Source organism: Typopeltis vanoorti, chromosome 21, assembly GCF_054136105.1.
Source record: "Typopeltis vanoorti isolate ZY-2024b chromosome 21, IOZ_Tvanoo_1.0, whole genome shotgun sequence".
Classification (NCBI taxonomy): domain Eukaryota; kingdom Metazoa; phylum Arthropoda; class Arachnida; order Uropygi; family Thelyphonidae; genus Typopeltis; species Typopeltis vanoorti.
Window position 1 is genome coordinate 89006801 of NC_143569.1, and position 121896 is coordinate 89128696.

General features: G+C 35.2%; 1 protein-coding gene and 1 pseudogene across 1 annotated transcript; both read left to right on the forward strand.

Moving 5' to 3' along the window:
• Window positions 1-12187: 12187 nt before the first annotated feature.
• On the forward strand, window positions 12188-12307 carry LOC150095092 (5S ribosomal RNA; annotated as a pseudogene).
• Window positions 12308-50048: 37741 nt separating this feature from the next.
• LOC150095093 (homeobox protein unc-42-like) lies at window positions 50049-119494 on the forward strand. The gene is made up of 3 exons (XM_090411193.1): window positions 50049-50187; window positions 67880-68208; window positions 119099-119494. Exons 1-3 carry the CDS (start codon window positions 50049-50051, stop codon window positions 119492-119494), a joined length of 864 nt encoding a protein of 287 aa, XP_090267319.1.
• The last annotated feature ends 2402 nt before the right edge of the window (window positions 119495-121896 follow it).

Consider the following 121896-nt stretch of genomic DNA (forward strand, 5'->3'; position numbering starts at 1 on the left):
GAAGAATCTCTAGCAATACCAGTTCATTTAACACAAACTGATGGCATAATAATTTTGCATAGCAGGTAATGGTATAATATTTTTCACACCAGGTTTTATATTTTTGACTACACTGCGTAATTTGAAATAGCATGAAATAAATAATTATAAAATACGAATAATATATAAAGACCAGACTTTTTCGAATTTTAACCATAAACGTTAATGGAATTGCTTACTGTTATATGGACACGCTACAATATTTATCAATAACAAAAAAAAAAAAAAACGCATCATACTCACAAAATTATCAATACTAATGTTGACATGAAATAGTATCGAACAAGCCAAAATATAAACCAGTGGAAAACAATCGTCTGGCTAGCAGTGCTCAGTCAGAACACTAAAACTGCATAATCATATTCCCATATGATTACTGAAAACTATTATGTTTTAAGGAATCAGTTTAAGTGTGTAGTATTCACAATAGTGAACATCAGTTTAATTTTGTCCAGTATACGAAATTCGTTTTCCCACTCAACTAAGGTGAATTTTCACAAAAAGTTTGGTAACGTTTTGAAAAAAATTCAAATTTTAATAAATTTCCTCCAGCAAGAGTGGAGTTTTTATATACATACTGTATGGATGGATAGACAAATAAAAAATCGAATAGGTACTTAACGCATTTTTTTTTTTTTGTGAAAAGCATCTCAAATTGACTTCGGCCTACGATTCTTCGCAATACAACTGACCTACTGAATCATTAAAGGTATCATTTCGTTACTTGGGAGGCAAAAAATCTCAAGGAATATCTTCGGTACTAGAGATGAAGACTGTAACAGACAAACTCCCTTCTCGGTTAGTATAAACAAATAACCGTAAAAGCTTAAAGCTGTTCTCGACATCTCTCCAGTAGACCTATTTGTTTCCATTTCTTATTAATTTGAAATCTTTTCTAAACACGGAATAAATGGCTATTGCATTGTAAAATAGATACTCAAACATCCTTCATGGAATACAAAGTCTATTTTGTAACAATTAGGACTGCGTAAACTTTTTTTATTGGTTCATAACGAAACTCCTCCGACAATTTTCACAAGGCCACAGGCGATAGAGAGAACTGTTGCAGACGGCAACGCACACTATAATCTCGTTAATGGAAGTTGCATCTTGTAAGAAATAACCAATGAGGAAACAGGAAAAGGACTGTAGTTCGCACCTTCTACAGAACCGGATTACATCGGCAGCTGATGCAGATTTTACTTCCCTCTTTCTGTTGCACATTGTCGGTTTTCATTGATCAGTCCTTATAGGAAGTGGGCCTCGATTAAAAGGATTACTTGCATACTGCAGCTACGAGTTCCTCTGCGTAGGACCATCGCCTGGAAACAACCAACAGAACGTAGTAATCTTCATATCTGTAGCTGAAGAATGCGATCCATATACATGGTTAAACTGCTGTGCGCGAGGAGAGAAAGAGAGAGAGATCGACTGATTTCTCTCTCGTGTTTTCGACTGTACAAAGTATACAGTACACAATAACTCATTATTTCATCCAGGTCGGTTGCAGTGTGGTCCTCGAATAAAGTTTGCGCCTGTTTCCTCATTATTTGATTTTGGTTAATATAATCATCTACTTCGAAGTGCATTCCAAAGAAAGTATAAAAATTCCAAGAAAATAAATTCATTTCCTATTCTCTAATAGAGGTTATTTTTTTTATTTCATTTCTATTTATTTATTTATTGGCCATGTGTCTCCACTGAGACCAAACCTGGAAGCATCCATTCACACATCCATTCCAATCACTGGAAGCATTCATTAATGAAACGATACTAGAAACAGAAGCCAGAATATATTTATTTTAAAATAAGTAAATATAATCTTTAAGGATTTCGAATATAAAATCTGAGTAAAAATCCGTACAGCGAGAGTCCATTTTGGACAACGCAAACGTTGATGAATTTCATCACCCGATGTGATACCACGCGTTTTGTCTCATTTTGTCATTAAACCACGTTTCGTCCGACGGTCCTTTTGCAAGTTATTCTGAAACTGAACACATGTAAACTTTTCTTGAGCTATTTCCAATTTTTATTACAATCGGACCATTCTGCAAGGAACACAAAGAAGCGAAACGTGTCGAAATGATATATTGAATAAACTCACTCTCGCAGGATAGAATTCAATGAAGTTTAAGATTTAGAATGTATACAAGAATAAATCCATATGGATGGGTTTTTCTGTTTTAATCTCACCGTATTTTATTGGCAAAATTTGGCAAAAACTGTTTTGTCAAAATGATATTAATAACTCCACACTCGCTGGATGGAAGTTAATGAAATTTGGTATTTAGGACCTCTATTAAGATTTGTCGAATTCTTTCATTTCAATCTTGGTTTTTCACTGCATCTACTAAACACGTCCTTATGCTCTATTGTTGTTAAATTAATAGGACAGTGAGAATACAAAAATACCATTACAAAAAAGCCCCATTGTATGACTGTCTACATCCATTTTCTTCTTCCCCACGCCAGTCATATTCTATTAACAAATTAAAGCAAGACAAGTGAACGAAAGATGACATGATTTAGACGGTAGAAAAAAGCTTGTGCACTGTATTGGTTTATGAGCGATTATGAGCTCTTTTTTATTTTATTTTATTATAATTATTTACCCTGTTTGCAACCTCTGGTACTCGCCGTGAGCATGGATGTTTGTAAATAATTTTAGCGTGAAACCATCCTCCTGCTTTTTGGAAACCTGAAGTAGGGTTTCTGTTGTAACTCATAGTCCAGCCACAGTACTAAAACCAGTGTATAAGCTAAGAGCTTTTCGTGAGCGGGATTTAGAAGAGAATAACAATAAAAAGTTCTGCGGTATAAAGAAACTCTTCACCATATTACTACACTGTCGATCAAATTCCGAACTCTAATATAATATATGTTCATAAGTTGAATAACATTTACAAATAATTGCTAAACAATACCTTATGCCCAAGACACCTGTTGCCATAGCAACAGCATATAATACTTCTTCTTCAACCTTCTGGTTCTGTCCACTGCTGGACGAAGGTCTCCCCATGATTTTCCAGATTACTCGGTTTTCTGCTTCTCCCATCCATCTCACTCCTGCAATTTGTTCCAGTTCATCCCACCACCTTCTTCTTGGTCTTCCTCTTTGTCTTGCTCCATCCATTGGTCTCCTCTCTGTTGTTTTTCTAGTCCATCTCCCGTCACTGCATCTGGCAATATGGCCAGCCCATCTCCACTTAGCCTGTTTAATGTATTTTACAATCTCCATGACATCTGTTTGAGATCTTATCCAGATATTTGTCTTCCTACCTCTTAACGTTATTTTTAGCATACTTCTTTCCATGCGATGTTGTGTTGTTCTCAGCTTTTTGTTTAGGGCTTCTGTTAAAGTCCATGTTTCTCCTCCGTATGATAGGACAGGAAGTATGCACTGGTCGAAAGCTTTCCTTTTTAGACTCATAGGGATGTCACTTCTGAATGTCTCTCATTTTCCCAAAGCCATCCATCCAAGGTGAATTCTTCGTTCAATCTCTTTTCTTCGGCACTCCTCAAAGGATAACAATTGGCCCAAATATACGTATGAAGTAACTTGTTCTATTTCATGGTTTTCAACTTTGATAGTTCTATGGTTTATGTATTTATTCATCATTATTTTTGTTTTTTCTCTATTTATTTTTAATCCAATTTCTCTGGAGGCTTCGTTTAGCTAATTTAGCCTTTCTTCCAGATCTTCAAGATTATCTGCTATCAGGACAATATCATCTGCAAATTTCAGATGATGCAGCCTTTCTCCATTTATGTTTATTTCTTTTGTTTCCCAATCAAGGCTTCTAAAGCCTTCCTCTAGTGCAGCTGTTAATAATTTGGGAGATATGGTATCGTCTTGCCAGATGCCTTTTTGTATTGGGAACTTTTCACTGTTTTTATATAATTTAATTACAGAAGTTGCATTATTGTAAATATGTTTTAGTGTTTCAATATATGGTTTCTCAGTTCCCTGGGTTTCAAGTGCTTTTCGTGTTGCAGATGTTTTAACTGAATCAAATGCTTTTTCATAGTCTATATAGGCTAGGCATAAGGGTTTATTGAATTCAATTGATTTTTCAACGAGCTGTCTTAATGTGTGAATATGGTCCAAAGTATTGCAATTCTTCCTATATCCAGCTTGTTCACAGGATTGCATTCCCTCTAGTTTAGATTTTATTCTATTATTTATAATTTTTGTGAAAACTTTATATATGGTGGGTAGTAGGCTTATAGGTCTGTAGTTTTTAATTTCTTCCTTATTGCCCTTTTTAAAAATTAATATTAGAAGTGAATTGTTCCAATTTTTCGGAATTTTTCTCTGTTTTAGGCATTTATTGAAGAGTTTACTCAACTGTTTGATGACAGAGCTTCCTCCCAGTTTTAAGAAGTCTACCATAATTCCATCTTCTCCTGTGGCCCTTCATTTCCCGCAGTGCCATTTCTACTTCACCTTGTAAGATCTCAGGGGCATCATGCTCTTCCTCACTTAATATAATATAACTCATATAATACTACTAACTAACAATAGAGAATGGCTTTCAAATGGATTCAGAGATCGATGTAAAGTGACAACACAAAATATCCGATATGAATCAAAACTTCGCCGGATTACATTTAGGAATGATTCTTTTTGTCAAATTACATTAATTCCATGAAGAGATTTAAGAGATGGAAGGAACTATTCAACTGAAAGACATGACACAGCTTTACCTTTTTTTATGACAAATCCATACACGAAAGAGGAACTGAATTATAGAATTTCAGTAGATAATGGCTTGTGGGTTTTAAAGAATTTAAGGAACTTGTATTAAGATTTGACTTGGAATATCTAAAATGCAAATGACAAAATGTTTGGTTTCAAAGAATAGAAACAGAAAGAACGAAGAAAGAAAAAGACCAGTTAGTTCGGTAAGTTTGATCAAATATCAGAACATATCAAATATATTGCGATATTATGTGATGTCACCTGAGTGAATATGTATCATTTTTGATACACACATTTTTACTTGTACATTTTTAAAATACTTTTAAAATATTTTTAATTTAAAAAGATCAAGAAAAAAAATACTGAACTGTTTAAGCGCAGAAAATATATGAACAGAAATATTTAATTGTGCATCGCTGAAAACCACCTGCCCTTAAAATATGAAGAATTTTTCAGACTTGCCTTGCTTATCGGATGCTTAGATCAGCTAGAAAAAGATCACGTGTAGTCTCCAGACCAGTGTTTGTGGATTATCTAATCATCACGAGGTACTAATATGGCACAGGTTTCCATGGAAATGATTTATTAATAAATTGTAATTATAATTTATGTTTAAAAATAATTATCTGATTACGTATAGAAATTCGATAGGATGTCCTTCCCGTCTGTGCAATGGTTTGTTTTATTTTGTTTGTTGTTTCTTGTCTGTATTCATCTGCTACCTCTAAATCTTCTTTCTATTAAGAAAACGTTTTAATCCATTACTTGAATTTGACCAAAATGGAGATTTATCAATTTTTGAGTATCAACCTTTTATTTACTTTTACATTAATCGGCAGCAAACGTGGTTCATGTGCTTTGCTGAATCTTATACAAAGAATCATCGTTGCTGAATTTAAACCTTGGATGAATATTTGAAATCTCTTAAACAACTGAGTTCCAGTCAAAGGCCAGCATTTCCTTTAATTAAAGAACTATTTAAAATTATTTTAAATACTGATACACTCATTTAGAGTAAATCAAGGACTGCTTTCTTTTTTACTTATCTAGAATTCTTTTCCTAGATTTGGCGAGGGCGTAATGATATTTTCTTCCATCGTATTTTAAATTAATACAGATATTCGCTTAATAAAAGAGAAAATCTTTTATACGTTAGGCCGCAATGTTACTACAACATTTGAGATTGGTTCCATGAAAACATCCAACTTGACCTATACGGTCTGATGAATTCTGAATTATTTGAAGGCTTAACAACAAAAATATCCTCATTTTTACAAATAGATTAAGCTGAAAGAGATAGAATTACATAGCATTAATATCTTAATATTAATTCCATATCCAACTGAGCGAGCAAGAGAGAAAGAGAATTTTTATTTTAAAAAAATTTTTTACTGCACTTATTTTGACGGATCAAAATAAGTGCAAAACGAGATTCACATACAAGTCAGACACGATTGTTTACAATGGTGTCTGACTTGTATGTGAATGTTTATGTCAGACTTTTATATTTACGACTTTTATAGCAATCAACTCGAACCAGAAAGAGAAAACCAGAAAGAGACAGAGAAAGGTGGGAAAAATTTGTATCTTATCTAGAAAATGACATATATAAAATAAGACCCAGTGCGTACAAAATACTAAAACATATGAATGCAGATATAAAAGACTGCAAATATAAATTGTGAAATAGATGTAAAAGATTTCTTGGATTATTTTACAGATCTTTGGATGGATAATATTGGCATCAAAAATAATTACACCAGAAACTTACAAAATATCTTAAATGATATGATAACAATAAAATAATTAAAGGGCAACCTAAATAAAATAAAAAATGGCAAATTAGCAGGAGAAGATAGGATAAACTCCGAACTGTATAAATTTGCTGGAAAAAAATTTCATCAAAGATTACTAAATTTTTTTAAATAAAATATATACAAATAGACAAATACCAATAGAATGGAATACAAGCATAGTAATACCTATATTTAAAAAAAGGGGGATAAAACAAAACCTGCTAACTACAGAGGTATTAGTTTATTGAATACATGCTACAAAATATATAGCAGAATACTTAATGAAAAACTAAAACTATACAGTGAAAAAATATTATTAGAATATCAAAATGGATTTAAAAAAGGACGCTCTACAATGGATGCAGTTTTCTATTTAAAACTACTTATAGAAAAAAGAAGAGAATAAAATTTCGAAACTCATATTTTATTTATAGATTACGAAAAAGCATTTGACAAAGTAAAAAGATATATATACTGTTTGATATATTACAAAGAATAAATATACCTAATATTTTACTACATGAAATATTAATTTCATTAATATTTCATTAATGTGGAACACCTTAAACAATCAAGGTATAGAAATTTCCCGGAATAAAAATAAATACGCTATTATTTGCAGATGATCAGGTAATAATATCAGATAAGGAAGACAATTTACAAAGAGCAATATATAATTTAAACATTACAGTAGAACAGTTTGGAATGAAAATTTCCATATAGATAAAACTAAAACAATGGCATTTTGTGGACAAACTAAAACAATGGCATTTTGTGGTCAGAAGCAAAATAGTTATTAATAATAAAATAATAGAAACAGATAAATACTTTCAGTTATCTTGGATGTGAAATATCATATGAAGGAAAAAAAGACATAAAATTAAAAATTTCCAAAATTTTTACAGATTATAGGCCTGATAAATAGAACACTCAATCCAAATATAGTACAAAAAGAAACACGCTTGAAAATATACAATTCTTTAGCAGTGCCCACATTATTATATGGCAGTGAAATTTGGGCAATAAACAAACAAGATAAACAAAGAATAAAAACAAGTGAAATGAGATTTATGAGAAGAACTGTAAAATACACATTATTAGATCAAAAAAGGAACGAAGACATTTTAAAAGAACTAAAAACAAAATCAATAGAAGAAAAACGAAACAATTATAAACAAAAATGGATTGAACATGTAAACCGAATGGCCAACACCCGACATCCTAAACAAATACTAAAATATAAGCCAATTGGAGAGAGAAGGCAGAATAGACCTCAAAACAGGATATTGGATGGATAATGAGACCGGAACAGACCAATATGGTCTATACCCATAATTAGTGTTATGATGATGATGAACTCGAACCAATGGTTATGGAGATCTGTCACTATCTGATCATCTACTTAACTCAGAACTTTATAATGAGAAATATCAGGCATGCTGACATTTAGTTCTACAGAAGTAACTAGTGTTGAACAACTGTAGGAAATGTTGTTGAATCTGTGCCCAGTACTACCCCAGTTCTAACGTACTTTATATGCCTCAGCCAGGCATCTAATCCGTAAAACATGTTCTTGACCTGGCTATGGCAAATCCTGTAAACCACACCCTGCGGAAACCGTCTGGGAGACGAAGGTAGCCAATCATCCTTCACATCTCTTATCGATCTCGTCTGCAGGGTAGGCTACTGACTGAGCTGTGTGAGTGGGATGTGCGTTGGTTGTCGAAGACGAAACATAACAGCTAACCCAGTGGTGATGTTCACGGAGCTACAGTACAACAGGCCATCGTAATAAGATCGAAGCCCGCATTTCATCAGCCATTATTTACATGATTCGCAGAATCCACATTTCTCAGAAGCTGAAAAACCTTGTATAATTCATATTTCAAAACAGTTATGAAACGATACACATTTTATTGTTTTGAAATTAATACTGAAACGATGGATAACATTCTAGTACGACAACGAAGAAATAAATAAACATTTTCTTTCAAAACAGTTTTAGAGAATTTCGAAAATATTTATCAGTTTATATAATTCAGAACTTCTTTTTCACTCGGGCTTTTCTTTTGTTTCGAAGAATTTCTTTTGTCCATACTAGAAAGGTATCCAACATAATATCAAAGTATTCCTCTACTGTAAATTTATTAGGGAAAACAAAATGTCGCACATTACTTCCATATGTATACACTGAATGATTTGGAAAAACCCATGAATGGTATCATATTTGCTATTTAGTAAATGGAACCGAACAAATTAAAGAGCGATAAATCTACATTTTAGCCACATATCTCGCTAATACATTTAACCACACATATAGTTATTACATTTTCCTTTCTTATTTCATTTTATTTATTTAGGAACTAAAAAAACTTTCATGCCATTTCCAATTATTTTTAGGATTTTTCTTATTATTCATAGGTGAAGTTAAAGCAAAATATCGCCTATTTTCCAAAGTTGGTGTGCGATCAGATGTTACTTTAAGAGCAACTTTTTTCCAAGTCGCTCTTAAAGAAGAAAATTTCCAGACCACGCAGTGTGATATATTAAGCATTTCTTAAAATGCATTAAGCAAGTGCTATTTCAATCAAGATTCATGCACTGGTTAATTATTTAAGAATACGACTAAATAATTAAAAGCAATGCGGAGGTTATATTATGTCTGTTAATTGCGTGTGTTTTCTGGCTGGTTTATATTCAGCGGGAGGGAAAATCCGAGTTACTTGAAAAAAAAAAAGAAGAAAAACATGCCACATCCATATGAGACCGACTAATTCAAGTTCAGCTAAAAAAAGCTTTACAAAGGTTTCTTCTCGCATTCTAGATGGAATTCGAATGTAGGTCTTTCTAAACCAAAGAGTGTAGTTATTCTTCTGAATGTAAGGAGACGGCTCGCATTTGCGATATATAGAAAAGATACCGATAGTTACTTTTTTTTCTTTAGTAAACCATGCTCTACTCACGTTCTGCAAAAGTTACTTGTCCAAAACGTCAAGTTATTCTACAATTTTATTTTTATGCGATCACGTCTCATAGTTTGTCGAAGTCGTTCGTGGCCAGCATTGAAAGTTAATGCAGTGCAGCAGGAAAACATACCGTCGCCCCTTGCTTGTAAATGTGTTATCATCTATTAACCAAGGTTTGATCCCCAATCTTTAAATTTCAGAAATGCGCTTTTCAACCTACAGTCTATGGGTTCGAATCTTATTGTAGTACGGATATGAATATCATTCCGGTATGATATATATATATATATATATATATATATATATATATATATATTTCTTGGTATTTAGGGTCTAGCTACTGACTGAGGAGACCTCAAAAAAGGTTGAAACCGGTCTGGGTAGTGACCCCACCCATAATGTATTGCAGTATACATCTTTTAGTGAGATGTGCTTTACATTATGAGAAATACTAAGAACAGTAATCAGAGCTTTATCCACCTTTACAATGAGTTGCCCCCGTGTTGTATCATCTTTAGACTTGAACTATGTTTCAGGCGCAAACTTAACTGTTTGCTTACTTGGGATTAGGAGTTAAATAACTAAGCTTATAAAATTACTTGGTAACCCTAATATATATATTGAAGTGGACGCTAACATGTATCAGCTGTCTTGAAATATTTAATTTCCATTTAATTGGTGAATTATTTAAGATTTATTTAAATATTCAGTATTATTTTATTCCAAAATATTTTTAACAAAATGCTTATTTAAAATCAATATAGATTGGAAATATGATTTTGATTCAATTTTAATACATGTAAAAAGGAAGTAAATAAAACAAAAATCCCCGCCCATACAGAAAATCTGAATCTGAATGTTCTGAAGCAGAAATTAATGCATTTTGATCAACTTCAGTGATTAATACAGAAGAAATTATTCATTGAAAACACCTCTTACATGATCTTGGTGTGAACAGATGGCATCAACTGCAGACTCATATGAGAATAAAGATACTAGGAAGAAACTAGACATTGTTAGCATTCGAGAATGTAAGGCAGAACTTATCTAAAGTGGTATGATCACTTAACAGACTAGAAGAGGAAAGGTTAGTAAAGCATGTATATGATGCCAAGGAGGCACGAAAAGACCCGGAAGAAAATCAAGATATAGTTTGATTGATGCAGACAGAAATATAATATTTCACAATATTGGACACCTGAAAAATAAGAGACTAATTTGAAAGAAAATTATCAATAGGAAGTTAGTAATAATTCAATCTGAATAATGTGGTACTATCATAGTATCCGGCATACTTTGAGAATACATAACAGGAATTTTAAGGAGGAAGGATGATATAATTTTGAATTACTCTTAATAATATAATGTTTAGCTAAATAGCGTATCTCACTGGTACACGGATATGCTCAACATGACCTTTTCTTTTTACTCAGATTTAATTTGAATTAAACAAAAAACTTCAATGAAATAATAATAATTGTTGACATAGGTAAAAAGTGAGACAGAAAACTGCATTTGAACAAATGTGTACCTGGTACGTGTGTGTGTGTGTGTGTGTGTGTGTGTGTGTGTGTGTGTGTGTGTGTGTGTGTGTGTGTGTGTGTGTGTGTGTGTGTGTGTGTGTGTGTGTGTGTGTGTGTGTGTGTGTGTGTGTGCGTGTGTGTGTGTGTGCGCTAAGTGAGTACTACGCTGAAGCTCTCTGAGAGCGCTCTTGAAAAGGATTAACCACCAATTTCTGTAAATTCAACAGTTTGACTTCTATGTAGTCAAATATTTTCTATATTTTCTGATCCGACTTCGTATAATTATAATACATAAGAATCACTGGTGCTCCATTTTTCATATTCATCTGTGTTTAAAATTCGTAATTCGTTGTTTCGTAAACGGAAAATAAAATGTCAATGAAAATATCGCAAATTGTATTGCTTTTTTCATGAGCATTTCTCATCGTAAATGCAGACATACTAGAGTAGAAAAGTGCTGAGTACTCTGTATTTCATTTCACAAAGTCGAACTTGATTAACATTAAATAAGAATTTTTAAACGGTATCAGAAAAAAGTATCTTCAGACAAATCAGATAAATTAATACAATATCAGATTTTACAAAAATTATCGACGCAATAATAATAATAATAATAATAATAATAATAATAATAATAATATTCAACGATAATTTTATATTATAATTGGAGTTATCTTTTACTGCATAGGTAACTAGTTAAAAGTAATAACTACCCAACTCGACTATTTACGATTTAATTTCATTCAACATAGTTTGAAGTTTGAATTTGCATTCGAATATTCTATTTCCGTTTTAGTAGCAAGGTGTCATCCATGCTTTGTGCAGATCACTGAATTATAAGACGAGTAAGAAAATTTTATATAAAGTTTTCTAACGAATACTTCTATGGTTAGACTTAACCATAAGTGTGATGTCAAATAACAGAAAATAAAGAAGAAATTCAAATTCACATTACAAAACATCTTCTGTTAAATAAGCAACAAGCGCCTTACCTGAAATCCCCCCTACTGCCCAGTAATATACTTTGGTTCAATAAAAATTTCGTTAGTCGAAATTTTTAAATAGATGATTTAAATTAAATATTCAATTATTATTTTATTTCAGATTAAATTTTATTAATCATAATATTTTAAAATTAAAAGAGTATTATTAATACTCGTCAGCGGCCACATCGGTTTGATAGCACCAGTTCTCGTTTGATCACTGAAGTTAAGCAAAACCTGAGCCCAGTAAGTACTTGGTAGGGTGCCGACCTTGGAAAACTGGGTGCTGTTGGCTTTATTTTAAGAGCCTGTGTAGCTCAGTGGATGTGGCGTTTGCCAACCACGGCGTTAGCCGCACGAAGGAAGACTTGGTTTCGAGTCTAGTCGGCGACTAGAGGAAATTTTTCTAAGCCTTTTTTCGACCGGTTCCCGAGTTAGTCGATCTCTGGCACGGGCAAGCAGGTTTTTCCTCCCGGAAACTCGGGTTTTTCGTCCTGTAAACTCAAGAAAATCGACCGTAGAACCCACATTATTTCAGACATTAAATATATTGTGTTAGCGTTAGGGACCACGAGATGGCGGCACATTTGAGCCGTCTCTCTTCACTGAGTACAGCTTAATTAGTGATAGCCTTGGGCCATCTATCTCTGATTGGTACCAGTGGAGATTGAACTGCCCACTCAGTCTCCAAAAGTTAGATAGGGCTAAATGGCCTCGCCTACTCCCTGTATACGGGAATAAAAAAGGCGTTAGCTGATTTTTTTTTTTGATTATTAATACTCTTTTAATGGGGTGGAAGCTCTACTACTCTGGTGTGAGTCCCACAATGTCTGCTCAGGTGGGTGTGGGGATACTCACAAGCCCCCACCTGTCAGACTGTGTTGCTGAGTGGATCCCATTGGGGGGACGGGTATGTGCGTTAAGGCTTCAGATGAAAAACCATGATTTGGCTGGAGTGCAAGCCTATACACCTAATCTGAAGTCAGAATACTCTGCCTTCCTAGAGGAAGTGGATGCTGCTTTTGACAGGGTGGTTAGACATGGAATCAGTCCTGCTAATGGGTGACTTCAATGCATATGTTGGAACAGATGACCAGACATGGAGGGGTGTGATTGGGAGGAACGGCGCCCCTGACCTTAACGCGAATGGGTTGAAATTATTGGACTTCTGCTGTACTAACAGCTTGTCCATAATGAATACCTTCTTCCGGCACCGAGACGTCCATAAGTATACCTGGTACAGGGATACACTAGAACAAAGGCCTCGGTGCTGGAAGAAGGTATTCACTGGGACACCTTGGTGCCATCAAGGTGTCCATAAAGGATTTTGTGGATATGTGTCCACAAAATCCATAAGGATTTTGTGGACAACATAAGGACAACATAGATATATGGACATTTATGGAGAAAAGGACACCTTGATGGCACCAAGAAGTCCAGAAAACTTTCCGGGCAAAAAAGGAGTCCTACCTTACATGGCTTAGGGTCAGGTCACCTGAGATGCGTTTGCGGTATGCTGAGGAACAAAAAGCTGCTGCTGAGGCAGTAAAGACAGCAAAGCAGAAGGCTTGGGAATCCTTTGGAGAAAGATTAGACTCATCCTATGTAAATGCAAACAAAGTATTCTGGCAGACCATCCGGCGCCTTCGAGGGAGGAAATCGTGCACAGCAAGAGCAATTAAGGCCTCTGATGGTGCACTTTTAACAACCGAGAAGGATATCCTCCACAGATGGAGGGAATACTTTGAGAGCCTTCTTAACCCCGGTGGCCCAGCAGTTGTGGACATCCAAGAGGCGCAGATCGGGACAATGACTAGTCTCAAAGCAGAAGAGGTCCATTTAGCAATAAAATCGCTAAAATCTGGCAAGGCTGCTGGCGATGATGAAATTCGGCCCGAAATGCTAAAAGTCTTAAATCGAGACGGTGTTCTCTGGCTTACTCGAGTGTGTTAGGCTGCTTGGATATCTGGGCAAGCACCAAAGCAATGGCAGACAGGCAATATAATACCAGTCTTTAAGAAGGGAGACCAGAAGGATTGCAGTAACTATCGTGGCATCTCTCTGCTCAGCCTGCCAGGGAAAGTGTATGCTAAGTGCTTGAAAAGACAGTGCAAGAGCATAGTTGAGTCAAAGTTCCAGGAAGAACAATGTGGCTTTCGTCCTGGTAGAAGCACAACTGACCAAATCTTCACTTTAAGGCAAGTCTTTGAGAAATCTTGGGAATATGCCAAGAATGTCTACACATGTTTTGTGGACTTGGAGAAGGCATATGACCGGGTTCCTCGGGATAAGCTTCGGCAGGTAGTACAGGAGTATGGAGTGGATAGCCAACTATTAGCTGCCATCAAGTCCCTGTATTTTTGTGTCAGGGTAAACAGCACAAAGTCTGAACCTTTCACAGTCTCCGTTGGCCTCCGCCTGGATAGGTTTGTAGCTGTTTGTGCAGACGCCAGAATGAAGATCAGTGTGGCCAAAACTGAAACATTTGTGGTCTCAAGACAACCATCCCAGTGCACTCTACATGTAAGTGGAATCCCAATGAGGCAGGTGGAGAAGTTTAAATACCTTGGATCCATATTTACGAATGATGTAAAATGGGACGTAGAGCTAGATACTCGAATTGGCTTAGCAAGCTCAATACTGCCGGAGCTTGGCCGTTCGATAGTATTGAAGTGGGTGTTAAGCCAGAAGGCAAAGCTGGCTGTCTTCAATACAGTCTATGTCCCCATCCTCACATATGGTCATGAGAGTTGGGTAATGACCGAAAGAATGCGGACATGATTCCAGGCAGATGAAATGAGCTTCCTTCGAGGGGTTGCGGGGCTTACAAGACTCAACAGAGTCAGAAGCTCTGCAATTCGGGAAACTCTCAATACTCAACCGCTGCTTCTCCGTGTTGAGAGATCACAGTTACGTTGGTATGGGCACCTGGTCAGAATGCCAAAAGAGAGGCTCCCTCAGCAGGCCCTCTTTGCTAAGCCAATGGGTGGAAGGCCAAGGACTCGCCGGATAGATTATATCCAAAACTTTGGGTGGACACGTTTGGGAATCCCACCAGAACACATGAGCTTGGTGGCAAAGGATCGTGACCATTGGAAGTTCCTCTTGCAGCTGTTGCCCCCACAACCCAATTAAGAAAGGTGGGCCTTGAAGATGTATGTATGTATGTATACTATAAATAAACAGAATATATAAAAATATTTTTATGCATTTCTATCAACAGAGTAATCAAATGAATGAACAGACGATATCTGAAAACATGAGTGCGCAGGAGCAGAATCATCAAAGACGGCATTATCTCTCATTACTTAAAACTGCATGTACGAAATGAAATAAAGAAATTATGACGTTATTAATTGAGCTCTATAAGTGGTTAATTTGTCTATTACCTAATAAATAACACATATATTTATAAGAAGTTTCTATGCAAGTGTCTAAAATTTATTTCTGCATAGTTTCTAAAAATAATTATAGTATACGAAGCAGAAGTAAAAATCTGAATCGTGACAAATAAACTGTTACAGAACGAATGCAAACAGAAATGCGATAAAAGTAACATTGAAAATATACATGACATTCATCACATAAGACTAACACACGAAATCGAATAAATTAAAATAAAAATGAATATGTATATATATATGTATATATGTATATATGTATATATATATATGTATATATATATATATATATATATATATATATATATATATATATATATATTATACGTTTAAAAACTAAAGTATGTTTATTGAAATGATATCCGTATTTTGGAAGTCAAGTGAACAAGGCAGTGTCATGTCTCTATGCTCGATAATCACATACGACACTTTGTCATATGCGATCATGACAACAGCATGTCATTTAAAAAATTCGCGCTAATAGTGGGGAGAAGGATGTGCAAGTCCACCTCAGAACTTAAATATAGACAAATTCAAAATTAAATTCATAATTCTTACTTATGTATAAAAATTATTTTTAAAAGCAATTCATTATATGATTATTATATTTATATAAAATGAAATTTTAACAACACAATCACAGTCAGATTTTTATAATAACAGATTGAGAAGAGGTATTCACTTGATTAAAGATATTGCAGACAAAGCTTATAGGATCTAATTGATTTAATTACCTTTAAAATAAACTTATGTGTTATGTAGCAAATGTTTGCACGTATTCTCCATAATGAATGAAAAATATACTTTGACATAATTTTCTCGATAATTTCGCATTTCTTCAGTTATTTATTAAAAGTTTATTAGAACTGAATACTTCAGTCCTAATATATTTCGTTTCATGTACTGTCAGTTATTTATGCTAAAATTTCAGATAAAGATAATTACGTTTTTATATAATTAGAAAATAATAATTTTCTTAATTAACCAAAAACAATAACCGAGCCCTTTTTTAAAAGTAATGTCTAAATATAAATATAGATCCAATTTATTTCTTATTATGAAGCTTATAATTTAAATGTCTTTTGCAACCCAGCCTAATTGACACCATATTTTATTATCTGATGAAATTCTATATTTAGGAGTGCAGGCATTTATTTATTTATGTGCTCAAAATGCAATCATATTTTTTTCTTAAATATACTGATATTTCATTTTAATGGTGAAACTACACTTATTGATTTTTTTTTCGAATCTTAAGTTGTAATTTTGGAGTAAGACGAAATACTGATGCTGTTGAACATTCTGATTAGTGCTAGAACTGAATTATTTAGGTCTAATAAATTTCTAATAAATAACTGAAGAAATGCGAAATTATCGAGAAAATTATGTCAAAATATATTTTTCATTCATTATGGAGAATACGTGCAAACATACGATCAAAGTACTGCTGTTTTTTGGAGTATAGGTGTATTAAGTGTGTTTTTAATTGCATTATTTTCATTAGATAAAAAAAATAGCTGTTTACAAGAGGTGAGTAACTGAAAAATTTAGGGAAAAAATAGATGCTTCATATAACCGATACTTGTAACTCCTTGATCTGATTAAAATCACTGCATTTAAACATTAAAATCCATCCTAAAAACTTTTCTATTTACACTAATTTTATAAACATTAAGCGTTCATTTTGTAAGTGAATTAACAAGAAAATATCCAAGAGGGTTATTTTTTCCTCATATCCACTTCCCGACCGTTCGCTTTTGATACTCAAAGGCAACCTTTTTTTTTTTTTTGAGATTTGTCCTAACTTCATTTGTGTTTCGCTTTCACGTTCTCTTCTTTATTTTATTTTTAAAAATTTTATCACAGAATTTTGCGTTTACCTCTCTAAATTAAAAATGCATGTGAAGCTTTTCAAATAAACATTCCTCACATTGATTCTCGCTAATTCAATTTTCACTAAGACTTAATTACTAACAATAATTATGTTCATAGATGAAGAACTGGAAGCTTTAAGAGAAAAGCAGAGCGCTTTGCTATTTCATACTGCCTGGGAAAGGAACAGATGATGACAGCAAGTTAAAATTCAATTTGCGCTGGGCGTCTAGCATGCGTGTGTATGTGTGTAGATGACTTTGGAAATTTACTAAGGATTTATTAATTAATGGGGTATTTCAACCTAAAGATACACATGTAAGTTGGTCGGTGCTTCAGGTGTTTCTTATGCTATTCAAGAAATACTACAGGAATAATATAAATAGCATGGATCAGTCGAATATGATTAATCTTCGAAGGCTTCAAAAAAGTCTTAGTTCAATCTGACATCATTGTATCTTGGGAGACGGGGGGGAGTTGTCATTTATTGAAAATTCCTAGGGGAAATTCTGAAATTTCTCAACTTATATGTTCATGATTGATTGGAATACTTAAGAATCTATTAGATTCGTTTTTGTTGGTCCATAAGCAAGCTATTTCGGAACTGAAGGCCTGATGGAATTTATAAAAATATTGGTATTTGGAATAAGTACAAAAATTATCGAGATAGACCAATTTTTTATTTTAATTTGATGATTTGCAAGAACACAGACAGCTAGCACGTGTCGAAATTATAGATTGCAATAACCATCTAGCGCGATAGAATCTAATCAAGTTTAGGATTTAGAATGTACACAAGGATATGCCCATGTGATTCAGTTTGGGTTTTAATCAGATCATTCTGGGAAAATAACACACACACACTGATATTCATAACTGTTCACTTACTGGGTTTGATTAAATGACATATCCAAGATCTCTATTAATATTACTTGAGTCGTCTCAATTCTGGATTCGATCGGACCATTTTCACAATTAGACAAAACAAAATTATGCCGGAATAAGAGTACATAAGGACATTTCAAGTCACAGAAAAACCTCAACTCAAGAGTACATATGCCAAAATCTTTAGGGTTCGATTGTTGTAATAATGAATGTTTAATTTATAAGAATTCTATTGATAAACACAATTTTTCTGCTTATTTGTATTTTCGTTTTATTTTCGTTTTTGTTCAAGAAAATTAATTTTGATAATATCATGACCATTATTTCTGTTTTTTTCTCCTCGACGAAAAACAAAATCATGTGGTTAGACGCATTGGTTGTGTCACAACTGCATCTAGTTCTTTTGGAAATAAGTTGTAGGCGTTTTTTAAGTCTACTGTTAAAAATCGGGGCTACTTTTATTCTTTCTTGTTACGATTTCTGTTCGTTTTTAGGGATGTGCGAACGTGATTTCTTTCTTTGCTATTAAATAAGCTTCAAAGGTACATTTTAAAATATAAACTGAGAAACATATAAGGACTTTTTCCAAATGTTTATGTGCTATTTTAGTGCCGGGCACTATAATGACCTGCACATTATATCAATCAATATTTACAAACCAATTAAGATTTTCGTTTTCTTTCTTAGCATTATTAAATTTGGCAGAAACACAATTTGGGCTCACTTAAAAGGTCGGTCCGTTTATTTTCTAGACAGTAAAAGGAAGAGTTTATACTGTTTCCGTTAGTATATAACATGTAAAGTTCTGTCCATCAACAGTTGTCCATTGGGTGAGACGTGTCTGCGATGTTCAATCCTTTTCCACACATGCGCTTGACAAAACTGGAGATTGTTGACAACGCAAATGGTATTTTAAATGATCTTTAAAAGATCGGTATACCCTACAGATAACACTTAACGAAATTAGGATCCAAATTTATGAAGAAAAAACGAAAGGCAGCACTTCAGTGTACGTGAAACCATCCGTAATGATGAAGCAACTTACTGCATATTGAGAAGGCTGAATGACAGATAAAAATTGATCGCGAGCTACGCGTCTGAACATCTCTAGAGTGCATTTTATGCAATCCTGCATCAGCTTACTTTTTATCATAGATAATTTTAAAGCATAATTATAATTTATTGCCTACCAACAATTTCAGCCACTAAAGCAAAAATTTTACAAAAGATTACGTGATACCAATCACTTCGTAGATGGTTTTGTAATGAGAATGAAAACCATACAGGAAACTCCATGCGATTATATAAAGAGAATATTGAAGCTGTAATCAAAATTCTTACCCATCATTAGCATTCCGCATTTGTATTCTTTAACGGATATGCCAACTTGTTCATTATGCAAATTCGATTGTTCTACTTGGCAAGAATTCTAATCTTTATTTTCCCAAGAAGTACATTAATAAATTTTCTAATTAATTAATAAACTAATAAATGCTTTAATAAATACATTATTTATATATATAGTTGTGTCGTATAGAATAAAACTTATAAAATATAATAATTTATAATTTTCCAAATTATAACTTTAAAATTTGGAAGAAAAATTAAAAAGTATTTTATTGTTTTTACATCACAATTTTCGTTTACTTAAGATGTCTAGATTTAATTTTAATTGACTTAGTTTTCAAGTTAACGTCTGAAACGCAAAAACACTTTTTAGCGATATGCTAAAAGGCGATTGAAATTTCAAGTAAAGACAACTTCTTGAGTGCTGCAGTCATAACCAAGGTAGTGTACTGTTTTTCAGTTTGCAAGTTGCTTGCAAATGGGCGCAACTTACCTGCTGCATTTTTAATGAACTTCTATCACAAATAAATTTTAATTCAGTGTGGATCTACTGTTTTTATCAGAATGAAATGGCTTTAATAGTAATTAAATTTATGACTAAGGACCATTTATATTACATTTACGGTAAATATGGGTAAATATTTCTATCCAAGATTTTCACAAAATAAGTAAAATGAAGTAAGTTTAAGTGAAGTGGCAGTAGGGTTAACGATGTTTTCATGTGACTCAAACCTATAGTTGTTAACCAATAGTAAGTATTAGTATGTGCATGGGCTAAGGACGTTTTCTATTGTTATTAATTTTATATATTTTTGGTATATAATGATATTTATTTTTATTTTACATAATCAGGAACCCTGCTCTAGAGACCAAACATGGAACTTTTTCAAGTCAATTTGTCACTAATAAGCGATGGTGGTCTCACACCTGGCAATTAAATTCACCTCCCATCTAATGATATCCAATCAGTATTTTTCCCACATGAAATCATGTGGAAAAATACCGGCAAAACATTTCTAATAAAAGTTCTACAGATTAAGTTTCTAATCTCTCATGAGCGGAATTGATATTAAAATGTTAGGCGGCTCCTATATATTTTGAAATGGATTTCTGGTCGAAATCGTCAGTTTTGAGCAAAACGCCTTTAAAGTACTTTATCATAATGATTACATTGTTTACAAAAAAGAACGATAAATATCTATTCCTCAAAATTAGGCAAAAGTATTTGCCTAATTTATGAAGGTATTTATGATAAAAAATGTGAAAGTGATCACTGAAATAGAATACAAAACTTGTCCACCTTTCTCACAAGTACACTATTGAAGACATCATCCTTAAAGATGGTATTTTTATTGGTTCCTGTTTAATTGTTGAATTAAAAAAATAATCACGGAGTTTAAAACTGAAAAATATTGAATAGAAGACAATTGCTGGACTTTTCAAGTAGATACTTATACTGAATGAAGACATAATATTTTATTTATTCGTATGGGTATCCACCGTTCCTCAGGGAGCCCTCCTAGTGAGAGATTAAGGATGCATTTTATGACTGTAGATCCACTATGTGTTCACAAGTCGGTTTGCCTGTTCTGAGAGACGAAAAACCCAAGTTTCCGGGTGAAAAAAACCCTACCTCCGTATGAGATCCTAACTCACCTTTAGTCGAAACAGACCAGATAAAGGTTCTTCACATCATGGACGGGAATCGAACCCAAGTCTTTCCGATCAAAGGGCTTTATCTATATCGACTGAGTTACAGAGGCTCTACTTATAATATACAACATATATATGCAACATAACATATCTTAGGGATGCCAGTACTGCACATCTTTATTAAATATTTCAACACTTTTTTTTTTAATTTCATCATTTCGTGTTCTGAACTAAAGTTAACAGAACAGTTTTGTGTCTCGATTTAAATAGTTTTATCAATATTTTGAAGGTTGTAATTCTTCACCACTCAGATCACAGGCAAATTTAAGTAACCAATTTAAATATTCCTATAAACTACTGTGAGAACCATTCGAAAATAGTAAACATGTAGAAATGATTCTTGCACAACTTTCACAAACAGGGTTATCCGAAATGAAATAGGAGTCTGTTTTATATCCGAATTCCAGATTTAAAAAAAGATTAGATAAATATGAGATTTTTTGTATTGGCACACAAGTCGGAAAAGATTATAGATTATTTCTGTGGCTTAAGGCACATTAACTAGAGGACAAATACAAATGCGTGCGTCTGTAGAAAGTGATCAAAATTTGCTATTGGTATCATATTATGAAACAATAAAGTAAGCAAATAGTACTCCCATTTGTGAAATAGAATATTTAACATATTAAAACTGTGTGTTCACCTAATACGAAATGCTATGTATAATAACAACACCCTTCCCCCAACATATACCATACTATGATCGCACAAAGCTCTTCAGAAAATCTCAAGTAATTATTTAGACAGCGAAAGAAGGATCCATACTAGTATTTTCTTCGATAAATCTAAATTAATTTTCCAACACCTTTCTCGTCGCTAGTAAGGGATCACCAGTTGATTGCAGTGTATTTCTATTGGCCATAGTTATGGATCTCCAATTTAGTTTCTCGAGGTTTAATGTTGTTTTCCACCAATATTTCCTAGGAGATCCAATAATGATAGATACTGACACTCTGAAGCATTATTTAATTTAATAGAAAGGCAAAAAGACTTGAAATTCTGTAGAGTACAGATTTTTTGGTGGAAGTCTGTAGAAGAATTATTACCGATAGATATTAATACTCCACCTCCGAAAAACGGCGTCGTAATTTAGATGGATTTCACTAGACTGTCAACGAAGTTTTTGGATCATTTGAAAATATCAGCTTTATATGGGATTCAAATTATCACATAATTAAAAGCTTAGCAATTAAATTTCGTATATCGCAAACAATCCATTCGAAAGTTCTAAAGGGAAATCAGAAGAGAAAATTACGAGGAAATAAAGACAATATAAAATAAGAAAAGTAAAGAGAGAGAGTCTTAGAAAGAGAGATAAGATAAGTGAAAAGGCATTGGAAAATAAGAAGTTGAGCACTGTAGATAGGGTGCCAAGAATCTCTTTCAAGGTGTTTGTTATTAGTCTGTGCCTTATGCAGGGTAATGGCTTTATTTCCGGCGCAAGATGTTTCTCGGGAGTTGTTACATCATCTTGCACAGGAAGCTAGGAGCCGATGAAGATCCGCGATGACTTTTCTATCCCTTAACCCATGTATAACACTCCCTTATACAAAGAACAGTTCCCCGACAGCAAAGCCCAAACTATATAAGAAGCTTATTAACGTGTCAGGTAAGTAGAGAATGTTATTTGTAGCAGTGGAAGCTTCTGAGACGTGCAGTACCGGAGGTAGGGTTAAGAAAGCGTTTGATAGAAATAAGGAAATCCGGAAACGAGATTGATGAGAGAAATGATGAAGAAACAAAAAGCGTGTCTTCCAATGATGTTTGTTTTTTAAATAGTAAGGGGTGATATAAAAGGGGAGCCAGAGTAATCTACAAATGATATTTGTATTAATGTCAGGTAAAAAAATGATGATAAAAATCTGATAACAAAAATTCCTAAAAAACCAAATATGGAAATAATCCAATTCTGTTTGGTGCTTCAATTCTACTTTAAAACTGTCCAGTTAAAACCATAATTGAAATTTATTGTTACTTTTTTTTAAATATATTTCAAATGCCAAGTTTCATCAAAACCCGCTCAATTAGACCGTTCAAAAACCGCTCAATTATATAAACTACGGATAGACAAAGCGACTCATTTTATTAAACATCCATAGCAATCGTTTTCTCCATGGTATTCAAGTCAGCTTCATACACACACTCGAACTAGTTCCAGTAATGTTTAGAAGTAAACATATTCCACAGATTTAATAAATAACACTTAGCCTGCAATAACATCATTTGTAAACGTTCGAAATAGTTCCTGTATTTTTTTTTATCTACTAGAATAATAACAATGTATTTTTTGAGAATAAAATGCCTAAGATCCCTGCTGAATCTCGCCATAAATTTCATCCTGGATGTATGTAACAGTAATATATACAACTGCAATAAACATCTATATGTTATTTATTTTATACACTGAATATACAAATAACTCCACTGATTTTAAAATTTTAAAATATCAGTTAACCAGAAACAACTGATATTTGCATTTATTTGCATTAATACAAAAATAATAAGTAATTTAATTTTAAAGTAAATCCAAAATTTAAGTCAAAGGAAATACAATTTGAGGAGTCTAGTTTGAGAAAAGATCAGGTAGAATAGGAGTGGCCGACTTGTGGACCATTATCAAGGCTTTAAAACCTTTTAATTAGACAAGTTCAAATATTGGGACGAGCATTCTCTCGTACCCTCTATTTTTGCACCATTTCTCCCCATTTTTCCTATTCTTCACCAACTACCCCCCCCCCCCAAGTTGCAATATTATAAATTGTAAGCAGGACTTTTTCGTATGTTTCATGAGCTTATAAAATACTATAAATGATCCACTATATCTACATATTCTAGTTTAATTTTTTGTAGAAAAATATTTGTCTCAAAGTATAAATAAAGCATTAAGGCAGACAAAAGACTAGATAAAAAGAGAAATGAAGATATACCAAGAACTAAACCAAACACTACTAATGGAAACAATAGAAAAATACAGAACCAAATGAAAGAGCACTAGAACGAATGACATGACAAACTATCCAGGAAGATGACGAACTACAAACCAAAGGGTCGAAGAAACAGAGGCAAATGGATGAAACGTGGGTCTGAGACCAAAACAGGCCACTTCGCCTAGATTCGTGAAAGGAGGAAGTAGAAGAAGAAGAAAACAGTTCTGAACATGAAAACTAAGTACAATACACTGCATTTGTTAAGGAAAGGATACGCTTATTAGAACAAACACTGCATCCCATAAGGGATTTTGAGTAAAAAAAAAAAAGAAAGGAATTTATTTTCAGTGGCATTTCTGTTTACCAGCATGTGCAGAACTCCATCCATTTGCATTTCCCAATAATTCCAATAATAGAAAGATATCATTGAGCACAATTTCGATCGCTATAATTCGACTTAAGTTGGAAGTCGATGAACCACGCTAGTCAAAGGCAGCGCGGCTAGAAAATTCACTATTTAAAATGTTTCGCGTCTTCTAGCAATCCTCTTTCTACTTTCTGTCTTTGTCTGAATTTATATAAAAATGGGCATCCTTCAGCGGGTGTGAATGCAAAACATTTCTTTAAACGAGTTAACAGCAGAGTCGGTTAGAACTGTTTTGTTTTACGACTTCACAACGAAGCTTTTGTGTGTCTGAATTCCTTAATGTCTTCCTTTTTTTGATTAACAAAGATGTGTCTCAAGATGGATATCAGCCATCCTGTCTTATTACACTCTCTCAGGTACAATGGCGGCATTATTTACGCCAACAGCGACCGGAGAAGAAAGGGAGAAGGGGATATAAGGGTGGCGCTAAAGCTGACAGTGACGGTCGGAGAGCCGAGAGGTGAAGGGTCTTTGATGCGTAAGGGGCGGGATCTAGTGCTCTTACAGTCCGCCCATGAAGGCTGAGCTTCTCCATAGATGGTCACGGAATTGATGCTACATACTGATGACCTTTGACTTACATCCTTCCCCAGTGTTGTTTGTTGAGATAAACGAGGGTTTCGGAGTAATTGAAATAAAAATTTCATTTTCATAGTTAGGTTCGTGGAAGCGTAACAGATGGGGTTAATTACGAATTACCTCGTGCTTCGAAATGTTCAACAAATCCCTTCGCTGTGAAGAAATGAAAATGTGGAAAAATCCCTGAATTCTCGTTCGTCGATTCCGCATTCCCACAAACCAAGATCGATAATAACGATTTTAGCGTAGCCGGTTCACCAAGTCCAACGACAAGGAAAGTCACTGAATGCCTCGAAACATGCATTACACACAAATATACTGGTCAGTGGAAAACGGCTTTATGTATATGAAAATGTATGCTTTCTCCGAGGTCTACTGGGAATTTGAAAACGTATATTTTGAGAACTGCTAGAATTTGATTACTGTAGAAATCTTAGAATATGACCTTTGTCTTTGAGATCAAATTCTGACAGTTCTGAAATAACAAAAAAAAAAAGAGCTGCGTAGAAGTGCTAAAAAACGACAGAAAGTTGTGCTCCAAGACCGGATGGCCAAAGGGATTATACTTCATTTGATAACAGTATCGTAGCTGGGTAGCAGCAAACGATCTTAGTGGATGGCAGAGGACACATACATACACACACACACAAAAAAAAAAAAGTGACAACGATTATTGATCGAGAGACGAACAGTGAAACGAATGTGGTACTTAACGGATGTTTTTGTAGACAGACATCTCAGCTGTTCCACAGTGGATAAATACGTAATTTGTGAAAACAATTCTGAATATGTAGAATTGGTTGCTACGTCAACAAGTTTGTATAAATCTGTCAGCAGTTTTCATTATTCTATTTCAAGGTCTCTTTTCAAAATTATGCTATGTTAACAAAATTCAAATTATGTTATTATTAGAAAGGATGGAGAAACTTGAAAAAATACTTTGAAACTGAAGATCTCTCTCTGTCTGATTTTAGCGATGGCATATTGCTCTTCTGCTAGGACGTAAACAAATCCCAGAATCCAATAATTCAGGAATTAATTACGATTCTATTTGATGACGTAGGATTCAGTGACTGTATAATTCTATTTATGATCAGAACTCGATAGCGCATGCTTTTAACATATCCCTGAAAATGACGTCATTCATAGGAAAGGCAACACAAGATTTCAGCAGAGATGGCGTTTTTATACTGTACATAGACAATAAAAACCCCAAAACCCAATTCTGAATTGCTAGGTAAAAAACAACAACAACAACACATGGACTGAGTTATCAAGCTCGAGTTACAATACTCATACAAATTCGGTTCTGTTTTACGCTTACAAGTGCTTAGACCGACCGTCCCATGCATGCTTACGAAATCTGGTTTGACGGAACAGGGTGGTTAATCCTTGTTCATGTCTTTTCTTCATGTCTCAGTTTCCAGGAGGGAAAACCTTGCCACATCGGTATGACACCGGTTAAAATATCTTCAGTTGAAAGTCCCGATAAATGTTTTACCACGAACCCAGGTCTTTCCAACGAAAGAGCATCGTGGAAACCGACTGAGTTACGAAGGCTCACGTACACATTACACATTTGAAATCAATTTTTTTGTGAAAAATCGAAGCAAGATACATTAAATTACATGGGGTGCTATGCGAGTTTTTATGCGTAAGTCAAAGTTGAACTTCCAAAATTTTTAATGTGACTTGCACTTACGAAAGGTTATACGCTTGGTACAGTGGATGGACTAAACTCTTATAGACTAAATTATATATATATATATATATATAATAATCAAATACAAATAAGATTAAATCAAATGAGCTATCATGTACGAGAGAGATAAACCAAGGGGTCCGACAGGGATGTCCCCTCTCAGCAACTCTTTTTAATATCTACTTAAATGAAATAATAATAAAATGGAATAAAAATTTCCATCAAGGTATTAAACTTTCTCCTACTATGAACTTAAACACTCTCCTTTTTGCTGACGACCAAATAATAATTACAAATTCCAAAGATAACTTACAGAAAGCTATTTTAGATCTAAATGAGATAGACAAAGGTTATGGTATGGTAATATCAACAGAAAAATCAAAACCTATGACCTTTAAATGACATGATCCAGCAAAAACTAAGATAGTAATAGATAACAAGATCTTAGAACAGGTGAATTCATTTAACTACCTAGGATGTATGATCACATATGAAAATGAAAAAGATATAAACGTAAAAACTGCAAAATATTTAAAAATAAAAGGTGTAATTAACTCTATATTTAAACCAAACCTAGTTCAAAAACAAACCAGACTAAAAGTATACAATACATTAGCCCTACCCAGTCTTATTGTATGGAAATCTGGACAATAAAATAAAAAGACAAACGAAGATTAATAACAGAAGAAATGAAGTTTATGAGAAAAACTGCAAAGTATACCCTATTTGATCACAAAAGAAACGAAGAAATTATGAAAGAATTAAACCAAGAACCAGTAATAGAAAATATTAAAAAATATAAACAGAAATGGATGGAACATGTTTAAAGAATGAAAATAGAAAGATTACTAAAACAAGCTTTAAAGTACAAGTCATTAAGAGAAAGAAAACCAGGACGTCCTCTTAAACGATTCAACGATGACTTCTAAGGCTGCAATAGGCCACGCTAGGCCTAAATACCTGATATGCATGATGATGATCATGATGATATATATATATATATATATATTATTTTAAATAATTATTTATCATTTTATAAATAATATATTATTTTATTTATAATGTTTATTTATATATAAATTTATAATATTATTTAGTGTAAAATTGATTATTGTATTATTAAATTGATTTTAATGATGTTGGTTTGAAAAAAAAATGGTAGTGAGAAAAATATTTATGCATTGTAACTCATCATGTAAGTCAGCTGAGCAGGGGAAGCAGCAGAAGGATGTCAACTTGTCGGCGAAATGCTTAACGTATTTACTCGAATATAACTTGCCCTCGCGTATAACTCGCATCCCTGATCTTACTTTACAAAAAAAGACATTAAAAAGTGTTGCATATGCCTCGCACACGAAAAATGTTTAAACTTGTTCACGTCGAGTCGATAGCAACTCGCTCGCCGCGGTAACAACAAGCCCTCCCCAACAGCCATTATACTGCAGATGCAAGAAAAACAAGTTGTTTCATTGTATCTGAATAAAGTACAGGGACTTTTGCAGTCTGTGTAATATATTTCTCAACAAATAGTGCAATTAGAGAAAGCTGGAATAAAAACGGCGCTAGCTAATGAATCACATGTCCCCCTCCAACAGAAACTATGCTATATAGACTCAAGTAAAACTATATGTTGCACCGAAACACAGTAACTAACTAAAATCTATTATCCAATTTTTCAATTACATGAAATACGTGTTTGTTTTATTGCATTTGAAATTCTCCATGTCATTATGGCAGATCAAAGGCTAACTTCAAATAAAATTCTACCAAGAATTGAAACATGCCATATAATGAGTGTGAGTTCGCCTGCCAACTAAAATGCAAACAAGCAGCTGTAAAATACGCCGGTAATAAGAAGTTCCGTCGGAAAGATAAACGACACCCCGTCGTGAATGTGTTAAAACTAAGAAATATATAGTGAATGTTGTTATGAGAGTTTCAGATGTTATGGAATTCGGTTGAAGAGAATTAGCATTTCAACTCAACAATTGTCAGTTGCCTTTGTCTTTGGGTCGCGTGATCTTTTGTTAATACCGCAATTTATACCCAATCATATGCACGTCTTCATAGCTGCTCTCTCGTGTAAAACAAAATATAACTTGTACATATTGTAATAATTTTAAAAAAGTTGAATAATTTATAAGCGTATAAAACGATATCACCTGTAAATCGTTGACGTACCAGTAAAATTCTCGGACGTGCCACCGATGGCACGCGTGCCATAGGTTCTCCATCTATGGACTAAGGAATAGACAATACGGGATCCTTTCTTTAGAGACCAAATATTATACTTTATCAAGCTACTTCTTGTCTCTAATGAAGCAGGGTAGTGGTAGTTTCACATCTGGTATGAAAATCATCCATCCCTATAGATATTCAGATATATTCTTACTAGAGGTATAGTGGTATTCGAATCCACAGCCTCGGATACGACATTCACTCGGTCAACCAGGCCGGTAACCAGTTAATTATCTTCGGTACCAAATGTTTCCATTATTTTCCATATATATAATTATGAATGTATCTTTAAACGCTTTAAAGGCCATACTAGACATGAATTGGTCTTGGTCTAAGCAACATAACCTTGCTTTAAGGACACTGAAGTTTTTATAGACCGATAGCTATATTACTGCTTAGGAATTTCGTACTTATACATACTACTAATGAAAACGATCAGGCAGCTCTTGTGCCTAAGTTATACATAACCTTTTTTAATGATAATTTCGCTCACGAATTGCCTTAGGTAATTAATGATTAGATAATCCCGTAACTCATTACTGAGCATGATCTTTTCTTGTCCAAGTATCCAATAAGCTGGGAGGTGGTCTTACAATACTAAGCGATGAAACGCACGTCATTCGGCCGCCCAAGCGTATACGACTGTTCTTGGTTCCGTTTACGAGGTAGCACCGACTGGTATTCGATTCGGCGAGCGAAAGCTTCTTTATAACTATTGCTCTGAGGTTCTCAGAGGTGCTCAGAGATTCTCAATCTTTGTACCGCGGCATACTGGTGTGACAAGAAAAATTATGTCTGAATCTATGAATTATCTATGAATAAACTATAAAGAAGAATTCCGACATTAAAGTTCACTTTGAGTGGAATCAAATGGTATATTAATGTATGTACTTCAAAGAATGAGCTCCTGGGAGTTTAAATTGTTAACTATAGAAATTATGCTTTAAAGATAAGTTATCTTTTTTTTTTTTTTCTTTTTTGCGAGTGTCACTCTGGCACTGATGTTTGTGAATGTCTGTAAGTGGTAGATAAATTATATCACCCTGTGTGAAATCACTAGCCGGTTTTATAGGAAGCACGAAGTGCCTTGAAAAAGTTCCTTATTAGTTTCGTAGAGCATTTCCAGGTTATTTAATCCTCAACCTACTTACGGCACTAAAGTATTTATAAGCTGCAACCTTTCCTGGATGAGATTCACATAAACAGACCTACTGTTCCTATGTGATAGTGATCATCTGATTTTCGAAGACTAAGGAGCAAAGATTAAAATCAATGTTGGGAAAGCTTTGAGGATATGACGAGAGAATTAAGAATTAATTGCGGGGAACTGAGTGATGGAGGAAGTATCAGTTATAGTGCATGTCGTATATCGTATAGCTTTATTGTCTTAGTTTTTCCCCTAGAAGGAAATTTCAGAATAAATCTGAAATCGACCGGATGAATACCGAAGTCATAAAGAAATTACGCTCCAACCAATAGGTTGCGGATTTGAATCCCATAGTGAACGTAGGTGTTTGTGGTTGTCTTTAAGTGGGAGATGAATTTCATCACTCGATATGAGACCACCGCTTACTGAAGACCTGAAATGCTCGAAAGTTCCATGTTTGGTCTCTAGAGCAGGTTTTCCGGCCCAGGTAAAAATGAGTAAAAATTTTTTAAAAATTACGAAAATGAATAAAAATACACAAACAAATCCTTACCCTTACCTACCGTACTAAATAGGTTTACAACCTTTCATAGATGGTAGTCACATAAAAAAAAAGAAAAAGTTACAGAAATAGAATAGATCTGAAAAATCAGCTAGTAAGTGTGATAGACATAAATGGCAATTATCATTAACTATCTTATTAATTAAAGCTTTTATAATTATGTAGAAAGGAGTAAAGATAACAGAAATAAATTAATTACGGGTAGTAATTTTGGAAATGAGCTTCCGTAGCTCAGTCGGTATAGACAAAGCCCTTTTGTCGGAAAGACCTGGGTTCGATTTCCGTCAGGAACCTTTATCTAGTCTCCTTCGACGGAAGGCGAGTTAGCCGGTCTCATACGGTGGTAGGAGTTTTTTTCACCCGGAAGCTCGGGTTTTTTTGTTTTCCATAACAGGCAAACTGTCCCCGGAACACACGCATCTACAGACATAGGACACACCCGGGAGGCATAGGGCTAACCTTATTCTCGAGTTACGGTTGCGATTGTAAGAGTAAAACCTCGACACCGAAAAGGCAGAAGAGAAGGATTAAGTAAAGTAATAATTTTGGGCATAAATAGTCCTATTAGGAAATAATTTTGAATGATCAAACAGTCATTGCGAAGGAATCTAATAACTATATTACGAGTATTTGAATACCTGAATTTATCTAACAACGCATTACAGGTGGATGAAACTGCTTATATGTTAAATCGATTTGATGTTGATAAGTTTGAAGGAAGAGATGGTATATTTTCTTTGGTGTATGTTAAGGTTGGTCAATCTACTTTTGATAATCTTCAATGAATCGCTGAGATGAAGAATATTTTTCTCTGATTGGATGTTTGCAAAGGTAATTTCACTTCATAAGTATAGTTCATTGCATAAATTTGAGAATTATAGACCAGTTATTCTCTGGAAAAACGAATTAGGAATCGTATCCAGAATCTTCTTGGTAGGAATCACTTGTTGAAGCAGGGTATGGTTTCGTTATGGGGAGATCGGTTATGACAAATCTACTTACTTTTTATGAAGTGATAACGAGTGAAATAGATCGTGATAATGAGTATAATGAGATTTCCTTAATTTAAACAAATTGATTCGTTCTATATAAGAAATTGCTGATTAAAATACCACTAGTAGGCATTGATGATTAACTAGTAAGATAGGTAGCAAATTGGTTGGAATGGGTGTAGTCGCGAGGGAAATAGACCAAGGTAATAGCTGTGATGTGATTTATTTGGACTTAGTGAAGCCTTTGATAGCGTTCCACATAAGAACCTAAGATTAAAATGTGTCACATAGCACTGATGATAACTTAATAAGATCGGGAGGAAATTGCCTGACAGACAGAAGAAGAGAGAGCGGTGTTTAGTGTGCGTGTATGGGCGGGGGGGGGGTTCCAGGAGCAGATCAATCTAGAGTTTAGTGTTAGAGCCCTCGATTAATATATTCATAAATAATTCAGGTTAAAATATTAAAATTTCTCACTTTGCTGATAACGTTAAGCTAGGTATAGTAGTCTACTGTTTGGATTATCTAAGTTCATCATAGGATGATCCTAAAAGATTAAAAAAGTAGACATGATAATCGAATTTTAAACTGCAATGCGAACAAATGCAAGCAGATTCAATTTGGTAAAAAAATTAGATGGATATAAGAATGGAGACGCTTTAAAAAGAGATAACGAATACAATTGGTTTTGGTTAGGATGGGATTTAAGTTCAGAAATTATATTGGTAAGACATCCAGTAAAGAAAGTTATGATAGCATCATGCAGGTCTCTGGTCAATCGAATATTGGATTAAGGCTCACAACTTTATCCAGAAAAATGTTTACGATTTGTCAAGAAAACTGTAGGTATCAATAAAAGATTCATTAAGTGTGTGTGTGTGTGTGTGTGTGTGTGTGTGTGTGTGTGTGTGTGTGTGTGTGTGTGTGTGTGTGTGTGTGTGTGTGTGTGTGTGTGTGTGTGTGTGTGTGTGTGTGTGTGTGAAGAGATATAATTATCGTCATGAGAATCGGTTGGTTAACTTAATTTGCAACATTTCATTAAACGAAGACGTAGAGAAAATTTAGTTGAAGTTTATCGGTTAGTTCAGATGAGTATATAAGATACACGGGGCACAAGTTTGTTGCACTTAATTTGTTGAACACTACTAGTGAACACAAAAAAAAAGTTCATGAAGAAGAGGGTCAAAACTAATAAAATAAGTTCTGTTTTTTATCATGTGAGTTAAATATATGTAGAATGACTTTCGGCAAACAGCTTATACGAAGGTTGTTTCTGAAAAGTAAGGTAACATATCTTTTTTCTCAAGGATGTTTAATAATAGGAAGTTGAAATTATATACCAAGAAATAAGTGAAGATGCGCTACTTCGGCACAAAGTCTCCAAATTTATTGATGCACTTGTCCCAACAATAGATCAGTTTATCAATACTAGTATTGAAAAAGTTCGTACACACGCCCAGTAACCAACATCGCACTACCTGATAAACTTCCTCACCCAAGCGAAATGCCATCCGGAAAGGTGTTTCTTGAGGGGGGGGGGGCAGAACAAATGGAAGTCTGAAGGCGCTGTCTGGGCTGTGTGTGGGGGGGAGAATGTGATAAAGTTTCTCTATATATCCGAGTGGTGCGTGCAGTGTGTGGAGTACCGTTGTCGTGCAATAAAATCACGCCACTTGTCAGGAGTCATGGTCGTTTGCGTCGAATACTTGCTTTTAGTTTGTTCACCGTTGAACAGTACAGTTTGATTGTTCTGCACAGTACTGCATTGATTGTTCCTCCCTTCTGCAAGAAGTCAGCCAAAAGAACCCCTTGGTCATCCCAGAACATTCTGGCCATGACTTTAAGGACAGTGGGAACAGTTTTGAATTTTTTGCGCACAAGAGATTGTGGATGTTTCCAGGTCTTGTTTACTCTCTGGTATAAAGTGATGAACCCACGTTTCGTCTCCTGCAGCTCAGCTAGGCGAGCGAGTAAATCCTAGCCTTTGTCGCTGTATCGCAACAGATTCTCCAGACGCATCCCCATGCATATTGCCTTTTGCTCCTCTGGCAGTTATCGGAGCACCCAACGACCCAACGAGAGCGCACCTTTCGAAAGCCAAGGACATCGTGAACGATTTCGTAAACAGGGACTTACTCAAGTTCACCACTTGTACAATTTCACTCGCCAGTCTTCAAGAACATTGCCCTTAATGCGCGAAATGTTGTCTTCTCTGTTGCTCGATGAAGAGCTGTCCGCCCAATGTCTATCTTCAATGTCGCCATGGCATGCTTTAAATTCATTGCAATAAAAGCATAATAAAAACCTGCTTCTTTGACATCACCTTTTCGCCATACACAGCAACCAGTTCACGGTGAATGTCATTTGGTAAAGCCCTTTTTCCTTGTAAAAAAAAAAACGAATAACTTCATGGACACCTGTTTTGGACAACTTTCGAACGGAGCCGCCATATTTGAATTGGAATTAGCTATGAGGCGACAGTAACGCTACACTGCAATGGCAGTCTTTTGAACGTTATTAACGGGTCCATGTCTCAGTCTCTCAGGTGGTATAGACCAGGGGTGGGCAAACTGGGGTTCGCGAGACAATGCCGATTTTCATTGCCATTTTTTCTAAACTTTTATACTAATAATCTATAGTGGTATAGTATGTACCAATATTAGAATATTTTATTTCGTAAATGCTTTAAAGATAAGTAAAAAAGATATATTTTGAAACTTTACATTTCTAGCTTTTAACTGGTACCGGCCAAAAGAATTGTTAATGTGGATTTTATTATCGTATTTGGTTGGTAAAAAGTGTTTCGACATTTCATAACCTGTGTCGCTCCAGCCAAAATTAGTTCCAAAAGTGACTACTGTGATTTCTGCATTACCTGTTGTTGCTTGGACTCTGCATCATCACTCTTCATGCAGTACACACAAGTTACGAGCTTGTGGTGGTAGTGGAACATAACTATTGAATTTTAGTGTAAATAAGTACTTTTCTGATTAATAAATAATTAAGATTGATTTTAATGAAATTTATAAAACTCTTGTTTAAAATGACTGAGCAACAGAAGATTATAAAAGGGAAATACGAACAAGAAATGAGAGTGTTTAACCAGCAACGAGAGGACGATTTTAACTGAAACAATACGAAGGAAACTTAGAAACACTTTATAATGATTTTGAGAATAGGTTTAAGAAACTAATAAAGGTAAAGCCATATTTTGAATTTCTTGTGAACCCTTTTGTGATGGATGTCCTGTTGTTGCACCTTTTACCGCGGATGTTGCTTCAATAGAGACAGAGCTTATTGAGCTGCAGGAAGATGTGGGATTGAAGCTAGTACATAAAATCTCATCTGTAACTGACTTTTGGAAACAATTCCCAGAGGTAAAGTATCCCAATCTTCAGAAAGCTGGCTAACGACTACTCTCTGTTTTTGGAACAACTTACTACTGTGAATCTCTCTTCTCTGTAATGAAATTTGTCACGTCAAAACAAACATCGTACTATCCTCACTAACAGCCACCTCATCGAGCTTCTTAGAACAGCTTTGACATCCTACCAGTCAGATTTTAAACTATTAACTGCACAAATGAAGAATCAATCAAAGCCTTCAACGAGTGGAGATTAAACATCTTCTTCTTGAGTGAGTATGACTACTATATAGTTGTATTTTTTATTATTTATAAATACAATTTTAAAATAATATTTTCTGCGGCTCTTGAACATTCAAAAATGTATTATATGCGACCCTTATTAGCGAAGAACTTACCCACCCCTGGTATAGACGAAGCCCTTTGGTCGGAAAGACCTGGGTTCGATTCCAGTCTATGACATGATGAACCTTTATCTGTTCTCTTTCGACTAAAGGTGAGTTAACTGGTATCATACGGAGGTAGCGGGGTTTTCAGTAGGAAACTAGGATTTTTCGTTCCTCAGAACAAGCAAACCAGTCCCGCGAACACACTATTTACAGTCATAAAATAGCGTGTTCAACTATTTACAGTCATAAAATATTGTATATATACGTAATTCCTCATTAGGAGGGCTTAACCCGCTCCCTTCAAATCGACGAGGGAGAAGGGCGAGGGAACTCATACGAATAAATAAATACAAACACATAACAGTATACTGACTTGTTCAGCATCTGGAAATTAATAATTTTTCAAAATTAATATTATTTAACTTAGTCTCCTTCGCCTTAATAAGTATCTAATTGCTGTATGAAGTTGATGAATCGATTGCTTTTTACGAGGGGTTTTCGAAAAGTATGGTAACATTTTTTTTCTTAATGAAAGGGAATGAGATAAAACACGGTGCACAGATAGAACCGTTATTTATTTATTTATTCGTATGAGTTTCCCCTCTCCCTCTCCCTCTCTTCCATTTTCGTTTTATTTAAAAAAAATAACGAAAATGGAAGAGAGGGAGAAAATAAGTTGTAAGCATGAATGTACGAGGGTGGCCTGAAACGTTCTCGGCCTCAACCATAGATGGCAACACTATCTGCAAGAGATTTTTTTTCTAAGTTGGTACATCTGTTATAAGCATCCATCTAAAATTGCAAGTCATTCTATCAAGTAGTTTGTTTTATACAGCTGTTTGAAGCAAACGTGTTGTCTGTATCCCTTGAAATGGATAAAATTGAGTATCGTGCGGTTATAAAATTCTTTGGAAAATTCATTCGAAGTTCATAAAAGTTTCTCTTAATGTCTCTTCTCCTTCGTTTTCGACAATTAAGAAATGGACTGCCGAGTTTAAACGTGGCCGTACTAGCCTTGAGGATGATCCACGTGAAGGACGTCCAAAAAGTGTAACAACACCAGAAATCATTCATCAAGTGTACGATATGGTATCGGATGACCGGCGAGTCAAAGTGCGTGAAATTGCTAAGACTATAGGCATTTCAAAAGAACGTGTAGGATATATTTTGCATGAAGAATTGCAAATGAAAAAGCTTTGCACAATCTTTGCCCAAAATTGCATCAATTTATTACTATGGATGAGAATTGGATTCACCATTACACACCAGAATCTAAACACAGTCAAAATAGTGGACAGAAGCCGGTTATTCAGCGCCAAAGAAGACAAGGTCGTGGCATCTGTGTTTCGGGATGCTAAAGGCATTTTGTTTATTAATTATCTTGAAAAGGGTAAAACAATAACCGGGGAATATTATTCCGATCTTTTAACCAGACTAGACGAAAACTTTCGTGAGAAAAGACCCGGTTTGCAGAAGAAAAAAATCATTTTTCAATGAAATTTTATTTTTGCACCTGCCCACAAAGGTGTTTTGACAATGGGATTAAAGGATCTGCACTATATATATATCAAATATGTTGCTATATCAAAGTTTTGGCTTAAAATCACTCAAAGAATAAACTACTGAAATTTAGTAGATTGTTTCAGGAGTACTCAAAATTATTCTCTAATTCTAATTACTTTCTATCGTACAGGAGTCTTTCACTCTAAAATTATGTTTGAAGATAGTTTCTTTCCAAACAACATATTCCTAAGCACTAATAAATAAAATAAGAAAGATTTTTTTAATTCTTTTTTTTTTTCAGAATACAGTTTAGTCGAAACATATAAACTGTATGTTCCTCGACTGTTCTAATCTATACATAAACGTTAAAAATATACATTTTGCTGTCTTAATTTTAGCAAGCTTCCACTTTGCTTTTGCAGTGAATTTATACGCTGCAATAAGAATAGCACCGGATATTTTTGGGGTTGTGGTTCATTGGATTTGATAAGGAAGATATAAAGAGGGAAGTGGGGCATGCAATGAGAGGCGACAGACTTGCCAACATACCGCCCACACAGAAAGAACTCGGTCTCCTGACCATACGTGGCCACGGCAGTTTCCCCCTGCAGCCATAATATTTGGTCTCCCTTCAGTCACGAACTGGCAAAATACGTGGTTGCAGGATTTGACACTGGCTGATCGGGAAGCCCCAAATTCGTTATTAACTGGTTCGGTCCCGTGTACTAACCCGTGGCCGGCATGTGAAACCGTTTTACTACTGTACCCTCAAATGGAGGAGGGTCCGTGCCCCTTACAGTGAGACTAGTATGTAATTGAAAGTATTACTATCACTGCATGTGTAAAGAGTGAGGGGGGGGGGGGTGACGGAAACTGGAACCCTTGCTCTAGCGACCAAACATGGCTGCAGCCACTTCAGTCACTAATAAGAAAGGTGGCGGTATTTCACCGGATGATGAAAGACATCTACCACCTAGAATGGTATGTGTCTTCAACTGACTTTTTTATGAACATTATATGCATGACTAGTATTGTGAAGATGTGGGAGTTTATACGATGAGAGAAATTTATTTTGAAAGTTGTTTTGAATAACTGTTGGTTGGTTGTAATCCTTGTTGAAGACCAAAGGGAGACTGTCCAAAGGGCAAAGGGGGGGGGGTTATTGTTCATTCGCTGTATACATATATACAGATGTTGACTTGATGGTGTTTGTCTTTATGAATTTGGAAAACAAGGTAAGTTGTATGGATACAGTTTAGTTTAATAAAGACCAGGGAAAAACATAAAGCGAAAACAGACCGCATGCTCTATAGATTAGATTAGAACGATATTATGAGGGGGGGGGGAGAATCATGAACACACTGTGTTTTTGTTGTTTTTTTATTCTGAAAATATTCAATAATTTGAGGTTATTTCTTTCCTCACCATCTAGGATAGAAGAGTCTTCCTTCCGAGATTTTTGGAAGGATCTCGGAAGGATCTTTATTTCCCAGCTGAGACTCAGCTGTGAGATAAGAAAAACAATAATAGATCCATATTTTAGATTATAGATCACAGTCACTTAAAAATTCTACCGTGCAAAATTTTCGGAATTTGCAATGTTAATATACTACTGGTACTTCTATTCTAGGATGCGGTCGATTATTGTTAAATTAAGAAATAATGTTTCCTGTTGCTAGAAGATCTGGCTGTTATCACTTGTGAGGATAACTAGGGAGAGAGAAATATCTTTATGAGAAACGGTGTAGGTATGCATTTTGGTTGTGTTAAATTTGACTATGGAATCAACTACCGCCGAAGAATGATATGGAGATTAGATTTTAGACAATGTAGGTAAGCGCTGTTGAAAGTGCGATGATTTCTACACTGCAAGGTTTTATCAAATGAGAAATGAATAGAATTGGCATTATAAAAATATGAACAGGATTTGAGGTAAAGAAAGAAAAGATGAAAAACAAAACGATGTGTGCGCTCATATAGATACGTTTGAAGATAAGGGGTCATTTACTATCACCTGAAAATAAATGGCCAGAAAGACTAACATCATTCACATGAAGAAAGAAGAAATAGAATGGATGCTTGTTCAGAATCTCTTTCTGTTACATCGGATAAAATGAATTGGAAGTTTCAGTAAGTGTGGATACCACCGAGAACAACAGACTCCATTCTGTCGATCGTAGATTATATGGTTTGCTTTCAGATTGAGACAATATTGCAGAACGATATAGAAGCATCAGAACTTCTCTCCAGGCTTTCCAAGCTTCAAAAGGCAAATAAACTAGAGAAGACCGAAGAACAACGCTATGTGTGCCTATTGGAGTTGCAAAAGAAATCACTTCGAATCTCGTCGCTTACTTCACAAATATTTCTATGAAATAAAAGATTTTTCAACTAAAAATGGATTAGCTGCTCTCATACGAAGGTGTCGGTGTTTTCATTCCAAAAAACAGACAAATGTGCCTAAGAACACATAATGTACGACACTACGGATGGGAACTATACAAGACGAAAGATTTAGGAGCTGAAAATGTCAAGAAATTCGAGAATATTGAAGAATCAGGGGTATTTTAGGGTTAATCTGGAAACGGAGCTGATTTGACAGCTAGCTAGATACACATGTATGATTAGTTAGTGTCCTTCTAAATATAACAATCACCTAATCAACCACAAGGCGCGCGACACATTTAGACGAAAGTTGCTGGTTCGGCTCCTTTCAAAAGCAAACATGATTTGATGGCAGGTTTTATTTTATTTTTTTATAGTCATCGTGAGCGCCTGTGAAGAACCGAGAATGAAATTGCGAGGCCACAGTTATGAGTTATGATGCAAAGTTTTAAATTCTAACTGCGTTGACAAACTTGCTGGTAAACTAAGTTCAAAGAAAGGAATAGCTTAAATAGGAATGATGCTATTACAGAAAAATTATGTCATTCCATTTAAGTGTTTGCATCAGAAGAGCGAAAATAGTAGGCTAACCAGGAAAGGATGAATGGGGATTACACTGCTCATCTCATCTGTCACTATTGGAGTGACAGGTAGTAGAAGAGCAAACGTGGGAAGAGAACTCCCTAAGGAAATCTGTGGCACATCTTCTGAGTTAAGCAGAGAAGCTAACATCCTTGGTATCTAGAAGGCAGGTAGGAGAGTGATAAGAATTAGTTGCTTTCTAGTGAGTACAGAACAACTCGAACTAAACCGCGGGAAGTAGAAAACGCTTTAACTTATCTACCGGTTTGAGCTGCACAATCAAAACAATTTTAGTTGTTATGAACAATCACAGTTTTGATTGTTGATAACAGAATTTCAAACAAAATTGACAGGATAGGGTAGAATTTTGGCTTAGAGAAAATCAGAGAGTAAAATCCAGATTTGCATTTTCTGGTAAGGCACTTCTGAGTGCACGTATCCAAAATAATCCTGTTTTTTGGCAGAAATAATTGATAAAGCGCAGTTTCGTCAATTACAATGAACAAGTTTGTATTAAGTACCTGCTCATATTTATAGAAACGTGGAAAAAGTTAAGAAATTGAATTTTAACAAAGGGAGGTCGTGTCCTTTAATTATTGATGATTGAAGAAGACATCTGAAGCATGCAGCAGTTAAGCTCTTAAGTAAGTATGTAAGTTATATAGCGCGAGCATGGAGTTGTCTTTCCAAGCACTAGATAGGGAGGTCTGTGGAATCGTTTTTCTTTTGTTGAATAAATATTTACTAGTTATTAATATTTGTTCATGCGTAACTATTTATTGAATAAATATTAATGTTTGGAGCTAATTCGTCAGTAATGAATCGGCTCCAAATATTAATACAAAAATTGAACCAGTTCCTTATTGCAGCATATTTTATTTCTCAATCTTGAGACGTATGGGAAAACTGTGTCATATTCATTGTAGAATATTGAGAAATATTCTCTTTGGTATAATATATCAAGAATCTATTCTTCAAAACATAAATCGCAAGTTAAACGAATGCATACTAACTGAGAAAATTACATTTTCAGGTTTGAAAGTTTTTCAGCCCCACTGTTTAACACGTTCATTGCCAATCACGCGATATCGCGCGATGCGAGTTCTCACCAAACGGCCAATCACGCGTTATCGCGTTGACGTCGCTAACTAAATAAAAAAAAAAAAAAAAATTGGCCACCACACGAAATTCCAATTTTCAGCTTGGCAATGAAAGTGTTAAGTGAGGCTTAAAAGTTTAAGTTTTAACCTTTTTTATTTTCTATCTGAAAAATATGGAAGACAGCGTATCAAATTACGAAAAGAGGTAAATATTCTCTAGTTCCGAGGTAAATATTCCGAGGATAACTGCCTGCTTGTTGACGGCCCTGAAAAGTTGAAATGATCATCCAAGAAATGTGTGTGTGTATTTTTCCTTCAACATAATGATTATATATATATATATATATATATATATATATATATATATATATATATATATATATATATATATATATACACATATATATTAAACCTCAAAAAAAGGTTGAAACCGGTCTGGGTAGTGACCCCACCCATAATTTATTGCAGTATACATCTTTTAGTGAGATGTGCTTTACGTTATGGGAAAATACTAAGAATAGTGATCAGAGCTTTATCCACCTTTACAATGAGTTGCCCTGGTGTTGTATCATCTTTAGACTTGAACTTTGTTTCAGGCGCAAACTTAATTGTTTGTATACTTGGGATTCGGAGTTAAATAACCAAGCTTATAAAATTGCTTGGTGACCCTAATATACAGTATCCCCAAGTTAAAATATTTATTACATATATATATATATATATATATATGTTCACGAGGCCGGGTTGCTTGTTTCGAACACTTTTATAGTCATTGCTAACTTGATATTAATATCTGGTATTAATCCGTAATATGTCCAACTCGCTTGTCAGGATCTGAACGTATAGACGGCGCAGAGTGAACAGCAGCCGAATCTGCTCCCATCCCATACTTAAATGTAAGTAATTGTCTTAATATAATCACCTTTAAAATGTGCTCAAATGAATCATCTCAGTAATCTGAAAAATTAGACGCATTAATCATCGAAATCGATTCAGTATTCTGTCTCTTGTTTGCATTTGTTCAAGATGTTAACTTTAACATCGGTTGAAAGAGAGAGAGAATATTCCCCACTCCCTTATACGACGATATAAACGAAAGGCAATTGTTATATTTTATAACACTTTTATAATTGAAATCAGACTTTGAATTGGGCTGGATTGTACCATTCAAGTCTCAGCTCAATTATAAATAAGGTAGTATATATTTTATTGTGAGTTAAGTCTTTCGAAACGTTTTCCAAAAATTGCCTTAATTTATTACTCCTTGCATTATTAATATACTCGCACTATATAATATTTTGATTATTTTATCTATTTTATATATGCGTATTTTGGGTATGTAAAAACAAGGAAAAGTTCGGATAACGACTGAATATTCCTTTAAACATGAAATGGAACTAATGCTAAACAGCAACATACATACATACATACATACACACAAACACACGCTCGCGCACCACACATCACGGAGTGCTGCTATAATACGAAAAGATAAAAACAGCGCAATTAATATGGCTATTGACAGAGAATTCTTCATATGAGTGCAGGAAATAAAAACATTACATTATCTAATATAAACCAACAATAATATATGGCTGTAAATTTTAGTCACTATTCAAATTTGCTCATGCAAGAATATCTTTTAAGTTTCCCAACTTAAAACCACAACTGAAATAACGAGAAGTCATTTTAATAAACAAAATTCCTAATCTTTAGCCCATTCATGATACTAACAGGATTTATAATCTTTAGTGGTGGGAGTCAGATAAAAACGACTAAATTTCATAAAAATTAGTCCAGCTAGAGTGCTTCTGTTATATGCACACTGGCTAACAGATACTGACATAGTTTAAATTGTCCCACTGAAACGGAAATTAAGTGATTTTGTATCTTAAGGAAATTCGCATGGAGATATCTTTCTTTTAGGTAAATTAAATTTAGAATTTAGTTAGTTTTCATGGTCAGCTAAACAGCATTTAAAGAAAGCCATGATCGTCATCGCAATTTGCTACTTTTATTATATTCTTCTATGTAGTATCGTTGGCATCGCTCCCATAACGGATATTAATTTAACTGTAAAAGTCAGTATTAAAGTCGTTGAAAAATCACAAAAGGAATATTACGAAATAATGTAAAAAAGGCACTAGAAGTGCAGTACACAAAAGGTCGCCATTGTCGTCGTCCTTTATTTGCTTTGAAAATGCTAAACAGCAAAACGACACCAACAGGGAAAAGAAATGTTTCTTTTTTCTTATTTTTACAGATCGTTGTTAAGACTGCAGATGACAAGTACTTCCGTTTTTCTTCATCCTCTTTACATTTTTCTTCTCGATTACCAAATTAACTACTGTACATTTAGATATCAGGTTCTCTTTATCCGAAAACATTTCTTTTCTTTTTTGTTCATTTTGGCGACCAATCCTTAAATCTAAGTGGAAAACCTTCTAGACAGCCTTTCATCTGATCCCAGTCCATTAGCTAAAAGAGCTTCCTCTTTCCTATCTTTACTGCACGTTAATCTCAATGAGCATAGTATTCTCTCTCTCTCTCTCTCTCTCCATTAGTATTTTTTTATTGGAATAATGCCTTTCTTATGTTCCGATATCAAATAAAAAAAACGCATCCGATATGCTTTTAATTTCTTCTGAGTCCAACCATTTGGGTCTTTTGTTAACAACTTCCACCAATTCGTTTCCTCCCCTCCCACTCCTACAACAGAGATGATTCTTTCCCAACGTTCAGCACTTCTAGTTTCTACAGAACGGCTCAAAATCTCTGAAGTATTCGCTCAGCATGCCTTCCATCATGGTAATAGCACAAAACAGCGCAACATTCCTTCAGTAAGAATTTGGAACAGCTGCACACGCTTGGTTATCTTAACAATCCCTAATTCCCCACTGTGCGTCTAATCGCGTATCAATAGCTCACAGATATACACACACAATGTATCGCCGTATTCATGTGCCATTTGGTGGTTCTTGAACTTTGTCTTCAACTGCCAACGTAGGAAGACTATTGTTGGGGTCACGAGTAGTAAGAGAACGCTTGTGGCTATAGAAGTACGCCTTTTCTGGGACGTTTACGATCTCAAACTGTAGGATTTATTTTCTTTCCACCTGGACTCATATTACAGATCAGGAGACAGAAGTCTATCGAGATGAAGTCCATTTTTCTTCGGTAATTAAAATGAATTCATTCAATGATTGAGTTTCGAGTCCTCCTAAAGATGTTTAAAGTTTAGTTTTGAATATATCATAGCATTTTTTTTTTGTTTTTGTTGTTGTTGTTGTTGTTGTTGGGTAACTGATTCGCTGCAGGTTATTTTTTGTAAATGTAGATGCCGAATATAATTAAGGGAAATAACAACAAAAAGACAGAAAATGTACTCTTATTAGATACTTATAAAGGTTTTTTTTGAACTTTAATGCCTTTTTTTCTGATTTTATAGTTAGTTATTATTCAGAAGTTTCTAACATTCGACATTTATTCAGGGTTTGATTAAATACACAAAATGTGAAATAAAAATTAGTGAAAAATCATTTCAACTTATTTATTGGATCAAATTATTTCACCTTATTAGAAATCATGATGTCAGTGTACACACGTTTTAACTGATATCAGCTAGCATTAACATGTGGCAAAGAAAGTGAAGTGGAAGAACTTATTATAAAGTGAATCATATGCCTCTATCTCAATCTAAAGTGATTACATAAGAAATGGTCTCGAAACATATATCTCTTCACGTTTTGTCCTGCATGACAAAATAACCTATTTTGTCACGCAGGAACTTGACGTATTGTTCTAGATAAACTTCTCTAAGCAAATCTCTTTAAAATCCGTAGATCAGTCCCAGAGAAAGAGAGACTGAAAAACATCGAAAAGAAAAGAGAGAGAGAGAGAGAGAGAGAGAGAGAGAGAGAGAAAGACTGGCAAGCATTAAGAACTGCTATCGTTTCGTTGGTAAAGAATATCTGAAACAGAAGCAAGTCGTGTGAAACAGAAGAATAACTACTACTATCATTAAAGATTTCGCTTGATGCATTATTTTCTTCAAAAATGCATTCCGACAAAAAGTTATCACGTAATCTGGTCTTAAATATCTTATTTAATCGTGATCACTACTTCCGGTGATCTCTGAGACGAAACCAATACAAGACCCGATGTTCAGAATTCACAACTTTCTCAAAGCTGTTTGAGTATTTCAAACTTTTGTTCGTTTCGATTATTGCCAAGCTGAGCGAAGAAGAGAAGAAAAGAGTGCGACTGGGCCTATCATGCTCCGTGTTGTTTCTGTTATATCATTTCCCCTTTGTAGAGCATCCTTTGATTTCCCCACCCACTAAGGTCCAGAGCATCTAAGGAGAATTGTTTCCGCGTGATGCACCGCGGTGTTTTGAGAAGTGGACGACTTCGTACACCGGAAAGCACAAGCCTCATTCCGACCCCATACTGTTTTGCTAGCGGGCCTGCCGCTAAACAGCGGCGTGTGTCGAAGGCAAGCGGAATAAGTAGTTGCACGTGGCAGCGGGCGCTTGTCTGTCATCGAGCCGAGACTACGGCAGAACGGCGAAGCCTGTGCGGTCGGTCCCGCCCCTCTCATTAGCGACCCGAGTCCTTTCGGGTCATCTGGGCCAAAGGCCCGCTGCCCATTGTCGTCGCCCCGCGGGATACACGGGGACGTGTCCAGCGACAATGACAGATTTCGGCAACGTGTCTAAAGAAAACGGCGAAGGCCTCCCGCTGCTCTGATCGCAGTGCGACTCCGTATGCTTTGCCGGCTGCTCAAGGGGGATGGGACGAGGTTGTTCGACGCAGCCAGAGGTTTGCGTGAATTGTTGTGAACACCTGTCGGCAACAAGTCCAATGCAAGTAATGGACACACATGTAATGTGGGATGTATGGATGTCAGGCTATCACAGGTGGTTTCCCCCTACGCACATTTTTTAATAGAAGAAAAGGGAAGAAAGCATCATTCAGAAATATTTAAGGAATATTCGATGGAAATGTCAGAATTAGTCATCTCAATATTTATTATTATCCATCCTTATTATGAGCATTATCATTTTAAGGTGAACAGATCAGGTCTCCAAGTCTGTATTTAAATGCGTCTCATCCGTATTAATTGTCAGCTTCAATTATAAAAGCTTCCATGTTACAAGTATTTCGCCAAATTGGACTAGTCAGATAATCAAGAAAATAGTATTGACCGTTCAGTATAATAACAATGGTCAAAAGATGCCTTTGTTATGAAAAAAAATCGGTAATTTAGCCTCACATGGTGGCATAAACGTCAAGGGATGATGAAGTAGAGTACGACCGGTTAATGATTAATGATTAATAAATTATTGATCCGTTGAGATTGGCTGAGACTTACTATCACACATTATTCCGTTTTAATATACTCACTATATAATCCATCCGAAATTTAACCCTCACTTGCAAAACGACTCAGTCACAGAACACACGCAATTAGTAGACACAATGCACATTTTTTTCGTAGCTTTAGATGCTTCCTATATAATTCTAACAGATACAATGCTGCACCATAGACAGGTATCCTAAGCATCACAAACTATTCACACTAATTGTTCTTAAGTCAGTTGGTTGTCTTCTAAACTCGGCATGGAATAAATGCGAAGCCCTAGAAATCTGCAAAGCTTTATAGGAAAATAATCAAAGAAAGCTTCGGTTCTTTTGGTTTACAGAAAATCATTACTCAAAGACACACAAAAAATGAATTTTTTTAAATATATGACTTTGGAATGTAAGCTGAGCATAACAAAGTATCTTGCATGCTTTAACTACCCATAACTATTCTAAACACTCGCAGTGCAACAGCTTCTGTATTTACTATTGAATTACAGAAAACAATTTCGTCAATGTTATTCCACCCTACGCAAATCTCTATCGGGCTTTACAAATAGTGGATGAATTCGCTTTTATTAAAATGTTTTAAGTTTTATGATTGTCGCACATAATGACTTCCGGAACAAGTTCTCAAAAATCATTGACTACCGTAACTATTTATTTTCGCAAATAGTATAAAGAATTCTGTTTGAATAAAAAATTATTCAAAATATAGTCGGACTATAATGTAATATAAAAATATTAAAAAGTAAACACATAAAGCTATTCAGATTATTATTCTAATCTTATAGACAATTCATGTAAAATTTACTGATGTTCTTGCAGCTCATATATTCTAATGTAGAGACTACTATAATGGCAGTTCTCAGGAAGAACTGGGAATATGTGACAACCACTCATACTATACAAATGCTGTTCAGAAGCAGTGACGTTCGTACATAATTAATCTTATAGTATCAAGTGATTGTTACTCATTTTAACGATTTTAATGATATCAGATATAAAAGATAGAGAACAGGAACTGAAACCGTGCATGAAGTATACCAACTATAAAGTAAACCTTGACTTCAATTCAAAATCTATATATGCAAAACATAATATAAGGTAATATGAATTTTATAAGGCAAGCAACACGTAGGTTCTTTTCTTAAAGATAGAGTGAAAGTACATTTTACAAGAACTGGAAAATTTTTGCTGTTATGCATCGTCCTCAAATTAGCTTTTTGCAAAATATTACAATATTCAAATAAGAATGTAGCTCTTCTAAAATCTATTTGTATAACTTTGGAAATACTTTTATGTCATTAATACAGCAATACATTGGGTTTAAATTCCAAAATTTATAAAAATTTAGAACTTTACTCCAACTTATAACTTATTACTAATACATCATAATAGCAAACAATTCTCGAAATAAAATAGGTGAGTGCTTGTTTATACACATAAATGCAGTGTTCTGTATAATAATAATATCAGAGATTGCCAAGTATGTCTCAAAACTCTTATCTCTGACACTTGAGATTCAGATGACAATAACATCCTAATGGAACTACGCTGAGGAACTGCCGTATCAAAGTTGCGAAGAACTTCTGAGACCAAACACGCATTAAAGTTTAGTTGGGTTGAAGATTAAAGCTACTCTTATAAAGCAATGGAACATTGTCCGAAAATTTTTAAAGTTCGATCCCAAAATGTCTGAATCGCATGACTGTATGCAGATAAATAATAGAGCATATGTTCAAATTCTACACATAGTTATTCCGCTCTGCGTTCCTAGTTTTGAAATTTTCCTTATTAAGCTTCTAAACCCATGTTAACAGCATCTTTATCCCATTATCCCATCTCCAGGTGAAAAACCATTAACTGCTTAATTTTGTTATATTACACGGATCCGATCTTTCACAGTTTGTTTTTTCAATACTCCAAAGGAAAAGTTCATGACGGGAATAGAGAAGACATTCAAGGAACAGATTTTGTTCTGACATTTGAAGAATGGGGGGTTCTCTAGAAATCGACGAATATGATTCTACAAATTCCAAACTAAACTAGCACAGCTATTTTTCTTGTCATTTTCATAAAGACTTTCTTATAGAACTTTGAATCGTGACATAGTAAAGTAAAGAGATTGAATCCAAAGAATACTTAAATCAGCTAGAATTTCCATAATAATTTTCGAAGTGGGCCAAACTGTTCAAAAAGGAATGTAATATTAAAACAGGCTAAACAAAAACAGAGAGAGAGAGAGAGAGAGAGAAGACGCAACTGAAAACTCATTTTAGAGTTATCTATGGAATTGTTGGCAGAGAAAGATATATTCACTACAACAATAATGAAAACCCCCAAAGGTGTTTCTTCTGCATCCCACCAGGGTACACATGAACACACGCACGCACACATACATGCTCTCACGCAAACATATCGCAATGACTTGGAGACAAAATTTTGCTTACCGCTTTTCCCAGGTGACACTTGACAAGGAATGTCGGGCCCAAAAGTTAAGCATTGTCTTAGTACAAAAGTCGAGGGGGCAGTTTCAAGTCCGGCCCAACATTGGTGCGCGAGAAAACGGCTACAGCCACCGACTGTCACCGGGCACTGCTTGCCTGCCACTTTTCTCCAGCACAGACAGGCGGAGTTCCGTCAGCCTATGATCTGCCCAGCCTCGCTGATTTAATTTTGTAATCCGCGAACGTAATTTAGCCGCTAAATTTACGTTGTAATCATTTTACCGTGCCGTCGTTCTTTGTTTGCACGTGCCTGATAGCTGTGCAGCACACACGAACAGACGCACGCACTCAGTCACACACGCACACACACACACACACACACACACACACATCAACTACCGAGCTGCCCCCTTTTTTCCCTAATTCGTTCTCCGTCAAGATTTCGGTACTAAAAGGGGCGAAAAGAAAGAAAAGTTGTCAGAACCCCTTTGACGAAGCCACATGTAGGCAAATCGAGTGAAATGATGGGAGAGAAAGTTTCGGTACCTCCCCCCCCCTTTGCCGATTAAAGAGGGGGGGAGACAATGGTGTCCGTTCTCGCAGTTCTATATGAACGGACAGATTTGGGCAAAGTCTTTGTAGAAGTTTGTGTGCGCGCGCGTATTGCTTTGGTGATGGTGGTTAATATGGAAGAGAATCAGTGCAGGGAGCCAGTCGTAGGGTGGCGGTGGGCAAGGAATTATTCTACTTCTCTTAGTAGTAGTTGGCGTCATCCAGAATCGGAAACGATTTTCTGACGAGAGAAGGAGGAGCCTCGTCTTCCGTCACGGTGCCGTGAGCAGGAGGAACTCGAACCGTGGGAACCAATCAGGGACCGACGGGGCAGACCCCGTCGGAGTAGTCTCGGCCCAGTACGTGCACCGGCGTGGCATTGGCGGAGGCAGGACGAAAGACAGACAGACAGATGATCCTTATAAGGCTGTATCCTAGGTAACTTCATTAGTCACTTTTGGTTAGGTCGTCAGATATTGCCGACTCGCCTCCAAAACGCAATCTTCTCACCAGGTTTACCCCCGTCTTTATTCGCTCGACACACTTTTCTTAGACATGTCCGATGACCAGAGACTTTTGGGCGAGGACCGGATCAGCGAAAAGAGAAAATGCGAAGATTTCGCTGCTCTGTACGGCCTTGAAAGCGCTGCCGTAGCTGCTGCCGCAGTCACCCGCTCCATGCCTGACCACACAGGTAAGTGTGCGCCTGCAACTTGCGCTCCCGCGATGTTTCTGATAAATTCAATAAATCAAGGCGAATTATAATGCACGAGGTCTTGTGTGTAATTGAATCGACGGATAAACGTTCATTTTTAGTTTATAATACGGCGCTGACGAAATGAGGCAATCTGGCCGACACTGTGCTGGCGCACGTTATTAAATTCGGAATTCTATTATCGTCTTGCACGAGACTCGAGAGGGTCGTAATTCGCCAAAATGATTGAATGTGACAGTTTTTGCTGAGCAACGTCTCCCAATGAAACGATGTTGTACGCAGCCTCTGGCAACTACCCTTCCGATTGCTACAAATGGCGTTCGTCTGTCGGATAATCAGGGCAATCGTTAGCACCAGACACATGAGACAAATAAAATCAGGTAGCCGCTCTATCGGAACTCGTCGACAGAGCACGAAGAAATCGTATTCCTTGAATACCCGAAGATCTCCTATTCCTCGAATGTCAGAGAAGGGGCAGGTAAAGAAGGTATTGACGATGTGGATGAAAAAAAAAATCCATTCCCAGTTCCCTGTTAGGCCCTTTGAAATGCCAACAGCTGCAAAAAATAATAATAAAAAAGGAACTTTAGTATACTGTCTAGATTTTATCACAGACAGCTTCGTCGCATCTAAAAATTCTTAGGGTTGTCAAAATAGATCTTACAAAGAACAGACAGTGGCATGTTTATCTTCCAAAATCTTCGTTGAGAAGAGTGGAGGTTAGAATGTGTGTCGACGAATTCTTACTCGAATTCGTTGACACATTCTGAGATTTTGTCTTTTACAATTAGTGCAAAAACCTCAGTTATCTCAGCGACTTAGCATGCGAAAGTCAATTGAAGTAAAAAGAAAATATTCTTTGCGCCGAAAATGTAGCAACCAACTCACAAAAAAGGTATTATTTCTTTCAAATTATTGGATAGGAAGAAGTTTGCTTAACCTCACAATTTATTTCCACTTAAACACTGCATAATCCTGTTGGAATATTGCAATTTCCACATCCCACCATTTGCAGCAGGTTTATTCAGTTTAACGTACCTTCATCATTTATCTGGTTATAAATATTCCTCTATAATTTTAGTATACTTCGTACTTCTATTTTCAATTTATTCTATTTTTTGATTATATTTTGTGTTTTCTAGTACCTAAAGAAGACAGAGAAAGCTTTAAATTTGTTATTAGTATAAGAATTAAATCAATTCTTATTAAACGAATCACCTTCGTTATACTTGCTTGGAGTAATCACGCTTCACTATTATTATGCTTTCTTTCACATGCGCATATTATTTATTAAATGCCTATAGATTGGTCATTTTTTCTACAAAATATGCATTGTTTGATTTTAGATGTGTTTAAGAAATTTTATTTCATATGTACTGAAATAGATTTCACCAAAATTTAGAATATATGCTTTAGTTTAGAGCTTAAAATACTTTTTAATATTATATTACAATTATTTAATTGTATTATGATGATTATATTAAATAGGAAACATAAAGTGCATTACTAATTTATACACATTAACAGCCTGAACAGTAACAAGCTAACAGAAAAGAGAGTTACTTGATTTTTCAGTCAAGAAACAACTGTCAAGATTCAACAAGTCGCCTGTAAATCAGGCTTCTTGCCAAAACACATTGTCTTACAGAGAAGTTTAACACCACTACACATGCATGTTGCTTGTAAATAATTGACCCAAAGCTTGGGTCATAGGAGTTTACTTATTTTGCCTTTTAGCTAAAAATACTGGTTAGTGATCATGTTATCGTATTCTAGGTTAGGTTTCTATGCATCGTTGATATCATCCAATTTCAACCAGCAAGGCTGTCCCTCCCCCCCCCCCCCAACCCAATTTTAAAGGAAAAACTGGACTGGAATCCAAACAACCCACGTGGCTCGTCGTATAAGGCATGATAATTGTAGAAGTTCAAGACTGGTATACCAGTAAGAGGATACTAAGCATACTCCATCGCAGTTTTCTAACTGTGGGGTTTTCTATATGGGGGAAGCGAGTCTATATTAAAAAAGCGGGTCGAAGTAATGTCCAAAAACAACAACTTGAATCAAATAATTTGCACCATAAAACTATGTCCATTGTTTCGCCAGAGTAAAAGATACATTGGCGTGTAACATCTCTCTGATATTCATGAACATTATCAAACAGATATCTAAATTAAAATTCCTTTCTCAGATAATACACATAATTGAGAGACGTAAGCACATTACTTCGAATTCTGTTTTTATACAACAAAATTAGTACAAATTATTTTTCTTTTCTTTTTCTTTGTAAATTTTATACTCCTACATCCCGATGAATAATATTTAAAATTTAAGATACTAATGAAACATAGATGTTTTGCTATTTTCAATGTACGTTTACTAACAATTAACATTCTGGTTGTGTGTGTTGGGGGGGGGGGGACGTGCACATCAAGTCATATAGTCAGTCACATATTTGTTAAATGATATGAGTGAGAATGTGATTGGTCTTACAGTTATGATGTTTATTCAAATATGTGACATATTAGTATTCTTTGTATATTTTAATATTTGGTCGTAAAACCTATTAATTTATTAATACGTTTAGATAAGTAAAATATTCATTATGATAATTATTTTTAAAATAATTATCCAGTCTTCAAAAACAGTTTTAAGTAAAAAGAAAGGAAACGCAATGGAAATATTCCTAAGATTGTAGGGATTCCGATACATAAAGTTTACAAATCAGTGCTCTGCCGATTTTCAAATTATCGTCTACGAAGCAAGTTTGGTTGCTTCTTTCACAGAATAGGGGTCTCGGCTTAGTATTAACTTCCAAGTCTAGCAATGTTTTTACGTACTCAGGAGTTTTTTAATCAATTGTCCTGCGTAATATAGGGATGCAATATAAATTATAAGAAAACTGTAATTTGAAAACATTCACAAAATTAGAATAATTTTAACGGGTTCAAAATATTAGAATATTCCAAATTTTTCCGATTGGTTTTGAGGAGAGCATAGAAATGGCTTATATTTCAGTCGCTGCAGAACTGACTCGTATGTGAGGAATCGCTTGTGCGTGGATTTCAGCTAATCGTTTGCTAAACATAGGTCGAACGAGTGACATATCGGAAGCTAAGAAGTTTCGTATGGTATCTCTACACAAAGAAGGCCAAACTCAACAGTTTATAGCTAAGGAATTGAAATGTTCTCAAGTAAGCGTGAGGAGAGCATTGAGACAATATTCTAATAACCGGAGTTTTCAAAATAATCGCTGCAACAGCGGTCAAAATGTAATAAATACATCAAGAGATGAAAGGAGATTGAAGAATATCGTGAAGAAAAACCATTTCCGAAATGTAAAGCATTTTCACAGGAGATGGAAAAAACTAGGTGTGAATGTGTCTAAATCTACAACGTTGAGAAGACGTCGCAAATTGGGTTTTAAATCATGTGTGCCTAAGACGAAGCCGCTTATGACATCCATGCAAAAGGCTAGAGTAAAATGGTGTAAGCAAAGACTGTTGTGGGGTCAAGAGGACTGTAAAAAGGTACTTTTTAGCGATGAAAGTATGTTTTATTGTCCCATGGTCATCAAGGGATACGTGTCGTAAGCAAGAAGCATTTGCTAGAATGCTAAAATGTTCGGTGAAATTTGCAACCTCTGTTATGGTATGGGCTTGTATGACCGCAGAGGGTCGAGGTAAGCTGTGTATTGTGTACGAAAGAGTCAATTCCAAAGTGTACCAAGAAATTCTTGAGCACTTTATATTACTGACATCGGAATATTTATGTGATGGTCATTTCCTTTTTCAGCAAGATTCAACTCCTTGTCACTTTCTCAATGGGTTTTAAATCTGGTGAGTTTTCCGGCCAAGGAATTACATTGATTTGCCTTTCTTTGAGCCATCTAGTAGTTGTCTTGGAAGCTCAAAGAAAGGCAAATCAGTGTAATTCCTTGGCTGGCAAACTCACCAAATTTAAAAACCATTGAGAATTTGTGGGGAATTATGAAGAAACGTCTTCAAGAAGTTGCCCCAAGAGACAAAAATGAACTTGTTTCTAGTCTGCAGACCATATGGGCATGTTTTGACAAAAAAAAAAAAAAAAAAGCGAACCACTAGTAAATAATACGCTCAACCGTTTATGATCGGTCATAAAAGCTAAGGAGGATGCAACAAAGTAGTAATTATCATGTTGTTTCCTTCTGACTATAATTTTTGTGCATTTATTTTCGCATTATTCTAATATTTTGAACCACGTTAAAAATTATTCTAATTTTGTGAATGTTTTCAAATAACAGTTTTCTTATCATTTATATTACATTTTAATGTTTTTACATGGTTATATAAACCAAAATACGTAGATTTAGATAAGGCTAATTCATATTTGGTAATAATTATTTTCTATGCAATAAATTAGAATTGCAAATCATTCAACACATTTTCTTTGATTATTCTAAGATTTTGATTCGGAGGTGTATACGTTTCACATTTTCATGTTCAAGGAAACCAATAGGTTCGAGAATGAATGAATGCTTTCTTTCAGATGAATAATATCATAAAGTCGACCTACTCACATTCGTTTTCTAGCCATAAAAGCCATTGTACATTCGGTATGCTCGAGAAATATGAATCGGGGAGTATCAAGGACGAAGAATTCAAGTGGAATGGAGCCTATTCCTCGTGACACCACTTCGGACTTATCTTTATGAGTGAAAATAATGTAGAACAAAACACTTTCTCGTGAATGCTTCGAATCATTGTTCTTGAACTGATAGTACAATTGTTACATAACCAGTACCATACCATACCACTATATCATAACACGCTTTGCCTGCCAATAACTGTTGCATATCGCGTCATCATATTTCGGTATGGTTTTTATCAGGTTATGCTGTAAACAGCCAAAAGGAAAACCGACTCCTAGGATAAAAATAATCTCGCTTCACAACTCTGAAACCGGGTTTTTAACTACAGGATTACTCTTAGAAAATAGCTTTCCATATAACGCCAAGAAGATGTAAAGCTAAGATTTGATTTGAAAGAACCTGATGAGGAATACTAAATTTTAAAATATTTCTTTTAGTATTGGAACACTGATACGACTCACGTTTCATACTGTGAAGAAAAGACGAGAGACCGAAAACAAATCAGCGCCGAAGGAGATAAAAAGGAAGTGGGTTTTTTATTTTTTAAAAAAACGTCTTAGCGCAATTACTTCTGAAATTAGTATGGTTGAATAATGAAAGTTGATTATGAAACTTCACTAGCTGATAGCATTTCTGTAATTAATCTTTAATTTATAATAAATGGAATCTTCAGTTTAGATGACTACTTTTTGTTCAATAACATTGTTTAGTTTGATAAAAGGAGACATCAGATGCACAGTATTGCAAAGCAAACTCTTTTTTTTACCATCTTGCAAGATAAAGAGAAAAGAAAATCGATATATTTTCTAGATTCGCTTCGTAACCAAAACGTTTCATTTAGCATCACTTCAGCGTACGGAAAATGCTGTAAATACCACAAGAAAAGTATACGTAAGAGAAACGGAAGACGCCCGAAGAATCAAATGATAAAAAGAACACAGCTCGCATATTGTGTGACTAACTGAAAGTAGGCAATTAAATCATCAACGTACTTGAACTGATGTATTCGTAGGCTACTCTTTATTGTGTACAGCGAAGTTTTACCAATCATACACTGGCTAAAAAAGGTTAAAGTTAGCACTTTGCGATGTACTTCACAGAAGCATTGATATAACTCAAATCAACGGATTATTGAAATGTGTCAAATCCGATAAGCAACAAAATAAAATCACCGGTAGTCTGCTGCATGATGAACCATGACCGGAAGCAGTTTTCCTCGTAAAGATCTTAAACCAGAAGATAGAAAACTTCTTTATTTTAACACTGTTTCTTCAATGGATGTAAATGCATCGAAACATATGAACAGTACTGCTTCTTTTTCAAGTTCTGAAAAGCTGAAGATTTTCCCATGCATCATCTTATAAATTTAAACTAGTCGGCAAGCAAGAAAAACGTATATACATCATAAATGACACGTAAAACTTTTAAACGTGTATTTTACTTTATTATTTAATTAATAGAAGAACTTAAGCTCACACGTAGCTGGTTTAAAACGCTGTCTGTTTCGTTCTTAAAAGTGCGGTGTGAGTATCTGTAGTGCAAGTTCGACTTGAACGTAAATGTTTTGAAGCGCTGATGAACATCTTACCGTTTAGTTACAGACGTCAAGCTTATGTTATTCTTGACGTAAACCATCGTCGGGTAAATTCAAGCAAACCTATGTTGTCATGGAAATAGAAATATATCGTCACATCTGTCTTAGTAAAGTCACATCTATCTCTGAAAACATTTTCATAGAGTTTCACTTTATGAAAATGTTTTCAGAATAGAGAACGATATCTGTATAGTCCTATATGCAGATATCGCTCTTCGGGCAAAGCTTTCATTGGTACAGATGTGTTAAGAGCTCTTGAATACACCGATTAAAACACTTTCCCTTCTACGAACTCCCAACACTTCCGGTGCAAAAATTGGCCTCCACGCTGCAACTACGGACCGTACGGCGGATTAAGTGAAAACCAAGTCCCTCTGATAGTATCGGGTGACAGAGACCTCTGTCGGAGGTGTTTGAACACATGCTACTTGCAACTGGTCTCGGTTTTTAACTATTATTGTAGCAAGAGACACGATGAATAGGGGAAGGGGAGATTTCGGTGTTCCTGATGCCGAGATAGCGGCAATGGCACAGCGAGCGGGTGTCGACACCTGTGGTCCTTTGTTGAACCCTGACCTGTTCGGCTGTTGACGATAATCGACAGACGCGTGCCGGTTTTTAAAACAGTATCAGATACACGCACATACAACATTGATAATAAAGTTTTTGCTTTTAGATTGTAGCGATAACGTCACACAAACAAAATAACCCTAAAGACGCAGTGGCGCCACCTATTAGGGTATTTTGGAATTACTTAATCCTACTGAAGAATGAGTACACGCAATTACTTTTAGTTCAGTGCTTTCTTTTATAAGAGACGTCTGTCTCAACTACTCAGACGATGCTGCCGCTTTGATTGTTCACATAACTCAGTCCAAGACAATTAAGTCGCTAAAGAACGGCTTGATCGCAAGTATATGTCGTTGCAAATTGCGCTGACTTTCCTCACAGCTAACGTTGTCGCTTTTCAACTTTGACCAGAGCTAAATGCGAGAAAGTTTGCATTTTCGAGTGCTCCACTTCAGCAGGTTGTGCTATGAAACCTTTTTTCCCTTTATCCAGCTGACTCACGAAATAGCTTAAAGTTGTTAGGTTGCTTGGATTTTGGAATGAGACAAGTACTTTTAATATTCTAAAAGTAATAACGGACCTTTTTGTTGGCTTGGTATTATGTATTTCTATTATTTCATAAAAAAGTAACTTTTTAACGATGAATGCTCCAAAGCGTTTTGATCTGCCCAAAATATAGATTTTTGAAATTCTAGTTATAATTGGAATTATAGTAATTCATTACTATACTCATTAATCACAATAATTTTCTTAAATCCTTTGGATGATTTAATTTAAAGCATAATTGATTTTTTAACAAGAAGTACCTACAATATTATCATTATTTCTCTAGACGGTAGCATATAAACAATGTTTTTATGGCTAGGAAACGAATTTTCATAATTTTGTTACCTTGTGAGCTGTGCAAAAAATTTCGGTTTGACCTGGACGACTTTTAAGTACAGTTTGGAACAACACTATAATTCTTAATGTTGTATTCATGACAAAAGAACACAAGCGATTAATGTACCAAAGAATAATTCTTGGATCTGCTTTTAATTCTTGGCAACAAACATATAGAGATATGTAATTTCTGTAACATCGCAAGCTCAACCTCGACTTCTCAATGCAACACGTGCCGTTCTACGCAATGAAAAATATAACAACACTCAAATTTCTTTAACAAACAATGTGACAGTGCAATTTGTATCAGGCGCATGCCTGATAGAAATTGCACTATTATGAATAATTTCTGGCACGATTAATTTTTATTATACCATGACACAGCCTATAAAGATGTTTCTATGGTATTTAATTCATTTACAACTGAACAAAAAATGACCGGATCTAACTTTTATAGACACATATGCGATTTCTAAAACACTTTTCATACCATTTGGGCACTCCTAGATCGTAATATGCGTTCACGTGCTATTGCCGACACAAGTGTAGAACAGTACTTTTCTATTATACTTGTGATGTGATGCTTGAGGGTCTTTCAACCAAGTCTATTGTTGAACCTGTAAGCAAGGGGAGTAACACGTTAGAGGTCTGCTTACTCGCATCGCTGAATATTTTGTAAGTAGCCAAGCCGTGGTATTGTTGCTCTGAACAAACAGTCGTAACACGGAGGGGTTTAGGTCGCCGAAGCGAGTAAAGTGAGTGTTGCAAAGAATAAACTTTTTTTATTATTATCGTCGTTCAATGGAAATAGAATGGTGTGTATTGTGTAGAGCGCCCTCTGCTTATAATACTGTGTATCGAAGGAGATTTGGTTTAGTTGTGTAGCGAATTCTTCGGAAATGTTTCTCTCCGACCACCTCTTTAGTAGACATAATGCTCAATATGGATAAAACGTTGGGCAATTGTTTTGATAAGACTATTTACAATTATATTTATATCGCAATTATTATTATTACTATTATTAATGTTGGTATTTTTTGTATTTTAAACAAAAAAAGTAATTGAAGATAGCGTTTAGGTGCTCAATGGTCCTAAGCATCAATCACTAACACGCACATCATATTTTAGTGCTTATATATCTGTAGATATTATAGTGCATCGTTGCATTTGTCCTCGTTTTGATACAATTTGTTTTTCGATAGCACGGATCTTTCATATTCTTTAAACCATTAATTACTGAATTTCATAACTGCTCTGAGCACGCCTCCCCCCGATGGCACGATTCTGACATTTCTGCCTAAAATACTCAACCAGCTGGCTTATTACTACAGACAGCAAGACTACTATGCAGAACTTCTGTCTGTAACAGGGGTCTTTCTGAAGCATGCAAGAACCACAAAATTATTAAATATAGCAGAGGATTGTTGGAGCTATTAATGAGACAATTCCCTGAACTACTATCAATAACTTTATTTTCGAGTCTCATGAATTTCACGACTGAACGTGATATATGCTTGTCAGTATGAGAACATACGAGAATTATTTAGTTCATTAAAAAGGTTTTTAAAAAAGAAAGATTTTGATTGGAGTGTTTAGTAATTAATGCTAATAATAGTCAGCATAAATTACAGGGTCTTAATACCCACGATCTTTCCAGATTTACTTTCATGACCATAATATTTGGATTTTTGGATCGATTGGTTAGTCATATGCCTAAATTGTTCTTTCTTCTGGCCGGTTTGTCAAGTTGTGGATGAAAAACCCGAGCTTCCTGGAGAGAAAATCTTGATATCTCTGTAAGACCGTTATTGAAGGTAACTCACCTTCAGTTGAAAAGCCCTCATAAGGGTTCAAGGTTTTAGTAGTCTGACTGACTGGACTTTAGGATTCGACGCAATAACAGGACTCCCTATCGATGAACACGGCTCTCCCATATATCTGAAAGCAACTGTTTTGAGAATACAAAAATATTTATTTTTGTATTCTCAAAACAATTACTTTTATTTTAACAACGAAATATTTTATGGATAGTATCTTTAAGAATTCAAAATTATTGAAATTTCAAAATTGTTTTCAGAATTCAAATTTACTAAATCCCTCAATCTGTTCACGACTGAAAATGTTATTGTAATTCTAATTTTACAGTTAATATAGTTTTAATCAAAGAATGAATGTGGTGAGAAAAATTAGTAAGAAAAAAATAAAGAGAAAATGCGACAAACTAAGCTATTCTTTGGATAATTTGACCCATTTCGTTTTATACTGTTAATTAAAATATTTTATCATGAAATAATGGTTATTGTTTTTCTTTTTCTTCACATTTCTGTAAAAAAAAAAAGAAGAAATCTGGCTACAAAAACGGAATATAAATATTTAAAAATATTATTGGAAAGAAATGTGTTCTTAATTGAGAGTATTGTAATCTGTTTTAAATTACTGATCTATATTTCATTTTAATAATTACTGTTATTTCTTTTCGGCATATCCGGCCTATGATTTTTTAAATCTCTGTTTTCGTTTGTAATAATTTCGCAGAAATGCAAGAATCTGGTATTTAAACACAAATATTTCTGTTCTTCTCCCTGAGAGTTATTTGCATTGAACTAGCCTATTAAGAGTCGTCGATATCTTTCAAATGACATACATTGAACATGTTCCTATTACTGCAGCTGTCTGTCGAGATTGTATCGTATTGTAGTGATAATTTCATTCACTTCTTACTTAGTTATTTGCGTTATCACTTAAAAGGCATTACTGATTTTTGTTATCCATTTCATTGCAAAGGATATAAGTTTTTTTTCTCTTGTGATTTTCCTTTTATTAGTTGCATAAGTTGCTGTTGGGATAACGAAACCTTGATAATCGAATTTTAGTTCTGTTGATATTTTTATTATTCCATATTGCATTTAATACATTCAACTTTGCCACGCCAATCCCTGTTCAAAGTCTAAGAAGGCCCAAGTTAAATCACTGAAATCTTCTATAATAGTTGATCCCTGATATACAAACTTGTCAATACACCAATCTGCCTTTTCATTTATTTCGTTATTTGTTAAGGATATATACTGAAGAGATAAGGAGAAATATGGCCGATCCCTGTGCTACTCCTTTTCTTCTTTTTAAATTCTTCAGTACATGCCTTATAAAATGCTTAAAACTTTTTTCGTTCTTATAACAAGCCTCGATCAATATAAGAATTTCTTGATCTATTATTTACTTATTTAATATTGTAATTTTTTAATGTAAATCCAATCGGCGAAGCGCTGTCAGCCTCTAGTACATTAATAATAATACTGTGAGTATATCTACGGGTCAGACAATCAAGTAGCCTTGCTCTAGAGAACAAAACGTGATCTTTTCAATTTTTCAAGCCACTTCACGCCTTCATTAAATAAGGTAGTGATAATCACTTACTAGGCGACGAAAACCATCTATCACCTAAAACATTTATAAAACACAACATGGCCACTGTGGAATTTGAACCCACAGCCTTAGTGCTACTTTGTCTATAGAATGAAATGCTTATTTGAAATCAACGCAGCTACAGCATATGGGTCTAATCATTTCCCAATATTTGTTTGCAGTTTGTATATGTGAAAGTGCAACCAGCATTAGGTCACCTCGAAAACCGGCTCTTCGTTTTCTAGTATTTGTTCATTTGTATTCCGAATTCCGTTTTGCAGTATCCAAATAAATAATTTGTGTATAACGTTTGTTAGCATTATTGTTCCAGTTTGCTAGTTTTTAGACCATTTCATTTTTTTTGCAAAAACTGGTTAAATAACTATGATAAACATTTAATTGTACTATCTTCTCATTATTTTCAACATTCTATCTGCATTTCACCTATTTCTGATACCTTTTCGATATACTTAATCTCATTTTTGGGAATACAATTAGATTAGCAATTTCTTTTCGGATTGTTTATAATTCTTTGAAAATTTGTCTTCTTTTCATTTTTATCTTGCATGATGAGCGGGTTTACGGTTGTATGATTTGAATAATTATTTTATTAATATTATAAGTTTTGGTGTCATGATGTCTGATTGTTTTTGTTTCCTCTGAAAAATGAACCCCGAGCCTTTCGATGCTCATTTTTCAGAAGCCTCTGGAACTGGAACTAGTTAAAAACTGAATATGATGGGAGTAACATATTTGCGTTCCTTACAGCAGACAGGATGGCTAAGACGTGAACACAACAGCAAACTGTAGAATAACTCGAGTTCAATGAACGTACTTTACAAATCTACAAAACTGAGTGAGAAAAACGTAAGATTTTAATTTATCATCTTAGCATAGCAACAAGATCCGGGATACCCCAGAGCTATCAGTTAATAATAATAATAACTTGAAAACTATTGAAATTACAGCACCATATGCTACTTGGATTGAGACCAAGTTAAATGATGTGAAATGTATAAATAGATCAAGGCATATTTAGGTTCGAGTCAGGATTCATTTCCAGTATGAAGAAATATTTTCCTCCATAATGGAAATGAATAAACGAAAATAAAATTTCTGACATGATAGAAAGAACGAACATCTGAATTGGCAACGGGCTAGGCATATTGCTTGGACAAAAGACCAACAATGGACAATAGAAGTATTGTATTGGATAAAATGGAGATAAAACAATCACGTGCCAACCAAAATTGCTCTATTGATGAAATAATCAGATTTTCAGGAGTGACAGAAGGAAGAAAGAGTCATTGGCAAACAGTCTTGGAGTCATCATGGATAATAATGCTTGATGACAATGACGATGATGATGATGATATCGGAAAGGTTTGGTAACTTGTGATGGATATTACTTATTCTTTGTCCAAAATGTTTGTACTTGTAATAAATTAGCCTGTCTTTTAAATATAACGTTTTCTGCCATGGTTTTGAAAAAATAACAATATCTAAACACGTTTTCTTTTTGTTATGTTAACTCGACTGCATTCAAATTCTTTCCCAAAGCGGTTAACAGTGTTCGCAAAATTATATATTCTAGTTCGATAATCAACTTGCATATTAAGGATGAATATTACTGATAGTGAATAGTCAATAGAGAGTGGATGAAAAAAATCACCAATAACGTAATTAGAACGTTTTTGACACAGTGAAAAACTGTTGTTAACTTTTGAGACCGAAATGTTTCGACGAAATTTAAAATCTAAAAACGAAACAAAATTGTGCTTAAAAGGAACAACTGGACTACAAATTCTTGGCCCTGATGTTTCGATGAAATAACGGAAGTAGTATTTCTGTCAGACGATTTGTTGCTGTATCCATTTCTCTCATAAAATCCAGTCAGCGTATTAAAATTTCACTGACTATATTTATACACCCTCTGTCCAAAAAGAAACTAGTGGCGCCACCTGTTGTATCTTTTTGTTGCCGAAAGCGGAAATCTTCATTAGTGTTGTGTCAACTGTTTATGATATTTGTTTCATTAGAAGCCGAGTTATAGTGCCAAGAATGATGGTGTGTTTTGACAAACGGTCGGAAAAACAGAGAGCTGCGATTGATTTTGCGTTAAACTTCGTAAAAGTATTACCGAAACGCATCAAATGCTTCAAAAAGCATACGGTGATGAATGCTTATCCCGTACTCAAGTTTACGAGTGGTTTAAGCGATATCAAAGTGGTCATGAGACACTTGAAGACGACAAAAAGCTGGGCTGTTCAAAAACTGGACTGAGAGAAGTTAACATCCGAAAAGTGCGTGATTTTTTCAAAGCAAACCCGAAACCGTCGGTGAGATTGATTGAAGATGAATTGGGGACTCCAAAATCAACTGTGCACAACATTTTGACTGAGAGTTTGGGCCTTCGTAAATTGAATTCGCGATCTGTTCCCTACAAGTTGCCCGACGACCAAAAAATGTATCGAATTGAACACCGCAAGGACCTCATTAAAACCGCTCGTAAGGACTCAAACTTCCTTGAAACGATCGTCGATCGTTACTGGTGACGAAACGTGGTGTTTTGAGTATGAGCTCGAAACAAAGTGCCAGAGTGCTGAGTGGAGACCACCAGAAGAGGGGGCATCCGAAAAAAAAGTCGCTTGGAGAAGTCAAACGTAAAAGCAATGCTGATTTGTTTTTACGATTCCAAGGGCATTATCCACAAGGAATTCGTTCTGCCTGGCCAAATGGTCAATGATGAGTTTTATCTCGAAGTTTTGATGCGATTGATAGCGAGAATTCGTCGCGTGCGGCATGAATATCGTGACGACCGACCGTTCGTCAAAACACACTGTCACTCTCGGCACTATAACTTGGCTTCTAATGAAACAAATGTCATAAACAGTTGACACAACACTAATGAAGGTCGCCGCTTTCGACAACGAAAAGACACAACAGGTGGAGCCACTAATTTCTTCTATTTTCGAAACGTTCGGTTTGTTTTTGGACAGAGGATGTATTAAGATTTCGAAGTCGCAGTTATTACCAAGAAAAGTAGGTGATCAAAATAATGACTACTAAGAAGGCCTATCGAAAAGTTCGTAAACTGATTTTTTTCTTTCCTCGTATAAATATTAAGCTACTAAGTTAATTTTTTTTCTGGGCAGCTGAACAGTTTGCAATAAGTCAGAAAAATTATGATAATCAGAAGTCATTTTATGTTTCCATTACACTTTTTCTTATGAAGCATTGTATGGCTTTCTCAGCTGCAAATGTTCGAGATCCTTGCTTGAGTTAGGAAAAAATGCATGTGCCAAAAGGAATTATTCTGAAAGTGACCATATTATCGAGGAACAATGACTTAATACTATTGTCCAAAAATCAATGAACTTTTTGATAGGGTTTCGTATAACATGTAGGTGTTTTTACCTCTCAGAAGTGTAATAATGGTTGATGATTCTTCTAACAGGTAGGCAATGTCTGAATGAAAACCTCTATCCACTTCTCCGGGGAGGAATTAAACGTTTCTCAGAGTGTGGTCTTAAATCCGGGAACTTTCGTAGCGTTTCCATGCCAACCACGCAGGATATACTTGAGGAGACTCAGGCCTTCTTAATGGAATCCATATCAGGCAAGTGCTGGTGAAATAACTCAAATTCCATGAATGCTCTTTAATGAAAAGGCACATTTCTTTGAGCGTAGATAACTGAAACTGGAGATCTTTGTACTGTTGCCTCTATGAAAACCGTATTATAGATATGCGTTTCATATCGCTTTAAATTTTTTGTCTACTTTTTATTTCACTAAACACGACTTTCTCTTTTCTTGAATATAAGTTAACGAAAAAGATGCGATGTCGTGACAATATTTCGTTGAGTCTCATCAGAGAGGAGGAACAACTAACTTTCAGACCTGGGAAACATTTAAAAAAAATGGTCAAAAGAGATTAAAAGAAGTGCACACAACAAATACCTTTTTCACATAAGCAACTGTGCAAAGTTCTGCTGTTTCATGCTAATTAAATGTATTAAACGATTTGAAAATAAATATGGCTAAGCTCACAATTAAGTTAGAGATGTCCAAATGGACATCTCTAACTTGAAGCTTTGATCAAAGCTCCTGTACTCCAGAATATTATTCCTCCAACAACTCCGGAAAACGAATGACAGATTTTAAGATAATCGAGATTTTATATGTGCTGAGATATATATTAAATGCTTCCTACCTTCTGATGAGACCCACACTGCTGAAACATCTTTCTTCATTGAATTACAGTTTTCCATCGTCTGATAATCGAGTCTATATTCTACTAACAAAAATAATAATAATAAAATTTAGTCCTGCCGTTCTACGTTAGTGCATAAATAGCTTAAAAAAAACCAACAACTGTATTCTTAGTAGGAACTATAACCAAAAAACTTTCGAATGCTTTTAAATAAATTTTAAAAAATTCTGATTTTTAAATATGAATTTTCGTTGCTATTCTATTCTACTTCTTTCACTGATCTTGTTATTCTTCTTTTATCTTTAGAAATGTGACTACTAAATGGCATTCATGGAAATGAAGTTATCAGATATGCCTGCCTTGAAGCTTTGATCAAAGTTTTTGCATAATCAGAGATTTAGGGGTTTTATGCTTCAGAAAATGCAAACTGCTTTTAGAATAGTCGTGAATTTCAAGATATAAGAAATAACCACATGAATAAGAAACATGTTTTTGAATAAAATACTACAGAAAAGATCGAATTTATTTTTCAAGAAATAAAAATACGATAGAGGTATATAAAAGATGCAAAATGTATCTCATTCATTTTAGCTGTTTCATTGTTATATGACATGTTATTAAATAAAAGCATTGCTTTAGTTAGAGAAATAAACTAAAGGTCATAATCATGCTTTGTGTGTGCGCGCGCGCGCCCGCTCGATCTTTATAAATTGAAAAAAAAAGGACTGATGGGAAAAAAACGACGCCTTAGTTTTTCAAAAGCATTAATGCATTCTACATTCATACTCATGTACAGGCATGAACGGAGAATCCAAATATCTTTTCCCCAAATTTGTTGTTCCTGCCGTTTTTAATTTATGGAGTGAAATTTTAAATGAATTTTATCAATACTAAAAAACATCTGTCTACTGGCTTTAGTGTGTGAAATATTTCACGACATCCAGGAAACCCAGGAAGATTGTAAGCCAACAGTCCGAGCCGGAGTTGAATTCTAAACATTCAGTGTACCTCCGAAATATCTTACTCGAAGTAATGAAATAAAATTAAAATAATGTACTGAAAATAAAGAAAAAAGCTCATAATGAATCTCGAACTGGCTTCCATCTGTCCATCTTTTCTTTCCTTCTAATAATGTTGTACAGTTTCGGCAAATTATGAATTAAAAAATCAGCAGTAAGATCAGCTTTATGAGCAAAAGCATCGTATTTTACTGAGTGGCCGTATAAGACACGAAGGGCTTTAAAATGTGAATGACTGTTTTTGTTATTAATTTTTTTCATTTTTTTTTCGGGTATTCTAAGGAACATCTGGGAAATTAATTACGAGATAGTTCACAACCCAATATCAAACGAAAGTCGTGCGATTATATTTTGAAATTCATATTCGATTATTCGAACGAATCACTTCGCAAAGTTCTGCAATGAACTGGCCACCGTGTTCTCCAGATCTATCGGTTCCAGACTTCTTCCTATGGGGTTACCTGAAGGAAAAGATGGATGTGAATAAGTCTCACACAATCCAACAGCTGAAGGAGAACACTCGTGCAGAAATTAGGGCGCTACAGACAGAAATATTATCAGTTGTCATGGCGCATGCCGTAAAAAGGGCCTGTCTTTGCGAAGCCGAAAATGGAAGGCATTTATTTGATGTGTTTTTCATAAAAAAAAAACCAGGTTATGTATTTCACTATAATAAAAATAATAAATAAAAAAAACGTTATTAAATATATAAACCCCATCTTGATTAATGGGCTACCCTGAATGTAGTATCGCAAGAGTCACAATAATCATAAAATAATATCTTATAACTAAGATGAAAAGCCAAACGGCTAGTTTTCTGGCGACCTTAATTAAGGGGATAAAAATCCCTTGTTGTTTTATAGCCAGTAAGCGAAAATTTTACTTACACATAAACAAACAAACAAACAAACGACATGTTAAGGATGGTTAATAAAAGCACAAGTTGGTTGCTTAATATAAGTAGGTCAGTACTTAAGAGGCGCAGTTGGTGCGATGACATCTTTTAGTTGGGAAGCCGTGCTATCTGTTACCTTCGCATTATGAAAGAAATATGTCATTAAAACTCTTCAATTAAAGGTAAGTTAGCCTGTCTGATATGGAGGCAGTACAGTTTTTTTATCCCACAAAACAAACAGGTCAGAGGACCTACGCTATGAGAGGTGATAGTATTAATCACTTATCATAGTATAAATTCGGTTTATGAAAAACTAGGTTAGCATTGGTCAACGAGCTATTGGGTTTAATGCTAAAAAAAGGGATGGGGTAATTATGTTTTAATATGGCACTTTACTGCATTCATTGAATGGGATGAAAATAAAAAAGCTTATCTCACGTTTGCATTTTTTCCTCTCTGTTCACAGTGTATAAACGATCTCCGGTTTCCTCCAGCCAGGAAGGAGCATTCAAGAAGCTGAAGGTCGAAAGCAGTCCCGGTTTGTCAACCACTCCACTCGGTGGGGGAAGTCTCACACCGCCTACATCTACCACCACCTCAACTAACAGTGGAACTTCGGCTAGCGGAGGTTCGAGCACATGTCCACCGACTCCTGCAAGGAGACGCCATCGTACTACCTTCACTCAGGAACAGCTGCAAGAACTGGAAGCTGCCTTTGCTAAAAGCCATTATCCTGATATCTACTGTAGAGAGGAATTGGCCAGGATCACTAAACTCAATGAAGCTCGGATCCAGGTTAGTTAAATTAAGCAATTATCTCGTGTTGTTTGAGCGACTTCATCAAGTGAGCTGTGAGTGTTCAATACAGGATAATCAGAAATTCGCGAGCTTAGTGCAATACTCGCTTTATTTTTTTTTTCTTGCAGTCTATAAGAGATGCTCAGATTTCCCGATTAAAAGAAATATAATGAAATTTGGGATTTTATTCATACATGCAGAGGTGCATTTTTATAGTCAATTGTGATAACTTAAAATCGTCAGATCTACTCTATGATATTCCATAAGTGATGTTGCTTCTTTTGAGGGATACGAGCTCTGTAAGATAACTTACCCCTAAGATGGAACGAATATTATCTAGATATTTCTTATAGATGTAATTAAATTCATCGAACTAGAAAGCTGTTGGTTTTCAAGATTCGAAAGTCATATGTTAGTTACTGATATGTAACGAATAATGCACTTATTCGTTATCTGCATGCTTCTAGTGTAGTTTGCTACACTAGAAGCAAACTACACTAGAAGTGCATTATCCAAACTGCATTTAAAGTTCCCAAATACTGAAAATATAGAATTTGATTACATAACACTTTATATCATTTGCCAAATCTCTCGTGGCGGCAGTACAAAGTTGTGCTTAGTGGGTCGCAAACTGAAATAAAAGATTTGAAATTATTCGCCCGAGTGGTTAGCATACCACTCTCTAACCACTAGCTGCGGGTTCGAATCTCGTAGTAAACAAGAATGTCTCCGATTGTCCATTACGTTAGATGAATTTTACTGCACGGTTTGAGAACATCGCTCTGCTACTGGAGACCTGAGATAGCTTGAAAAAATTCCAATGATGGTCTCTAGAGCAGCATTTCAGAATTATGTCAAAAATAAATAAAAGTATATAAAATATATAAAATTAATAAAAATAGAAAAAATCCTTAGCTCACGAAAAGTACTAATGTACTAGATAGGTTTATAACTTTTCTTGGGTGGGAATTTTGTGGTTCATATCCACAAAATATTAAAATACAATGGTGATTACAGTCAAATGATTATTAATACGATATGATTATTATTAAGCGACATCTTGAACGAGTCCAAGGACTCATTCCTCAAAGGCATTCTAGAAACCACAACCCGGCGTGTGTTGCTAATATATACACTGCTTGGAAAAAAGTCAATGGACATCACAGTGTGAGGAACAAATAGCCATGGCGCCTACATTAATAAGATATAGGACCTCCTTTCGCTGCGATGACTGCAGCAGTCCTACAAGGCATACTTTCCACAAGCGTACGAATGAGAATTTTGAGCCATTCTTTAGGCATGTAATAAGGTCCTGGATTGTTGTGGGGCGGACGTCCCTTGACCTCACCAGAGGTCAAGGAACGCCCTTAGTCTCTACAGATCAGAGTTCTGTAGAGGCCAGTCATGGATGGTGCGGTTCATATCCACAAGCCAGGCAGTTACAGCAGCAGCCTTATGACACAGTGCATTATCTTGATCAAAGAGACAATAGTCAGTTCCGTAGAAACGCCACAAAGTAGGAAGCTTTGCATTGTCCAGAATGTTCAGATACCTCTTGGATTATGTTCATGACGCCATAAACAGAAGTCTGGGGCCAAACCAAGAAAAACAGCACCATACCAAATAAATAAAAGTACATAAAAATATAGAAAAATAGAAAAAATTCACCACCATCACCTCTGAATTTGATAGTTGGAGTTACGCACATCTTTCCAAACTTCCACGTCCCACTGTATACGTTCACTTGCACGACTAAAGACGACGCTGCATGTTGGTTCGGGTAATGTGGGGCTTGCATATTGCAGTCCTAACATGGAAACCTATGTTGCGAACGTCGGTTCTGAATGTTTTTGCGTGTTCTAGTCGATGCCCGGAACTCCGCATTTTCAACGTGTCGGCCAACGAACGGGTTGTACATATTATTCTTAGTAGCACTTTACGGTCACATTCGGTGAGTGTGGTGAGTCGTCCACTGCTGATAGCACTTGCAGTTGACTCCCTGTGCTTCCATCTCAGTATGGTATCACTGACTATTGACCTGGGATGACCCAATTTGTCAAGAATTTGCCGAACAGATAGGCCTGCAACATGGCATTTTATCACAAGGCCTCGTTCAAACTCCGACAGTTCCTTTCTCAGAGCCATTTCACCCAGACACCATTTGGGAGCATCATATTCCTTCAATTTATACCGGCTGAGAACACGACTCGTTACATGGCATGATGCACCTTTCCCATGGGGAAAATCCTGTTGACTTCTTTCCAAGCTTATATATTAATTGTGTGTGCTCTCTGGACGATCTGCCAGTATGCGGAGTGAAAACCAAAATTTCGAATCTTAGATTCCTAATTATTATTATTATTATTATTATTAAGAGATGATTAACTCTCTATCATAATATTAGAAGAGTTCTGTGATGCCACCGTGAAAAGCCAATAAGCCAACCACGTTGGTGTGGAATATGAGATTTATTATTATAGTACAGTTAAACATAACTTCAAAGTCATCCTGGACAAGATTCGTCAAAGGTCTTTAAAACCCAAACCTTCCGTTTGGGTTTTAAAGACCTTTGACGAATCTTGTCCAGGATGACAAGAATTTCTCAAACGAAGAGTCAGCTGATTTCATACAAAAGTGATAGGTTTTTTCTTCTTTTGGGAATCTGGGTTTTTCACCTCCCAAACTGACAAAGTTGTTGAAGAACACACGCTTTTACAGACATAAGTAAACAATGTTAGGATTAACCCCCGTATAATGACATTAATTAGGTTTATGTAAAGGCCAGTTACTTTCCAATCCATTAAAGAGCAATTAGAACAACTGAATAACTTAAATGAACGCCTTTGTAGTTCGATCAAAATAACGAAATGCAAGTTATTTTGGTTGAAAAGACTTGGGTTTGAATGTTTTAGAACGTACGGAACATTTCTAAAGACTCTTCGACTAAATTTCAGGAGGTAAGGAAGTAGAAGATTTTCCTAGGATTTCCTCCGATGAAAAGGAAAAAAATAATAATTGCACACATCGATAAAGCTTTTGATGTCCAGATACGGAATACATGAAGAATGGGTCAACCGAGATAATTTTCTGATGACGGAGTTGTAATAAAAACGGGTGAAAATGTTAGCAACTCCCAAAACGTTTTTGATATTGTGAGTTAGAGGGAGGTTGTCGAAGAGTAGATAATTAAATAAAGAATAATTTCGTATAAGTAATCTGAATTACACAAAATGATTCTCAATCCGATTGATTATCAGTTAAGAGAAGATTCAAACCTAGTCCATCATGCATGGAAATCAATTTACACTCATAAGATCTGAAAGTTTAAAAGGTCTGTTTTTACATCTACACACGTCTACGAGTTATACATGGAAATCGCTGTGAGAGAGAGAGAGAGGAAGAAGACAGTTCTGACGAATCCATCGAATAAATTATTATTTTTTTCCCTTGTTGGACGAAAAATAATAATGTATTCGGTGTAAAGTGAATGAGAAAAAAAATATCAAAGAAAGTCATTTTTAACTTGCCAAAACTGGGTTATTCTTAAGACAATATATCTACTCAGCCATGCCTCGAATGCAGTCTACTTTAAAAAAAAAAATCTTTAATACCATGTCGTTAAAAACTACACTACGATTTTCTTCTCGCATATGACTCCCATCAGTTACATGACGATTATTATTGGCATGTAAACCGGAATAACAATGTATTCAAAATGCAGTATTCAAACTCTCTGACAGAGCGACCACACAGTATAGGAGTAAGTAAAACATTTTCGCCAGTAAAATAAAAATCATTCAGTATAGGAACCCTGTTTTCATTTCGTATTGAAGAATCTTATTTTATTCGGTCGGAGTTTTTGTACAACCCTAACTTTCATACACGCAGTATGTTTATAATTAAACACATACACAAAAAAGTAATAAACTTGCAAACATTTGTAATGCAACTAAAAAAAAGCTTCCTATACTCTGTTGATATAGACGAATCCCTTTGATCAGAAAGACACCTGGATTTGATTCTCGTCTAGGACGAGATTAAGTGCGAAATCATCTAGGACTTATATAAGGGCTTTTTAATTGAAGGCGAGTTAGCCGGGTTCATACGGAGGTGGAAGGGGTTTTGAACCCAAAAACTCAGATTTTTCATTTCACAAAGCTGCCAGAAGAAAACATGCAATTGACAGCCATACTACACCATGCAGATTGGATTCAGCGCCCTATCAGAGCGATAATTAGGTTTCCAATAAGCCAAGTTACTTGGCCCTGACAAGCCGCTGAGCCTAACACGAAAGGAGGAAAATGGAATAAAAAAACGGGAAAAAACCCATCATCATAATCAAATTTCTGATATGAACTCTCAAGTGAATGTATAAGATACGATGATGGTATTACATTGCATTATATTATTATTAACTTTCTCTCAACAACTTTCCTCCAAATTAATATGTTATCTTTCAGGACTCCGGTACTGTCGGATCTTATAATCCGGTTTGTTGAGGTACTTATTAACTGTATCAATCCGCATAGATCTTGATATTCCTCTGGATCTTTTCCTGCCATCCTGAAATAAAATACCTGTTTCGTTAAATTTTCCTGTTTAAGCGATCACTATAACATTTTCGATTAGCTCTGTCATCCTAAATTATAGCTAATGTCAAGTTCCTTCCTAACATAATTTTTAAAAGATTCGGCCATTCATGCTATCTGTTTACTCCCCTAATTTTTTTCCCAGAACTATCATATTTGTGGTCTTCGACCAATTGTTTTATTTCTAACCTAACTCTAATATCTCGAAAAAAAGCGATTAGAAAATGCATGTAATAAAACGTTTATTTTGAAATGTTTTATAAACTCGTTTTCACCGCCCTAAAATTTTCATGCAACTGGAAAATGGAGGTCATTTATCGATGATATCGTAAATGGAGGATAAAGGGAAGAATCTATAATATGTTTGACGATTACAGGCGTTGTGGTGGTTTATCTGTATGTGCATTATTCAGATGCTATTGTCGCAGAAGGAAGACCCCCCCACACACTTATCATTTATTAATAAAAAATTGCAACAAATAATAAGAATTCCAATCAGTCCAGAAAAGCCTATTGGAAATTTTCCCCCACTTTTGGCTAAAAACACCATTGTAGCCGCAAATATTTTGCAGACTTTAGTTAATCTCTCTGTATCTAGAAACAATTGGCTTGATAGTTTAAGACTGATTTCAAATCGCGACTCCCAATCAATTTATTTTATTTCTCTTAGAAATAATAACATAACTTATTTATGTAATTGAATATTTAAAACAGTTTACAGTATTTTCTAAAATTCTTAACCATGGTATACACCTTTCAACATTTCATATCTTACCATATCACATCATAATTTTTCAATTATATTTTGACAATGAGCCATCAAAAGTATTACATTACATTATAGTATGGCCTGAGCAATTAGTACTCTAGGGGAGTTAGGAAGTATGTTTCTCAACAAAATTGAATATGAAATACGAACTAATTCATATTCAAAGTTGTAGAGGGGTTTGCATTTGTAGGTCACGAGGTTATGAGAGTTGCGTTTCGCGTCTTAGGCCTGTCATGACCTCAATACCGTCTTAGTGCTGAGGACATGAGACGTCTTTATGAGACCAGAAAGTAGACCAGCACGTGAAATGCACTTTATTTTTTGGAGATGATCTTGGTATTTGAATCTTATTTTAAGGTGAGGTTTGTCAAATTTTTCCAATGTGTTCTAATCATTTTAAGTAGCTGCAAATTTAAAAAATTTACGGGGAGAAAATATTTTTTTCAAAGGTCAAAAAACATAAATGACGTTAGCAAAGTATTTTAATTAAGATCCCCAACATTTGAATTCCACTTTGGACGGAACTAAAGTTTGGGAACACTCGATGTTTTGAGACTGAAAGTCCAAGGCCGAGTCTAGCTTAGATGTCGAGTCCGAGGCAAAGTTAGAGTCTAAAGAAATGTACAAAATTATTTTATTTCATAAACTAAAAATCTCTTCTTTTTTTTTGAAAATAATACTATTATAAATAATTTACTATCGTAAATAAATTTTAACTAATAAAATTTAATTGACACTTATTTATTTTATTATACTTATTTTTAAAATTACACTCCGTTTTTTGAGAGCATTCTTCATATATATATTAAACATACCAAGAAATTATCTACTTGTTTTTCATTATTTTCCAAAGAAAGCAAAACAATGTTTTGCGCATGAAATATATTCACGTCTGAGTGAATATACTTGTTACTTGTATATAGAGGCTAATGACTTCACATCACCCATAATGCAAAGCACACCCCCTTCCGGACGAGTGCGTGTATATGCATAATAGTGCTTTGCATTATGGGCTACATACAGAGCCGGACCAAGATAATTTCGCGCCCCAGGCAGACTCCGTGTGTGAAACCCCTAGTTTTTTTTTTTATACTTTCTAATTGTAAGTATAAATATTTTTTCAAAATATTAATAATTTCATTATTTCTACTTATCATTTTTATTCACTCAGATATACTACATCAAAAAGAAATAAATAAAAATTATTACAAACAAAATTATTGATTTTACACTCTAATTATAATTTAATCAATTAGATTTTTTTTTCTTGATTTTAAATCCGCGAAAAATTTTATTCTTTCACTACTGTCTATTTTCTGAGCAACAACATTTTCAATAGATATCACGGCTAAAGAATTTAATCTCTCACTTTCCATTTTCGATCGCAAATATGTTTTGATAAGTTTTAATTTGCTAAATCTCCTTTCAACTGTTGCTACCGTTATAGGAATTGTCAGCAAAACTCTCAGTACGACCCACGTATTTGGAATTTGGAAGAGGATTAAAGTTTCTAACGGCGAATAGATGTTTTCTGAAATTAAACTATTTAGAGATTTAATTTCTTCAAAGAGTTTGTTCCCGTCAATGTCACTATTTTAGATAAGAACTATTGGCCTTTTACAAAAAAGAAAAAAAGAAAAAAGAAGATACTGTAATTAGTTTAGTTTAGATAACTGTAGTTTTGGCACCCCCTACGTTTGGCGCCCCGGGTGGGTGCCCGGTCAGCCGCCTCTTAATCCGACACTGGCTACATACTAAGCCAAGTGATGCGAAGTCATTATACAAGTAGCTCAGACGTGAATACATTTCACGCGCAAAACATTGTTTTGCTTCCTTGAGAAGAGGATTAAAACCAAGAAGATAATTTCTTGGTATGTTTAATGTACAATAAATCCAATATATATATATATATATATATATATATATATATATATATATATATATATATATATATATATATATATATATATATATATATATATATTTATTTATTTATTTATTTAAAATGTAAATGGCGACTGATAACGTATTAAAATATAAAATGAAAGTGAAATAAGGTTAGATATTTTTAAAATCTAAATGTTATGGATAGTGTTAGAAATCAGATATGACGATAAAGCAGAGTATTATTAGTAAAAATAAGAAAGAAGTGTAAGTAGTTAAAATCGACGGAATTGAATTTAATTTTCTGTGATTGTTAACATATACAAAATTCGGATTCGGATTGAGTATTGAGTCAAAAAAAAAATTAAAAGGCATGCCGACTCGAGATACTCGGAATCGAGAAACTGTAGACGAGGAGAAGTTTGATTGTAACTTATTGAATCAGAACTTATGGATAGAAGTTGAAAAAAAAACAGCAAATGTAGTTAAAAAATATGCGAAACAACTCTAAGAGTGGTTGAATCAGGAAATGCTCACCAACATAAAAGTTATTGTCTTAAATTTTCATTAAACGTATTCAAAGTATTTGAAATGTTGATACATTATTTCAAGCTGAAATGTTCACGATATTGTATTTACTTAGACTAATTTATAATCTAGTATTAAAATGATCAGAATGTTGAAGATATGAAATATGCTCTGTTTCTAGTTTAAAATCAATAGTTTTCTTTCATATATTATACTGCATTTTTTGACCAGAATGACCTTAATTCAGAACAAAAACCTTTATCAATGTGTCCAGCTGCAGAAGGTTTGTGGTCTTAAAATTTCCCTCCCTAAAAATAAAAAGTTTACATTTTTAGAAGTAAATAAATAAATTCCGTGTGATGATACAGCGTTCCCCCTTTATAAGGGAGTTCACCGTACCATCTAGCCCCCCCCAAATTTTATCCGGGCTCCGACACCGGCATAAGCTGACGAATCAGACCTATGGCTGGGTCAGTATTCCTGACTGTAATACGTGTGTGTGTCCTCGGACCGGTTTGCCTGCTTGCGGGATGAAAAACACCAGATAAACTGGCGGAAAAAACCCTGCTGTCCATGCCCAAGACCGGCTAACTTGGCTATGGCAGATCCCTGAGCTCCTCACGTCGTTGACGGGAATCGAACCTAGGACACTCCTTCCCTAGGCATATGGTTGCGAAGCGCAAAGCCACTAGGTTATCCGCGCGGACTTTTTAGAAGTGAAAAAGTTAAAAGCAACACCAAACAAATGAATAGAAGTTAGCTCTTCTGCTTATTTAGTTTTGCTTATTTTTACAAAAATAAGATATGGCTATTTTTATTCAGATAAAAAATGCTAATAACGATGAAGATAGAAATGAGATCGGTTGACTATTGTAGAGGAAACCAAACAGTGGGATCGACATTTTCCAACGGATGCTAAAAATATTTATTTTTATTCATTTCCATCTTCATCGAGCCTCTGTAGCTCAATCGGTATAGACGAAGCCCTTTGGTCGGAAAGGCCTAGGTTCGATTCCCGTCTATTATGTGAGGAGCCTTTATCTGGTCTCTTTCAACTAAAGGTAAGTTAGCCGGTCTCATGCGGAAGTAGAGGGGTTTTTTCACCGGGAAACTAGGGTTTTTCGTCCCTCAGAACAGGCAAACCAGCCCCGTGAACACACACGGATGTACAGTCAAAAATACTGTATATAGGGAACGTTTCCTCTGCACTTGGTTTTTGGGGGCCCCTGTGCAGTATTGTGGATAGATCCATAATTGCGAACCTTCAATATGAAGATGCCACCTAAGATGATGATCATAAGCAGCACTGTAGGTTTATTTATATATACAAGGGCTTCTCCAAAATTTCAGATTGACGGGTTTCTTTCATTCAGCTGCAGTGATCTATTTGAGAGGTTGTGTTGGGAACCGTTTCGAGATTATCTTACCAGTAGCGAAGGGAAATATTTCTAAGGTGATCTCGTCGCCGTAAAGCGAGACTAATTCGTGTTACCAAAAATTTAACATAATCAGCCATCCTACTGAAATTTTGAAGCACGAACTGAAGGTCGAAACTATAGTCTCTTGAAATGTGATTAAACATCTCTCTCTACCACTACTACTACTACCCATTTATTTAAGAATTTTTATTATTCGACATTTGTTTATTTACATTCCAAATCAGCATTTTAACCATCAAATTTCTCATTGGTGTATTTTTCACAGCTGGTAGAGAATTTTTTTACAACTAACAAACAGCGAAATCCTCCTCCCTTGGGTGGATTTGTGGCCAACGTCTTGCATCGATTACCTCTTCGAATGGAAGTGCAATTTAAAAGTGATAATCTTAATAAACATTTCGCAGTTCAGCTAATATATCGATTTAAAAATGAGTCGTAAACGTTGCATCATTTCTGAAATTTGTCAGTGCTCCCAGGATCCTGCAACAAAATTTTGCGATAAAAGAATAATTTAAAAGCACTCTGAATACATTACATTCAACAAGTATCTCATAATTTCCCAGGAAAACTCAGTAAGCCTTTTTATGTCTTTTTTCTTTATAAAAATAACGTTGCATAAGAAATTTAAAACCTTTTTTTTTTTATTTCTATAAGGAAAATATGGCGGTGTTTATAAAGTCGGATGGATTAATTCAAGTCTGATTTTGAAATTTGAATATCGTCTACCTTTTTAAGGGAGTTACGAAAATACTTCATTGCAATTAATTTTCATATAATGAGGACTGTTTCCTATTGTTCATATGAAACAAAAATACATCTTAATCCATGTAAACATATAAAAAATCAAAAGAATTCGAGTAAAGAAAAAATTCTGTAATGTAATCAAAGTTGGAGAAAATTATAGTTTAAAATTTTATATATGTACGCTCTTCAATTATAAGCTTGTCCTATTTCATAAGCAATTACTGGAGTACAAAGTAGCAAAGTGGAAATCAGTGTACACTATAATATCATTAGTGTTTATTTTTTGGAGAAATGTGCAGTTTAATAAATTATTTTCACTATGCTATTTAAATCACAATCGCGATTTAAATAACAAAAAATTACTCTTTACATAACAGAGTAATAAATTAGGAAACAAATGCTAGGCACGTTCCATTTCAAACACTTATCGTTGATGATCCCGAATTGTATGAAATCCAAATTCACGATATTTCTGATGACATGGAATACGAGTATAAACTTACTCAACAGATTCCGCAGCATTATTCATCAAGTCAATGCGAATATTGCCCTTGAGGTGGCAATACCTAGAATCCCGTCCAGGAACCGAAAAACCTTCATTAGGGCTTTTTAATTGAAGGTGAATCACACAGTCTCATGTGAAGGTGAGGGATTTTCCTCAGTAAAGCAAACAAACATCTGCTAGATAATATACTCAGTTCATAAGCATAATATACAAGCCATATAGCCTTAGTATTCCGACCGATACTCCAGTGGAAGCAGATTCGATAGTAACAGAGTTTCATCAAGACTTGATTATCTCTATAGTACTTGCAGGGCAATAGACAAACACTACTTAGTAGTTAAGTACGATTTTTTTATTCAAAGTGGTACAACTAACAAGGATTCCATACGTGCATTTAAACACTAAATATCCAGGTTGTGTTAAAAACTCAACTCCAAATTCGATGTCTTCGCAAATGAATACATTTTCAGTTCATTCAGTATCCTTGTAGAGTTCGAATATGCTTCTTAATGATTCGACGAATTTTCGTGCGAAACCCGGCTTTTGATATTTTCAGAGATCGAGGAATGGCTCGAATTGGTTCTTATTCAAGGAATGTAGCAATTTCCGTGCTAGTGGAAGGATTCTATCTTGTTGAAATTCAATACCTAAGGAATTCATGTAGTAACTGTGTCCACTAACATATCCAAACAGATGGATCCTGTAATTGTGGCGTCCACAAAGACAACGCGTCCATACGCCTTCTGCTCCCAAATTTCACAGAACATGCTCAGATTGAGATATTTTCTATCCAGCTCGATCACTCTAGATTCTCTTAGAGCGCAAAGACGATAGATATCATGCTGAAGAGATGAACAGTCACTTCAACAATTTGGACTTGATAGTTTTATCATTTGCTACTATTCCCATAAACTTCACACAATATTTAAAAAAAAAAACTCCTTTGTCATTATAACTTAAGATCTTTGAGGATCTGTTGGGCTTCAGGTACACACGTTTCTTCAGACCATAGAGCTGTAGTTGCAATCTAATGACTTGGCAAGTTTATTTAACATGTAAGTCAGGAACATGGCATTTTATTCAGGAAACGGGAAAAAAATTCAAAGACTATTATGAGTGATTAAACATAGGAAGATTTAGATAATTACTTAAATTCTGTTATTAACGTCGGAAGTTTTTTCAAATTTTGTTTATGTAAATCTTACCCACGAAAGTCTGTAAAGCAATCATATATTAGTACGACAGGTCACAGTAATGGTTAGAGAGTTAAAGGTAAGGGTAAGAGGATAAGCGATAGCAAATCGTGTTCTAGTAATCACTAGGGCCGAATCAACACCTTCTTGGGCCCCCAACGGGAAGAGAAATGTTAGGCCCCTATCAAATTTCCTAATGTTCAGTAATAATAATAATAATAATAATAATAATAATAATAATAATAATAATAATAATAAGATACTCATATTTTGAAGCCCCAAGTAATTCCATCGGTGGATGTAAAGGCGATATTCAAAACAAAAATGACACAATTCACTTCTTCCCACCCACACGCTTCCCCATAGCAAAATTAACATTATAAAGTGACTTCTCTACATTTTGATGTGACAAAATCATGTATTAGGTCATCAAATTAATATTTTGTAAAATCTCATGTTCAATGATCATTAAACTTAGGTGGTTTGATCGTGACTGTGCTATACTGTTTCTTAATTCATTTTTTGGTAATTCATTTTAGAAAATGAACGTTCACCTCAGGCATTAGCAACCATTATTGAAAGAAAAATCCTCACAGAGATTTCCATATTAGGAAATACTGAAAATATATGTTCATCATGCATATAAGCGTAAATTTTGTTAATGGTAACACAGTCTTCTTCTTCATTTGTGGTTAAGGTCTTGTCACCTATGTTTGCTTTCATCACTGATTCTATATCCATCACCATGTGTGACCTAAAGTGGAGACATTCCATGAATAGTTCTGTAGAAGTAAGGTCTTCGCTATAGAAGTTGGCTAGATCATCGCAGTGAGTTTTTATATCTTGATCATCTAAAGTATGAAGAGTTTCTAAGAAGTCAAATTTATTAAATATTCCTTCGTACTGTTTTTCTCGCGTATCCAAACTAGTTACCAAGGAATCTATGATCGGTATGTGTCCACTCTAAATTTCCTGCAGCCCTTAAGTTGCATGTCTGAGCCGTCTGTGTTTCTACCACCATCTACAAATGTTAGAGTGCTGCTGCGTTGTTTTATTCGTTTATACGAATCCTGGTAGTTCTTATCCCGTGACTTTTCTTTCGCTTGGGATTCATAGTCTTCAAAACAGTTCTTTTCAGTTACGAATGCCTTTAAGGACTTAAGCAATTTCATAGCAGTAGATAAGTTCGTGCTTTATTTCTGGAGGACTTGGCTCACACTGTTAAATTGTTTCAGTATGTCATTCCAAAAAATAGTCAGAAAATTTGTTTCTGGTTTGTCTCTTAAACTCTGAGCTGAAGCCGTGTTTCTGATGATTCCCAACTCCCTCCTAAATCATCCAAACTCGATCTGATTTCTCCATAGCCTTCGTAAAGAGCACTTACTGCATCTGCATGTGCAGACCGCCGAGTTCCTGACAATTGCTTTATCACTTTAAGCCGAAATCCCAAATTCGAAACCATTATTTCCCAACGATAAGGCGAAGATGAAAAAAAACTGTAAAGATTTTGAACAAAATCAAAATAAATGGTGACATTTAAGGTACTATTTACTGCATGAACACCTACAAGGTTGAAGGAATGTCCTACGCATGGTATGTACAATGCATATTTATTTCGTTCCTTAATTTTAGCCTGTAATCCTGAATAATGCCCTGACATATTTGCTGCATCATCATAGGACTGACCTCTACAATTCATTAGTGGTATATTATTTTGATCCAAAAAAGTCGTGATTACGTCAGCGAGAATATCTGCTTAATGCCCATGAATGGGAATAAACTATAAAATTCTCTCTTTAGGGATACCTCCAGAAACATATCTTATTATAAATGTCAGTTGCTCTACGTGTGTGATATCAGGTTTTGAATCCACAGATATGGAATAATACTTAGCTTTCTGTACTTCAGCGACAATAGTTTCTAACACTTTAACTCCCATAATTTGTATGAATTCTTCGCAAATAGTAGCTGATAGATATGATGGGATCCCCTTTCCTGCATTACCATACTTCTTTATATGTTCGCATAAAAATTGATCAAACTGACTGATCAGTTCCAAAATGCCGAAATAATTGCCATTCCTAGGCGAGCCTATGGTTTGGTTGTCTCCTCTTAGCGGCAGGCCTCTAGACACTAAATATTTTATAACTGCAAATATTCTTTTCAATACTTCTATCCAGTACGGACGCTTACTGTCGAACTGGATTACCAATTGTGTGTTTATACGCCCATGCACTTTTAAATGAGTGCAGTATATCATCCTGCATTTTCTGTGTTCCGCCCCATTTTCATGATGTGAAATGGCCTTTATTTCGTGTTTCTAGACATTGAATCCGCTCATTATAAATGGGGAATCAGAAGTTGAAAACAATTTAAAATTTAAGTCCAATCTCGAAGTTGAGTTTCTCCATTCGACAACCGTCGTGAAAACATTGCCGGTGTATTCACGACGGTTGTCGAATGGAGAAAGAAACTAGGTATTTTTCTTTATCTGAGTAAGAACTCAGATAAAGAAAAATACCTAGTTTCTTTATCTGAGTTGTTACTTCCTACCATATATTCTCGGGTGATTATTTTGGCATTCAGATGGACCTTTTTGAACCCAGTACTCCTGTAAGATATGATTTGCCATCGGCCATAGTCCGGGATCTGAATTCTTATAATTGTCATTATTTGTACTTACGTTTGCTGTGGCACCAGCGGGGGTTGCTTCTTCCTGTATACTATTCACAAGGACTTGCTTGAAATAGAATTTGCTGGCGATTCCGTATTTTCCCTTTCTCTACACGCTCCATTCCCCCGAACAACTTCACTTTCACTGCTCTTAAAAAATTTTGTTAGTTTTGCAAGTTTTTGAATAGCCTTTTCCTGTTCTTTCATTTTCTTTCGTTTGGCCCAACCACTTTCGTAATGTTTCATATTGAGGGGAAGCGTGTTCTCCTAATATCCCTATGACCCGCCTATAACTTTTAACTATTTTCAAACTAGACCAAGACAATAACACAATATACTTATCTATTAGTTTAAACTTGTAAAGCAGAAAGTTGAACCTGAACTGCGATGTATATATTACGGTTGGTACTCGACAATCACCTGTCCGCACGAGAAGATTCATTCATTGTTGCGGCATTCCAGCTATGAAAGTTGTTCGAGATTTAAAAAAGTTTCTATTCATTTATGTATTATATTTTTAAGTGCTCGAAATAGAAATTTAGAAGTGCCAGTATACTTTCCAAGGTTCGATTTGCGTGATATCGGCTTTGGCGCACAAAACTTTTGCACATAAGCATTATCAGCAATGCGTTGGGCAGAAATTCGTGACTGTCGACGTAGGATGCACCAAATCAAGTTAATGTAAATTCCATAAAAGTGAGTAACTCATAGCTTAGCACAGAAATAAAACAAAGATTAATAGCAGTTTTTGTTTAACCGGGTTTCTTGTAACCGGAGTTTGAAAATGACAATCGATAAAACTAAATTAAGCTTTTCAACATAATTCTAAGTTCTTTCCTCATAGCATTTTCATAAACTACTTTGCATCAAGTTATATTAGGGTTATGTAATATTTTAACCGGCCCATGTTGAGCACTGAAAATTTGTTTCGTTTCTCTATTTCAAAAAATAAGAGAATGGGGCCCCGGCGGCCGCCTGGTTCGCCGTTACCTTAAAAGAGCCCTGGTAATCACTATCTACCGCCAACCGAGCTAGCAAATAAGATATATACAGAATTTTCAGAGCGGGTGGGCCTAAAATATTGCGTTTCGTTCTTCAAAACGAATATCTGTAATAATGCATATTTGACCCTGCCCTGCCAAAACTTCCACAATGCTTGGAAGTTGTAAAAAGTAGAGACATGTTTTGTTCACGGCGATTTAAATTATCATGACATTTGTTTGCCAATGCAAATAGTGCCACATTATGCCACTGAAGCATAATGCCACATCCATTTTATGAAATTGAAAATCACACGAGGGTATTTTATTGTATAATATAGAGACAGAATATATAAATATATTTAAAAAATACCTTCATAAAAAACAACTTCGGGCCATAAAGTTAAACAGTTAAGGCTCATTTGAAAAGAGCAATGTCCAGTTGCGTTCCTAGATCTAAAATACAGACGTTATTAGCTTTGGCTGTGATGAAAAGTTGAATGCATGCATGCATGCAAGGCGAGATGTGATTCATTGTTTGCACATTCCTAAAATCAGCACTGACCCTATGTTTATAACTAACCATTTGAGATCGATACCTAACAGATCCTTCCAAAGACAGTAACTAAAAGATTCAAGCCAAATATGAATAACCTGAAAGAGAAGGAATAGAAAAAAGTTACATTGTAGAGATCAACATTAAAAGGTTAAAAAGTGGCGAGCTGTATCTGGCTAAACAGGATAACTGCTAGACCAAACTGGTTGTAGAGGATAAGGATACAGAGACAAATGAGATCCGCCGACTCTAAGGATAATTGGATGAGGCTTGTGACACAAGGAGAGCGTCCAGAGGGTAGAGGAGACTAGAAATAGACGTGATGCGGTAAATCTAAAGAAAATGCAATTTTCTCTGGCACACTCTTGAGATAGAACGCGCCAAAGATTAAAAAAAGAAAGAAAAAACTGAGTGTCCAATTCTTGAGAAACGTAAGAAATTAATGTTGCCAGAAATACTTCCAACTTGCTGCAATGTTTCTTGGAGCATTTTTACGGAAAATTACTTTAAACATGCCTCGAACCTTTGGCAAAAGCCTCCAACAAGTTTAACTTTCATTTATTAGTAGAAGAATTTATGAATGAGATATTTAAGCATTCACCATATCTGAATGTTAAAATACTCTGGGTTATGCTGTTTTGCATAACCAAGAAGAATCGCTGATTGCACTGCTTCATTAGTCTCTTAAACATTTTTTTTCTATTAACAAGGCATGATTAGATGGCCTATTTTCAAAATTAAAAGAAGGTTGTAAAAAACAATAAAATCAGCTCCCTATGTTATAAAAATAGGCTAGCAGAAGACGATGACATTTCTCCAACTTCGATAAACAAAATGTATCAAAAGTCTGCATACGTGTTGCATAAATTATTTATTCAATATGTATACCAACGCGCCTCCGTGACTCATTTCGTTTTGATGGAGCCCTATGGATGAATCCTACGTATGATGCGAAGAACCTTTATCAGGGCTTTTGAATCAAAGGTGAGTTAACCGATCTGATACCGAAAGGGAGGGTTTTTTGTCCTGAAACTCGGGTTTTTTGTCCCTCAAAATAGGCAAACCGTCTAATGACTACATATATCTACAGACATAGAATACTACTGGACAAGGAAAGCAACAGGAAACCACCTTGTTCTATAATAATAATTCCCTAGTAAAGTAGAATTGCTACTTTACTATGGAATTATGTATACCAAATGGATTAAAATAGAAACTGACAACATTCCTTGCATCGCGCTTAACATAGTTGACTTTGTATATTGAATAGGAAATGTTTGCATAATATCTTCAAACCGTGATCCGAATTTTTTTTATTCTTTGTGTCTTCTTTTCAGGATGTCATTTGGAAAGAATGTAATTTAGGTGTAGCGAATATTGCTTAAAAACATATGTTGAGAGATATTACGAAATTTTAGCTACTCTGGTTTTATTAAATTGGGAAGGAAGAATTCGTTAAATGAGTTTTTTATATCGGTTTTTGGGATACTGTTGAGGGTCGTGGTTACTGTCGCTTGAACGTTTTCAATGATATCGTATCGCTTTCCTTTCATCGGCAAATGAAGTCGGGGGAAGAGAAAGAAGTCACAGGGTGCTAAATCAGCTGAATACGGCGAGATATCCAACACACAAACTTGGTTTTTGCTCAAAAACTCTCACAATGTTCGAGCGATGAGATGGTGCATTATCGTGCAAAAGTGACAAGCTGCCTGCATCACGATATTCATGCCGTACGCGACGAATTCTAGCTATCAATCGCTTCAAAAATTCAAGATAAAACTCGACATTGACAGTTTATCCAGGCGGAACGAATTCTTTGTGGATAATGCCCTTGGAATAGTAGAAACAAATCAGCATTGTCTTTACTTTTGACTTCTCCAAGCGACTCTTTTTCGGATGCCTTTCTTCTGGTTATCTTCACTCAGCACTCTGGCGCTTTTTTATCGGGCTCATACTCAAAACACCACGTTTCGTCACCAGTAACGATCCTTTCAAGGAAGTTTGAGTCCTTACGAGCAGTTTTAATGAGGTCCTTGCAATGTTCAATTCGATACTTTTTTTTCTTGGTCGTCGATCGACTTGTGGGGAACAAATCGTGAATTCAATTACGAAGGCCCAAACTCTCGGTCACAATGTTTTGCACAGTTGATTTTGGAATCCCCAATTCATCTTTAATCAATCTCACGGACGATTTCGGGTTTTCTTTGATGAAATCACGCACTTTTTGAATGTTAACTTCGCTCAGTCCAGTTTTTGGACAGCCCGGCTATTTGTCGTCCTCAAGCATCTCACGATCACTTTGAAATCGCTTACACCACTCGTAAACTTGAATACGGGATACGCATTCATCGCCGTATGCTTTTTGAAGCATTTGATGCATTTCGGTAAAACTTTTACCAAGTTTAACACAAAAGGCAAACGTAGTTCTCTGTTTGAAACTCATTTTTCGACCGTTCGTCAAACACTGTCACTCTTGGCACTATAACTCGGCTTCTAATGAAACACAACACTAATGAAGGTTGCCGCTTTCGACAACAAAAAGATACAACAGGTGGCGCCACTATTTTCTTCTATTTTCGAAAAGTTTGGTTTCATTTTAGACAGAGGGTGTATTATGTTCAAAGTTGTTATTTTCCATGAGAGATTTATTCGTTAACTACAACTACGTGTAAGTCCATAACTATTTCAGATGTTGAAACAAGATACATCAGGACAGAAACATTAATTGTTTGGGAAAAAAGACAATAAGAAAAGGATGAAATTAGCCAAGTATTTCAATAAGGAACTGCTGAATGTGCATGATTCTTTTTTTAGAAAACTAGAAGAACGTAATAAGAAAAGAAATTAGCTAGCATGTTTTGATAAGAGGCTTATACTGCCAGAGCCGAAGAGAGGAGAGAGCCAGTAGAAATCGCGGGGACCCGGTAATCCGAAAAGAGGCCCAGGCCCAACTATGTTGCGCATGTTTGCTGTTTTCCTCAGGTATGTGATTAGCCAAAATTATTTCCACCTGGATCCGAACCCACTGCCGTATCTACCGCACCACAATTAGTGCCTCAATCGATTAATAAATTGTAACATTACGGAAATGAACAAATAACATAGCTTTTAAACCTTAAGCTCGCCAATATTTATTCCCATTTATTTAAAAATACGTAAATATAAATAACAGTTTTAGTTTTATTTCAACTATATTTCGATAGAATATACCATTCAGGTACATGAAATATAAAAATAAGAAATTATGATGGGAATTTATCCAGCAACTTTCTACCATAAAAAAATGACAGGAAGATACGAAAAACGGAACATTGCCATTAGATTCTCGGTATATTGATTGCGATAAATTAGTGTCGAAAATTGGGCTTCCTCTTATATGTGACTCGCAAAATAGCGAGCGATGCAGCATGTGTTTATGGCATTTATTAAGGAAAAACAATTGTTTTATATAACAGTGATAATTATAATAGTTATAACAGGGGAATATGTGCACAAAGTATTTATTTGATCATAAAATAAATTAATATAATTTAATTATCAGTTTCAATACACACTACTGTAGCAGAATCAAAAAGAAGTCCTTCATCGTCACCGACTGTTCTAGACAAAAAGTAATTTTGTTTACGAAAAAAAAAAAGATGAGCGTAAGATAATAAAACGAAAAGACACTAACCATAAAACTAAAATTTAGATATTTTGATAATTATTTCAAAGATATCTATTTTAAATCACAATTATTTTAATTTTCTACTTACTATTCTTTTAAAATTGTCACTGGAATTCAAGAAGATATTCAGTTGTTTTGCGGATGACGTGAAGTTGGGGAAGGTTACTAAGAGTAGTGCTGATATAGTGGCTCTTTAAAAGGATCTAAATAAGCTGGAAATGTGGTACGGAAGATGAATTGGGATACCAGTCTAATGTTGCTAAATATAAAGAAGTTTAGAATTTTGAGATCTGCATACTCTATATGTGGGAGTATGCTGGAGGAAGTTGAGGAATCAAGGGATCTTGGGGTTATGATGGATCGAAATTTAAAATTTAAGGAGCATGTTGCCAAAGTGATTAAGACAACTCAGAGGATTGCTGCAAATATTAAAACGAACATTAGTCGTCAGAGATAAAATGGTAATGATTCCATTGTATACGACCCTTATAATGCCGCATCTAGACTACTCTATTCAAATCTGGGTCATCGGAGTTTAGATGGAGATGAACATACTTTGCAGAGGATAGAGCGGCGGTAGACAAAATTGATCTCAGGGCTATGGAATGTAACTATTAGGATAGATTGTAGTCATGTAATCTAGAGTTTAGCTGATAGAAGGCAAAGGGTGATATGATCGAGACGTTTAAGTTCTTGATAGGTAATTACAGGAAGGATACGAGAGAGGTTTTGCAGACGATGGTAAACAAGGAATGGACAAGAACTAGAGGCCATCTTTGTAATTTGGGGAAGGGATTGAGGAGTAAGTCAATAAATTAGACGATAAGAAGTATTTTTTTAACGTAGTGGTGGTGGGTGAATGAAATGCTTTGCCGAGTATGTTGTGAATGCAAAGAGTGTGAATGACTTTAAGCTTCAATATGATAGATGTGTTAAAGGCAGGAGAGATTTTCTGTGTCCATGGACTTTTGTAATATATGCTTATTTCACAATATAATGCAATATGATGTGCGAGTAAACTTCTTATATAATGTAAGTAATTATAAATGGTATAAACCTCTCTCCATCAATGAGTTTTTGACTCCAGGAGAGTTAATATAATAATAATAATAATAAGTATTTTTATTCCTGTAGTAATAATAATATTATTATTATTTCTTCCCTTTTACTTGTAACAAAAGTAACAATTTTTTTAATATTTGATATGTCGTTTATATATCCGAACAAACAATGAAATATTAATATATATATATAATTTTATAACAGTGGCGTCGCGTGCCCATTTCGGTTGGGAATGCTGCCGTGTGGCTTATGCAATCTGCGCTACAAAATTCACGTCAGTTTGGCCGTGTGATTGCATTTTTATCGATGTATGAAAGTTTTAAAAGAGCACAGCACATCAGTGCTCATCTTAATTGGTCCAATGCAATTAATTGTAGGATAATTTTGAATACTTTAATTTATCAATTAATTGTAACCAAATCTGTACAGAATGGGGGACAATGTGCTTGTTTTAAGATATATTAGAAGAGAATAATGAAGGAGACTACTATATCTGAATTACTCAAAGGTGTAAATATAATAGTAAATTCAGAAGAGGAGGAGAACGAGTGTTACCTCCTTCGACTACAATCATGCAATCCGCAAAAGCTGTGGCAGAAAACGGAACATTCAGTAGATCGTCAACACTGTTTTCCATTGTAATATATGGGCAAAAAAGTTTTAAATTATTTATAGAAAATTATATATTAAAAACTTGTCTATATGTATGTCCTAATCACTTCACGCACACAAAACAGAGGAAACTCAGAAAACAAAAACAGCAACTCATGACAAATGAGAACGGCCAATTGGATTAGTTGACACAATAACCAATCACAGGCACTGATTTCTGGATGCTGCTGTCTCAGCTCACAACGTTCCTCGCCTTCTGGGGTGGTTTCAAACTACTGGAATGCTAAGACTTGATCTGCTGCGCAATCTGTACATCTGTTCAAAGGGCTAAAAGGTGTCCGTATTTGTGATAATTTTGGGCTATTAATGCGAATGTGATGTAATTTTTTACGCGTCGAAAAGTGTCCTCTTCATGAAGCATTTGTATATTATGTTTAATTTTAGAGTAGGAATCACGCGAAGCCAGGAAACAATTAAGGGATTCTTTAAGAGGAATAAATGCAAAAATGTGATGTCGGTGATGTTGCTTTCCGTGGATGAGTACTGCACATCTAGAACACCCTGAAATAAGTCCCAGATATATATGTTAGTCATGTCAAACGTTTGAACAAAGAGAAATAAATAAGGACGTAGTTGCATGTTATACGCCGCTGCTTCCGAATCGCAGCAATTTTATCTGCCAGTTCCATACTTTTTAAATCATACAACTTCCAACTCTTGACAGAAAACGCGAATTACGCTCTAGCACTCAGTGTCTCACGGTCAGTCTTCCGCAAACCCACCTAAGAAAGAAACAAGATTTTTTTATTTTTCTGAAAATTAATACAAAATAGAATCCTATACTTCTCAACGAATGTTGCGAACTATAGCATAATTTTAACTTAGTTAAATATCCTTAATATGTAGAAAAAAATAAAACAAAGTTGTTTTTGTGTGTTTTTTTTTACCCTGGAGCATGCCAATGAAATTAAAAATCGGTGTTATTAAGTCACCGACTTAATAATTGAATGTAAGAGCTCCTACGGTGATAGGCGTTCTCACATGTCACCGTTTATTTGTCTAAAACCAATGTGAATAGACACGCCTTTTCTGTTCTTATCAGTCAGAAAAGAATATAGTATCTTTGAAGTAACTCAAACTATTTTAATTACTTAGTTTAATTATTTACTTCACTGATAGTAAGTGAAATGACTGTAATGTTTATAATATATGTTAGAGTTCAATAACATACTTTATTAGTTCCAGCATCTTAGCGAATTGACTCCATCTTTTGTTTTCACTTCACTAAACCACATTTGCGCCATTTTATAAGTTCAGAAATTACTTTATAAGTATACCTTCATTATTCCTCATCGTCTCCTTTTCTCCATCGCACCCATGAGTTTCTACATTCCTGAAGAGTCATGGGAGCAATGGAAGTAGGATTATCATATGTGTTGAGCCACAGTTGAGAGTGTTGTGAACAAAAAAAAATCATCAGCTTCTAATCGCTTTAACGTTGTCTGTCTCTAAGATTAGCAGTATTTCCTTTCAAAGTGATTTGTGGATATCAGATATAATTTGCTGATATTCAGCGAAATTTATGATTACACTAAGATGGGTTTTAAGTCAGTAAATGGTTTAAAAATGCTCTTGTCGAAGTATTTTGGAAGAAATTCATTCTCCAAAAGACTTTTCAACTGAATGAAAAGATGTTAATGAAAAAAATGCTCCTTCAACATATATAGATTCCAGAGAATTTACTTTAACAAAAAAGCAAATGAAAACAACATCGAAATCTATAAATAAATTCAGGATTAGATTTGAAGACACTCACTCCAATAATAGATAACTAATTGAAATATAGAGGTTCAATGCTTCGATGAAATTTAGTATGGGTTGGATTATTTTTGCATTACTATAGAAGCAAATGGCTACGAGACTAGTATATCGTGTCTGTCGACTGTGTGTTCTTTTGGCGGTTTGTCTTTTTTAGGATAAAAAACCGAAGTTTCCTGGAAGAAAAATCCTGCCACTTATGTCTACGGTAAAGAATTCGGATATTCCTGGTCTATAACGTAGTTTGAGTTCGGAAACGCTGAGATATATGAAAATTATTTCGGTTTAAAAACTAGATATAAATTCAGTTTAGTTTTCAATCATCGAAAAATTTTAATGATACAGCATCTCGCATTTTCATTTGTTTCATGTAAATCTTGGTTTTTGCAATGCTCTATCAGTAATATATATAGTCGAAGAGCCAATTTCTTTCTTTCTTTTTTTTATTACATATTCTTATTAATAAATATATATTAGCTCTTTTTTAGCTCAGTTATACGGTAATCCAAATAATCCCGTCGAACAAATTCCAGAGTTGTTTGCCATTAAAATAAAAATGTTTTAGACGTTTTCTAAATTTTCTGTTCTAAGAAATCAAACCAGATTAAAACGCGATGAATAAGAAAAAGACGAGACCGAGATTTCAGCGAAGTCGTCAACGTACTAAATATACACATAAACGCAAAACGAAGCAAATACTATTATCAACACCTCACTGGAGTCGAAACCAAAATGGCGCAACGCACAAAACTTTCGAAGCGTATCTTCTCAAGTAATACCTGCTCGTCAGCGGCCCCAAATCAGTACACCGGAAGAGCCCGCACAAACAGCCCACTACATCAGCGTCGTGTTCTATTCTGCGATGTGTGGGCGCGCTCAAGGAAACAACACTGCGAAGGTAATGTGGAAGAAGCCATCTTTTCAGAGCGCGCGCATTGACACCGTTCCTATTTAGCAGTTGCGTCCCTTCAGCGTTACAAGGAGATTTTCAAATGTAACGAGTCTGCAATGAGGCGAGATCGCAATTCCAATCTCATTGCCCCCGTCCATTCCGGAACCGACAATAAGGTGCGATCACGATTCTAATCTCATTCCAGTCCATTCCAGGCTCGTCAATGAAACTAAAGTAATTTTTCTTTACTTCACTAAATCGTTAAGTTTGGCCAAGGATCCACGTGCCTTCTCTGCCTCACCATTACAGTGTCGTCGTCGGCTTCTGCTGCTTCGATCCTCCGACGAGTGTCTTCAAGTCCATTACGTTCGCAAGCCCGAGTGCAAATTCAATTTGAAGCTATCGGCTGTGCTGTGTCGCACGAAGCTTGTGAGCTGCCTGCGGTCTGCGAGGCTGTCGCAGTCCCGGGGCGGCCAGGGCGCTGGCGGCCTGCAGGCCCCATCATGCACCCTGTCAATCTTCATTTGGCCGGCGCGCTTTCTCTCGCGTAGCTGCTTAATGCTCTTCCCCCTCTCCCTCATCCCTCAGGATACGGGGCTAGAGCAGATAGTGCGTGCAAGCCATGCATGACTTCCACTTGCACAGTAAGCAGCGTCTCTCTCTCTCCTCCCCCCTCTCTTCCCCACCTCGGCTCTTCCCCTACTTCGCTTCATCCTTCAGCTTCCGCCACGTAAGTGGCTGATGGGCTTTCTGCCTCCCCCGCTTCTCTCTCTCTCTCTCTCTCTCTCTCTCTCTCTCTCTTTCTTTCGTTCTTCAAAGTGCAACGGACGGAGTAAGGAATAGAAGAAGCCGAGAACAAAGAACAACAAACCTTCATTTGTCGTAACAAGGGCCGATTCTGTCGAAGATGTGGATGTGGTGATGGGGCTGAACCTACAAGGGACATACTTTTCCTCCCCTCAGCCCAAACGACCAGTAATGGCCCTCTAAATATGAAACAGCTCCCTCATGCAGCACAACTCGTGAACATCAGGCAAATTCTTCTCTCTCTCTCTCTCTCTCTCTCCGGCTACCCCTCCATCACGATCTGTCATTGGCTTGTACTCTGGAGACAGAAAGTGTCTTTAGCAGTCCTTTCATTCTTTTATCCGTCTTATTTCACGTTCTTGGCACGCTCTTCCCGACCCCCCTCTCACCTCCACTGCATTGAAAGAGTGCTAGAGGACCTAACAGTTCTAAATCAAGTTTAGTGATAACCATGTCCATACAGTTTCTTGGGAGGAGGAAAAATAAAGTTGATATTTATGTTATTTTCTTGGTCTTCGGTGTCTTTCAACTTGGGAGGGATCACATATGCATCGAACTTTTTTCACTGGGCTGAGAAAAGCTAAGAGAGCTGGATGACAAAATGGAACAGCTGTAAAGCTAGCATTCAAACGATATCTTCTGAAACCAAACACAGCGGACAAGTGAAAGAAATCAGGGAAGGAGGAAATAAACGGATAAGATTAACAAATTATATAAACAAGATGGCAAGGAAAACTCTATAAACGAAATACGCAGGGATTTAAAAGTCATCTTTAGATTTATTTAGCTTATTAATTTATTTAATGTTAAAGTCGAAATATGTTGCGCGATAATCTACTCACTATTAATGAAATATATTGCAGAATGAAACAGATGTCATTCAAGTTAATCACCTCAACATTTCGTTCCGACATTAGTTAAATAAATTCCAAAGCAAACACTAAATAAAAACATGACAATTACTGATAGCTATTATTGCCTTATTCTTGATGTGTTTCCAATAGTAATGTCCAAATACATTACTATTGGAAATATTAATCCAATCACCAATGGAAATTGGTGCAATTTAGGTGCATTTCTCAAAATTCGTAGGCACGTCTAACAGATCCTTTTGTGTCTATCTGTTCGTAGGTATGTTATTCTTCCGTTTTGGATGGATACATTTTATTGAATTTTCCTGTTTTAGATCTTTGTTATTAAAATTGTCAAACTATCTCAAAGTTTATTTAAATCGGACCATTTTAGTGCCAAAATGATTCGAAATAATGTAAACACAACATTATGTCTTTACGTATATGAAACATTTCCATGCGTGTTATATATATGGACTCCACACCCAAAATTTTTGAGCTACTCAAAATATTAGATGGCGTGTCATAAACTGTCTACAGTGCATAAGCCACCCCCCCCCCCACACACACACACATCAAAAAACCTCGAGATTCAGTTATTATGATCAGGGCTCCACAAATACGATCGCCTACTCGCCCGTGTCGAATATCTCAACACTGGATAAAATAGAATTATTTTTATTCAATAAAACAAAAATAACTTCTCCAACCACCGTACAGCACTATTTGAGTTATTTAAACGTAAATACAAGGTAAAGGTAATAATTTACTTGATTATAAGGCCATATATTTCAGTCTGAAAATTACAGATCATCTTCAGTTGACCTCAAAGTAGAATGCAAACAATGGATTTATTTGAAATACAATAAGCCGCGTGATGTTATATTTCCAGTTTATGTTCTAAGGAAAAGGTCAATCATAACCGGATATATATATATATTAAAAAAAAATTAAATGCCATATTCTACAGACCCGATAGATACAGCATCTTGTTAGTTTCTTGAGCCCTTACGACTTCATAAAAATACAATTCTTGCTTTTAATAGTATTAGAAAATAATAAATAAAAATAAAATTAATGATGCGTTATTCTAATCAGACTTTTCCATATTTTTGATAATGATAGGCAGTCATTCCGATTCCTGTTCGGACGGTAAAGCAAGGCTTCAGCTCTCTCCTTAAATAAACGTTCAAATTTGTATTGACAGCAATGTTTCAGGCCAAAGAATGCTGTGATCTGTATCTACTACATGTTGAGCCAATCCAGATCATCTTGCTATTTGATCATTTTATGATCAAATATTTATGATCATCCTATTGACTCAATGGGACATATCATTAATAAAATGGGGAAGGAGAGGGGGATCTTGAACGAGTCAATTTTTTTTTGCGTAACGAGTTTTACATAATAAAAAGAATTATTTTGAAAATCTCATTAACCACCAGATATGTATGTTGTAAGTGATTATTCTGAGATTAATGAACTTTCATAGTAAAAGTGTACTCTAGCACAGGGGTGCTTAACCTTTTTTCGGGAGCCGGCCAAACAGACTTCTACCTTTTATTCTTATTTTTTTATTTTTTTTATGTAGTTGCCGTCCGCGACGAAAGATTTTTGTAAATCTTTCGTCGCGGACGGCAAAGTATATATAACAGAATAGAAATTAAACAGAAATTTAAGTGATATTAAACAAACACTGCTGCGTATATAATCAACTGAACGACGCGATGTATCTGATCTGCGAGCAAGACAGAGAGAGAAACATTCATTTTATAATTGTTGGGCGAGTGGGTATTGTCCTCGCGAAAAAATGTAATCGTATTTTGCCATATTCTTGTAATTTTTCTCCCGCTTCTTTTCAATATTTAATACAGGCGAATCTGTACTTAACTTTCAAAATACGAACAATTGGTATTTGCGCACATCGCACGGACTAACAGATTGCGATTTCCAATTCAATTTCACGAATATAGAACACCGCACTGACGAACATTTTACGACACGTGAAGTTCGCAGGTATATTTTATAATGCACAATGGCAAATGTTCACTCCGGTAATTCTTTCTCTTTTCTGTGCACAATATTTTCAATATTCTTCAGTTGAACATATCCCACATTAATGTTGTATGCGTTTACATATTACTGTTCTGCTTTTTAACCTCCTTTGAAATATGGAAAACAAACGTGAAAGTGGTTATTGTGAAAGAGATAAAATTAGAAACAAAAATTCGACTGATTTCAACAGAAACTAAAGTGGACATAATTATTTCAGTTTAGTGTTAACAACGTCCATTCTTATTGCAGTTTTAAAAGACAAACAAACAAACAAATGCGATTATACTCGCAACGTAACCTCCTAGCCCTTATTCTAAAAACCAAAATATTGTTGAAGAAATGAAACGCTGTTTATCTATTAAAAAAATCAATGGTTTCTCTATTGCCAAGATGGTAAATAGAGATGATCGGCTAGAAACAAATGTATGATGTAAAAAAAGTGAAAAACTTTTGAAAATTTATTATTTTTATAATAACCGCTTTAGAATAAATTAATTCTTTTCGAATTATGCATTCTTACCATCTTTCTATTAAGTTAGTAACGAAACGCATTAACAAATTTCAATTCGACTTACAAACACCTTTGTAAGAATGCGTTATGTCTGTAATCGGGCTTCGCCTGTATTGCACCGGTTTGAAAGTCCGTGCATGTTTAGTTTAAAGGCATCTTGTTAGTTTATTTACTTCATTTTAAGGTCAAAGTCGTACAAGAGCTTTTCAAGGCAGCCTTATTAATAGCAATTACTCACAATTAAACAGAAAATGTCGGGAAAAAATCATCGTCATCACACTAATTACCAAAACAGATTATGTCATTTTGAATAGCAAGTTATCTTTTTTTCAGCTGTATATTTTTAACCTGGCATTAATAATATTAAACCGATAGAATATGTCATTTAATTATCTTTAACACAATAAACATAGTTTATTAAAAACTTATTAAAGTTATATGTCAGCAATTTATTACATGAATCATGATTTAGGGGATAAAGTTTTTCTGTCTTTCTTTATTCTTTTAAACCCAAGTAAAACACATAACATCATTCAAACTCACTTTCCAACTAATAAAGATATTGCACAGTAAAAAAACTATTATCCCATCAAAAGAACTATATAAACGGAGGAAAACTCACGTAAAAAAGAGAAAAAAACTACATTAATAAAGTATTTTACGTGAGTTTTATTCCATTTTTATATTTCTTTTTATTATGCCAACTCACGGTATTTTGTTATTCCATATTAAATAACTTATTCGATGTTTGAGATCATGTAAGCGAAAATCGCACGAAAATTTACATAATGTACTTCTAATTATAGCAACGTAAGATATTTTCAACGGCCTGTTACTCTTTATGCTCCTCTTGTGCCTTTATTTATTTGTTTAAATATCAAACCGACTAAAAGGTTTTGAAAAATCCACAACACATTGATGCCGTGTGTGAGCTTGCTGATAAAAAATAAATAGGTGCGCTCAATGGCAAAAATACTAAACCCATTTCAGTTTTCTTTGCTTCTTAGGCTCAATAGCCTTTCACGTCCATGGTTGATTTGAAACCTTACTTGGCTTATTTAATAGGACAGTTAATTCTATCTGCATAGTGTATTATAGCTGTCAATTGCGTGCATTCTCCTAGCCGATTCGGCTGTCTTGCGAGATGAAAAACCCGATTTTCTGGCAGGTGAACTTCCACCTCCGTATGAGACTGGATAACTCACCCTCAACTGAAAATCCCTGATAAATGTTCTTAGAGTCGTAGATGGGATTCCAACTCGGGTCTTTCTAGCGAAAGGACATCGTCAAAATCGATTGAGATGCGAATGCTCCCTGAGATGCTAAATAGAATTCGTCAATAACACATGAATTAGCATGTGGCTGGCATCGACCATAAATAAGCAACAGATCGCCACGGAGACAATATCCGCTTTGAACTTTACGAGGGTGTGCTGAAAAGTTGTGATAATCACCATGAAGGAACTGAGGTAGAACCATGCAACTTGCACGTTATTCTACACATTCTCCATGAAGTGTTATACACTTGTTACAACGCTGATGCATCATTTGCAATCCTCTAAGAAAAACGTCTTTCCCTTGTTGCACAAACTAGTCCGCAGGTGCAGATATGACTTCATCTTCTCTGGTAAATTTTCTTCTTTTCAAGCGTTTCTTTAAATTTGGGAATAGGAAATAGTCAGATAGAGCCGGTCTGGCGAATAGGGTGGGTGAGGCCCATTGAAAGCCCAAGTCGTTATTGTCTGTTGGGGTTCATGAGCAGTATGAGCAGCTGTTCGTTTGTAATAACCTTTAAACCTCATGATGGTGGATGATAGTGGGAGCCGTACGCATCAGTACGTAAAAGAATCTCGAAAATCGTGTCTTATAGGATGGTCATGTAAACCAAGATTAAACAGTTGTACATAATTATTTACTAGAGATGCTGAAATATGTGCGTGCGGACTTCTGTCTCGGAGGGTTTGACTTTACAAACAGATATTAAATCGTTTCTCGATATATTCTCACAGGCCAAATTAAAATCACTAGTGGGCTCGTCTGTAGGTTGACACCCGTGATGGTTGCAATAATTATTTCTTGCGTAATATGGATTATTACAGTGCAGTATAAATTTCTATATATAGGGAATATTGAATAAAAATGACTCAACGGAATAGGTGAGCAGAAAAGCACTGTGATTTTGAATCTGTACTTCTAGGATGTAATTTTTTGTTTCTAGTTAAGTGACAACTTTGAAATAAATGTCAAACGCAATAGATTCTACTCTACCGTACTCTATTCTATAGCTTATCAAGTAAAGCTATAGAATAGGAGGAGGAAGGGACTAGAAAGTCTTGAGGGACGATTTGCACTACAAGAATAAATTAATTCAACGATATTAGATTTACAAAAAAAAAAAATCCTAAAAAAATTCTCTATCCTGCAAAACTACACGGAAACTAACTTGACTGCTGTGCAATTTTTTTCCCCAAAAATTTCATAATTTCTTTCCGTTACTTATATACCACAGTATCTGCATTTACTGTAAGATTTTGTCATTTAGGCTTAACATGCATTTAATTTTCCATATAAACTTTATATGGAAAATTGAATGCATTTTCCATATAAACTGATAGAATATGTGAGGTAATTTACATCACATATTTCATCAAATATTACAATACCTTGCAATGACTTCGCTTTAAGTGATTACACAACTTAACAAACACCATTCTTGGACAGAGAAGAAACGTACAAGTTATGACCGCTTACAGATATTCTTAAGCCCCCCCCCTATAAATTAATACATTTAAACTATTAAATGTATTAATTTATTTATTTTACCTAAACATTCCCAGACAATCTTCTTAACGAGTTACGTAATATACGAGAAGACAACACTCATCGTATATGAATGAGATGGCCACAAATGTTAACATAAAATAAAAAAGAAAATCATGTTTGATAAACTGATAACGTACTACATGTACGACAAGAAACGTTAACGAAGCGTAGCTCTAATACGCGGTTTATGCCAATCAATAAAGACTAATGAAGCCGAGAGCGGTTATCCGGTATATCCCGTGCATTCATAAGATTCTTACTGTTCATTTCTGCTGTTGCTATTTTTGCAAATGATTATTATTGCTAAAGACAGTCTTTCTCAAATATAAGTACTTTTAAAACATTTCGATGATCATCGTTGGCGTGTGGCTGTAGGGGAGGATAAAAACTTTAAAAAAACGAATTCGATCAGAAGCTTCCAAACGAACTCTTTATTTCGATTTAAAGAAAGGATAATTGGGGGTGGGGGGGGAAGAGATATATTTTAAAATCTTTGATTTTCATTTTTATCTATTCCAAATACAGTTATTTCTTAACTATTTTCTTTCAGTATGCTTTTTTTTTTTTAAATCTTAAAACCATTAATACCTTCATATAGAGCAAGGTTTCCGAAACTTTTTTTCCATGGCCCGGTTATTTTAATACTTCATCTTCGTGACCCATAAAATGTTTATGGCCAATAGGTAAAATGAAACAGATTTAAATGTTCATAGAGTTACTTTACCGCGAACAAAAGAGACTGTGAAATGGCGACGCGGACGGAGCGCGTTTTTCGTCTCTATTAATTAAATGATTTATTCATTAGTCCAGATTAAACGCTATTTACTTGTATTTTAGAGTTTCCTGAAAAAAAAAAGAAAACACAAAAACGAAACACTTAGGTTTTCGAGAGTTTTTTTAGGCGACCCGGCATTTAGCTTTCGTGACCCGGTGCCGGGGCGTTACCCACCATTTGGGAAATACTGATATAGAGCATGTTCACATTAATATCTTCATACGCACTAACTCCGGACCCGCTTCATTAGCGAAATCATCTGATCTAAAAGCTTTAACGAGATATACGAGGTTAAATATTTGATTGATTTCATACTGTCCAATAAAAAAAAAAAAATGTTTACAGACTTCGACTCAATACTTACTTATTTTACCGATTATTGTTGGCTCCGTCTTAAAACAGATTGCAAACTGATTATTAATTTATTTATTATCTCATTAATCAGCACAGTCTAAACTTTAAATAAATAGAAATCTTATTATATATATATATATATAAAATATATAAAAAAAATTAAATAAATAGAAATAAATAGAAACAAAAATCTCATACATATTCTGAGAATTTAACACGCAGTTTCTACAGCTTTTTCGTGATTAAACTATATTATAAATATATAGAATTTCTGAATATAAGCTCGATAATTAATAATTAGCTCCATCATTTTGAATATCACCTGCTCTTGAACTATTCCAGTCAGTTATCTTTACACGTACTTGAACCAAAAAATCTCTTTCAAAAGACTTATATTTTTAAATACATTAGCAAAATACAGAGGTATGCCTTTCATTCTCACCTCGATTTCGTTTAAATAAACACATACGTGACACCTCCAGGAGTCAGAGGCCTCATCGCGGTAAGGCACTCCTCCACACGCACTTCATCCTCCATCTACACACTACGCCATCTACCGTCCACTAACAGTATTTTGATTTGCTAACTGTATGTGTTATTTGGCCTGCATGAGGGATTAAAAAAAAAACAGCCACCTCTGTATGAGAATGGCTAGCTCACCTTCAAGTGAAAAGAGCCCACACAAAGATTCCTCTTCCCCTGGCGAACTTTTCCACACTAAGTGGCGTGACGTCCCTTCGTTCTCCCAACTGCGGTACGGCAGGAGCGCTTATGTATATTTAAATGTTTGCACTTAAATAAATAAATGGTAGCTATATGCATAACCGTTACATCACTTTACGGTAATTTTCAATAAATTTCATTTATATCCAATACAAAATATATAACGAAATAGGGAAAGCCACGCCCCGTCTCTTCTTCCATATTCCGACATCATAGCACGAAGGCAATTTCTAGTTTATTAAATTTTACGTTCCCCATGAAAACTTAATTACTCGCTCTTACAGTGGCGTAGAAGAGCCCGGATTTTCAAAACAGAAGAGACAGCAAAGTCCAAAAATTTGATGAGCTTGTGGGAAAAAAATTATTGCACCAAATAATAATTTTTTCTTGTTGCTATATTTATATTTTACCATGAAACAAAAAATATAGTTACAAATAGAAAGTCTTCTTTTTTTTTAGCTGGAAGTTAAGAATATTAGCAAACGAACACATTTTGAAATAATATTTTGAAATAATATATATATATATATATATATATATGATGATTTGTTGTATTAACTCTGAATTGGGTATGTTAATACTTTTTGTACTATTTTTGTACATACTTTTTTAGTTTCGTCGGAACGCCGACTTCTTCAGGTGTGTAAATAATTTGTTCAATGCGTGTTTCTCATATAAACAAATTTTGAATTTGTTTATATGAGAAGTCCATGTTTTTTAACTTGTTATTTTTTCCAGTTTTTTTGTAATTCTTTACATACCTGAAAAAGTTGGCGTTCCGACGAAACTAGTCCTGTTTTATTAAAGTTTTTATCATACTTTTCTCGGTGTTTCTAGTCAGTATAATTATATATATTCATACTTTTTTGTACTGACTGAGATCTGAGAATCAATGTTCAATGCGTACTTCATATGAGAAATACGCATTGAACATTGATTCTCGGAACAAATTGACTGAGTATTTCTCATATAAACAAACTGGCAAATTGTACTGACTGAGATTTCAGCTTGGAGGATGATGATATCCTTGTTCTTCTTAAGATTTGTTTTGAGAAGTCCATCCAACCTAGACATCAAATTGACAAAAGAAATTGAAGAAAATGGATCTCTGCCTTTTTTAGACGTCAAACTTACTAAGATGTCTGACTCCATAAAAATCGATCTTTAGAAAATCAACGCACACGGATAGATACCTGCATGCGTCCTCACACTACTATCCAGCACAGAAGTTGGGAATCATCTCCACTCTAGCGCATCGTGCCAGGTCTGTATTGTCAGATGAGGAAGAGATAAAAAATGAACTACAACATCTAAAAAGAACCTTCGCAAATAATGGTTACTCTTCAAAAATTATTAATAAACAACTATACCGCACTCATCAAAATAACGTAGAAACACAGAACAACCCCAAAGGTTATATCTCTTTACCATACATCAGCTCGCTCTCCCAGAAACTAAGAAGAATTTTGAAAAAAATTAACATAAAAACGTGCTTTTCTACTCTTCCTAAACTCAGATCAATTCTAAGCAAACCCAAACCGGCTCACAACCATCTTCAGTTTCCAGAGATGTATAAAATCACATATCTTCAAACTCGTATGGGAACGATTTCCTCTTCGACAAGAATGCTGGCCTATTCAGGCTCGACTACAACCAGCATCTACCTCAAATTGGATTGTAGAGGATCTTTGAGATGATCTACTTCTTTCCCATCATTCCACAGATGTTCAGATTCGGTAACAAAGCAAGCAAGTAATGAAATATGCAAAGTCACCTTCATCCTTTTGACACTATTCTCGGATGAAGTGTCTTGTTACATTTGTCCATCAGCTGGTTAGAATGAAATTCATTTTAAGGCATCCACAAAATCATGACCACGGGAAGCCATATTATGGCCAAACTGAGAAGTCCATCCTCCTGCGTCTCGAGGAACATCAAAGGGACATTGCTTACAACAGAACCAGAGCAAGCGCCCTCTCAAGCCATGTCCTGTTCTCAGTGAACACAAATAGTGAAGGCCGCCAACATGAGATAAACTGGACAACAACTTCAAACCTTCATATATGCCACGACGAGGTAGAACGCCGCATAGTCGAGTCTAAGGAAATTGTCTTGGAGTCTCATCACAAAAACAGTAACCATAGTTACAATTTACCGGACTCATTTAGCTCTGGTATCAGATACTGGCGCACTCGTGGTCACACGCTCGCAGATGCCTAACAATAGAACTTTAGCCCGGACTGTAGCTACACTTCAAACTTAACTGAAGTTTCTAGTCGATTTTGTAGTGGTACAATGTTTCGTTGTAGTGTTTTTTTTTATTTTGCTTTCAATGTTCTCACGCCTGAAGAAGTCGGCTTTCCGACGAAACATATTGTGTGTTAAATAAATTAATCGTTTGTCTAATTCTCGGATTTCAGTCAGTATAAAAAAATATGAACATATCTCCGAGTAAATACAACAGATTTTCATATATATATATATATATATATATATATATAGTCAGCATCAGTGCTCATCTTAACTGGTATAATGCAATTAATTGAAGGATAATTTTGAATACTTTAATTTATCAATTAATTGTAACCAAATCTGCACAGAGTTGGGGACCATGTGTTTGTTTTAAGATATATTAGAAAACAATAATGATGAAAAATGCTATGTTTGATTGGTATACTATATATGAATAACTCAAAGGTGTAAAATTTGATAGACGAGGACGAAATTTATCTCTTTCGACTACAATACTGTTTCCCATTAAATATGGACAAAAAAGTTATAAATTATCGAAAATTATATATTAAAACGCATCTATATTATATATTAAAAACGTGTCTATATTAGATATTAAAATTTGGCTACCACGTCAGTTTAAACTTCACGCACGCAAAACAGATGAAACTCAGAAAACAAAAACAGCACCTCATGACAAATGAGAACGTTCAATTGGATTGGTTGACACTATAACCAATCATAGCCTCTAGGTGCTGTTGTCTCTGAGCTCACCCTGCCTCGTCTTCTGAGTGTTTTAAAACTACTAGAACGCTAAGAATTTGACTGGCTGCGCCATCTATATATTTTCAAAAGTCTCAAAGTTGCATGAATTTTGAACGCACAGCGGGCTGTTAACGCGAATGTAATGCAAATTACGCGTCGGAAAGTGTCCTCTTCATGAAGCATTTGTATACTGTGTTTAAATTCAGTAATCACGCGAAGTCTGGAAACAATTAGGGGAGTCTTTAACGAGAATAAATGCAATAATATAATATCGGTAATATTGCTATTCGGTGGATGAGCACCGTACACCCGGAATGTTCGCCACGATATATATATATATATATATATATATATATATTACCGTGGGTGGGATAGAGGCTAGATAATACGGGAACCCTTTTAAACCAACCACGAAACTTGAACAAGCCACTTCAGATCTCACACATGATGGAAAATATCTACTGCGTAATTGTACGACCAATAGCATTTGTATATATAATGCGAAAATGTTAATCTTATATCTATAATGTGATGATATTTGTAAGTATGATCAAAAATCTTTCTCAGCCATGTCTATACTAAAGGACCCCAACTTGTAGAAAACCCCGATTTTGTCACCACTAATAGTTCTTCATAATGTAATCGCCATAAAGAGCATTTAAGAAGGTGCTTACAATACGTTCCACCCCTTAATGATTACATTTTGAACCTTGCAATTTAATGTTGTTTTACTTCATTTCTAAATTTCTAGCCTATAATGATTTAATGATTTAAAATCTAAACACTAATTTTTCACGCTGACCGTTGAGCTAACGCTAACAGGCACTGGACGAAGTGATCATAAGGGTCTGAATTGGAAGGTAGTCAGTAGTTGCAGAATCATTTAATTAAATGTTATCCTCCCGTTTAATAAGAGAAACTTCAGTAAGTTTGATTAATGGATCAGAAATATTTTTTTCGTTCTAAACTACAAAAAATCTTTAAAGAAAAAATGCTTCATTTGTCACTTTCATCAGATAAAACGTTGCTAATAAAATGCCACTTTTGCTTAATTAACATTTATGGGTGTAAAGTTTGCACACTTTTCCGTCTAAACAATTCTCGCTGATAGTGAAAGACGAAGAATATTGTCGCATTGAAAAATTGAAAAATCATGGGGTATCCGCGCGGTTAGTGGCTTTGCGCTTCGCAACCATATGTCTGGGGAAGGAGTGTCCTAGGTTCGATTCCCGTCGACGACGTGAGGAGCTTAAGGATATTCCTCAGTCATAACCAAGTTAGCCGGTCTTGCGTGGACAGCACAGTTTTTACCGCCAGTTTATCTGGGGTTTTTCATCCCGCAAGCAGACAAACCGGCCCCGTGAACACACACAAATTACAGTCAGGAACACTGACCCAGCCACAGGGTGTGGTTCGTGAGCTATGCCGGTCCCGAGCCCGGATAAAATTTGGGGGGAATTGAAATGGTGCCGTGCCTTCCCGTAAAAGGGACTCACGACGGCTGTTTACGTTTACTCAATGATAGTTACGAAACTAACTATCATTGAGTGTTTCACGAATTCTTTGGTCCACCTATGGATGAGATTAAAGCAACCACTCGCCTAAGAAGATATGCCACTAAATCTTGATTATCATTTTGAATCATCAGAACTGCAGTCATTTCCTATAGTACTTGAAAGTGTTGGCCTTGTCCTTTCCTGACTTTCCCAAAGATGTCATACAGGATTCAGAACGAGGCTCTGTTCTTACTGACCTTAATCTTGTCGCCACAATACGTATGCATTTTTTTCTCAGGCTGATGCTCAAACTGAGTTGCTTCCATAGGATCTCCTTAGCTGTGAACACAGAATTACGAATATAAAGTTCAGTGTTCATTTTTTCCAGCTCTACGACAGGTGATAATAGTGTACACTAAAAACAATTCCCATACCTTGTCATCACATTTAACAGACTGCATGATACATTCTGGTAAATAACGTTTTTCTGGAAACCCTTTATCCGAACGCGTCCTTCTGATTTGTTACAAAATGCTCTGAGACAGTGGATTTCTCAAACAGGAGTTCAGAATTCTTAAACGGTGGCTTAGAAATGAAAGTATTTTGCATATACGCTGCGTAAGTGAACGTTTACGCACATCTGCATAAAGGTTTCTAACCCAGCGGTAGGTATGTGTAGTACCAAATGAACACGTCACTGAAAAATGGGTTATTTGTAAACGATGGCATATTTTCAGTACTGTTCATAACTACAGTAAACTAGCAAGACACATGGTTTCGTACTGATTGCGAGGGTTCAGATAAGTCGGTAATTTTTGCAGCACAGTGCAACTCCCACCAAAACCAGAAGTATCTGGTCATCAGGATATGAGAAAATAGTGACTTAAAAGAAACACATGACTAAATTAAATTCAAAGACTATAAATTTAGAAAAGTACTCTGAATGCAATGCACGCTATTACTACACGGTACAGAGCACTGCTCTCGTAAAGTTGGATTAATCTAGTAAGGAGTGCGATACGACCACAATACGACCTTACCTGAGATGGTTCGGCAGTGTCGGTATACTGTGTATCTTCTGTCAAGGCTGTATGTATCGCGTAATGAAACTGAGTTCGAATTATCCAAATCTAACAGATATTAAAATGCATATGACCCTCAAAGTCCAGCGGATATACAATAAAAATTAGCCTCACCAGACATACGAGGGTGGTCTGAAAAGTTCTCGCCCTCGACCACAGATGACAACACCATTGACAAGATTTTTTTTTCTAAGTTGATACATCTGTCATAAGCATCCATGTGAAGTTGCAAGTCATTCTATCAAGTAGTGTTTTATACAGCTGTTTGAAGCAAAAGTGTTATCTATATCCCTTGAAATGAATAAAATTGAGCATCGTGTGGTTATAAAATTCTTTGTAAAAGAAGATTTAACGCCAAAAGAAATTCATTCCAAGTTCATAAAAGCTTATGAGCACTCTTCTCCATCGTTTTCGACAACTAAGAAATGGGCTGCAGAAGAGCTTAAACGTGGCCGTACCAGCCTTGAAGATGATCCAAGTGAAGGACGTCCAAAAAGTGTAGCAACACCAGAAATAATAGATCAATATTGGATCACCGGCGAGTCAAAGTGCGTGAAATTGCTGAGACTATAGGCATTTCAAAAGAACGTGTAGGATATATTTTGTATGAAGAATTTCATATGAAAAAGCTTTGTGCAACATCAGTGCCGAGCTTGGTCACAGCAGATCAAAAACACTTGCATGAAAATCTCTGAACAGTGCTTGGAGCGTTCTAGCAATAATAAAACTGATTTTGTGACTTGATTTATTACTATGGATGAGACTTTGATTCACCATTATACACCAGAATCCAAACAGTGGACAGCAGCCGGTTGTTCAGCGCCAAAGAAGACAAAGTCAGTTCCATCAGCAGAAAAGATCATGGCATCGGTGTTTTGGGATGCTAAAGGCATTTTGTTTATTAACTATCTTGAAAAGGGTAAAACAATAACCGAGAAATATTATTCCTCGGTTAATCTGGTTAATGTTTTAACCAGACTAGACGAAAACGTGAGAAAAGACTCGGTTTGCAGAAGAAAAAAATCATCTTTCATCAGGACAATGCACCTGCCCACAAAGGTGTTTTGGCAATGGGAAAGTTAAAGTATCTCCACTATGAATTGTTGGAACATCCACTCTATTTCCCCGGATTTGGCTCCCTTTGATTTTTATCTCTTCCCAAAACTAAAACTTTTCCTCGCTGGTCAGCGTTTTTCTTCGAATCAAGGGGTGATTGCAGCTGTAGAGGGGTATTTTGCCGATCTTGCTGAGAATCACTACAGGGACGGGATAATGGCGCTGGAGCATCGCTGGAATAAATGTATTAGTCTTAAGGGAGATTATGTTGAAAAATAAAAAATAATTTTGAAATTATAAATTCGTTTTTTATTGTTAGGCCGAGAACTTTTCAGACCAACCTCGTATAGCCTCTCTCTTACACTGAGGCAAAGATAGGATGGTTTTTGATCCCTCAAAACAGGCAACCCGGCTAGAAGAACACACACAATTAACAGACAATAATACACTTGCCTCAGAGCCTTAGCTGTGAGGCCAGTGAATTATTGTCTGTTAATTGTGCGAGGGAGTTGTGAAAAAAATATTTTTTATAAATCCCTTTTATATATCGCATAAGTGCTAAATAAGGACAAGACACACACACACACACACACACACACACACACACACACACACACACACACACACACACACACACACACACACACACACACACACACACACTTACAATAATAGACATAGACAAGGAAAAAAGAAAACAAAATACGTAATAAATGAAATGCAACTTTATTTCGTTTCGATTTTGAATAATCTCAACATGAAAGTTGTAATACCTATAGAATAATGTGAAACTTGGATAAACGCAAGTTTTTGAAACGAAATTTCTGAAATTTTATTCCAACAATTGTAGCTCTTAAGTTTTAAAAAAACTGGTTTATGGAGTTCGAAACAGGGCTTTGAACAGTGATGATGCTAAACTGTAGATAGAAAGAATTATAGATGCTATTTTAGAATTATAGAACTTCAACTATAAAGAATTATAGTTGAAGTTCTCTATGGTAGGCCCCTTCCTCATGTCGTGGAATTATGTATCCCAATTCAGTTTCTATTTGGAATATTTGTCAAGAAAATAAAAGCTCTTCATAAAGGCAAGCTTCTTAATTTGATGATGGTGTTGTTCTTATGTACAACCTTTGCAACTTATTCAATGAAATCAAGTCATACTTGCTATTTAGCAGAAAGCAGAGTAACCAATCATGTAATTACTATTGTAGTGACTGTGACACTGATATAAGTTTCGCATTCCTTGGTAAGAAAATGTGTTTAATGTGCAATTTTAAGGGAGTACCGTATGCAATCATTTCCAGCCAATTGGATTTGCCGGAGGAAATGACGTTATTTCCGGTAGCTTCGTTGGTTAGACACAAAAAATACAATAACCCAGGATATGGGGAATGCAGTAAAAGCTCACCAAGTAGATTGCCCCCCCCCCCGGTAAAAGCAGTAACGATCCAACTCCTAGAGCAAAATATTAAGAAGGAAATTTTATTAGATTTGAATTCTTGAAGTCAATATTTGTGAAGAAGGAAATATGCTCCAAATTAAAACGAAAATTGCTTTTTAAATTTCTTATCAATGTGGCTAGAATGTTGTATGCTGAAATAAATACGGGGAATAAGAAGAACGATTTTTTCCTATACTGTATTTTTTGGAAATTTTTGTAGTTTCAAAAAAAAGCTTTGTTTCCATAACTGTTTTATTATTATTATTATTATTATTATTATTATTATTATTATTATTATTATTATTATTATTATTATTTGCACTGTAGAATGATTTGCCTTGAAATCTGGATGAATACAATCATAGACTGCTAGCGATGAATTTCTATATTCCTTTATTCGTTTTGAGTACATATTCGTTCTTTCATTTGGAAAGAACTTTAGTCTCAAGAATAATTGCTCAGAGAGAACGATAATTTATGAGAACTAGAATTTACGAATATCAAACTCAGATGTCACATGCAATTTACAGCGAATTGAAAAAATTCGCTGGAAATTGATTTTAATCAATTTTCACCTGTGAACAACAAAAAGAAAAACATTTTCACAAAGGCATTTTATTTTCTTCATTGTTGTAAAACTTCTATCTGTAAATATGAAAATAATTTAGGAAATGTCCATACATATAAAGCACTCATCTCCATTATAATATCACTTAGTGCCTTTATGTTCTTTGTAATTCTTATTTCGTTTATCAAATAACTCTTGAAGTCCAATGATGGCAAATGTGATCAGAAGTTTCAAGATGCATGCATAACTGTCAAAAGTAATTTTTCTTTATTGTTTAAAGATAATGCAAAAATATCGCAAGCTTTCAAAAAGTTATAGATCCTTTTTTCTTGAAATCTAGAAAGCGGATTCTTAACACGATGCGACTTTCTAATCGATGTACTGTGTTTTGTTTTAGAATTCTAAAATTACATCTTTATTTCAATTTATTTAAATAGCAGGAGGATGCTTTAAAAAACCTTTTCATTTCAATCAAACGCTATAAAATTCTATTTAATACTTCAAGTAAAATGCGAACTTCAAACAAAAATTGTTTCTTTAAGAAAAATTATAAGAATCAGCATGATACAAAAAATTGGAAAGAATTTCTAGCAAGTATAGACATACATAAAGTACGGATTAACATGAAGAAATCAACCAAGGATGAAGTCTGTGAAGGATGTTTTTTTCATCTCTCTAGTTTACCGAAACTCCATATGAAGAACAGAGATGTTTGTTTTCAGGAAGAGTCATTATTGACAATAAATATAATATAAATTATTTGAGTTATCAGTTAATTTATACTGCACCAAATGAAATAATAATTAAAATAATTAAATAAATGTGATTATAATATTAAACTAAGTTATAATTTACATAAACATGCATTTGATAAATACCAGAGAGAGAGAGAGTAAAAGAAGGTAATTTAGAATTAAAAAAAAAAAGAATACACATAGAAAGAAATGACATAATATTGAATTTTTAATGGTGTGTTGTTTGATGTATCTAGCTTTAAAAAAATAAGTGGTATGAGATTAAGGAAGATAGGTACTGTATATATGTGAGGCGTATAAGCTTATTGAAGAGATGGTACAAAAGCATTAAGTAGAATGTGAGTGAAAGTGAGAATGATTCGGGGGGGGGGTGAATGAAGAAAAGAAATGGGAAATACAGATTTTGAAGAAACTGGGGTCATGCAGGGTGAAGCTGAGAAATCGAAATGGGGATTGAAACTGAAAGAGAAAGAATAAAATTGACAGAGATGGATAGACAGAGAAGGTAGGGAAAGAGACAAGTCACCTGAGATAATAATACTCGGTATTCAATAATTCTAAAGTACAAGACAAAAGTGTATAAACGGAAACATCTATCTCTCCCATAGTCCTTAATGGACCGTTGGGTCACTCATGGCTAAGCCATGAATGTCTAATGGGCGGTGAGTTAAGACTCACCGCCCATTAGACATTCATCTCCTCTTCTATCTTCGTCTATTTGTCCTATGGCTGTGTCCTGTATGTTCACGGGTCCAGTTTGCGGGATGAAAAACACCAGATAAACTGGCGGGAAAAACCCTGCTGTCCACGTCACGCTAACTTGGCTATGGCTGAGGAAGATCCTTCAGCTCCTCACGTCACCGACGGGAATCGAACCTAGGACACGCCTTCCCCAGGCATATGGTTGCGAAGCGCACAGCCACTAGGCTAACCGCGCGGACAACGGAAACAAATAGTAAACTGATAATGATATCTTGAGTGAAATCGGAGTTGACAGGTGAAGCATTTTTATAGAAGTAATGAAATGATAAAGGGAATAGCAAATGATGATGATGATGATGATGGCAAATATGTTGTGTCCATTTATGTCAGAGGAACTAGGAAATATTAGTAATGAGAGTAGTTCTGAACATGTTTCGATGTGAAAATGATTGGTAAGAAATATTCAGTTAGAGTTTGCTACAGACACCTAGATATAATGAGCGTGATGAGAAAGAAATGTTCAGGCAAATAGGTCTAGATAATGGGGGAAAAAGTTAGCATAATGAGGATTTTAATCATCGAAATATAAAGTGGGAGGAAGAAATAGGACATGTGAGAAAGGAAAGATAATTTCTTGAATTCTCAAGGAACCTGATATCCTTAACTCAAGAGTGAACTGGTGGGTTAATAATATATTTAGTAATAACGTCAGACGACCACCAATTGTGAAGGTGGGAGTTGCAAAGTCATGCAGAGGTATCTGGAATAAGAGAATAGATGTGGAACTATAGGACAGGAGATTGTGAAAGGGTCAGAAAACAGCTTGAAGCAGTTCTATAGAAAAAGAACATGAATAGACACGAGATTAATATTGAGTGGGAGGTAGTTAAGAAATATTTGATGACGGCAATAACAGATTTCATATCTAAATCCAAAAGGGTAAAGAGAATTGGTGTCAAATGGACGAGTAGAGAAATTAAGCAAGAATTACAAAGAGGAAGTGATTATGGAGGAAATGTATGCTTGGAAGAAGTGAATAAATTGTACAGGCTAGAAAAGTGACAAATCTAATAAGAAAGGAGAAGTTAGGGTGTGATAAGAGACTTGCAAAACGGATTAGGAAAAATCCGAGGGAATTTTTCCATTATATGCCGCTAGCAAGAGGATGAATGACTATGGAAGGAATTATGTAGTTGGTATGAGAGTGACCATGTAATAGTGTGAAGAGGGCAGAAGTGATGATGGAACTATTTAATGATCATTTTGTATGGTTTTTCATACTGATGGAAAAGATATTGTTCTAAGGTTGAAAGAAGGAAGAAAGGATCAATCTTTTAACTCAGTCCCTTGAAGGTGAATGGGATGAAAGTCTTTAAATTATTATTATTATGGAATCTTGATGTGAATAAGGCGATTGGACTGAATGGAATTTCGCAACATGCTATGAAAGAATGCGCAAAGGAATGTGACATTGCCATTGACGTGGCTGTTTAATGAGACTCTTGCGTATGGAAGGATTCCCAGTGAGTTCACAAAGAGCATAATTGTTCCGCTCATAAAGGTGGAGGCAAAACTCCTCTTTAATAAACTTTAAAACCTCCGTATGAAACTCGGGTCTTTTCCAAATGCATTACGAGTTTCAGATGATATTTGTTGACATAACAACACCGAATACGTAAATATCTAAATTCTGCCCGAAAATATTTATTTTCCGGCATATAAATAAATAAATAGCAGAGGAACTAGATTACCTCATGAAATAACTTTGAGAAATTCAGAGCATTTCACGAAGTATTTTAGCAGCCATTATAAGAATTAGCGGGCTTCTTGTCTACTGGTTCAGTACATCGTGTCGTCCGGTAAACAATATTCCAATTAAATTACATTTAAATGAATATTCGGATTTTTCGATAAACACATTTGCGTAAATACCTCGGTACGCAATCTAAGACCTATGTATTTAATTACTACTAATTTAATGTAACGCGATGAATTACTCTCAGTAAATTGTTTAGACGCAATCATTTGATTCATGAAACTCAAATTGTGGTAATGAAAGAAATAGACTTAAGTAATAAGCTGAAACTTCTAATAACTTACAGGTATTGCCATTCAGAAAATGAAAGTCACGCACGGTAGCACTCAAAATATTCCTCTTCTTTCCGAAATCAGTCACTCATAGATGCAGTAATAAGAGCAGAAGCCATCAACATAAACTTATAAACAAACAAGCAGCCGAAACGTACACATATGTTATAGCGCCATCTGTAAGTTTATGGTATTCATTTATTATTTATTTTAATGAGCTTATCTACCAATTTTAATTTAATAATATAAAAATAATACAATATTCGTAAACAAAGTATATCACAAATAAAAGAATAGAAAATACATTAAAACATAGGAAGAGAAGGCGTTGGCGGATTCATTTTTATTTGTTTTATGTTATGTATATGAAATCATTGTGTTGACTGGAAATACGGACGATAACAACTAACCGTTCAAGTAGTTTCAGAGTATTATATCTGTTAATGTGAGTTTTCCGGGGGGGGGGGGGTTGGCTATGAGGGATTTCAGGAGGAAAAATTCTTTATATTCATAGCTCTTTAACCAAAAAGCAAATGTCGCGACTTCGTCGTAATTTTGCTACAGCAGACTCTAGGATTCTAAAGAAAATAATGATAATATTATTAATTAATGTAAAGTAAAAATAATGAAGATATTTATTGCAATTGGTAATGTGAGAGGTCGTACTCTTTTTTTTTTTTTTTTTTGTTATTACCATTCATGAAATTTTGATACTTGTGATGCTAGACACACACACACAGAGAGAGAGAGAGAGATTACTCTCACGTTCAAGTAGTTTTATTTTGTTCTGTACAGAACCAGTAAAGCAATAATCTTAAGATTTTAAGATTATTTTTAAAACGTTGAATAAACAAGATTGTCAGGTATCACCAGTCGAAATCGTTGAAGCATAGAAACTATTTCATGACTGAACTTTCCACATCCCAGTTTATCTGAGAGCAGGCGCTGAATTTGTTCAAGTCTATTTTGTGGAATATCATTTTTTTCCCTTTTAGTTTCAACTTGCAGTTCACGGCTTACCAGTTGCATAGTTTTGTCGTCCTAGTGGCATGTTGCCAGATTCGTATCACATAGTGTACTTATTATCCTTGTTGTATTTCGCCTGATATCGCAAATTTAACAAGAACCAAAATAACAGATATCTGCTTCAGCAGTGCTTCAAAATCCCTTGAGCGAGATATTGAATTATTACTGTTTTAGGTAGAAACTGGGGGGGGGGGAGTGTACTTTTACTTTCGGTAGCTGACATATGGAAAGGCTATGTTGCGTAAAATCGGTAGTTGTATTTATCTTCTCCTTCAACAGCTCAATGGTCCATTTAGCCTAATGATACCATCACTAGGTTTCTCCATCTGTCCCTATCATAGAGTAAAGTGTTCATCCAGTTGTTGTTTACTTTTTTTTATTACCACATTCATCCATCATGCTCGGGATCTTCCTACAGTTCTTTTCTTGTAAATATTTGTAAGTACTTGTTTCATCAGCTGCCCTCTAATCATGACCAAACTGCTCAATTATTTTACTTCGTATAAATGAGGGAATGGTATGTTAGTTCCTCATGTATTTGTACATACAGTCCAGTATTTTGGTTGTAAGATGTCCAAAATTTTTTCTCGTCACTTTTCTTGCAAATGTAATAAGTTTTTATTACTTTCTTTTGTTAATAGTAGGCGTAGATAATTTAAATAGAGTTTCTTTGGATTTTCTTTATAATAACCTGCATTTAAGAGTTACAAGATTGCGAAATATTCATCACTGGACTTCTCAATTATTTCCTTTATCTCTCAATGAATATCATTGCAGCTGTTAAAGTTGACTCCTGGACATTTAAAATTATCTGCTGGCTCAAATATATAATTATCAACACCCAATCTAGATCAGTCCTGATGGATCCTTAACATATACACTTCCCCCATGGGCAAGATGCATCGTGTCATGTAACGAGTCACGTGTTTGTAGCCGGTATCAGTTGGAGAAATATGATGCTTCCAAGTCTTTGATTAAATCGTATGTGTTCTTCTGGATGGTTTGCGCTGTTTTACGGGATAAAATCCAGAGTTGTCGTGAGGAAACCCTCCCCTCCTCAGTATGACATCGGCTACACCTTCATTTGAAAACTCCAGAGAAAGGATTTTGAAGACCGAGATGGGATTCGATACTAGGTCTTTCCAACCAAAGGGCTTCGTTCAAACCAATTGAGCTACGGAAGCTCTAGATTGTATTTTAAAATTATATTTATATGCTGCATGGATTAAAGTAATAAAGATTATAATAGTTCCCGCGATCGGAAATTGCTTCTGAAATACTACAAACAAAAAATAGTGATTACAATAAACAAGACTTATTGGACATAAGTTTTCTTAATTTCATTTATGCATGTGAAATATAAAATACAAAAATATTGCAGTACGTTTTATTGTACTGCATACATTTTGGAACATTGCTGGTTGCAAATCAAAAGGACATTGTGTCGTTCTTTCCGAGAAACCATTCAGTTTCATATATCGTTTGATGTTTAAGAGTTCTTGCTGTAATTGTTGGAGCGTAGAACAAATAGTGTGAGCAGGTGGTACTAAAGTTTTGACCATTCCAGTGTTTGCGAGGGTTAGTGAGCAGATTGTGTTTTGGTGTGAATTGAAGAAACCTCATGGTACAAGTATCTCTTAAAGAAGAGAATACGTTAAAATTGATATTCTGAATAGTGATGGTTAGATACTATTTTGTTCTTGAACAATTACAGAATAATATTTTGCACCTTTAAAACTAATAATGAACTTTTGTAATTTGGCTTTAGCAAAAAGAAAAAAAAAGCATTTATTTTGAATTACTCTAAAGGAGCCATTTTGAAAACCTTTTTGAGTGTTATAATATCAGATTTAAGATATAACTAATAATATATCATTTTTATCGTAATACTTGGGATTTTATTATCCGGAGTTTGTTTACACTCAAAATTCTCTTCCTTTGATTCATGCGTGACGTCATCTCAAACATGGATGCATCCATTATCGATGGACCTTGAGTGTAATACGATGTGAATATAAAACAATTATTACTATTGGAAATTTTACCAAAAAATTAGCACCGAACAAACCTTCAAAAGTCAGTCGCAATAAATATAATGAAAACGCACGTCTCTAAAAGCACTCACTGCGTGCTTGCTTTTAGAGACGTGCGTTTTCATTATTATAGGGATTATGCGAAAATATAAAATATTGACTGCAATATCGTTTATCATTTCTTAGCTAAAGTTTTTCATAGCATAATTCACATGATTTCCTTGTGAAAGAGATTAGACAAGTCGAGTCCAGTTCAGTCAAACAATCTCACTTAGCGTCACCCCCCTCCCCATAAAAGTACTTCATTCAGTTTTATCTTAAAGTCCTCCATGAGCGTTTCTAGGCCACTGAGTTTCAGCTATATCTTTTTCATACCTTCCTTTTACCATCTCTTTGGTCTTGCTGTAGCTCTTTCGATCTCTGGAACACCATTCAAATATCAAATATGTCCATTTTGAATGTTATTTCTTGCAATGTGACCTTTCCATTGCCATTTAGATCTTTTAATGGCTGTTACAATGTCTCTCGTCCTGAGCTCTGATCTAAGTATTGCCCTTTTTATCTCGAACTATAAAACCAAGCAGTTACCTTTTCATTTTCCTCTGGATAGCCTTTACCTTTTTGGTCATTTTTAGTCAAAGTCCATGTTTTACTTCCATATGTCATGAGCAGTAATATACAACTGTCGAATATTTTTGTTTTATGGAAGATTGAGATGTCTCCTTTGAGTGGCTCACGGTATTTTTCAAAGTCTACTCAACCAAGTTGAATTCTCCGTATAATTTCTTCCTCACAGTCTCCCTCCACTCTGATCTTCCCCCTAAGTTAAGGAAATTACTGTATCGATTTCCGGGTGTTCCATGTACTGCCTCATTGGTTATGTATTGATTATACATTTTTTTTTGTTTTGTTTTGTCCTTGTTTATATTTAATCCTTGCTTTTCACTTTCTGCAGTCATTCATGAATCATTTGCTGAAGTTATTCTGCAAAGTATTCTAAAAGACAGTGTCATCAGCCAACCTCGTTATTTAGCTTTTCCCATTTACTGTAAATCCTCTATTTTTCCTTTCCAGATTTCTAAAAACTTCTTATAGGACTGCAGTAAATAATTTAGGTGAAATGGAATCTCCCTGTTAAACTTCCTTTGTATAAGAAGTTTCATATTTGTTCCTGATTTTATAGATGACTTAAAATTAATTTCATTCTAACCAGCTGATGGACAAATGTAACAAGACACTTCATCCGAGAATAGTGTCAAAAGGATGAAGGTGACTTTGCATATTTCATTACTTGCTTGCTTTGTTACCGAATCCGAACATCTGTGGAATGATGGGAAAGAAGTAGATCATCTCAAAGATCCTCTGCAATCCAATTTGAGGTAGATGCTGGTTGTAGTCGAGTCTGAATAGGCCAGCATTCTTGTCGAAGAGGAAATCGTTCCCATACGAGTTTGAAGATATGTTCTGCGAGTTAATGGAGTGCAAATTAGCTATTGACAAGCATGCCTAATTAATTGTTACAGAGTATTTACTGTCCTAATTATATTCCAGATAGTTGAATTCCTGAAATCATTTCAGTCAATAAATTTAAATATTGATCTTTAATGTAAATATTCAAAGAAACTTTTAAAGATTATTATTATTATTATTATTATTATTATTATTATTATTATTATTATTATTATTGACACCTCCAAGGAGTCCGAAGACTCATCGCGGGAAGATACCTACAACTGTCTCAGCTGATACAACTGTCTCAACCACTACACCGAACCTCTACTACGAATCAACGCCATCTACCGCCCACCTCCACCACCACCACCACAACTGGAATTCTATGTCTGTAAATTGTGTGTGTTCTAAAGGGCCGATTTGTCTGTATGCGGGATGAAAAACCCGAGTTTCCGGGAGAAAAAACCCTGCTACCTCCGTATGAGATCGGCTAACTCACCTTCGATTGAAAATCGTCCAGATAAAGATTCCTCCCATCGCGACGAGAATCGAACTTAGTCCTATTCCAATCGAAGGGCGCAATGTACCGTCGTTCTTCCAATTGCGCTACGGAGACATTGATCTAGATCATAGGTTCCCAAAGTGGGCGGTACCGTCCCCCAGTGGGCAGTGAAGCCTTCTGGGGGGGGGTATAGTGGGATCAGAAGCATTTGGGGGCGTTCAGGCGGTCTAGGGGTCGGTGGCTCTTTATAGAAGAAATTAATAATACATATTTAAAAATTAATTATTTTCGTGATTTTGCAATTAGATAATCATTTAAAATTTAAATATTGCATTTTAATTCATCTTATGCCTGTCTTACGCGATCAATTTTTTATCAATTTTCTATTTCAATTATTTAATCATTTGAAAATTTACCATGTCAGATAGAAATAGATGTCAATGTTCTATATCAATGAGAAAATAGAGCATGTGTATATAATAGGTTATGTTTACAGTAGCAAATATATTCGTTATATTGCATTTCAAAATATATATAAAATATATAAAACCACTTTTATATATTATACTGTTTTCTGTGGTTATGTTTTATAGGTTTGTTGTTTATATCTTATGTAATTATTTTATTTATTAATTATTATTTATAATTATTCGGACAAAACGCAGAAAACTGTTATAATGGGGGCGTTACAGAATTTATGTCTTGCAAAGTGGGCGGTAGCCAGAAAAAGTTTGTGAACCTATGATCTAGATAAATACTACCAATAAAATTAACGCATCTTTAAACTATTTTAAGCACTCTTCTTTCAAATTTTTATCAAATCAAAGTAATTGAAGCCATATTAATAATTTATTTTTCTTCTATTTTTATCAACAGGTATGGTTCCAGAACCGGAGAGCCAAATATCGGAAGCAGGAAAAACAGTTGCAGAAAGCATTAGCAGCGCCTTCTGTTTTGCCTACATGTAATGGTGCCATGATGAGGAATATCTACCCGACTGCCACAGCGGCTTCTAGAGGATATCAATACCCCCCACCGAATGCTATTAACACCATGAGCGCAGCTGCTGCAGCCCGTTACCAACCTATGGCAACATCATATCCACCAATGGCTGGTCAGCCATTTTCCATGGGCCACACCAATCCTAACATGGCAGCTATGAGACAAGATACCGAAGATGATTGGTACAATAAGAGCTTCCCTGCCTTGCGCATGAATACAGCTCCCCATCCCAATCTGTCTGCAGCACCAATGCTTCAATATCAGACATAACTGTTGGACAGTAACTCAACAGTTGCAGAACATTTTCTTTTGGAACGGTTACTCCTACATAAGAGGGTGTTGAGTGAGAATTAGCAGCAGTCTTCTTCTTCCAGTGATTGTCAGATTTGTCAATCTACCATGTTTGAATTCCTCGGCATTTTTTAAGTTGAAAAACAAACAATATAACTTCCGAAATATCAGAAGTGAACGTCATGATCTCCCAAGAGCCTCAGCGTCCCGAACGTGGTGGCAAGAGAAGAATACGTACAATTTTTTCTTACTGGCTATGCCCCAAGGGAGGTTCGCTGGTGAAGAAAGTGCCCCTAATCTTTACTTACCTACTTCGTAAAACAAAATACTAATTAAGCGGCTGAAAACAGAGTCTGGGTTAGAGACTACTGTTCATAAAAGTCTAAATCAGCGTCTCTTATTTCTTCGATGTCGTCTGTGGCATTTCTAATTTGCTTGTCTTTCTTTCTTTATTTATTTTTGAAGAGTTGACGTGTAGTTAACATAGCCATAAGAATGGCTAATTATAAACAATCAACTCCTTTACGGGCTGTGGAATGGAGAAAATTAATCAGGAACGACATTTTCACCTTTTATGCATGCAAGAAATGGAATCTATTAAGTTACTGATCTGTGTGAAAGCGATGAACTGGTTGTGACTTCTACATCATTTCAGTGTTGAATCTTGTCATTTAAAAATTTTATCCTCACAACAAACATTGTAAAATTAACCACGAGCTCAATCTTGTTGTGATTAGCAGAATCTATTTGTAATTTCCAAACGTTTTTGCTAACTATTAAGAACTTTTATCTTTGTGGCGACACCAACCTATGGTGGGTGTTTGTCAATTCTATATTAGTTCTTGATGCTTAACAGTGGAAAGAAAAAGAAAAAAAAACAAGAACATTCCTGTCATATAAAGGGATAGTGACATCAGTCATAATCTACGTTATCACTGTCAAAAGAAACTCATAGCGCTAAGCAAATTTTCCCATCTCTGTCTTTAGCCGCCTCGTATATGTATGTATGGATGTATGTATCAAATCTAGGATGACCAGGATTCATCTGGAACATTCTCCAGGTTGTCAAAAGTTTGGAAATCTTCGTGGGCAACTCCTAACAATACAACACAGAGATTGACCATACCAAACGCGGATTTTCTATTGTGTATCAATTGATCATGGAACTTCGACAATGAATCCTTCGCGGTGATATGGAATATGCAACCGCATGCTCTTCGTGGTATGACTAGCCAATGGAATACCGACATACGATCAAACTTTTCAGAAATTTTAAATTTTAACCAGTCGTTTCTTATGATCAATAAAACATGAAGGACCAACATTGACAAAGCAGAATTCTTTCGTCTTCTGCTTACCAAGATTTGTTTTCTCTATCCTCTTCCCCCCTAAAATGCATTTCTCATTTCTGAATATAATACCTGCTACTACAATCTTATAGTCACTCCCGTCACTGTTTTGCCAGTAAATTATGTACCATTTTTAACTTACTCTCCGCAATACACAAAGTGGAGAGGTTAGTCATTTTTATTAGCTTGATCGATGTGCACAGATCTCGGCTATAACTATTAACTAATCATTATTTGAAATAATAACAATAAGTGATGGATACCAAGCATATAAAATATGTATATATATATACAAGCATGCATACATAAACAACAAACAACTTTGTTTTGTCCTAGTCCCAATGTTTGTAATTCAGTCCTATAAATGTCAGTCTAGTCAATAAAGATATATATATAAATACATTATATATATATATATATATAAATAGGTAAAGTCTTCGTGTATGTTTCTGGCTATGAGATTATTCATCTTTGATAGACATTGAGGAGAAACAAAACAAGCCAAATTTCATTTTTTTTTTGTGATCCTGTTCATTTGAAGGTAAGTGGAGGAAAACTATTAGATAAATTGACATTTTGTTATAAAGTTACACATCGGATCTTGGCACTAGTATATTAGAAACGTTTATTTAATAACGCGTTGGAAGTCCTTTCGCCAGAATTACAGCGCATATGAAGTTTGGCATAGATTCCACAAATGTGGAATTGCATCTACGTCTACAACATACTAAGTAGACAGTCCTTTAACTGTCTCAGATTTGACGGAACAGGACTTTACTCCGAGATTTGTTTTTCTAACATGTCCCATACATTATCAGTGGGTTTGGATACGGGTTTTGTGGTCCATGGAAGATGGTGGAATTCGCTGTCATGCTCGCTGAACAACTGCTGAATACTTCCTGCGCGATGACACGTCCTTCCATGAAACAACCAATACCTGCTGGATAAAATGCATTGTAGGATGGACTTGAATGACAACAATGTTCAGATATTCATTGGTCGAGTGTCCACCTGACCTTGCAGCAATATCAG

Coding starts and splice junctions, on each gene's coding strand:
- LOC150095093 (XM_090411193.1), top strand. CDS start 50,049: ATGTCCGATGACCAGAGACTTTTGGGCGAGGACCGGATCAGCGAAAAG. Junction 50,188..67,879: donor CTCCATGCCTGACCACACAG/GTAAGTGTGCGC, acceptor CTCTGTTCACAG/TGTATAAACGATCTCCGGTT. Junction 68,209..119,098: donor TCAATGAAGCTCGGATCCAG/GTTAGTTAAATT, acceptor TTTTATCAACAG/GTATGGTTCCAGAACCGGAG.